At 42.4% G+C, this 119,186-nt stretch overlaps 9 protein-coding genes across 10 annotated transcripts; 4 read left to right on the top strand and 5 right to left on the bottom strand.

Moving 5' to 3' along the window:
* Positions 1–4,659: 4,659 nt before the first annotated feature.
* On the bottom strand, positions 4,660–11,764 carry lpla (lipoprotein lipase a). The gene is made up of 10 exons (XM_026158778.1): positions 11,516–11,764; positions 10,547–10,752; positions 10,016–10,195; positions 9,387–9,498; positions 8,609–8,851; positions 7,776–8,018; positions 6,812–6,932; positions 6,472–6,654; positions 6,264–6,371; positions 4,660–5,732 (listed from the first exon to the last, which is right to left on the bottom strand). The coding sequence occupies exons 1-10, from the start codon at positions 11,613–11,615 to the stop codon at positions 5,681–5,683; spliced, it is 1,548 nt and encodes a 515-aa protein (XP_026014563.1). The 5' UTR covers positions 11,616–11,764; the 3' UTR covers positions 4,660–5,680.
* Positions 11,765–35,589: 23,825 nt separating this feature from the next.
* Positions 35,590–43,037, bottom strand: safb (scaffold attachment factor B). Of its 2 annotated transcripts, none has more exons than XM_026158888.1 (21): positions 42,739–43,037; positions 42,345–42,441; positions 42,027–42,091; positions 41,727–41,942; positions 41,581–41,640; positions 41,455–41,494; positions 40,221–40,647; positions 39,791–39,834; positions 39,596–39,705; positions 39,347–39,496; positions 38,945–39,033; positions 38,671–38,720; positions 38,483–38,568; positions 38,224–38,366; positions 37,924–38,074; positions 37,587–37,783; positions 37,317–37,485; positions 36,861–36,934; positions 36,720–36,778; positions 36,583–36,637; positions 35,590–36,491 (listed from the first exon to the last, which is right to left on the bottom strand). In XM_026158888.1, exons 1-21 carry the CDS (start codon positions 42,889–42,891, stop codon positions 36,371–36,373), a joined length of 2,556 nt encoding a protein of 851 aa, XP_026014673.1. In that variant the 5' UTR covers positions 42,892–43,037; the 3' UTR covers positions 35,590–36,370. The 2 variants fall into 2 exon arrangements, with proteins under 2 accessions (XP_026014673.1, XP_026014674.1); XM_026158889.1 differs by having other exon boundaries at positions 37,969–38,074.
* A 4,054-nt stretch (positions 43,038–47,091) lies between these two features.
* malt2 (MALT paracaspase 2) lies at positions 47,092–55,759 on the bottom strand. Its single transcript, XM_026158727.1, has 16 exons — positions 55,253–55,759; positions 54,913–55,079; positions 53,664–53,794; positions 53,360–53,504; positions 53,091–53,278; positions 51,860–51,956; positions 51,603–51,653; positions 51,228–51,308; positions 50,934–51,137; positions 50,600–50,777; positions 50,444–50,518; positions 50,186–50,313; positions 48,515–48,664; positions 48,270–48,427; positions 47,970–48,107; positions 47,092–47,792 (listed from the first exon to the last, which is right to left on the bottom strand). The coding sequence occupies exons 1-16, from the start codon at positions 55,387–55,389 to the stop codon at positions 47,349–47,351; spliced, it is 2,472 nt and encodes an 823-aa protein (XP_026014512.1). The 5' UTR covers positions 55,390–55,759; the 3' UTR covers positions 47,092–47,348.
* A 591-nt stretch (positions 55,760–56,350) lies between these two features.
* mrpl54 (mitochondrial ribosomal protein L54) lies at positions 56,351–59,490 on the bottom strand. The gene is made up of 3 exons (XM_026158730.1): positions 59,268–59,490; positions 58,923–59,079; positions 56,351–56,916 (listed from the first exon to the last, which is right to left on the bottom strand). Exons 1-3 carry the CDS (start codon positions 59,392–59,394, stop codon positions 56,784–56,786), a joined length of 417 nt encoding a protein of 138 aa, XP_026014515.1. The 5' UTR covers positions 59,395–59,490; the 3' UTR covers positions 56,351–56,783.
* A 75-nt stretch (positions 59,491–59,565) lies between these two features.
* On the top strand, positions 59,566–63,084 carry fam32a (family with sequence similarity 32 member A). The gene is made up of 4 exons (XM_026158731.1): positions 59,566–59,728; positions 61,060–61,204; positions 62,722–62,775; positions 62,902–63,084. The coding sequence occupies exons 1-4, from the start codon at positions 59,655–59,657 to the stop codon at positions 62,968–62,970; spliced, it is 342 nt and encodes a 113-aa protein (XP_026014516.1). The 5' UTR covers positions 59,566–59,654; the 3' UTR covers positions 62,971–63,084.
* An 81-nt stretch (positions 63,085–63,165) lies between these two features.
* Positions 63,166–65,305, bottom strand: fh (fumarate hydratase). Its single transcript, XM_026158728.1, has one exon. The coding sequence runs from the start codon at positions 65,224–65,226 to the stop codon at positions 63,727–63,729; it is 1,500 nt and encodes a 499-aa protein (XP_026014513.1). The 5' UTR covers positions 65,227–65,305; the 3' UTR covers positions 63,166–63,726.
* Positions 65,306–66,396: 1,091 nt separating this feature from the next.
* hdgfl2 (HDGF like 2) lies at positions 66,397–76,780 on the top strand. Its single transcript, XM_026158181.1, has 15 exons — positions 66,397–66,673; positions 67,285–67,361; positions 67,870–68,011; positions 68,357–68,575; positions 70,602–70,856; positions 70,960–71,140; positions 71,296–71,380; positions 71,506–71,803; positions 71,882–72,015; positions 72,118–72,185; positions 72,312–72,382; positions 72,478–72,579; positions 74,326–74,485; positions 74,595–74,712; positions 75,653–76,780. Exons 1-15 carry the CDS (start codon positions 66,602–66,604, stop codon positions 75,750–75,752), a joined length of 2,082 nt encoding a protein of 693 aa, XP_026013966.1. The 5' UTR covers positions 66,397–66,601; the 3' UTR covers positions 75,753–76,780.
* Positions 76,781–77,017: 237 nt separating this feature from the next.
* ap3d1 (adaptor related protein complex 3 subunit delta 1) lies at positions 77,018–105,312 on the top strand. The gene is made up of 33 exons (XM_026157751.1): positions 77,018–77,387; positions 80,713–80,808; positions 81,706–81,786; positions 82,000–82,080; positions 82,200–82,307; positions 82,476–82,605; positions 84,552–84,691; positions 84,826–84,899; positions 85,016–85,065; positions 85,459–85,508; positions 85,746–85,794; positions 87,449–87,594; positions 87,917–88,065; positions 88,177–88,407; positions 88,703–88,934; positions 89,071–89,216; positions 89,430–89,571; positions 90,675–90,746; positions 90,872–90,947; positions 91,133–91,332; positions 91,622–91,695; positions 95,782–95,950; positions 96,132–96,275; positions 96,862–96,915; positions 98,545–98,649; positions 98,931–99,086; positions 99,797–99,844; positions 100,592–100,781; positions 101,291–101,379; positions 101,634–101,719; positions 102,081–102,202; positions 102,376–102,455; positions 102,558–105,312. Exons 1-33 carry the CDS (start codon positions 77,292–77,294, stop codon positions 102,651–102,653), a joined length of 3,762 nt encoding a protein of 1,253 aa, XP_026013536.1. The 5' UTR covers positions 77,018–77,291; the 3' UTR covers positions 102,654–105,312.
* Positions 105,313–107,130: 1,818 nt separating this feature from the next.
* On the top strand, positions 107,131–118,480 carry cdc34a (cell division cycle 34 homolog (S. cerevisiae) a). The gene is made up of 5 exons (XM_026158850.1): positions 107,131–107,584; positions 116,128–116,214; positions 116,419–116,516; positions 117,736–117,870; positions 118,025–118,480. Exons 1-5 carry the CDS (start codon positions 107,402–107,404, stop codon positions 118,251–118,253), a joined length of 732 nt encoding a protein of 243 aa, XP_026014635.1. The 5' UTR covers positions 107,131–107,401; the 3' UTR covers positions 118,254–118,480.
* The last annotated feature ends 706 nt before the right edge of the window (positions 118,481–119,186 follow it).

The raw sequence follows: 119,186 nt of genomic DNA, 5'->3' as shown, positions 1-119,186 counted from the left end.
CCAGTGGCTGACACACCTGCACCTAATTTGCCATCCAGCTGTCACTGATCATCCTCGTTGTGGACTGAGGTACTTAACTATGTGTCCGGATGGCAGTCGACGCTGGACTGTACTGGAGGCTCGGAGGAAGTGATACGGAGCAGAAGGTTGGAGAGAAGGAGTCCGCTGGATTAAGCCCTCGGAGGAGAAACACACTCAGATAATCACTTGGGAGACTCACCTGCACACCACTGGGAATTTGGAGATGATCACCGTTGGATTTTTGTACTTCGCTTTGTGACTGTTTTTGAGCACTGTAAATAAACGCACTGTTTGCTTTGCATCCAGAGCTCCGCGACTGAGTCTGTATTTCCCCCATTACCCGTGACAATGTTAGAGTGTGTAATAAATACAGTACATACCAAATTAATATAAGTTCGGATCTTTTTTTAAGTCCATTTTAATATAATTTTCTAAATAAATCCAAGTTCTTGATTCTGACTGCTAAACTGCTGCTACTTCACACTTTATTCACAAATCACTTGTGATCTGACTCAGACATGAGCACATATAAAATGATCATTCGTGAAATGGGACTCCCTGAAAGCTATTCAGATCACAAAAGACATATATAATTACCAACATACAGTACTTTACTAACCTATTATTGAAAATACCTTCTACACAGTGGCACATAAAAATAGCATTATGAATTTATTAAAGTATGGACTTAAAATGTGAAGCGCTTGCAGATTTTGAAAAATCCTCACCATACAGTATTTAGAATCAAATATATTTTAGCAGCAGCTGTTGTGTTAAACTCTTTCAAAACAGAGAATAATTTTAACATTTTTGTTGTGATTTTTATTCCAGATCTGTGGAACTCTCCAGGTCACATTAAAACATGCATATTTAAATGGCCTGTATTTGTATAGCGCTTTACTAGTCCCTAAGGACCCCAAAGCGCTTTACACATCCAGTCATCCACCCATTCACGCACTGGTGATGGCAAGCTATGTTGTATAGCCACAGCCACCCTGGGGCGCACTGACAGAGGCGAGGCTGCCGGACACTGGCGCCACCGGGCCCTCTGACCACCACCAGTAGCCAACGGGTGAAGCGTCTTGCCCAAGGACACAACGACTGAGACTGTCCGAGCCGGGGCTCGAACCGGCAACCTTCCGATTACAAGACGAACTGCCAACTCTTGAGCCACGATCGCCCCATTTACATTAAAACTGCAAAAAAAAAACTTATATTCAGTTCATTTAAGATGAATATAGCCATAAAAATGAGCGTTTGATGGAGCATCTAACTTGGACCATGAGTAAAACCCTGCAAAATCAATAATAATACCCACTTTTAGCCTCACCTGGACTGGACACCAACAGTACAGTCTTGAGATTCCTGCCCAAGGGCTTCAACTCCCAGCGCACCTTGAGTCAGGTGATCTCAAGGTCTCAGAGTGGTTTCATCCAAAGCTTGTAGTGCTAATGACACAATCCTTTTTTCACACCTGGGCTCATGTGATGATGCATATGATTAATAGTGGGTCAAGGACAACCACCTAAGGAACAAACCCCAACTAGGGTTTAAAAACCTGGGACTCTCCACCCTTTGGTTTTATGAAGAAGCATTTTCAATGAGAGGTAAATGTCTCCAAAACACTTAAAAGACAACTGTGACCTGGATAACTGAGAACCTACACAGAAATATTTTACATAATATCTTCATTTTTGCTCTGTTACATGAGGTGCAGGCCATACTGTGTAATAAAAGCTCCACTCCTCTTCTTCCTTTTGCACACACTCTCCAGATGTTGGTATTGCAACAAAACAGCTGGCTTCATTACTTTTTATTCTTCTTTGAATATGATTGGATTTTCCTTGAAAAACAGTGACTGCATTTGTTTTTCCACTCCTGCCTCTGCAGCCTTTTCAGGGGAAGCACTCGTCCCCTGGTGACTAAAGGGCAGTGAAGAACATGCCGGACCACAGCCAAGATTTGTTGGTTCCAGCTGAGATGAAAAATGGGCAAACAGTAATTCCTCCTTAAAGTTTGGAGACAACAGAATGTCTTTAATTTTATGTACTTCCAAGATTATTTCCCAAGCTGATTTCTAGGAATGGCACATGTTGCATATGAGAAAATCACACAAAAAAAGACAAACAGAGTAAAACTTTGTGTTTTTTAGGCTTATAAAAGACAGCAACAGCTTTAAACCAAGCAAAAATATGAATAGTTAATTTGTTACCATTTATACATGCAGCGTTTTTCCTGAGCACTAGTTTCAGATTGGAGAGGGCAGCAGGAAAAATGTAAAAGTCATCTTTGTGGCTTCAACAACACTTGTTCACCAGCAACAGAAAGTCATGAGGGAAAGTTTCCACAGTGACCACAAGGACAAAAATGCTTTCCTGTACCTTGACCTTACACTTACTCACACCAAGTTCTGTTACAACTCTTTAACCTTCTTTGTGTCCCAGAAAAGTAAATGAGCAATGATGTTAGTGATACTTTATGAATAATGGGAAACGGACTCTAAGAAACTCTTTGGCTGAAGGTTAGAAATCCTGTTATTCCCCAGTGACACTGCCAAAAGAAGAAAATACTGATTTCTACAGTCCCCTCACATTGGATCAGGCATTTTCAGAGTATCAGAATTATAGAAAATGAAACATTACAAACAAAGTCGGGGGAATTTTTGTTGTTTTGTTTGGAAGATTAAATCACGCCATGACCTGATCAACTTTAAAACTAAAACAGCCGTCAGCTGACATTCAGATTGTGCTTTGAGAGTTTAAACAACTAGAATATAAAAAAACATCCACATCTCATTTCATTATCCCGGTCCAGACTCCAAATGTTGCACAACAGCTTTCCTCTTTTTAGGAAAGTTTAGGTTTAGGTGAGCTGTGGGGCTGTGGGGGCACAGCAAACCCACACCTATTCAGGTTCAAGTGGATGTGTCTACACAGGGCATACAGCATTTTGGGCCTTTGGGACTACTACATGGTCCACAGTGTACTTACCCATAGAAAACCCACGTGGAGCCTCAAAGGGGAAAAAACTGCTGTGGGCCCTGCTTGGGCACACCCATTTGAGGCCCATTTGAGGGTGGAGAGTCCCAACCAACAGAATATGTTGTTTTCATATTCTGTGAAAGTTCCCCAGTTTGAGCCTCGGAGGAGACACATGTGAGGCCCCAGCACCGAAGTCCACAGTGTGGAGTGGGGCTGAGGTGTGCGTTACAGGTGTGCCTGCTGTGGACCCGTGCGGGAAAGCTGTTACTTTTAAGTAATATTACAGTCTTTATACACAAGGGTAGTAAAAAAAGAGTGTTTACATAAACAATTCTTCTTTAGGGTAAATCATCATCTGTTGCCAGGCAACATCATCTGTTGCCTGGCACCTTATCCTTAATTTTACAGTACTGTGGTGAGCACTGATTTATGCACCTATATGGCTTGAGTCCTCCTAGCTATGGAGTGTACTTTTAATGAAAAGAGCAAAAGCAGTTTTAAGAACTGTATCAGTGGTCGAAACCGTTTTAGCGGCTGCTCAGGAAATGGTAACACGTGGGAAGCTGAAAGTATCATTTATTAAAATATCCGAGCACGCATTCTCAGTCAAACTAAACTGAAATTGTTTGAAAATGTACAAGCATGGCTCTCTCCACAAATACAATCAAGTACCAGGCCATAAAACTGCAAGTCAGCAAGTAGAGAGCATGAGTGTATCTCCAGCATTCTCGGTTGCTATACTTTTAATTTATTATCAAAGTAATCTATATTTAATTTAATTTATTTGTATAATCACAGGTAGCACTCAAAGTGGCCAGAATATTTTTCTAGCTCTTTTCACAGCAAGATATTTTTTTCCTTGTCTTCACTAACATTCACGATTTCAGTTTTATCATTTCATGAATGCCACACATGCAGAAGCTTTACTGGAATGAAAATGTAACGTTAGCTTCTTCTTCTGCCTCAGTTTCACCATCCTCTGTAATGCCATTCCCCTCTCACTACATCCACAAATCTTCTCTGGAGTCTTCCTCATTTCCTCCTGCCTGACAGCGCCATATTCAACATCCTTCATCCAGGATCTCCACCATTCCTTCTCTCCAATCCAATCCATCTCAGTTTTGCTGCTCTAACTTTGTCTTCACACTGCCCAACCTGAGTGGTCACTCTGATATACTTATTTCTCAACCTCTCAGAGTCTCAGAGGTTAGATAGGGCGTCATCTTGGCGCCCTATCTAACCTTCTCCATCAACACTCTGAAAGCAAACATTGCATCTGCGCTGCACTGCTCCTCACTAATCATCACCCTTCGTCTTAACCTAGCTTCAACAGCTCTTCCCCATATCTTCATGATGTGGCTCATCGGCATCGCCACAGATCTGCACATCACTCCTTGTTCTTGAGAACTGGTACCAGAACACATTTGCTGCATTATTTATATGTATGAGTGATGCTGATACATGTAGCCTTCATTATAAGGCTCTGTTCTTTTGATAGCAAGGGCTGTTGACCCCTACCTAACCAGCATCTGCACATGCTCAAAGTAGTGGTTCCATCAACAGCTAGAACTGGGACCAATTTGATCGATCCTTCCAAGGTCTCGCCCACAAAAACACAAACCGCTTGAATTGTAAAAAAATAGAGATGACAACGGGAGCCTGCCAAAATATATTACAGCTTTATATACAAATATATAAATGTACAATCAATAAATACAAGGTGAAGTAATCTTGAGATGTATTATGGCTGTCGTTTATGTCAGTCCATCACAAATCATAAAGGCTTGGGTGATTTTTTTGTAATGTTTGACCTTTTAGTATATGGCTATAATTGAGTGAAATGAGGTAAACTGTTTCAGGTGAGATGCTGTTGACCGAGAGGCGCACTTATCCTTTAAAATTTGATCAGTTTACCAAAACTAAAAAAAAATGCATATCCTTATTGGAGTGCAACCTCGATGACCTTAACATCTGAACTGCTTCGAGGGGCGGAGAGCCTTTTAAAGTGACCAGTGACACAATAACCAATAAAATCAAAGATCAAGCAAGACTTCAAAAGATCAGATATTACCATGTAGCTCATATTTGAAAAGATACTGATTAAGGTATTTACAAAGACCACTGTGATTCTCCATTCAGTAGATTGTAAATGCTTCTTTGGTCCCTGTTGATTGTTGGCAATTAGTGGTTAAGTAAAGACAAATGTTGGGCAGAAAATAATCACTTTGGACATTTAAAAAACATAAAAACCAACAAAGATGTGCCAAAATTATGCCTATCACTCTGGATTATTTAAACATCAATAATAATCCAAGTTCACAAAGGCTCAGAAAACACATCGCTTCTGTCAAAGTATATCAAAGTCGGTATAAACAGTACATATAGGATACAAAAAGCAAAAATAATGATTACAAAGCAGTTCAGCTACTTAAAAATGTCAGCACATCATCAAGAAGAAACATGCTACAGCAGCGTGATTTCTAGCACTGTGGATGAGGTTAAGTTGGTTGCACGGGAAGTTCAGTAAATACAAGAGCAGGAGAAGAAGAAAAAAACACAGCAAATCTCATATGTGTCCAGTTATTTGCGAAGGCTTTCCCAGCGTTGCTGTGTGCTGCCCATCTTTGGCTACGTGTGAAGGGACAGATGATACGCGCGGTGGGTGTTTGAGTGCAACTTCAAGCTTCCTGCTGCCCAAAAAGGCTGCCCTTCGTTTTAAGCTTGTGCGCCCTGGGAAGAAGAAGAGTAGAATGAGACATCTTGTCTTTGATAATACGAAAACAAAGCTCGCAGGACCTAAAGAATGCTATCTATAGGATTCAAATGTGATAATTGTTTTATTCTTGTTGCTCTTGTTTTCAGATTTCATCTCCTCCTGGCCTCCACACTTTCCTCTGTCATGCATATCCACAAACATCTTCGGGCCGTCCTCCTTTCATCTTGCCTGGTAACTCCTCCCCTCTTAATACATCCAGTAATTCTCCTCTTTGCATGTCTAAACCTGCTCAATCTCCCCAGAACTGCCCAATGTCTCTGCCTAAAAGTCTTTCTAATGCATTTGTAACTGTTAATTAAAGTTTAATGATCTATTTCTGTGGTTCAGGTTTGATTTACTCATTTTTCCACTTCCTCCAATTTATCAGGTATGGGGAAAATTGAGTTCTCTACATCTCTCTAACAAGATAAATCTACTTTTTACATTTAGGCAAACACTTAAAGATTTTATTTAAAGTAGAAAATGTTTCACTGTCTTTAACTTACAGTTTTTCTTTACGGCTCTGTTTGTCTTCCTTTGACTTGACAAAGACGGCGTTCTCTCCTCCCCGGGTGAGGTCAACAAACTCTCCGTCCTTTGCATTAAAGATCACCCTGAATACACACAGAGAAAAAAAAACATTATTAACATCCTAAATGATTATTTTTCCGTCACAAGACTGCAGTGCATAAATGTCAGCAGGTCTGAACTTACTTGGACTGAGTCTCTCCACACTTGATGCGAAGTTTTCGGATGTTGAACTTGGTGTTGCCCCACCAGTTTGACCAGCTGATGTACGCATCCCGCTCCCAGCGCAGCTTCACGATCATCAGGTCTCCGATATCCGTGTCGGTGGTGATGAGGAAGGATTGAGTGGTGTTACTGTTCAGGGCTGGTCTGCAAGGTTAAGACAAGAGAAGCTGCTCAGATTTGAAGGTTCTCTACACGGATTGTTAGATTTGTCTACCTTTTCTTGTAATCTACATGTGCACGTCTTTGCAAACTTGGTTTTAAAGTTATAAAAGTAAATATGTATGCTGTTTAATGTACTCACAGAACAAAAGGAATATCTTCCTTCTCTCCATTTGTTCCATACAGGGAAATCTTCATTGGCTGCTCCGTGAAGCTCTGCTTGTTCTGGCTGAAGAAATGTGCCTTCACCTGGTAGTGGAAAACTGTAAGAAGGGGGGATCCAGTTGTTAGAGATTAGCCCACTTCTCTTATTTGACTGCTCCAAGTTTGTTTATCACTAGAAAAGCTTATGTAACCTGGACCTTTCTCTATCTCAGTGTGACCTTTACAGACTGGCATTTAAAACACGGATTTGCGGTAAATCCTGGCTGGTTTCATTTGCAAAGCCACATAAATGACTAACAGCCAGATTCCCAGACACGGCTCAAGACGTGTACCAGATTAGAGGAAAAATTCAATCAAGATCTTTGTTGAAAAAAGTCACTGAGTGGCGAATGAGGCTTGATCCATGTTGGAGACCCTATGTATCTACAAAACATGCTAAGCTGTCCACACAAAGTTTCTAACAATAACACTGTTGGCTTGTGTCAATAAACTTTTCCATTGCTGGTGTCCACTGGTCTCACTTTTCCTTAACATCCCCTCCAGATAAAGGAAACACCCATGACACCTTCTCGTAACCTTCTGAGTGCGTGATACTTTTTGTACACGTGTCGTTGCAGTAAGTCATCTTTCCTGGTCCACAAATTGTGCACAGCAACACTACCAGTACTACCAGTAATTCCAGCTTCAGGAAACCACATGCACACTAAGAACACCACAGAACAGTAGCTCATAGACTGAGGATTACTTTAATAAAGTATGTGAATGGCTTAAATCATTATAATCCTCCATAAAGTACATAAAACCAGCTGGAATTTTCTTCAGCTGTTAAATGTTAAATTTAATCTCTTTTGCACTGCAGGGAGCATCCATTCATTCTACTTTAATATCACTGACAGATACTCAAATCTTTTCACGTGCACATCCTTTTTTCTGGTTTTTACCTTTGAAAGGCATCGTTCCACGAGTCTTGAGGTACATCGTTGTGCTGCGGGCCGTGCGGACTTTTTTCACGTTGTAGCCGATCTTGTTGCAGCGGTTCTTCCTGCAGCTGAGGCACATTCCCTTGTTGAAGGTGTCTTTGGAGTTGCATCGGAAGGCCACGCTCTGCTGCTCGATGTTCAGCAGAGAGTCGATGAACAGGTGGATGGAGCGCTCGTGGGAGCATTTGACAAGCTGGTCCATATCTGCGAAACAGAGAGCAAAGAACGTGTAAGGTTTCTGCACATCGCCCAGGTAACGTCACGCAAACATGGAAAATTACTTCCTCGTGTTGGACTTTTACTGTTTTTTTAACACATGCTGACCCACAAGCCATTTCCCACTTAATTCTGCTCTGCTCTGTTAAAGTACAACAGCTGAGGGGGCAGAACATCAGGAGGTACTTTAATCTCTGTCACAGTGCAAGTCTGTTATGACTGGAGGCAAACACGCTTTAACTGCGGCCCTGAAAGCTTTTATACAGTCAGTGTCTGTTGATGCCACGTAAACTTACAAGAACTGTTACAGACATTCGTTAAACTGATCGTTTATACAATTTAACCGATCACCATTATCTTCTGTTTTTGCTCATTATACTGAACATAAACACTCACTCTTGGTGTTGAAGAGCAAAGATTATGTGATGCTGCATGTGCTGTTATGAATCCAGGTTATATTTGTATTTGGCTGTGTGTTATCATCAGTAATCAAATCAAACCTAAACAAAGTGCTTCAAAGTGAATATTTGTAAAAGTGCAGTCAAGAGCAAAAAGCAAGGAGGGTTTGTATGTCATACTTTGGAGGCCTTTGATTCCTTCTAATGCAATTCCCATCAAAGTGTTCTGGATGTCGCAGCCTGGCTGGAAGGTGCCTCCGTTGGGGTAAATATCTATGTGACCCACTGGTCTCTGGATGCCAATACTGCGGTCCGGGGAGCCCCTGGTGTTGGTGTGCAGGACATCCACAAACTGGGCATCGCCTCGGGACAGTGTGCTCTGTTCATCCGCGTGCTCGAACGTGGGGCCGGCGGGATCCAGACCTGGAGAAAAAGAGGGATTTGCGTTTTTTTTACTGTGTCACAACAAAGAAAATATGGATAGATTTGGATGTACTAGAAGAAAGCGATCACTTTTATAGATAGATTTACTAACAGAGCTGCACATATTATTCTTGGCAGGTCAGACGGATTTCAAAGCTGGAGCAACGTCATAGTGGCAAAAAACACCTGGAGCCACTAGCTGGCAGGAGCTCAGTAGATGTAGATACACATGCATGCCCAGATTATGTTTTACTGGCATGCCGAGGTGCTTTTAAGAACGGCACTGGAAAAAAATACTCATACATATGGTATGGTATGTTAACACACAGGCACTTACACTATATTTAGTATTTAATGGTATCTGAAAACAGGTCACAGTGCTTACAGCTAAAACACCTTACACAATCCTAACTGTAATGATGCAGTTGTGTGAGACTGTGCTGTCAGTCAGAACAGAGGGCAACACTGACCCATTGTGCTAATAAATCTATAATGTGAGCAGATAATAATCCATTTGATATCTTAATGCTCTTACCTGTGATCCGGCTGATTTTGTGGTTGGTAAGGTCTCCGGCAATTCCAGCAACATGCGCTCCCAGACTATAACCCAGCAGATGAACTCTGTCCCAGGGCAACTGCAGCTCGTTCTGAAAGGTAAGAAATGCGTCAGAAGAACATATTACACTCCCTTAAAACAGTTTGTAGAGAATCCTGCAGACTTGCAAGAGGGATCGAAACTATCTGTAGGTTATAGCTTTTCCAAATGTTCACAGAATTTTGGAAATCCTCCAAAAAAGGGGATCATTTTATGTAATTTGGGGTTTGCCAAATCTTTGCAAGCTTCATGTAAACAAATTCTTCACGCCAGTTCCCCTTTTAGCCTTGTTCAAACCAAAGCTGTGCTCCACTAAGCCTTGTTAGGAGACACTGTTGTGAGCCACAAACGCGGTCATAAAATATTTTTATTGGCATTTAAAATCATAACCAGTAGGAAAACATATCCGCAGCAGCACCACAGGGTACAAAACATTACATCATGTAAAGCAACTTTCTCTGGCAGCACACTGACGACAAGTCAGCGCTGTGGTAATATGGGCGTCCAAAAAGAAAAAAAAAATGTGTTAAGTTAGTTGTCAACCGCTGCTTTTCTGTGAGAGCACTCACTTGTATCCAGGTAACAAACTTGGCGACGTCACGACCCACTAGTTTGGTGTAGGCGGCAGAGGTCGGGTAGTGCTGGTTGGCTCGGGACAGCCAGTCCACCACAATCACATTAGCAGTGGGTACACGGTCATACAGAGCAGACACCAGCTTGGGCACCCAGCTCTCAAACATCCCTGTTACCTACAGGAACACACAAAGCTAGTGTGAGCTCAACTGCAGTATGGCATGATTTATTCTTGCCTTAGCCCTCGCTCTGTGTCCTGTTGTTGGAGAACAGCCAAAGCATCATCAGGTTCAAATTTTGCTGCCTGACTGGCCATAAATCACATTAAAACAGAAAATGCATGGACTTCCTATCATTCCTTACCCAGCCTGTTTCCTCTTACAAGTGTAGCTTTGTATTAAGTTTACAATTCTGCCCCAAAAATAATAGTACAATTGGTAGGTTTGGTTTTTCAACATCAGAACAAAGTATTTCTGTCATTTGCAAAGAGCAAAACATGGCTGTCAAGTGTGCTCAGTGTGACATACCGTCCAGCCGTGTATCACAATGAAGGTCTGTGTTTCTGGATTAAAGTTGCACTCCTTGATGGTTTCCGGCCTCCCAGGTACTATGTAACACATGTCATCATCCGGGGTGTCTGCGGTGCGCAGGGAGAACTTGGACACGATGTCGGTGAAGTCGGTGAGCCATTCAGTGGTATTCAGCAGTTGATCAATGGTGACTGTGGTGTTTGCTGTTACAACACACACAAACAAGCAGTGCTGGATTGTTATGATATGACAGAAAAGCGGGTGTCTGTTGACAGGTGAGACAAAGACACTTTTTACGCTGTTATTAAGTTTCAGTTAAATGCAGCTTTTCAATAATGACGGAAAACTCTTCAAAACAATACGGTGACATAGTTTTTTTAATTAAGTGAATCAGCATCATTCTTACGCCTCGGACTGCTGATGCATAAAGCATTGTGAGCGGTGGAGCAGTAGGAGTGTAAAGCGTGGCGGTGTCGCCCCCTTTTGTCTCCTGGATTCCCACCAGCACAAGTTTTGAAAGTTTCGTGAAAAAATGAAGAATGTGGATTTTCCGGAAATAAAACTGGATCTTGTAAAGTAAACAATAATAACTTTTTCCCTATGAGACAGACTATGAAACTGAATTTGCGTTGTAACTTAATTAAATATGAGCATCGTGTTTTTCTACTCTAATATTTTTCATGTTTTATAATAAAACTGCGAAAATAAATGTGCGAATATTTTTTGCTTTTAGTTTTTCCTGTGTTGATGCCTTCTGCTTTACTCTTTCCTCGGACAAAAGCCTCTTGGCCGCAGTCACACATGGAGCTAAAGACCTAAACTCCGTCCGCTTATTACCAGGTTATTACCGGTCAACACGGTGCAGCGCGCATTAATTAACCTGCATCCATTTACTTAAACAGAGCAACATCGGGGTAATATGATAATAATAATTTAAGATAAATAAAAAGTATCTCAGCCACTTACCAAAAGCGGTGGTGTTGGATTCAAGGTCTGAAGAAAAAGTTGCAAAGATTTTTCCCAAAATTATCCAAGCAGTTAAAAAGCAGATATTTTGTTTTCCCATCTTATTGATGTGTTTCTTCGAAATGTTGCTGGATGCTGGTGGAGCAGTTGTAGATCCAGTTGATGTTGGACAGGTCAGAAAGTGGTGTGAAGCTGGAGCTGAGGAGTGAAGTTGCTTATGGTCTGTCACAGTTGCCGCTACAGGTCATCTTTATTGGTGGCTTATTTGAATATTCAAGTACGATTGGCTGGAGGTTCGAGGGCGGAGACTGATGTTTACCCCAGCTCTGAGTGAGCGAGGAGAAGGAGAACAGATCATCCACATCCCTTTACAGAAGAGCTGGCTGCACGGCAGAGTGTTTTATTTACGCGGTGATAACAGGGTTAGGTATGAATTACCATTCAAGACAATGGATTTTTAGGAAAACACCAGAGTTTCCTCACACTTCAGCCAAACAGTGACATTTAAAACAGCATATTAGACTCATTAACTGGTGTATGGATTTGGATGCATGTGTTATTATTTTATGCAACATATGATCATACTGCTGTCCGTCCTGATCAGGACATTCTTGTAAGAGACTTTTAATCTCAAGAGTTTTTCCCCTAGAAGGTTAAATAAAAAAATTATGATCGACCTTATTGAATTAATATAAAAATGTTACCAAAATAATTAAAAAAGTATATTCAGAATCTTTACAATATACAGCTAAACGTCTTGCTGTAAGTTTGTGCTTCAAATAAAAGTGAACAAAAATGAGGGCAGGGGAAAACCAGCCCATTGAGTCATGACTTTAGTTGGGAAATGAACAATCACGCAGTCAGACAGTACGGATCGAGGCAGGGGAATGAATCCAATGAAAACATGTTATGTCAGCGTGGAAGTGAGTGTTGGTAATTTGGTTGGACTTAACCTTTTAAATATCCAGATGGAGAGACGTGTGCTTGTGGGGAAACATCACTTCTGTGAAGCCTTGCGTGCCACAATAATAATTTTTTAATCATAGGCTACCTGGTGCCATGTTTTGTTAGTAGAGGTCGCTCCGTCTTTATGGTAAACACTACAAGTACTGGCTTTAAATACTGGAGTACATATTTCATAAGTTAAATATTCATTTTCTAGGTGTGAATTTATGGTTCAGTTACCTAGATTACGTTGAATTTTTAATGACTAATTAATGAAACTGGTCACAAGCCAGTGTACTCCTAATGCCAGCCCTGTCCATGTCCAGCACTAGGAGGCAGAAAAGGCATTCAGATTGTCACTAAGAAGAAAAATCATTTGTAAAACACAGAATAAAATATACAATTCATAATAAATGTATACTTATAAATGTATTATGAGCTTAAAAATACATTAACCTACTTGATGTTTCCTATTTCAAGATCAATAAATCGTCTACATCAATAAATCAAATCACTTTAAATTCTAAATATTTCTGCTTGTATAAATGATCTTTTCTTTTTTATTTCATATTCACATTTTAAACTACTTTGGCGGTGGTACTGGTATAAGTCTGATCTCAGCCAGGTGTTTTCTGCTTGTGGCATCATTACCCCAGCGGTTATTGTTGTGGAGTTGACAAAACAGACCTTTTTGCAAACAGGAGAAGTGTTCCTTCTAACACATCTTGTGTAAAAAGGGGCATTTTAACCCTAACAGCGACGTTTTCCAAAACCAAACCAAACAGCTACTAAAACAAAATGTAAAAAATGAAAATACAGCACGAGCCCTATGCAGGAACACAAACTTGTGTCTTCTTGATCAAAAATCTTGTGATGTATTCACTGCAGACATGCCAACAAAGATGCTGCGCTGCAAGTTGAGAAATCACACTAGAGGGGGGACCCAGTGCATTAAAACATGACAATGCTTCTTATCAAGCATGATGAAGTGGGAGTGAAAGCGTGTTGACACAAAACAGATCCAAAGAAGCGCATCAACAAAGTCTTTGAAAATGCGCACGGGGCAGTGAAAAAATCCCAAAGAGATGTGAATCTGGAGATCTTTCTCCCGTGTGAGTTGAAGGCTTTTGCATCTTTGTGCCCCTCTGGCCCAACCTCTGATAATCTGTCCACGCCTTCAGCATACCTCCAGCAGATCAGAACAGCGTGGGTGTGCTACAGAGCCCCCTCTCTCATTGGTGGACCTCTGGTGAGCCATCAACTGTGTAGCAACGCCAAAAGCACGACGTGGTGTCTAATGCTTCACAGTGTCTTTGTTTTCTTTGGGTTTAGAAGAAGAATTTAATAACCATTTCCCACCCCTATACCATATATAAATAAAACAAGCTGCTTAGATGCATGTGCATACTTAAAGCCTTTTAGTGAGGGCCTCGGGGGAACCAAAGCAGCAGTGAAATCAAAAGCATGTGGATGTTACGAGAACTGCATTTCACTTTTACAATGATTTTCATGCCAAAACACCTGTGTGAGAATATTTTGTGCCTCTCTTCTCCAGACAGAGGCCAACAAACACAGGCTGACTTTTAACCTAGATTACCCACAATGTAATTGTATAGTGTGTTCTCTGTTGTAAGCAAAGTTTATCTGTTTGATGTGAAAGATTAAAATATGTGGAGACTGAAAAGGATTGTGCACATTCTGCACACCTTTTCCCCAACACTAAGTTGTTTAATTGACAAAAACATTGCCCTTTTAAACGAGTATAAACAAATTCAATTTTAACGAATAGACCTTCCTCTCTGTGAATCTCTGACACAATATCTCATCAAATAAAAGAGAATAAGTAAGAATAAAAGCCAGCAAATGGGTAAAGTGGACCACAGAGACACCCAATCTGCTGCACTGACAGCAGAAATATCTTTACTTCAGTCTAAATGGAAAAAAAAGTTTGTAAAAAAAATTTTGTAAATAAATAAAAACACAATAGCCTTTTAAAATTAGTACTTTTTACTGCCATGAAAGTTTGCAAAGAAAGTGAGAAACTATGTGCTCAGTGTGTTCATGACTTTCATCCTGTGTCCGTTAATAGATTTCTTCTTCTTCTGCTTCTTCTTCGGGTTGCTCCCTTTAGCGGTCGCCACAGCAGATCTTCTGCCTTCATCTCACTTGCCTCTGTCACACCAACCATCTGCGTCGTCTCTCACTACATCCCTGTACCTTCTCTGTGATCGTCTTCCTCTTTGCTTCCTGCCTGGCAGCTCAGTCTTTACCATCCTTTGTCCAATATTTCCACTATCCCTTCCTCTGCACATGTGTTTACAAGGAATAAAAAATAAATCACCCCTGCTCTGTTTTTCTTTGTCTAAATATAATCCTTTTGTTTGTGTATGTGTGTGAAAGCTTGTGTGTGTCAGTGAATGCCAGGAAGGTGATGCTTATGGCCTGACCAACAAGCCCAACCCAGTGATTAGACAGAAGAGCGACGCCTATCCTTCAGCCTTTGATCAGCCTCGATCTCTGCTTCTAGTGTGGTTACAGTACCTTGCCCCAAGGGGAGACACATGCAGATAAACGACAGGGCCAGAAAGAAATAAGATGAGATAATCCAGAACAAACCTCAGTGAAATGATGATTAAGATCGTGGAAACAAGATTTTATTTTTCGCAGCTTGGAGATTGATAAAAGTCAGAAGAGAAAGTGCTGTAGATGGACAGAGAGAGAGGGAGGAGAACAAAAAGTCAATGATAATTACTTATAAAAAGCAGAGGAAACAAATTACCAGTGTTTTTTTAGTTTGTATACAGATCTTCTGCCTTTCTAAGCTCCAATAAGTCTGGTTTTGACTGCTGAGGAAATTAAAAGATCACTGCTGAGAGAACATAGATTTCCTGCCGGTGAGGAATTTCTTCACTTTGCTCTTGCAGCATTTTCATCTGAAGCCTTGCAAATCTAACGGCTGCACATTTGTTTCACATTCCTCAGCTGGCTCTGTTTGCACGTCTGAAAGATTATGCAGGCTGTAGCATTTGAAAGTACACAAGAGTGCAGACACTGCAGTACTTAATCCACAAATCATGCCTGGGCTCTGTGTGGTGTTTCAGGACTAATTGCAAATATTTAAATTAGTGGCTTCATTAGTTGCCTTATTTGTTTTGTTTTCCTTCCCGCAGTACTTACATGTGTTTACAGGGTTTAAAAGAGCGCTGTAGAAACACCGCCGCTCTGCAGGTGTATTTACATGTACAACTCAAGCCTTTATTATACGAACATACAGCAGGTCACAGATTTTAAAGTCAGGAGAAGTAAAGCAAAAACCTCTGAATTAAGCCTGAGTATAAACAATCATTTTGACGACTCACTGAGAAGGCAAAAACAGGGATGTGGTTTCATGAGACCACGCAGCGTAAATATTCTTGGTGAAGAAATTTGTGGGGGGCCCTGAGTTTCAGAGAGGTTACACTATGTGTGTACAGTAGATGGCTGCTCCTCATTACAAGGGGTGCTTCCTTAACAGCTAACTGCATGCGTTTTCCTTTTTATTGTCCAGCTCAAGGGTCAAGAGCAGATGCTCATGCCTACGTGTCACAGTGTGAGTGAATATTTGATGTTAAACTTCCTTCCTAGATTCAGAGCACATTTGCAATAAGCCCAAGGCCATCCTCTTATTGTTTTCAGCGCATCTTCGCATCGTGTTCTCCTCTTATCCAAATGTTTCTACTTGCTTTCATTGCCATATCTTTTTAGACTCAACAGGAGATTGAAACACCTACAGTCTCAACAATGCCACCAGTTTTATTTACAGTGTACTGTAAAACTCTAAAACATAGGAGGAAGCAGTATTCGGTTAATACCACAGTTCACTTGAACCGTAATTGCCCTAAACCGTAAATCCATTAGAAAAGCCAGATTTGCTGTGCAGCACTGAAAAGTAAGAAAGCCCTCTCAGTAGGAGTCGAGCCTTTTACGAGTTGCTCGCTAAAGACCCATTAAGGTCATAAAAGAGCCACAGAAAGAGTCGAGGGAGAGAATTGTTTATGTGAGGAAGGCTGTTTCTTATTCTTCTGTGACATGAAAAGGCTGCATCGAGCGCTCGTGCTGGCAGTTTAATGAGGAAAACTGCTTGATGTGCGAAATGTGGGTGTTTGGCCACATGTATAAGCGCATGGTCATTGCGTAGGATAAACATTTTTTTGTGTGGTGTCAGGTGCAGGCAGGAGTGGTGGTATGGAGGACCCAAAGTGCAGACATTCAGAGGCAAACGTGAACTCAAACTCAGCTTTATTGCTAGATGGCAACGCAGAACAGAAACTAAACAAACTGAGACTACAGATAACTAACTGGCAGACAGATGACCAGAACACACAACACAGGATGATGGCCGCCGACAAAATAAAACACAGGGCTTAAATACACTGAGGGAGCAATCAGGGAATGGGAAACAGGAGGGAAACACAGCTGGGGCAAATCAGGGCTAACGAGACAAGGGAAGCAATCCCAGATACATTAACACGAGACACGGACTTTCAAAGTAAAACAGGAAACATAACACAGAGACGCGGACTTGACCCAGGTCTCCTAACACCTTGCAGGTGAGCCATCATTGATAAAATTAATCTACCATTTTTGTGCAAGCAGGTTCTGCCTAAATGGTACTAATGCTTATTTTAAAGAATATATCGTTCACAAACAGACAGACATTTTTTGTCCAGCTGTAACCTTTTTTTTCATTTGCAGAGAGTTTTTTGCTCGATCAAACCTATGGGCAGAAATCTGTGCCATCAGACACTGAATTTGAATAAGTTCAATTTGAATTTGAATTGCTCAGATTGAATCTGAATTGTAACTTGAATAAATGCTTTTGAAAACTGAATTTGAATTAGGCTAATTTGAAATTGAATTTATGGTTTGAAAATGATCATCACTAATTGAAATTGAATTTTATATTTTGAAAATGAATTGATTTGCTTTGAAACTGCATTTTATCCTTTAAAAATTCAGCTCTCGAATAATTTCAGTTTCACTTCTCACCATTCAGTTTCAGTTCTACAATTCAATTTCAGTTCCAAAATTCAGTTTTTTGGAACTTACATCCGGTTCCGGTTCAAGCGCAGATTAATAGAACTACGTTTTACTAGCGGACCGAAAGTGTTACTGACGGGAATCTACAGCGTCTTGAGCTGAATTAAGACTTCAGAAGTCATTCGTCATGTCGAATGACCAGCGGATAAACTCTCAGGTTGGTAATAAATGTATTACATGTATAAGAACAAGCGTCATGTTAACAAATGATAGCCGTAAGGTAACTTTTATGCTTATTGTAGCTGTTAGCTAAAAGCGCTAATTTAGCGTAGTTTGCCCTGAATTCAGATTTGACAACAAATATGATCGACTGTTTCTAGTAGAATTCCAGAGTTGTCATCTTGGACCCTCTCAGAGTACCCCTCTAACCCTTTCCTACTGTAGGGGTCTCTGCAAGCATACAGAGGGGGTACTCTGAGAGGGTCCAAGATGACAACTCTGGAATTCTACTAGAAACAGTCGATCATATTTGTTGTCAAATCTGAATTCAGGGCAAACTACGCTAAATTAGCGCTTTTAGCTAACAGCTACAATAAGCATAAAAGTTACCTTACGGCTATCATTTGTTAACATGACGCTTGTTCTTATACATGTAATACATTTATTACCAACCTGAGAGTTTATCCGCTGGTCATTCGACATGACGAATGACTTCTGAAGTCTTAATTCAGCTCAAGACGCTGTAGATTCCCGTCAGTAACACTTTCGGTCCGCTAGTAAAACGTAGTTCTATTAATCTGCGCTTGAACCGGAACCGGATGTAAGTTCCAAAAAACTGAATTTTGGAACTGAAATTGAATGGTGAGAAGTGAAACTGAAATTATTCGAGAGCTGAATTTTTAAAGGATAAAATGCAGTTTCAAAGCAAATCAATTCATTTTCAAAATATAACTTGTTACTTACTAATATTAGTCACGTTTTTTCTCTTTTTAGTCATAAAACATTAACGAATGCCTGATTCCAAAAGAAAGCATATTTTAAAACACCTAGGCCATTCACTAAGACTTTTCCCTCAATAACCTCTCAATGAATGCTTATTAGTCATTCTCTCGGAGTGACCCATTGGCGTATTCTTATATTAACAAATCACAAAAGAATAACTGGTAATAATAAGTATGGTAGATCTTAGAGATCTGTGCATGACCAGTAAAGTGGACAACTACAGTGCTGATCATACTTTAGGCTTGCAAGCTCTACATCTGCAGCTGCTAAACATCTGAAGCTTACATTTTAGTCATGTATGTATGCACATGATGCAGATGCACATGTACAGTGCTGCACGCTCACTAAAAGGTCCGATTCCATGCGTATGGATTGCTTAATTTTGCACCTGTGGGTGGTTCATCCATATTATATGAGTGGAATGCAGCAGATGAGAATCCTGAATGTGACGTGTGTTTCATCTATGACGACAGCTGCTCGTGCTGCTGTTCATTGGGTTTAAAGGACATGTGAGGAGCTGTGAGTACAGCCTGGTGTGACTGAGGTTTCTCAAGTCGCAGATGTCCCAACTCAGGAGGGAGAATATGTTTCATAATTATTGGATTTCATCTCCTCCAGAGGATACCACCGTCTGGGAGGCAGAGGTGAGACAAGGCTGCATGAATAAACAGGCATATAGTTGTTGGTCTTCAGACTTCTCATTTTGTTGTGTTGAAATTTATACCAACTAAGTTTAAAGGGTTTTTTTCTCTATAAGCATTTAATCACCTGATCTACTGGGTTGTTATTACTGGCTGATTTTCTTCACGGTGTTCCTCTTCTGCAGCTTCATCTGGGAACAAATCAGTCTTAGGTCTTCACTTGGTTTCTTCTAAATGTGGTTACAGAGTTTGGGAGCCAGGAGACATAATTTGCTTCATTGCATGTCTGCGCATGTGCGATTTTTATGTTGTTTCAACATCATGCAGAGCTGACCTCACGCGGAGGACGAGGATTTGCATTCTGAAGGTGCTGAGAAAGAAGTGAGGTCCCACCTTTTCTACCTCATCTGTGCAAACAGCTCAAGGCTACAAATGCAACTAAAATCTGAATATTGGATTAAAATCAGGGCTGTACTTGCACTGTGAATAAATCAAGGCACTAGGTTTGGCAGGTAAAAGAAAGGAATGAAAAAACACAACTGGTTCTTCTGCAGTAATTTTGGTCCTTATTTAAAGATCTCTGATCAAGCTTTGATACCATGTGTCCTTCATAGTATCAGCTACTTTATTTTGGTTTTAATCGGTTTTATTCATAAAGCACCAGCATCTTGTAGGAAGGCAGTCATCAGAGTAGGGCAAAGAAAAGTGATGAAAGAAAAACATAAAGAAAAAACAACCAAGACAAAGCAAAAACTATGAGAGAGGAGACAAAACTAATGGGATAGTGGCAACCAAGGCAAGGTTCAGAATCATCTGACTGAGCCGTAAATAAGATTCAACATTAAAAATAACATTTTAAACTTAAGTAGAGAAGAAGTCAAATCGTCTAATTTTCCAGCTTACGCTCTTGTTTGGAGTTTTACGTTTGTTAAAACATAACAAGGATGTTTTCTCAGCTTTGTTTTCCCTCAACTGTACAAAGAAGCTCCCGGTGGATCTCCCTGTGATGATCTTGGGTCTGGCCTTTCAGACCAACATATAGGAGAGCATTGCATTACATTACAACCCCTCCCATCGTGTTATCACACATGTAACACTTCAGAGTCAAGAACCATCCATCCACTTCCGCTTATCCTTTTCAGGGTCGCGGGGGGCGCTGGAGCCTATCCCAGCTGTCATAGGGCGAAAGGCGGGGTACACCCTGGACAGGTCGCCAGTCTGTCGCAGGGCTAACACACAGGGACAGACAACCATTCACACTCACATTCACTTGCACATTCACACCTAGTGGCAATTTGGATTATCCAATTAACCTATCCCCACAAGCTGCATGTCTTTGGACAGTGGGAGGAAGCCGGAGTACCCGGAGAGAACCCACGCAAACACGGGGAGAACATGCAAACTCCACACAGAAAGACCCCGGCCTGATGGTGGAATTGAACTCAGGACCTTCTTGCTGCAACAGTGCTAACCACCGTGCCAGCGTGCTGCCCCGAGTCAAGAACCTATCACAGCAAATGCTGCATATGAGCTCACTGGAAGCCTGATGTGAATTCCACAGTGTTTTTCTCTCTTGTGGGTTTGTCTCTCTCCAACATGCAATGAGATCCATTGGTTTTTGATCAATGGGGCGAATGTGGCCCAAGAGTTGGCAGTTTGTCTTGTAATCGGAAGGTTGCCGGTTCGAGCCCCAGCTTGGACAGTCTCGGTCATTGTGTCCTTGGGCAAGACACTTCACCCGTTGCCTACTGGTGGTGGTCAGAGGGCCAGGTGGCGCCAGTGTCCGGCAGCCTCGCCTCTGTCAGTACGTGTCTCCTCGAGAGATGCGTGAAATTATTTTTCTTAACTACTGAAATAATTCTGTCATCGTGCATTTTTTGTCTTCTGTGGTCTTTCAGGCATTTTGGTATCGATGTGCATCCATTGTTTTTAAGAATGTACCAGCTTGTAGATTCAACCCTCCCTAAAGGTTTTTACAATCTTTTTTAAAACAGTAGTCACCAAATACAAGTGGAATTAGCTGCAAATATTTTATCTGTTTAATTTGTACCAAGGGAACAGGACACATCTGGGCATGACAGCTAAAAAAAAAGCTGAAGGTCTGCACTTCAGTCACATTTAGATTGATTTAAAATCTCCTGAGGTGGTGCACAAAGGCACAATTACACAAAAAAGCTGTCTTTGTGCGAAGAAACTGTATGATCAAGGAAAGAGAGACAACCATGTCTGTAAAATCAAAGATGCAGAGTAAAGCTTGTCGAGACCCAAACATTATACACATCAATCAGTCTTCAGCTCCGAAGCTCATAGAGCCTCTCTGAAGATGTAAGAAACACACGTTGCATTCAACTAGCCCAACCTGCTGTTTCAAAAAATTTAAAAGTAATTAATGTTTTGAATCCCTTTAAACTTTAAAGCTCTCTCCGCTAAATCAACACTACAATTTTCAGATAGACAAAAGATAAAACTCAATAGATAAAAATCATCCGAAACAGATGAAAGGCAGCGTGTTTCTGTTTGAGTTTACTTCCGTCGATGATTCTCTAAAAAACGTGAGTCCCATATTTGTAGCTACCTGCTATGAACTGTCTATTTCTGTAAAATAGGTCTTTTTTTTTTTCAAAGAAATACAAAAGAGAGACGCCGCAGAGACACGCAGGACAGCCCAGACATCAGAAAAAATGTAATTTTCCAAAGGCCAAGAATCTGGGTAAATGATGTTTCACAGCATGGGGGTCGATGTTGAGCATCAGTGTGTGTCTGAGTGCATTCCTCGTGTAGTGACCTCTGTGTGAGTGTGTGCACGGGTGCTTGCAAACCATATTTCTGCCTTGTGTCTGTGAAGTTTCTGCAGCTACGTCCAGGCTCTCTCGTTGTTTTCCGCCTCTCAGCAGTCAGTGATGTTGATTTAAGCGGGACATTCAACATCTGGCGGACTGTTTGTTCTTAAGGAGTGGCCAGTCAGGGTGAGAGAGCCGTCCTGTTTTAACCTCGCTCACAAAACCTCTGTGCCCCTGTCGTCTGTCCTTTTTCTTTTTCTTACACCTGTCATTTGGGGATTTTTTTCTGTTTGCTTGTTTGTTTTGCTTTTGCACATAGAACATAAATTAAACAATCATTAAAAAATATATACTATTAATTTTTACACTTGCAATGACTGCCACGCATAACAAACTGACCTAAAAGCTAGATATTACCAGTCTGTTTCTATCTACGACTATAGGATGCCCTCTGGTGGAGAAAGAGGAAAAGAAAGAGGAAAATCTGGAAGATTTAGGGGCTTTTTTTATGATTAAACTAGTCTTAATGACATTGTAATTAAGAAGTAGCCCTCAATAATTTCCCCCCCAAGTTTATTTGCTAATTCTAATATAGTTTCTGCATTTTAAGAGTAAAATATCTAGGCTTACTGTCAATGGTCACTTTATTAGGTACACATCACTAATACTGTGTTGGACCCACTTTGTGCCTTGTTAACTAACATGTTTACAGATCCAATAAGTTCCCGAGACCTTGCCAAAAGATTTTGATCCATATTGAGATGTTAATGTCACACAGTTGCTACAGATTAGTTGGCTGCACATCCGTGATATGAAGCACTCATTCCACTGCACCCCCAAGGTGCTCTAGTGGGTTGAGATCTGGTGACTTTGGAGGCCGTTTGAGTTCAGTGAACCAAGAAATCAGCTTGAGATGATTTCAGCTTCATGGCATGACGTGTTTTGTTGCTTGAAGCAGCCCTCAGACGATGGGTACACTTTATGTGGCCGTAAAGGGATGAACATAATGAATAGCAATACGCGGGTAGGCTGTGAGCCCTGCGACAGACTGCCGACCTGTCCAGGGTGTCCCCTACCTCTCGTCCTAAGACAGCTGGGATAGGCTCCAGCGCCCTCCGCGACCCTGAAAAAGGAGAAGGGAGAGGATGGATGGATGGATGAATGGATGGATGGGGAGGCTGTGGCATCCAGGCTTTCATGTTGTTCACATCAGATTCTGAGCCTACCATTCAAAATGCCTTTCAAACTCAGTACAAATTAAGTCCTATCAGACAGGGCAACATTTTAATTTTGGCAAACCCAAATTGTGGCCTCAGTTTCCGGTTCTTAGCTGACAGGAGTGGCACCCAGTGTTGTCTTCTTCTGCTTCGAGGTTCAATGTGTTGTGTGTTCAGAGATGCTCTTCTGCACCTTGTGACCTTTCCTATCAGCTTAAGCAGTCTGGCAATTCTCCCCTGACCCCTAGTATCAAGAGGCCAACTTTCCCCCAGAGATCTACGCTCAGTGGATATTTCTCTTTTTCAGACCATTCTCTGAGATGATTGTAGTGGGAAAATCCCAGTAGATCTGCATCTTTTATTACTTTTTTACTTTTCTGAATCACTGTATGTGTCACCCTTAACACTTAACAACAGGATCCTAGGACTCATATTTAACATTGTTATATTTACATCAATAAATAAATGACCACGCTTAATATTTTTCTCCAGTTTGTTTGTTTTTATCTTTTTGCTAGTCCAGAAATATCAACATGTTAAAGGCTTTGCAAACATACAACAGGAAAGGATTATATATCACTGTGAGACATCATTTTGACCTCTGTTCATAACACCCACAGAGATGAGCACACACAGCTGTCACAGCTCCACGTATAGCTCCTTCCTTTTTTTCCTTTTTATTTTACATTTCAACAAAATAAAGCTACTTGTAACCTTTCTATGTTAGTTCTTTATTCCTGAAATTGAGTTCCTGTATTTTAACTTTTACTTCACTTCATCAAGACTCAGCAGATCATGTGTCATATAGTATGATACAAACTGGTGTTTAAGGTCATCCTAGCGTGTTCGTTCTTTTAAAGTGAACAAGCTCCAAAACGAGTCATACACTCTTAGTTTACAGCTTTATATTATTACTTTAAACAACTTGTGAGTACTTAACATTTCACACTAAATATGCAAAGCCCTTGTTTTTATTTTGCGCTCCCGAAACTCCCATCACCCCTGTATTTAGTCACCTGTGTAATCACAAATTAGTGTTTTAAAAAAGTGCAGATCTGAAAAGACAGCGCAACATATAAATGTTCATTGAACTTACTGCAATGTCTGCAGAGAGCCTAGGTGGAGTGCAAACATACAGAATGCAACACCAGATCTGACTATACACTTCTGATACACTTTAATACAGCGGTCCCCAACCTTTTTTGCGCCACGGACCGGTTTATCCCCGACAATATTTTCACGGACCGGCCTTTAAGGTGTCGTGGATAAATACAACAAAATAAAACTAGTACCGGTACTGAAAAAAAGAAGATTTATTCATAACACACGTGAAAAGACCCAGGAAAACCGAGTTAACGATAAAAACGATAACAAAATAATGCTGAAAACCGATAAAAACCCTGAAAACCATACATTTCACACCTGAGCCTCAACTGTCGCGGCCCGGTACCAAACGACTCACGGACCGGTACCGGTCCGAGGCCCGGGGGTTGGGGACCGCTGCTTTAATAGACCTCTCTGCATTGAATCATATCTGTTATTAATCTCTGGCTGTGTCCCAATTCAGGGTCTGCACGCTTGAAGTACGCGCACTACGCGTACTACGTACGGTGCGTACTATAAGTACGAGAAGTGTGGAAGTGAGAGGCTTGTGAAATGGGATGGTATACGCTTCGTCGCGCTGTTCAGGTTGCCTAGCAACCATGATACTAACACATGATACTAGCGAGACAGCATTGTTTGACAGAAATGAAGGAGAAAAATGTTTTTCTCCTTTTATATATATATATATATATATATATATATATATATATATATATATATATATATATATATATTAGGGGTGCAACGATACTCGTATCGATATTGAACCGTTCGATACAGTGCTTTCGGTTCGGTACGCATATGTATGAACAATACAAAATTTGTAATTTATTTTATCAACTTTCCTTCTGACGATGCTGTCTGTGTTGAGCGCTCAGTGAATCTGCGTTCGACTACTCCGCCTAGGCTGCACTGTCGAGCGCAGATCCACTGAGCATTCAACACAGACAGCATTGTAGCATGCATGCTACAAACTTTACCCGAGTCATTTAGACAGCCGTTAGCACATGATTCTCCTTATGGGGACCTGATATGTTTAATATTGTGGCGAGCTCAGACAAGGAGGAGACAGAGGTATCGTTTGGTCTTGCTTCCCGTGAGCTAGCCAGGGAGCACAGCCGTTTATTGACATCTGCAGAAGAACACTGCCGCTAGCTAACTGCTCAGCAACCGCATAGCAACAACAACAACAACACACAAGGCGCCCTCTGACCCCGGAAGGACACACCGTCGCAGCGAGAGGGCGTCACCCGTCACTATGGCAACATAAACAAAACATAACTGTACAAACAGAACCCCGAACAGCCCTGACCCGCTACAATATGCTGCTGAGAATATAGCCCAGAAGAAGCGTATAGTATAGCTTTTATTTTGGAAAGAGCCATTTCTCTGTAATAAACTCTCTTTTCCAAAGGAGTGATTCCTCAATCAGATACAGGTGTTACCGCGCCAGATCCGCGGCCCCGAACCGTAGTAAGGAAACCTCTGGCAGTTACTTGAAGGTTCCGTAACTGACTCGTAGCCGACAACAGCTTACTATACAGGTCAACTCCGCTAGCAAAAAGATCGAAGGAGGCGTAGGAAACTGCTTCACCGAACTTTATTTCTTCTCTAAGGCACGAACACCGCGTACAGTGGGCTGAAACAGTTTACTCATAGCGAGCATCGCCGACACAACTCTGGCTGTCGAGGGAGTTATTATATTCCTTTTATTTATTTTCTTTTCGTCTCTTCTGTAGCTAACCGTTACTTTTCCCCTGCTCCGCTCTCTCTCTTTACACACACACACACCAGGCAGTCCCGCTACACACATCCCGAATACATTTCCCATCAGGCTTCATCCTTAAAGGGCCATGCCTGTAACACAGGGCTTTCAAAATCGCTAGCCCGATGTCCCGGGGCTAGCGATTTTTCCAGTCGTACTACCAAAATCTATCTCTGCCCTGCCCGTCGGGCTATTGTAGGAAGGAAAAATATATGTCAATGCTTTTGCATTCTTTCGGAAATGTAGCTGGGTAATTATGTCATTGGCATCGGTGAGCCACTGTCAATATGTGACATATTGAAATCGCGTTTGAATTTGCGCTTGTTTTTTGCTTTCACTTTGCAAATGTCCAGGTGCCTTCTTTTGGCGCACCGGCCAGTCACGACCGGCGGGGGAAAAGTCACTCGGGTCAGAACATGGGGTGCCATCATCATCCCACTTCTGACACCAATGTGGCGAGCTCAGACAAGGAGGAGACGGAGGTGTCGTTTGGTCTTGCTTCCCGTGAGCTAGCCAGGGAGCACAGCCGTTTATTGACATCTGCAGAAGAACACTGCCGCTAGCTAACTGCTCAGCAACCGCATAGCAACAACAACAACACACAAGGCGCCCTCTGACCCCGGAAGGACACACCGTCGCAGCGAGAGGGCGTCACCCGTCACTATGGCAACATAAACAAACCATACCTGTACAAACAGAACCCCGAACAGCCCTGACCCGCTACAATATGCTGCTGAGAATATAGCCCAGAAGAAGCGTATAGTATAGCTTTTATTTTGGAAAGAGCCATTTCTCTGTAATAAACTCTCTTTTCCAAAGATGAGTGATTCCTCAATCAGATACAGGTGTTACCGCGCCAGATCCGCGGCCCCGAACCGTAGTAAGGAAACCTCTGGCAGTTACTTGAAGGTTCCATAACTGACTCGTAGCCGACAACAGCTTACTATACAGGTCAACTCCGCTAGCAAAAAGATCGAAGGAGGCGTAGGAAACTGCTTCACCGAACTTTATTTCTTCTCTAAGGCACGGACACCGCGTACAGTGGGCTGAAACAGTTTACTCACAGCGAGCATCGCCGACACAACTCTGGCTGTCGAGGGAGTTATTATATTCCTTTTATTTATTTTCTTTTCGTCTCTTCTGTAGCTAACCGTTACTTTTCCCCTGCTCCGCTCTCTCTCTTTACACACACACACACCAGGCAGTCCCGCTACACACATCCCGAATACATTTCCCATCAGGCTTCATCCTTAAAGGGCCATGCCTGTAACACAGGGCTTTCAAAATCGCTAGCCCGATGTCCCGGGGCTAGCGATTTTTCCAGTCGTACTACCAAAATCTATCTCTGCCCTGCCCGTCGGGCTATTGTAGGAAGGAAAAATATATGTCAATGCTTTTGCATTCTTTCGGAAATGTAGCTGGGTAATTATGTCATTGGCATCGGTGAGCCACTGTCAATATGTGACATATTGAAATCGCGTTTGAATTTGCGCTTGTTTTTTGCTTTCACTTTGCAAATGTCCAGGTGCCTTCTTTTGGCGCACCGGCCAGTCACGACCGGCGGGGGAAAAGTCACTCGGGTCAGAACATGGGGTGCCATCATCATCCCACTTCTGACACCAATGTGGCGAGCTCAGACAAGGAGGAGACGGAGGTGTCGTTTGGTCTTGCTTCCCGTGAGCTAGCCAGGGAGCACAGCCGTTTATTGACATCTGCAGAAGAACACTGCCGCTAGCTAACTGCTCAGCAACCGCATAGCAACAACAACAACACACAAGGCGCCCTCTGACCCCGGAAGGACACACCGTCGCAGCGAGAGGGCGTCACCCGTCACTATGGCAACATAAACAAAACATAACTGTACAAACAGAACCCCGAACAGCCCTGACCCGCTACAATATGCTGCTGAGAATATAGCCCAGAAGAAGCGTATAGTATAGCTTTTATTTTGGAAAGAGCCATTTCTCTGTAATAAACTCTCTTTTCCAAAGATGAGTGATTCCTCAATCAGATACAGGGCTTGCAAAATCGCTAGCCCGATGTCCCGGGGCTAGCGATTTTCGCAGTGGGGCTATTCTCGGAAAAGTGGTTGCAGGAGGTGAGCTGGCTTCAAACAAATGATGAACGCACAGAGATGTGGTGCAGAATGTGCCGTGAAAATCCCACTCTAGCGGACAAAAACAGTGCTTTTTATATGGACGCAAACGCGCGTTGCAACTTCTTATCTGGTGCGTGTCTTTTATTTTGACAGCGAATGCGCACATGCGGACCACTTATGTGCACCCGTGTAAATAACATAATGTTCTGCCGGGTGTGTTGTTGGTTTTCTCTCGATTTCTGAGTCGACAAGCGCCTTTGTTACTGGGACCAGTCATTTTAAGAAAGGCCCCCATTAGAAGCCATGAGAAATGCAAGAAATGCATTATTGCTCAGTCTGCAATATCTTTCCCAGAACAAACACCAATTGCAAATAACATACTAAAAATAAACCTGAAAAATCTGTTTATAACAGCGTACTATGTTGCAAAGAGTGAACTACCACTGGCAAAATTTAGCAGTCTTTGCAAACTTCAAAAAGCAAATGGCCTCGATCTTGGTTCCACTTGTCTCTTACCCGTGACTTCAGCGGAAATTTCAAATTCAGGATCTGACACAGACTGATTCATGTCCTACACAGTTCTTACAAGTTCATAGAAATTTCTGTTCAATTAGAACCAAGTATTTGAGTTGATGATTGTAATTTTTATACAATGTTGTAATTTGTTTTTCAACAATTTTTTGATTAATGTTTTGTTTCCTTTACAATATTATACTTTAATGTATAATATTGTAAAGGAAACAAAACATCAATCAAAAAATTGCTCTCTTTTTTATTCGGGCTACTTACATTTATTTTGGGCTACCAAAAACTGAAGAGTCCCTGCCCGAAGGGCTACCAGGGATTTTGAAATTTTGAGAGCCCTGAGATATATTTATTTTTTTAATTACTTTTGTTTCAGCAACATTAAATTTAAAAACTGTACTTTTGAGTTAAAATATATATTTATAATTTTAATAAATGACAAATTAAAAAGGCATGAACATTTTTTTGTATCGAAAAAATATCGAACCGTGACACCAAAGTATCGAACCGAACCGTGAATTTTGTGTATCGTTGCACCCCTAATATATATATATATATATATATATATATATCAATACATGAGCGGGACACAGAAAGGAATTGGCAAGAATACCAGAGGCGCAAAACACCAGCTACTGGTAGACAGAACAATCAGCCGAGACTGCAAGACCAGACTGACCAACCTGTGCACTGCCTGGATTGATTACAAGAAGGCCTATGACTCAATGCCCCACAGCTGGATACTGGAATGCCTAGAATTGTACAAGATCAATGGGACCCTAAGAGCCTTCATCAGGAACTCAATGGGGATGTGGCGTACAACACTAGAGGCCAACTCCAAGCCCATAGCACAAGTCACCATCAAGTGCGGGATCTACCAAGGAGATGCTCTGTCCCCACTGCTGTTCTGCATAGGCCTGAACCCCCTCAGTGAGATCATTAACAAGACTGGCTACGGATACCGACTACGGAACGGAGCAGTTGTCAGCCACCTCCTGTACATGGATGACATCAAGCTGTATGCCAAGAGTGAACGAGACATCGATTCACTGATCCACACTACCAGGCTATACAGCAATGACATTGGAATGTCGTTCGGACTGGAGAAGTGTAGTCGGATGGTAACAAAGAGAGGGAAGGTAGTCAGAACTGAGGGGATTGAACTACCAGAAGGCAACATTGCAGACATAGAGGACAGTTACAAGTACCTGGGGATCCCGCAGGCGAATGGGAACCATGAAGAGGCCGCTAGAAAGGCTGCAACCACCAAGTACCTGCAGAGGGTCAGGCAAGTCCTGAGGAGTCAGCTGAATGGTAAGAACAAGATCCGGGCCATCAACACGTACGCCCTGCCCGTGATCAGGTACCCTGCTGGGGTAATAGGCTGGCCAAAGGAGGAGATAGAAGCCACTGACATAAAGACAAGAAAGCTCCTTACCATGCATGGAGGGTTTCACCCCAAGTCCAGCACCCTGAGGCTGTACGCTAAGCGGAAGGAAGGGGGCCGGGGACTGGTGAGTGTCAGCACCACAGTCCAGGATGAGACAACGAACATCCAAGAATACATTGGGAAGATGGCCCCAACTGACCGAGTGCTCAGTGAATACCTCAGGCAGCAGAAACCCAAGAAAGAGGAGGGAGACGAGGAACCATCATGGAAGGACAGGCCCCTGCACGGTATGTACCACCGGCAGATAGAGGAGGTGGCTGATATCCAGAAATCCTACCAGTGGCTGGACAAAGCTGGACTGAAAGACAGCACAGAGGCACTAATCATGGCAGCACAAGAACAAGCTCTGAGTACAAGATCCATAGAGGCTGGGGTCTATCACACCAGGCAAGACCCCAGGTGCAGGCTGTGTAAAGATGCCCCAGAGACAATCCAGCACATAACAGCAGGGTGCAAGATGCTAGCAGGCAAGGCATACATGGAACGCCATAACCAAGTGGCCGGCATAGTGTACAGGAACATCTGTGCCGAGTATAACCTGGAAGTCCCGAGGTCAAAATGGGAGATGCCCCCAAGGGTGGTGGAGAATGACCGAGCTAAGATCCTGTGGGACTTCCAGATACAGACGGACAAAATGGTGGTGGCTAACCAACCGGACATAGTGGTGGTAGACAAACAGAAGAAGACGGCCGTAGTGATCGATGTAGCGGTTCCGAATGACAGCAATATCAGGAAGAAGGAACACGAGAAGCTGGAGAAATACCAAGGGCTCAGAGAAGAGCTCGAGAGGATGTGGAGGGTGAAGGTAACAGTGGTCCCCGTGGTAATCGGAGCACTAGGTGCGGTGACTCCCAAACTAGGCGAGTGGCTCCAGCAGATCCCGGGAACAACATCGGAGATCTCTGTCCAGAAGAGCGCAGTTCTGGGAACAGCTAAGATACTGCGCAGGACCCTCAAGCTCCCAGGCCTCTGGTAGAGGACCCGAGCTTGAAGGATAAACCGCCCGCATGGGCGTGCTGGGTGTTTATTTATATGTATGTATATATATATATATATATATATATATATATATATATATATATATATATATATATATATATATAGATATATATATATATAGATATATATAGATATATATAGATATATGATATATGACTGACTTTAATTATTAAACATTCGCACATAAATAAGTGACGTCATATTGAGTACTTTTGACAGTTCACTCTTCGGCCACTCCATCTTATTAGGGAAATTCCATATACATAAATGAAAATTTCAAAACTCAACCCCATCATTTAATTTGTTTTTGATTGAAACTGAATATTACTTAAGATAAGATAAGATAACCTCTATTAGTCCCACACGTGGGAAATTTGTTTTGTCACAGCAGGAAGTGGACAGTGCAAAAGTTATGAGGCAAAAATTAGAATACAATAAGAATAAATACAGTACACAACTGTACAGAATAGAATAAAATAAAATACTATATACAGTAGAATAAAATAAAATAGATATACAATAAGATAAAAATAGAATACAAATACAAATACTATATACAACTGAGTAAAAATACAACGATGACAGAAAGGATTATTGCACTTAATATTATTGCATATGTATGGATGTGTGTGCTTGATCAGTTAAAGTCTTTATTATGGAGTCTGACAGCAGTGGGGAGGAAAGACCTGCGAAATCTCTCCGTCCCACACCGTGGGTGCCGCAGTCTCCCACTGAAGGAGCTGCTCAGTGCTGTCACAGTCTGCTGCATGGGGTGGGAGATGTTGTCCATCAGGGATGACAGCTTAGCCGCCGTTCTCCTGTCACTCACCACCTCCACTGGGTCCAGAGGGCATCCTAGAACAGAGCTGGCCCTTCGGATCACCCTGTTCAGTCTCTTCCTGTCCCCAGCAGAGATGCTGCCGCCCCAGCAGACCACGCCATAAAAGATAGCAGAAGCCACAACAGAGTCATAGAAGGTCTTCAGGAGTGGGCCCTCCACTCCAAACGACCTGAGTCTCCGCAGCAGGTACAGCCTGCTCTGCCCTTTCCTGTAGAGGGCGTCTGAGTTATGAGTCCAGTCCAGTCTATTGTTCAGATGAACACCAAGGTACCTGTAGCTGTCCACAGCCTCAATGTCCATACCTTGGATGTTCAGTGGTTGCAGTGGAGAATGCTTGTGCCTGCGGAAGTCTACCACCAGTTCCTTGGTTTTACTGGCGTTGATCTGGAGGTAGTTCAGCTGGCACCAGTCCACAAAGTCTTGGGTCAGACCTCTGTACTCCTTGTCGTCCCCATCAGTGATGAGGCCGACTATTGCAGAGTCATCAGAGAACTTCTGCAGGAAGCACTGGGTGGAATTGTGGGAGAAGTCTGCAGTGTAGATGGTGAAGAGGAACGGAGCCAGAACCGTTCCCTGTGGGGCCCCCGTACTGCAGACGACCCTGTCCGACACACAGCCCTGAGTCCTCACATACTGTGGTCGGTCGGTGAGGTAGTCCAGGATCCAGGTAGTGAGGTGATGGTCCACTCCAGAGTTCACCAGCTTGTCCTTTAGAACCGAGGGAAGAATGGTGTTGAAGGCACTGGAGAAATCAAAGAACATGATTCTCACAGTGCTTCCAGCGGTCTCCAGGTGAGCGAGGGAACGATGTAGGAGGTGAATGACGGCATCATCCGCTCCAATGCCAGGCTGGTAGGCAAACTGAAGTGGGTCCAGTGATGAGCTTATTAGGCGCCAAAGCTGAGCCAGGACCAACCGCTCCAGGGTCTTCATCAGGTGGGATGTCAGAGCCACCGGCCTGTAGCTGTTGAGGTCCTTGGGGCGTGAAGTCTTTGGCACTGGTACAACACAGGAGGTTTTCCAGAGCTGTGGGACTCTTCCCAACCTCAGGCTCAGGTTGAAGAGGTGCTCCATCACCCCACACAGTTGGTCCGCGCAGGACCTGACGACCCTCGAGCTGATGCCATCTGGACCCGCTGCCTTCTTGCCATTAATCCTCCTCAGTTCCCTCCTAACCTGGGTGGTTGAGAGAGACAGGCTGGAGCCTTGTGTTGAGTGTGTATTGGATGCTGCAGTTGGGGGTGGGGGGGAGTGAGCAGGGTGAATAGAGGAGGTGTGAAGTGTCTGAGGTGGAACAGCAGCAGTGGGGGTGGGTGAGTCTGCAGCCGATGTTGCAGACTGCCTCATGGCTGAGTCAAATCTGTTGAAGAAATGATTCAGTTCATTTGCCCATCTCACATCCCTCCCAGGCAGAGAGTTCTGCTGTTTGTGGCCCAAGATGGTTCTGAGGCCTCTCCAGACTTCACCAACGTTGTTTTGTTGAAGCTGGTTCTCCATCTTCTGCCTGTAGCTCTCCTTCCCATTCCTTATCAGTCCCCTCAGCTCTCTCTGCACCCTTTTCAACTCCTCTTTGTCTCTGGGTTTGAAGGCCCTCCTCTTCTGCTTGAGGACGGTTTTAATTTCTGGGGTAATCCAAGGTTTGTTGTTGGAGAAACACCGTACAGTCCTGGTAGGTACAGTGTTATCCACACAGAAGTTTATATAGTCAGTAATGCATGTAGTAAGGCTGTCGATGTCCTCTCCGTGGTCATCACAAATCACCTCCCACACAGTCGACTCAAAACAATCCTTAAGAGCCTCCTCGCTCTCCTCTGACCATCTCTGTACTGTGCGGGTGGCTGGTGGCTCCCTGCGCACTAAGGGCTCATACACAGGGACAAGGTGCACCAGGTTGTGATCAGATCTGCCCAGGGGAGGGAGAGGTGATGAACTGTATGCCTCTTCTGCATTGGCATATAGTAAGTCCAGTGTTTTATTGACTCTGGTTGGGCAGGTCACATACTGGGTGAAGGTGGGCAGTGTGGAGTCCAGTGAGGCATGATTGAAGTCCCCTGATATTATGAGAAGGGCTCTCGGTGATTGTGTTTGCAGTCTGCTGACCACAGAGTGGAGAGAGTCACAGGCTGCATCCGCGTTGGCCGAGGGGGGGACATACGCTGTTATCGCGATAACATGCGAGAACTCCCGGGGCAGGTAGTACGGACGCATGCTAACAGCTAACAGCTCTACTTAAACTCTCTTAAATTAACTTCCAATAAAAAAGGTTTATCATTGATTGAAATTCATTCAGAAATGTTTAACGAATGAGCTGTCACAACTTTCAAGTACAAAGTTGTTATGAAGTCTGTCACATTCCCCCCTTTTTTTCTTTTTTTATCCTTTATTTATTTATCCTTCTTATTTCATTGTACTGTATATTGTTACTCTTATTTGCCTTGTATGTCTACTGTACAAACTGAACTGGAATGACTGACTGTTCGCTTTATAAGTTCAATAAAGTTTGGAAGAAAAAAAAACCTCTTCGGCTGCTCCCTTCTGCCGTATTTTGCGGCAAAATTATCCACACCCACCGCCGGGCTATGAATTGTGGGATATATGGGACCACAAAGCGTGCAGTGGACCACGCTTGATATTTGGGGAAATCGACAGCGCATTTGGAGTATGCATTTGAAGCACACTTCGAATTGGGACAGCCGTCGTCGAGTGGCGGTGACGTAACCGCACTTGAAATGCGTACTTCAAGCGTGCAGACCCTGAATTGGGACACAGCCTCTGTCTCTCTTTCACAGCATGTCTTTATCCTGTCTTCCTTCTCTCACCCCAACCGGTTGCAGCAGTTGGCCCCGCCCCTCCCTGAGCCTGGTTCTGCCGGAGGTTTCTTCCTGTTAAAAGGGAGTTTTTCCTTCCCACTGTTGCCAAAGTGCTTGCTCATAGGGGGTCATATGATTGTTGGGTTTATATCTGTATGTATTATTGTAGGGTCTACTGTACAATATAAAGCGCCTTGAGGCGACTGTTGTTGTGATTTGGCGCTGTATAAATAAAATTGAATTGATTTGATAGTTTGATTTATACCACTATCCATTTAGGTTATATGTATGAATCCAGTCAATAATAAAACAGCCAAAAACTTGGGTTTCCTCCTGTAAAAATAATTAATTTCAACAGTAAAACTGTTCTGTTTGCTAGTGAAGGACCCAGTTACTCAGACCTGAGTGTCCTCCTAGTTGGTGGTTGCTAAAATGATTGCAAAGTGTACAATGCTGCTCTGAAAACTTCTGATTGCTCAGGTCGACAGGTTTCACCTAACAAGTTGGGAAATGCACATTTTAGCCAGGCGTCAAAGCTTGTTTTATGACATAATTTTTCTGACCACATATCTGTATTAATTTCCATTCATAACCTTCTTTAATAATAATCAGGCCTCATACCGCTTCATTTCTGAGAGCCACGAGGACTGTTTCATAAACTAGGACAGGACATTTTCACTGCCATGTCCAGTAACTGTTGGTGCAATTTTATTTGCAAAAGCTAAATAAGCGAGTACCACTGATGCCACAATATCTTTAAAAATCTGACAAAGATAATGCGCATGTGCATTGTACAGTTTTATACCCGTGGCCCGAGCTTCTGTGCCACCGAGCGGCACAGAAAAGGTTTTAAAAACATCCACAAAACTAGAAAGACATTTGAATCACGACCACACATTTAATTCTAGAATTTATCACAAGTCTAAAAGGAAAACTAGAAAAACAAAAACGTTACAAGCAAGGAGAAACAAAGTGTGACATTTAATTTTAAAACGCTTTCATCTGCAACAAACTTTCACTGAGCATCTTTTTAAAAATGACGAGAACCTGAAACTCTCAAATTATTTTCAATAAAGTTTCATCAAAAAACAAAACAACAACAAGAAGAAAAAAAACCTTCTAAGGGCTTGGATACAGAAAGGAGGCTTGTGAGGTTAGGTCCAGGAACTCAGGCGTCTAAAGCCTCTTTCAGACATGCGCTCTTCTTCATTGAACTGACGGCAACAACGTATCAGCATCCTGATCACTCGTCCTTAAAAGACAAAAAATAAAAATGTGGAAATCGGTCTAGGTCAAACCTAGAAACATCCATGTATTATTGAAGCCAGCAATATTACATATCACATGTCTGAAAAGGGTTTAATAAACATCTGAATTTATTTTACACGCACGCACACACACACTCACGCCAACTTGCGGATGCATAACAGCTGTGATGTACAAACAAGGTAGGGCTGTATGATAAATACACTATCACTGTATCACAAAAGGATAAACACACTTCCATCGAAAATCGATGGGAATTGTGCCAAAAAGGGGAAAAAAAAATCCTGAATTTAAAAAAATGATTTTTTTCTTTTCTTCTTCTTCTTCTTTTTTTTTTTTTTTTTTACAAAAACAACATAACCACATCATTACACAACCGTCTCCAGACAGGCATCAGTAACGGCGGCCGAAAGCTCCGCCCTGCAGCCCGCTGCCCTGCATCAGCTGGTTCTGTCTGTTAAGCGCTCCGGACAGAGACTGAGATGTTCCCGTGTTCATGTAGCCGCCACGGCCTCTGAAATCAAAGACACACCGACATCAGCTCTGTTGTGAAACCAGCGAGGCTAGCTGCAAACAAAGCAAGACTGAATGCAGAAGCTACTCACCCAGCCATTCCTCCTCGTGTCATGTGGCTCTGTCCTGGGATAGCTCCATCCCGACCTGGAATTAAAAAAAGAAGAAAGATCCAAGTTAAGACAGCAGTGCTTTTATAGCTAATACCTTAAAGTGCAGGTTGACCTACCTTGCCAGGGTCTGTCTCCATCCATCTTACGGTTAGAATCCCAGTCACGACCGCCCTCCCTAATAAGACAGGAAAACGGCATTAGTGGACTATAAAAGTTGCTTATTGCGCTTGAAAAGAAGCCAACAGAGTGATATTCACCTGGGATTCATGCGCTTGTCATAGCCTCCACCCCAGGAGTCTCTTCCGTCTCTGCCGTGTCTTTCTGAGAAGTGCTGCAAAAGGACAAGACAGCTGAAATTTTCATATTCTCACATGCGTCTGCATATTCTACACACTAAAAGTTCAGCGTTTAGTGGCTTTTGCTGTTAGTTAAAGCTCTGAACCACAGCAACATATCAATACTGTGGGAGCTCACTTTAAAGAGCACTCGTGTTTGATATCCACACGCCAGGCCTGTGAAGCTGCAGTGCTCAGCTCAACTGTGTTTTATTTAACTTAAGTGGCTTTGCCGGTGTCCATGTTCCACATCTAGACTTCAACATGCAGAGTTTAGGAGTCAGGGTGGTGCCAACAATAAATATTTGTGGTTTTTGTAACTCATGGTGTTTCTTTTCCTAACAGAATAATATCTGGGGGAGGATGCAGGGTTCTTACCTGACCATCTCTGTCAGCACCCATATTACGGGTGTTGTCCCGCCTGTCCATCATCATGTCGTCTTGGTAACGTCCCCTTTCTCTGTGATCAAAATCCTGATAGCGACCGAAGTCTGAGCGGCCGTAACGGTCATCCATGGCCATACGCTTATCAGGCCAGTCATCCTTCCTAAAAAGGAACCACAAAAACCACGAGGATCGACCAGTGAGCAAAGCTGTATCCAGCAGATAAACGCAGCATGCATCAGTGTCACACACACGTCACTGTACCTGCCGTCCATGTCGTAAGGCCTCTTAACGGGGCGCCGCTCCTGTTCATAGCGCAGCTGCTCCTGCTGCCGTCTCAGCTCCTCGCGCTCCCTGAGGATCCTTTCCTGCTCTCGCCGCCTTTCGTACTCAATGCGTAGCCTTTCACGCTCCAGGAACTGACGCTCCATGCGATCTGCGTCGAGGCGCTGCTTCTCAGCCTGCAAATGAAATCATTTGATTACAGTTAATTCATACATTTTTTAGAACTAACAGGGATTAAGGTGAGAAGTGTTTATATGGGAGGAATGAAAGAAAATGTAGTGATTATGTGCAGAGTGCATCGGATTGAGAGTTGTACCAAAGGACGCATATTTGGAGGCAGAGAGGAGTCATGTGACGATACCTCCAACCAGTGTCTCTTCTTCATCAAGTGGTTTCGCTCCTCCCTCTCCCGGAAGAGACGGATGCGCTCACGCTCTCGGTCAGGTCGGAATTCCCGATTGCGATCACTGAATGAAAAAAGAAAAATCAGCTGATATTTATTATCCGATCAAAACCTGAGCTAACTGCTAATATATAGAAGTGTCTTTATGAATACATTCTGTGTTGTTAAGCTCCATGATGGGCTAAGTGTTATTTCTGTATTCATGATCCTTACGTGAATCTGCGTCTCTCGACCTCTCTGATCTCCCTCTCCCTCTGCCTTTGTCTCTCCCTCTCCCTTTGCTCCTTAATCTGATCAAATGACAAGATGTCTTTCCTCTCCTTACTCGAAGAAGTTCGGTCCCGACTCTTGGTGCTCTGAAGAAAGAGCAGAAGAGTGTGAAGACGGGCATGATCTAACCACTTCATGCATCAACAAAACAACACTGATTAAGAGGGAGATGGCAGTTACAGGGTCATTAATCATTACTTACCCTCTCCTTGCTTTTGCTCTTGGTTTTGACACTGATAACAGGCTCTCCCTTGGACTTGTCCATAACTACAGTCCTCTCATTTCGTCCTGTCAAACAATCAAAATTATTAATGTCAAGTATGTAATAAAGGTTGTTTTTTGTTTTTTTTTTAAATCATGTCCAGGTGGAAATTCTAACACATCTCACACCTTTGCCATCTTTTCCTTCTCCCTCAGACTTCTCATCCTTTCCATCAGACCTGCAGAAACATCCATATTGTCAGAAATCATTGAACAGTTAACCTGATCCTTATCTTGGTTTATACAAAGGGCTAAATGTCTGACAAACTACCCAGACACATGGCATGCTAAAAATATAAATACACCTGTGATATTTAAAACCTCACTGGGCCAAATTTTCCCAGCAGAAGAGGCACTTTTAGCGATATCACTCAAACACAAGTCAACGGTCTGGCGGTCTTACTTGGAGTCAGTGGAGTGTCTCCTGTCAGTGCTAGACCTCTTGGGGTCGTTCTTGTCAGCTGGCTTCTTCCCTGCAGGTTCATTTTTAGCCTGCAATGTTTAAACGGGAACACGTTTATTCACAAGACCAAGCTCAACATCAGCGTGTTTAAAGAAACAAATACCTCTGCCTTCTCTACAGCTTTCTAATTACTTCAGATCATTTCTAATCTTTGCCATTTCCAACCATTTTATTTGCTGCATGTTTTTTTTATTTAGAGCTAACACTTTAGTCTGATTACAACCATCAGTTTAACAAAGTTTTAGGCATTGCAATACAACTAAACAGAAAACAGACTGCTGCTTCCAAATGATCAGACTGTCAGATGAAATGTTAGTTACTTCTCCTTCTCCCCACACTCACCCGCTCCACAGAGATCATCCTGCCATGCAACTCGGTCCTGTGAAGGTGGCTGATACACTTGGTTGCTTCCTCTGTGGATGACATGGTGACAAACCCGTAGCAGCGAGCCCCGGGACTTTTGGCATTGGTCACCACCTTAGCTCCGACAACCTGCAGGACATTTATAAAGCCCATAAATATTATTTTTGCGTCCATGCAGAAAGTAACTGTCTGGTGACACTGGTGAGAGACTGTTTTCAATCGACTAACCTTGCCATATTTGCTGAAAAGCGTCTTCAGATCAGTCGCTCTGGTAGTGGAAGAGAGGCCACTGACCCACAGATTCCTGCTGCTGCTTGCTGCGGCCCCAGCTCCAGCACCTACACATGTGCACCATAAAATTAATGAGCACACAGCCACTGAAAACAAGACCACCAAGACAAAGAAGCCATTTGATTTACTCACCCTTTTCATCCTTCGACTCGGTCTTGCCATCTTTCTCCTCAGCGCTAAAGAAGAAGGGGAAAAAAAGCCATCAACCTACAACGGTGAGGATGTTGGCGAGGACATCCACGATCTTCTGGCACACATGTTTGTATTTCTGTTATATAGCATCTCTCATTGCCTACAGCGATCAACCCAACATGTACCATAGTGCAGTGATGTATTGGCGAATAAATGGAGTTATATCCTCTGGCAATCCGAATAGTTAGGTTTTTAATGGATAATAAAGTGGGACAGGTGAGTGCAAGGAATGAAAAATGGGGGAACCAAAACAAAACAAATGTACAAAACGTTTTTACCTCCAAAAGAGCATCCAAATTTTGCTAGCACAAAGGGGCCAAAGCAACAGAGATAACCATTTTTGGTTTCTAGTATACAGAAAGCAACAAACCTCTTTTTCTGATCATCGCCCTCTACAGAAGAGGACTCTTTCAGTGTCGAGGCTGAATCCGCAGCAGCTTTCTCTTCTGTCTTCTCATCCTCCTCAACCTTCTTAGCCCCCGTTTCTGAATCAACAGTTTCAACCTCGCCGCCCTGTTTGCTTACACTAACAGCCTGCGACATTTTGTTTTCACCGTCAAGTGTCTCTTCTGGGGCGTTCTGTTCCTCCCCAACCTCTTTGGGATCAGTCCCCACAACATCCCCGCTGCCCTCCGCATCTCCAGCGGCAGTCACGTTGGACTGGGCACCTGTGTCGGACACACTTTCTTCCCCTCCGGCGGTGGCTCCTTGGTCTTCTTCAGGGCTCGTCTCGTGGCTCTGGTGTTGATCTTCGTTATGCGGCTCAGATAAACAAGACCCGGCTACTTTGTCATTTTCTACGGATTTAACAGGAATAGAATGGCACATAGTTTAATCACTTCTGAAACACATCAATGGTTAACGAGGAACTGGCAAGGCCTGGATTAGGAACGTCATGACCACTGGCCTGTGCTCTTAGAACTATGTATTAAAACGATGGCCCTAAAGAGAGACTGGAAAAGGGCCCAAAGGCTGTTGGGACAACCGAGCAACTAAAGGGGCTAAAACTCATTTCTCAAGCTCAACCACTTCACTCTTTTCACCTGATCCAAGACAGACAAAGAGTAGAGTGCTGAAGAGAGCCACAACATCAGCAGTACACCGGAGGCTCGCTGAACTCCATCTTCTTTCAGCCTTTGAGACTTTTCCAGCGTCCATTGGTAGTGAGCAGACCTTCAGCTCAAGTCGAGCAGTTTCTTATCCAGCTGATTTATGATTCACCGTCTTTAAAAAGTCGTAAGAGTTGACAAATCTTGATGCATCTTCTTTGCCTTGACCTTCACGTGGCAACCTAGAAACACTACAATCACCTGCACAGCTTAAACCTCCCTCACCTTGAAACTGAATTGCTGGCAGTGTGAATCAACTTGTTAACCACAGTCACGTGAGCGTGTGAGAAGATATATGGTAACTTGACCGATATTTACAAATGAACAAAGAAAAGATCATATGTGGCTAAACAAATTTCAACACCAAGTCAGCAATTCCCTTTGGGCTTCCAGTCTCTCTTGTTGGTTGAAACTAAACAAAGTGTTTGCATTTTCAAGCTTAACACTGCACATCTACACCTCAACCTTATGATGAGCCAATTTCTTTTACAGTACCTGTTTCTTCTTTTGTGTCGTCAGCCTCTGGATCCTGAGCCTTTAACACAGAAAATTATGTCTCGTTCAAAACGTTATCGTGTTTTAACAGGCTCTGCAGGCGTAAGAAATACTTAGTAAACCTACCACATTGGCTGCTGAAAATGTTGCATCTTCATCCTTATCCAGCATCTCAAATTCATCCATCTGTTAAAATATATTCAAATAAACTAACATTAAAACAGAGTTACAAGTAAAGATTTAGCAGACAGGTTTCTAGTATTATCTCTCACCTCTGGACCTCTCGTGTCTTCTTCTGACTCGAGTGCCCTGTAGTCATTTTCTTCATTCATCCCCGAGTCGTCCTCTCTGTAAAAGTTCTCGCTTCCATACTCGTCATCTTCAGCCGGTATTCCGTTGTCATTGTCAGTCTCATCCAGAATGTTCATGTCAAGGATGTCCATGTCCTGCATGTTCTCATGTTCATGCTCATCCTCCTGATTATCCTCCTGATGAGACAAAGACGTTTTTAATACATCAGCCGTAGCATCCAAACTGGAGGAAAAGCAAGATAATCCTATCAATAAACTTACGTGGCCATCGCGGGAATCCTCCTCCATAGTGCCATCCTCCGGTTCATCGTTCTCCTGCTTGGTATCTAAAGAAAATACACTTTAGTTTAGTCTTCGCCTGATTTTGACAGGCGTCTAAATCTCTCCCACGCATATTCTGTTACCCTTGCTCTTGCTATACTCTTCTTTTATAACGAAATACCGTAATTGTTCACGAATGCTGCACAAGCACGAAATACAACGACATGACATATTACGTGCCACCTGCCTTGCAGAAGCCTCTCGGGCACAGCAACAAACGGAAAACATGCTGTTTTAAGAGCTTGCTGCAAACCTTACCTCTGGCAGCGCGTTTAGGTGTGACGTTGGCCTTTTTGGTGGTCAACTCCGGAGCGACGATAATCTCGTCCGGATTCCCACCCTCTTCCTCGATTGCCTGTTTGTCAAGAGCACGGCAAAAACGCTTTACAGGTTGTACATTCAAGCAACAGTTGAAATAAAAAACACGTCAAATAGGTGAATGCACGCAAATTAGCGGCATTAGCGAGTTATTTGGTACAAGCGCATGCTAGCACTTAGCATACATTTAGGGTCAACGGCCTCGTAGCGTAGTACGCTCGAAATTTTGCGGCTGTGTGAGCGTCAAACTAAACTTCTATAATGCAGGCCTTTATGTGCATTTTAAGCATTGTTATTCAGCGACTGGCTGTTTAAGGGACTGTAAAATTCAGACCTTTTTAAGACGCTCTGATAGCACGCTCTTCACGCCCGTCGTGTCCAGGTTTCGTTTCTTCAGCTCGGCCTTCAGGTCTATGACCCGCAGCTCCGACAGTTTGCGCACTTCTGCACCCTCCGGCACCTCCACATCTGCTGATGGGTCAGCCATCGCAAGACACGGGAAAATATCTCTTCAGCTTGCAATAGTAATAATAATATTCCTTCAAAGAGCCGTGTTTACTGGCGCCGCACAACGAATGGAAGCAGCGGGATTACTAAATTACTGCAAAATGGCGGATGCTGCAAGCAGAGGTGGTGACGACACAGCGCAGGCGCAGTGCAGCGATAGTGCGGCGACTGGCACCAATCAGCGACAAGGATCTGATGGCCGGGAGAGCGCAGAGTATAGTAAAGTAAGCAGCTGCTGTTACGCTGTGTTCACACCGAACGCGATGGACGCGAATAGAGCGTCAGGTTTACATGTAAAGTCAATGGAAAGGCGCGATGACGCGCGATTGCGGGTCCCGCGAAAATTCGGAAGCAGATTTGCGTCGCGAAAACGCCAAAACGCGTGAAACGCGCGTCAGTGTAGCGCGTCAGGCGCGTTTGACGCGCGAATAAAACCACGCGCGTGAGTTTTTGTGTTGCACTTTGTGCATACGCGCGTTTCGCGTCTACCGCTCGAGTTGGAAAAATCTGAACTCCAGCGTCAAATCGCGCCGCGACAACCAATCAGGAGCCTGGTGACGTGGCTGTTACCTAGGTCAAAGGGGCAGATCCAGCCAAAGCCTTTCATACTTCAATGGAGGGGAAGGCTAATCAATGCGGTAGCAAACAACTCGGAGCTGTACAACACCAGCTGCTTTCAGTACCGAGACAGGAATAAAAAGGACCGAGCTTGGAGGAAGATATGTGAAGAGATCGGGCAACCTGGTAAGTTCATTCATTTCTCTTTTGAAAGTTTTCACTGACCCGGGGAAGCCGCACAAAAGCTAGCAAGCCACCGCTATTTTCCCACTTACGTACAAATACCGTTCTGCTTTTATGCATGTTGTCATTTAGGAATATATTTTATTGTTTATTAATAAACAGTACACAGTGGTCCCGCTGTTCATCCGTCACTGCTTTGCTTTTTCGCTGATTTTTTATTGCACAGTACAGCATTGCATTCTGCAGCCTGATTGACAAATCTCCTGCGCTTGCCAAATTTATCACGTTTGGTTTTGATAACCATCGCGTCCAATAGAAAAAACAGCACAAAAACACCCATAACTATGAGCCTCATTCGGAAATAGACACCTGCACCGTGAGGGAAAAAGGCGCACGAAAGTGGCGGGCAGATGAAGACAAACCGCGGCATAATAATACTTTTACGTTTTGCAATCTACAAAGGTTTGCACTTTGAGAATCAATTGTGAGAACTGTGACCAGGGGCTAGTTATTCTGAGAACCCCTGCAATAAATGAGGGACCACTGTCTACTCTACGATTATTATATCCAACCTGTTAACATTTAATACTGTATTGATAGAACCAACTGATTCTGCAGCAGAGCATCCCCAGTCCCTGAGCTCCTGCTGCTGCACCCACAGATATGTACAGCAAGCACTGATACCTTTTTAGTCGGTGGGATTCCCTTGTGATCACCTTTACTAAATATCTACAACCAATCTGATTATATCCTGTTATTGTTTTTGTTCTTTTTTCAATGTTGAAATTAAAATCTAGTAGCAGCCTTCTCATTTCTTTGTGTTTTGTGCTGTTTTACAGGCCCACAGAGGAGGACGGCTCCGAGGCAGATGAGGGACGGGTCCCAGGACGGTCCATCGGCGGTGGAGCTGGCCATCCTGGAGTCCCTGAAGAGGCCACACCAGTCTCCAATGGAGCATTTCCTCCTCAGCCTTGTTCCTGCTCTGGAGAGCAGCTGGTCCTTTTTATTCCTGTCTCTCTGTAAATTCTTATATTTTATATATTTATGTTTAATGTTTTTCTGTTTGAGACTTTTAATATTATTTCAAATAAATGTTTATAATGACTAATGTCTCAGTTCTACTACACAGCAAATGTTGGCACACAACTTGACACATGTAGAATTTATTTCATATTATACTAATGACAAAATATACTGATACAGTGGGATGCAGAAGTTTGGGCAACCTTGTTAATAGCCATCATTGTCCTGTATAAATCGTTGGTTGTTACAATAAAAAATGTCAGTTAAATATCATACAGGAGACACACACAGTGATATTTGAGAAGTGAAAAGAAGTTTACTGGATTTACAGAAAGTGTGCAATAATTGTTTAAACAAAATCAAGCAGGTGCATCAATTTGGGCACCACAAAAAAGAAATGAAATGAATATTTAGTGTATATCAATGTGTGTGTCTCCTATATGATATATGGGGTGCCTTTGTCTGGATGTGCTTCCCATCCAGAGCTGCACAGCACAGAGGAAAGTTCCAGCGCTCCTGGAATCCCTCTGTGATGGAGCGCCAGTCTCCAGGTGAAGGCACAGCCATGAAGTCGTCCACTAGACAGTCCCAGATGGACGTCGCTGCCTGGGGGGTGATCTGGCTCACCGTGGACACACCGACTCTGAAACTGAACGCGATGGTCCTGAAGGAGTCCCCGGTGACAAGGAACCTGGACAAAATTGTTCAAAATCAGTATTATGTGTACTGCAGTTACAAAATACATTATTCAAATTCCAAAATACTTTTGTGATGTCAGATATAAATCACAAAACTTAAATCTTACATAAAACATTTTGTAATTATAAGGATAATTACAAAATGTATATTAGATAATATCTAAAACAGTTGTGTTTTGTTTTAACTTTAACATATCATAATTTGATTGGTAGCAACTTTCACTACAGTGAGCCAATCACTCATAATTCCTAAACATGTCAATCAGGTAGGAATGAAGTGAGACATTAATAGAAATAAAGAGTTGTGTGTTGACATGTAGCCCTTTCCTTGCTTAAATCATTAATATTTTTGAGAAATTAATCTGTGATAAGACAGCTTATCAAGATAGAACCATGTAACTAGAGATGAACCAAACTGTTCAGTTTTATCTAACTCTGTTTTAATAAAGGCTGTGACCCCTGCTATAGAGTCTGACAGCTGCAGGGATTATATACAAATATTCAACTATCCCAGAATTAAACCAGGTCTAAATAAAAAGGAGTGAGTATCACTACAAGGTTAACTCAGTGGTGCTAATGCTACAGTTTGATATCAGCAAACACCGAGCGCATACATTGATGTGACACCACAGCCATGCTATCATTCAAACACTGATAACAGCATAAATCGAATTAAATCGGGACTTGATGAGAGCTTCTGAGTATCACTAGAAATATTATAAACAGTCGTCTTTGTACCACAGTTTGCTTTCAGTAAACACCGAGAGCATTCACTGTTAGCATAGCACATCCATGTTAGCAGTGTATAACTGGATGGATTAGCATATTAGCACAGATATCAATAAAGGACTACCGTATTAAATAGTTTTACTAACCTCAGGCAGACGGACAGGCGCTCTGCAGGTGGGATTGAGCGCCTGTAGTTGGTGTTTAAGCGGGCGATGCTGGGACCGACGAGGGAAAGCAGGTCCTCAAACTGGCCGACGGTGATAGCGCTGGAATCGGCCGTCATCCAGGCGCAGCTCCTGGAGCAAGTGGTGAAACTCACCAAACTGCTCATGCCTCTGGAGGACCTGATGGACCCAGGTACGGCGAGGACGTCTTTTACGCCGCTGCTCTGCTCTCCACAGTACATAGAGAAGGGAGACTCTCTCTTCAAGCGCTAGCTCGATAGCTGCCATCTTGCAAAGATACCAGTCTGGCACAACTCCCTCCCACATTCCTCATGCAAGCGTTAAAACACAGACAGCTATTTTAGTTAGGAGCTCTTCTTTTCTGCTCCCATCATCTTCATCCTTCTTACCCTACCTCTTACATCCTCCTCTGTTACACCAAACATATCCACTCGCTCCACCCACTCCACCCTACCTGCACTCTTTTTCACATGTTTTGTGCACTTTCCCTTGCTTTGGATGGTTGACCCCAAGTATTAAAATTCTTCCTCCTTCACTGTTACACCTGTCTCCCTCTCATTCACACACTGCTGACTTTTATTCCTTTTCTCTCCAGTGCATACCTGCACCTCTCCAGGCCATCTTCCACCTTCTTCCTATTCGTGTCATCTTTGAACGTCATAGTCCATCTCTGCAAGCAAGAATGATCTCAGATGTAATCTCACCCCCAACTTAAACCCATATGTCCCTCCAGCTGCACCTCACCACTGTCTTACTGTCTTCATACATTTTTTTCTAATGCATGTTACAAAAAGGTTAAAGGTATAAAGTTTATGCTTTATTCTCCTGTTTTGAAGGCAGTCTTTGGGTTGCATAACATTGTTACAAATCCATAATAATAAAAAAAAACATTACACAACTTAATGCATAGTTAATACAAAGATCAGAACTTAAACGGCCCCCATACAGTCCGGGCCGAATTTAAAGAAATGCCATATTAACAGGACTTGTCTGTCAAGCTTTCCACACATTCATGATTTTGTACTGCCGATTTATTAGTGGGTAGAGGCTGAATCTCAGTCTCAGTAAGAATGAAAATTGTACATGTCACTGAACTTGTAGTTTGAGTCATTTACTTTACTGTGGGGCAAACTTTTGCTGGCAACAAGAGGTCGAGGGTTATCTAGTATTTCAGGACTGTCAGTCTCCTCTGGCACATTGGCACGCCTGGATGATGTCGGGGAGCCACCGGTGAAAGACACACTGGCACTTTGTGCATGATGTGACCATGTGTTTGAGGCTGTACCAGTCAGGGACAAGTCTTCACCAAAGGAGGAGCATCCGGGAACGTTAAAAGAGTCGAGGCTGAAGGACGAGGAGGCAGAGCTGACGTGAGCTGCTCGGGGTTCGTGGAGATTGAGTTTGGAGACCAGTGGTTTGCCGACTGTTACTTGCTGCCTTTCTTGCACTTCCTCATCCATGTTGGAGTAGGTGTAATGAAGGCATATTGTGAATGTGAGCTCCCTCTATAAAGACAGTAAAAAGCACAATTTGTTTTGGGGTTCTTTTTAGCAGTTATGAAAAAGTATCGGCTTCAGTCTTCCTGATTTTTAAGTGAGCTGCAGCAGGCTTGGCATTGGAAACGACTGCTCTGAGGTCATAAATAGAAGAACTTATTGTAAAAATAGGGAAAAATGACAGACCTTGAGTCTCTGCAGGCTGCGGATGTGCGTGTAGAGACTGTGGGTTTCTGGTGAAGGAAGCTCCTCTTTTATCAATGATAAACAGCCAGCTTCCAGTAGAGACTCCTGATTGCTCTTCTTCAAATCAATGTCCACATCCTGCAAAAGTGATACGAAAACTCTGTAAAGCTCAGTGCATTTTCAATTAGATGCTTGTGCTTTAAGGAGCTGCAGCAGCAAATTTAGTCCTGGGTAAAATCTTGTCTGTTCTGTATTGAATCACAAGCTTTTTAAATCTAAGTGGAATAATGTGTCACACACCTCAGGGAAATCGGTAAGCTGAGCCGAGCAGGAGACTATTTCATCGGGTTTGTCAAGTATCCGAGTGTAGATGACCATGACGTTGGAGAATTCTGCAGCAAATCCAAGCTGAACCTTCACTCCACAGTCAAACTGGAGGTAACGGCTTTCAGGGAGAACTGTGAAATAAATAAATAAATAAATAAATACGAGTAGAAATGTGCCTTTTGAAATATTTCATCATTTCAGTTAATACTTTTTTTTACCATGTGCAATAGCCCACTGCAGGTTTCGAGCTGAAGAGGATGCAGAACACTGAGAAACCTGTATCCTGTCAGTGAGGGAGCGTCTTTCAGAGAGATTACTGCGGAGCTCCAGCGCCTGCCGCCCTCGTGTGATTACACAGCGACCCATGTCTGAGAAGAAAAAACAAGCTTTAATATTGGGAGCACAGATGTGACGTGTCTATTTTTCTGTTGCAGGACATTATTTTTGTTTAAAACACTTTAATAATAGGACTAATATGCATTTTAAAAAGGGTCATAGATGATCTTAGAGCTTTAAATAACTGGAAGAAATCAATTTAATAGTTTTTCTTGCAGGCTGTGTCACTAGATCTTAAATCTGTCATAAGACTAAACAGGCCATAAAATCAACAAATAATTGTAAAGATATTTAAAATAGAAATGATGCATTCGGTTTGCAGTTATAGTTTGCACCATTCAGTGTGGTTTACCCCAAAGGGTTCACAGTTTTTTCATGCTGCAGCATGTGTAAGTGGGATATGACTGGACCTGCAACATCCTCCTTGTTAAACAGCATTTAGTGGTCTTTCAGGTTTCTCTTCATATCCACGTTGGCATATTGCTACACCTTGACTCAATCCATCTAAGTCTGGTAAATGTTGCCAATGAGTCAACATGCATGATAAGTACTTACATGAAAAATCAGTGAGTACCTCCCCACTGACCCCCTTGGAATCAGCTTTTCTTCCTCCAATAACTTTGATAAATTACAATGAAGCCATGAAAAAATTTACCTTCGTTCTATGAGCCATTTCCGGGTCACATGCATGTTAAAAACATAAAAGTGGCTTTAATAACGGTGCTCACAGTTCACACACATTACAAAGCTTCACCAAGGGTTCGAGCATCGTGCCAAAATCGAAAGGAATCAGTTTGTTGTTGATGCTCCCAAAGTAGGAGATGGATATGCAAATTTATCCCAGCATTTCAGTAAGTGTCAGGAATAATCATTTCTCACTCCTCACACGACTTTGCAGAATTCCTGCAAAATGAAGGATGTTGAACTGTTTTCACAGTTGAAATAACTTGAAAAGAAAAGCGAATGGACTGTAAGTTTTGTGAAGACGTTTCACGGCGCATCCAAGAGACATCTTCACTTCTAAAACCGTCGGAGGTGTTTAAACCCTGTTGGGGTTATCCCTTAAAAGGGTCGTTGACCCACTATTAATCGCGCTTTATCACATTAGCCAAGACATGTCTCAGTGACACCTTGCCTCATCCTATCATGTGACCCATTATAGTAAACTGACGCAATATTTTGGGGGAGCTTGCAAAGGATCTCAAGACTGCACTGTAGGTGGCCAACAGCTGGTGTCAGTACCCAGCCACTCTGTTCAATGATTGTTATTCACAGTGGACACAAATGGCCCCTTTTACTCCTCTTTCAAATCTTCTGTCTTTGAGTTCCAAAATGTGAACATTGGCATCCTCGAAAGAGTGACCTTTATCCTTTAGGTGCAGGTGTGCAGCTTAGTCTTGTCCTAAGGACTTAAGAAAATCTGCAGGAGCAGTGCGGCACTGCCAGAGCAGTCTACTCTGAACGTGAAGCCAAACTGAAATTAGATATGTTTTTAAAATTTTTTTAGTTGAGGAATATTGCGATTATATCGTACAGATTGTTGAGTGCTCTACCTTCAGCCACTCTGTCGAGCATAACGGTGACCTTCTCGTCTTCACAAACTCGCTGTTTGAGGAAGTTTATGAAGATGCCATTTGACACGTCTTCCCTCTTCACCTCATACGCTTCAGCGTCTACGCATCTAAAAGACAGCAACTTTCACATGAGTTTGACCTTGTAGCCTGAAGTAGAAATACACAATAAGTGCTAGAAAACAACACCCGATACTAAAGAAATTCAAAACTGAACCGCATTTAGGACTGGGAGCTTACGTGGCATAACCAAACACTATATTTGCTGTGACCTTCAGCAGTCCAGGCTGCACGATGACATCATCGTGTGGGTTTCTGAAAAAGAAAACGGACAAACAGATTCAGAGGGTCTGCGCTGATTATAATTTCATTAAATAAAAACAAAACAAAACATACCTTTTGCGACACATGTCCAGCAGGAATACATTAAGACCAGTCTTTTTCTCCTGCATCTTTGTGAGTATATTCTGTACACACAAGCAGTGCTCTGATGTGTAGGAGACCGGAGCGTCAATGGGAACCATGAAGCTGTTTCCATAGTTCTCATAGCCATGACCAGCAAAATATAGCAAACCTTCAGAAGTAAAGAAAAACAGATGCAATTATTTATCCTAGTTGTATTCTTTTTTTAAAATTAAAAGTAGATTTTACAAACACAGTGCTGCATTTATTTTATCAGTAAAGCGCAGCGCAGTCGCTCAAATTGGACAGACGTATGCAGCAGACGTACCGTAGACTCCTTTGTCAAGCAGCAACAGGAACTCAGTAACAGCGCTGTGCATCTCCTGCCAGTTGAGATCGAGCAAAGAAACCACCTTGAAGTCCAACTGTCGAAGAAGGTTGGTCAACTCGTGGACGTCAGAAATGGGAGCACACAGCTGCGTGTGGTAAATGTAGTTCATGTTACCAATCAGAAGAGCGACTTTGTCTGTGGCTGTGGACAGGAAGAGAATGAGCAATGAAATCCACCACAAATCGACAAAAGTAAGACTCGGTATTTGTCTGTTTGCTTGCGTAAATTCACCATAAACGTCCTTGGCAGATGGGGGCGAACTGGCTAGCGGATGTGTTCCTGGTAGGTAGGTTTTGTGGACTTCCTGTGACTCTGAGAACACCAAAAGAAAAAAACATGCTGTGTTATCTGATAACTAACAGTTTGTTTAACATCTCGTTTTCACTTCTGTAAAGCCTGGTAACCAGACTTACTGTGTACTTCACATTAACCCAATTAACCACAGCTATCAGTAGCTGTTTTTTAGGTTACACATGCACACTATCTATAAATACCACTTTTTAATTACCTGTTATATTTAAAAAGAGGAATCAAAGTCAGACAGGACATAGGAATTACAATACTGCGGTAGTTCCTCTAAATATTCTACCAGAAATTAAAGAGTACCTAGACCGCGGTCAACCTCTACCCAGGAGGCGTCAGTGACAGAACTGGGGCCTGCATGAAAGGGGAAAACAAGAACAGTTACCACAGCACGGTACTGCGATTTTGTAACTATACAAATGTGAAGTGTCAGACTTATTGTAATGTGCTTTTACTTATTTACTTCATGCAAATATATAAACATTTTAACATTAAGAGCTTACTAAATTTTCTCATTTATGTTTACATTCCTAATTTAGAAAATACAAACAATGGCTCACCGATGGTGACTGTTGCCGTGCTGCTCCACACCTCATGATACAAATTGAACACCTTGCAGGTGTACTCTCCTCTGTGTGCTGTGGTCACACATGGGATCTGCACAGATACAAAACATACGCCACATAGAGCATTAAGCTGACATCAAGCTACAACCTGCAGAGACGGAAAATGAATGTGGAAGTGCTATAAACTTGTAACTCCTAAGTGAGTATGGGCACAAAAGTGATTCCCGGTACATGGAGTGATTTGGATCCTTACTGATAGTCACATCCCTCGTGGGAGACCAAAAAGCCATCACGTGACAGCCAAAATGTAAATATTTAGGTTTTAAAATGCAGAACCCAGAAACCAATAGATGCTCACGTGCCTATCTCCATCTTTTATATACAGTCTATAACCGATATAACAATCAGCTGCATTTTAATGTCAAAGTTTTAAAAAAAATTAAAGGTGTTGCAGACATGTGACATTTTGTTACAAATGTTAAATGGACTGATTCTTATATTTATACTTTACTTGAGTAGAAGACGTCTTTTTGCTTTCTATCCAACACTCACCGAGGAATGCATCTCAGGGTTCAGTATCTTACCCAAAGAAACTATGGCATGCAGACTGGAGCAGACAGAGATTGAACTAGCAACGTTCCGATTAGTAGATAAACTAGAATACTTGCTCTATCTCCTGAGCCACCCAATTTAGGATCAAGTGAACGAGGTTCCAGTCACAGAGGTCACGCAGTCGCCACCCATCCAGTAAGCGCTGGTGGAGGTTGATATCAGTTGCTCGAGAAATTATTACTAAAGCCCAGGTCACACAGACCAGTCAGTGAACTCCCAGGAACCGCTTGCCACTAGGGAAAAATGTATTTTCCTTATCTGGTTGATAAAAATTGCTTGGATGGACATGACAGATGTGTCTACAAGCATTGCGCAGTTAATCTGTGATGTTGAGTCATAACTTCTGCTTTTAGGTGAATACGGTATTCTCTCTGCAACAAATTTCATTCCCCACACAGCTCCAGGACCCATCGCCACATAGTTGTTTTCCATCCCAACTATATCCACATGCACAAAAATACCCGTCTTTCCATCGCAAATGGTGAATATATCATATCCAGTGCGCATGACGTCACATGTAAATCCACCGTGCTCTTTAAGTGAATATAATTCAGTAGTTTTCATATCCAGTAGAGAAGCAGCTCTGTGCAGCATAGCTGTGCTGCTTACTTACCCTGAGTGAGCTCGTCTTTTGTTGTGGCATGGGCACTTTGTTGTGGTACCACTCATACTGTGCAGGTGGGTTTCCCTCTGCAGTGCACTCCAGGACTAGAGTGTCCCCCTCAGAGGCTGCCTGGGACTGCGGGCGCTGGATGATATGCAACCCGCTCACTGAACCTGGAAACAGACTGCTGCTGCAGCCTGAGAAAATTCACCAAAACATTACATGACATGCTGAAAGATAAATTAAAACAACGTCAGAGAAGCAGAAGGAAGAAGAACCTGCAGAGATGATCAAACGAACTTGAGCCCACTTGGAGAAAACAAATTTCTCTCCATGGCTTATCCTGCAGATATAGTGACCCTGGTGGGTGGGGCTTAAAGGGCAAAGAACCAGTTCTGAGGAATTTCCTGATTCCCCCAAAATCTATAAGACAAAAGAAAAAAAAATCAATATGCATAAGAGTTCATAGCTGAAACTGTATTAAGATATTAAGATGGCAAGCTATCTCATTGGCTCTGCGGGTTTATGCAGGAATCTTTTCCCTTCTTTTTATAGTCCATTAATCACAAAAATTTCAGTGACCTCCTGTTTGCCTTTGAACCACTGGTAGCCGAGTCCGGGGGGACCAGAGGCCCTGCAGGTCAATACCACATTGCTCCCAGGTGCGGCTTCCTGGGACTGCGGCTGCACTGTGATCTGAATCTGCTCTGCCACTACCACACAAACACACAACATGAGCAAATCATCAGATTTATGACACGTGCAAAACGACCAATACTGCTGTGCATATGTGAGTAAATCAGACTCATTGTAAATCAGTGGGCTCGTGCTTGCTGTTTACAATCTGCATACTACCTGCATACGGACACACCCCCATTTCTTTATATAGGGGAAACAGTTTACCTGAAGATGAAGTGGAAAGAGTTGTGATGTTGTAAGAGAGAAGCATACATCGCCGAGGCAAAAAAGAAGGAAAAAATGCGACTGGGGAAACTTAAATAATGGTGTCTGAAGTCTGAGGAGGTAGCCAGAAAAGGGGCAGCTTTCCAAAGAGGTTACACAGGCGTGATTACTCCAATTACTGGCTGAAATAACGAGGGCGCCGAATTACTTTTCCCTTGAGATGCTCACTAAAAGTTAAACTTGATATGAGAAGACTAACAGGGTATAAGAAAAATAAGAAAATGGGTAGAGGGAAAGGAGCATGTGATCTGTCAGCCGCAGATGATAAACTTACTTTATGAAACTGGACTGTAAGTGACGAATCCAGTATAGCCAGAAGTCATGTTTAATTAAAGATAGTATGAGATAAGAGATACTGGAATGTATCTTTTACATTTAAATGTGTTTAAATGTAAAGGTTAAAGCCTATACTTTACCATTAAGCATTCTGTTTTCTTTACAAGTCATTTTATTTTTAAATGTTGATGTATTTTGGGGAATTTTGTGGCTTATGGGGTTCTGGAAAACTGTCTGTAATTATCAGGGTTGGGGTTAGCCTTATTATTCGTAATAGTAGTATTTCAGTATTCATTTACGCACAGATTTGTGTGTATGCCCTGTTAGTAAATGAGGGTCAGTGGGTTTACTGTAGTCAAATGGCCTCCACAGTCACATGATTGAGATGACAGTTACAGTCATTAGAATTAAGGTAGTTCTGAAGGCAAAACTAGTGAGGTGTACCTAATAAAGCGGCTTGTGAATGTGTGTTTTACAGTTACGTGGTCTAAACAGGACTGTGTCTTCCTCCTGTTTATAAGGAAACAGTAGGCAACAGTAGCAGTAAGAAACAGACTTTGCATATATAACAGCCCAGTGACTTCTCCTTTACCTGCAGTGGTGAGGAACTGCACAGCTTCCTGGTGCTCCATCTTCCTCAGGCAGTGGAGCAGGAAGTCCAGGGAGCAGGAACGCTCAGCCAGTAATGTCAGCATGGTGCGTGCCGGGCTGCCTGCAGCAGTCAGCACCTGGAGAGAACAGCTGGTCAGCTCCCGCTCACTGCAGGAGACAGGGCAGTGTGTGATGTTAGCAGATGGTGGCATAGTCAGTCTTGAGGGGGATCCATAACCCCCCATAACCACACACCATACAGTAGAGACACGGCTTAAGTTTTAGAAACTGTGAATAAAGCGTAAAGCTACCACCTTCACGTGATGCCTTCAAGGTCTCACCTGCAGCGGAATTTCGGCTGCTCGGACACCGCGTTAGCTAGCTGCCTCCATCCACAGGTGGAGTTGTCCAACATCTTTGCCAGCTTAATTAGGATTTCGTCGCTGAGAGTACCGATGCTCCTTTTCCACTCCTCCATCTTCGTAATTCTTCACTACTAACAAAGCAGGACATCGAATTTAAACTTTAGGAGCTAAAATCGCCGAGTGACTGCGCAGTCGCGGTTTCTCTAACGCTTCTACCTCGAGGTGTGACTGACAGCGGTGATCTACAACATTGCTTTGATTGTTGAATGAATGCACTACTTATTCGCCTACGGAGCCGAAACGCCACTAACCTACGGGTTGTAAACACAGCCTCGGGTTTTCCCGTTTCTTACTTTATGAAAATCCGCCTATAACTGCACACGCCCGCGGATCATAGCACCGCCGGGAAGCAGGATGAAGACTTAACAACGAAACCCCCCGAAATTGAACTGAGTTGAACTCATACCAAACTATCAAGACGTCCATTAATAGCTGCGCCAAGTGCCGCTTCCGCTATTTTGCGCTACTAAAACCTTAGTTTTTGGGGGGATTTTAAGCCGTTAAATGAGCGCTCGACTTACCAGATTTACAACAAACCGGTGTTCAAATCTCAGATACATAGAAAGAGGAACAGAGTTACTTTTACATTAACGAGATAGATGATGCATCGTGATACAATCACTCTTCCAATCTTGCATGATTTGTTCCCCAGATGAGTCGCTTCTCATTTCGGTTCCTCGTTTCTGCAACCCCTGCTGCGCGCAGTCATTTGCATGAAGCGTTTTTATGGCAACACCACCACTGTAGCTAGTATTTAAAGATCAGCGCAATAACTATTACAAACTGCGACCCAGAGCTTTTCCTGTGACTTGGGGTTGGGCTGAAAAGCACCGACTTACCAACCGTGAACACAGCTCTACATTACAACCTAAAGTGGTGCCACATCTGGATACCTAATATCAATTAAAGCAATGGGACAAACTCAACTTTTGAATATAATTTCATTTTTATTTATAGACAGTCTGCACATTCACAAACAGGCAAAGTGATTTGCAAAAAGAAAACAAAACACCATAAACACATGTTCAAATGATTTAATCCAAGTTAAACACAATGAAATCCTTTTTTTCTACTTTTTGCCACAAAGTAACTACTCCAGAGCGTTCTAGTATACAACAGAAATGTTGAAAATTGTTACTACGACTTCATGAAAACTGGTCAAATTTGATTTAATGAAGAGTTTATCTGAAGTGAGACAATAACTTCATTAGGTTCATATGATGTTCAGTTTTTGCCTTCTTGAAGGACTCCTTTGCAGTTCACGCTGTTATATCACCACCTTTGTTTAACACAAGAGAACGTTTGCATCAAACAGAACCAGCGATGAAGAGACAAAAGTCTCTCAGCTGTCAGGTGGGATAGACTGATCCAGAAGTCCGTTTCTGTCATGGTAATTCAGTCCAGGGTGTAAAACACTGCTGTTGCCCTCAGTAAGTCCAGTGAAACCCTACAACTTCTTCCCTTTATGTAGTCTGTTGAAACGCCAAATGTTTTCCTTCCTCAGACGTTTCCAATACTCCCAAGAGTCCGACTCGAGCTCGTTCAGCTTTTTGGCTGCTCCCAGGTTTAACTGGAACAACCTGAGTGAAAGAAAAGAAAAGAAAGAAAGAAGTGAAATATAACAACTACAACAACAACTCACAAAGAAGTTCCCCGATTACTTAAGCAGTGAGTCGATATGTCTATGATACAATATCAACTAATATAAAAACCAAAAGCACTCATATTTTGGAAACGGCCAGCATTCATAATCACTGCAGGTAGAAAGGCTGTGGATGCCTTTGAGTTTAAAAATAGATGTAAAAGTTAATTCAATATAAAGAAAATTACCTACAAATGGCACAGATTTCACACAACTGCCAGCTTCTCCTAACAAGTTCTGGCCGATTGCAGACTTTTTGCTGTAAAACGAAACATCCACCAAGCTCAAATTTTTAAAAACACTGCACACATTTTATGTTTTGCCCTTGATCTCGCTAAGCTCTCCTTTTTTCCTCCTCTTCTCTTTTCCTTTATTCTCTAGCTGGTCACAGTTAGATGGCTGCCTCTCCTCAAACCTGGCTCTACTGGTTTCGTCCTGTTTAAAGGGAGTTCTTCCTTCCTGCTCTCGCCAAGTGCTGCTCATACGGTATCGTCTGATTGTTGAGGTTTCCTCTGTAATAAAGACCTTGAAAGGCCTTTATCTTTTAGTTTAAAGCAGCTTGAGGTGACTTATGAGTAGAAATGCATTTTATATTATGTATATTAAAAATACAGGCTTATTTTCTCTAGATTTCTTTAAACAGTCTTCAAGAATAGTTCTCCGGGCTTCTTAAAGGACATTCAAAGTTCTTCTTTGGATCTTGGCTGGCTTTTGTTGCATTCTCTGTCAAGATGATCCCACACTGTTTTAATAATGTTGAGTTATGGGCTCTAGGGAGGACAATCCATGACTGCATTTTTCAATCCAGATATGCTTTTATTGCATTGCATGCAATAAAAGGTCTCATCTGTTAGCTAGCTGCTAACCCATAGTTTACAAATGGTTGTGAACACTCACTGAACCTGGAACCACTTGTCGAGTGTCTTCATATACTTTCATGGACACAGTGCACAGCGTGTTGAAATATGCTATAGATGTTCAGCTGGTCCAGCTAGTTTAGCTAATAGCTCTTTTGGAATCCCAATGTTGGTCCAAAAATACTATTTTATGCCTCTCAGCGTATTATCTTTGGCATTTTTTGTAGATTCAGCTAAAGACATGGGAACAAATGCAGCATATAATAGTGAATCCCTTGCCTAAGCTGCTTTTTGTCATGCTTGAATGGTTCATGAGTCTCTGTTAAGTGGCTTAACAAAAAAAAATGGGGGAGGGGGGACAGCCAATGTCCAAAGAAAAACTTAGAAAAAGTTCCCTGGAGAAAAAACGAAATACAATAAAGACATATAGTCATAGTCCCAACTCTGTGCTTCACTATTAAGAATAAATGTACTGTGGTATAACTGCTGAACAGATGTATTCTTATCACAGTCTGTGAGCTGCAAGAGGAACTCATATTTTACTTGATAAAGCAATGCATGTCTTTTATTGAGAGGTACTGGTGTAAGTAGTTCCCCATTCACTGCCATCATTTTCAGAGGATCGCACCGTGGCTCTGATTAGTGGCACGATGTCTCATTCTGTACCTCTCGATCACTGCTGCAGCTGTGTTTCTGCTTTTAATTTAATCACTGATCTTCCACTTTGTGTTTCGATATTTATAAAGATCTGGTGTTCACAGTCATTTCAGGAGCAGGTTTATACATTTGGACTAAATGGAAATCGCACCTGCAGACAGATTTGTTTCAGGAATCACAAGTTTCCTAAGTTTTATATCAGTTTTGGAATTTTTTTGAAAACCAGTAAACTTCTGAAAAATGCCTATTAATTAATTTAAGCTAAGGAGGCACAACCAGCTTCTGGAGCCAGATGTGGACTTACTTTTCCCAGAACATCACACCATTTATTTGTTCAGTAAATGGGTAAAACTTCCACTGGATGTGTGTACAATGATGACACAACGAGGGAAAACATTAAATAAAACATTAACATAACGTGCACTCTCACCATTCAGGGTACTCCTCAGGAGGCTTCAGCTTGGGGTCTTCCCCTTGTTTGAAGATGTTGACCCCTACTGCATGAGATGTGAGTCTGACAGGGTCTTTACACACCTCTGGACCTTTCAGTTCCTCTTTCATCATGCCTTTACCCTTTCCCTTGGCCGCTAAAAAATGGAGGAAGAGATTTGTGACTCAAATTAGACTCATGTGGAATGAAAAAAAAAATCCACACAACATTTTAAATTTAATGCGATCTAAATGACACATGCATCGACATCTCCCCTTTTTGTTTTTATATAATCGCACACAGTAAAGTAAACAAGCTTGGCACACAGATGTCCTCTTTACTCACCAACTTTCTTAGCATATCCACATGTCTGTCCTCTGTTTAATATGCTCACCCTGCACAGAAACGACGTGTTGTTTCCGGTGAGGCACCGCGCTACCGGTGCTATCCGTAATAAACTGTACCGTAACATTTTTACTTTATTTTAAAAACGAACTCCACCATGCTACAATTTGACATTCAGTTTTGCCTCAACTTCCGCTTTCTGCCTCGTATTTGCCTCGTTATAAGTAGAGTACAGCACCCCCCGTGGCTGGGAAGAAACACCGCAGGACATTTTCATGCATACTTGGGTCGCTTCCTTTCACCTCCCAATAGGTGGCAGCACTGATCCTGATCCGTCTCTGTCAGAGCAGAAAGCAGAAGAAGACGACGACAAACAGCTTCTCGAACATGTCTGAGTACGCTACAGTCCAGAAAAGTGCCCTGAAATTAAAGGGTGTGGGAGATATTTCTGCTGGGAAAAAGTAAGTCTTAGTAGTATCCATGCTTAGAAGAAAATGTACGAAAAAGACATCTCTGTCAAGTCGATGAAATACTTCAAATTATGTGGTTGTGTTCGTACCAGGCTATGGTTAGCCCTTTTGCTAGTAGGAAAACAAACCTCTTTGTTCACTGAACGTGTGTGGATATGAGTAATATTACGTAATATTTGAAGAGGCCAACAAATATGAAAATAACATTTAAACGCATGCTTCGTGGCCTCAGAGCTGTTGATAGTAGAATTATGGACTGTAACAGAAGGGGTAGCTAGCTAGCTAGCTTGGCAAAAACAAAACGACCGACTAATATATACTTTCTTTTGCACGACACTGGATACACATCCCTTTTAAATGTTAAAATCTAAAATACACAAAACCAACTGACTAGTTAGTTGTTCAGAAAACAGGAGACACAAGGTTTTGAACGCTAAAGACAGATGTGTGTTACGTAATACATGATTACTGCTGTAGTTGTGGGACTTTGCAGGCCTTAAGTGCTTACAGGATCTTTGTGTATTCAAATGAAACCTGTTTTTAGTGGTATTTGACTAACATACTCAAAAAAACCCCAACTTGAATGGTATGTGCAGTACTGTGCAAGTCTTGTGGCACCTCTCATTTCTTTGTGTTTTTATTTTTATTTTTTGCTGTAATTGTTTTTTTAGTTGTGTTGATAAAATAGTTGGCCAGGTGGTATGAAGGCATTTCAAAGGTTTTTATCTCACCTTAAAAATAAGGCAAATAGAAAAGAAGAAGTTGGAGGCCTAAAAGAAAATTCATCTACAGTGGATGAATAGTATTTGAAAGTGTTGTCCTTAAGAACATCCCAAAAAGACCTGATACAGAACCTGAGAGATGGCCCTTCAGTGGATCCATCTACTGTTTGCTGAAGCTTCATCAGAATTGTACTCAGTGAAAGGGTGGCTGTCAAGTAACCAGTCTCGAAGAAGGGAAATGAGGGGGAAAAGTATATCAAATTACTCAAGAAGTGGAACAAAATCAGTGGCACCAGGTCTTATGGAGTGAAATTTTTGGTACAAATTGTTGTTAACATGTGTGGAAGAATTCAGGAGAGAAGTTAAAAATGGTTGTTTTTTTTTTTTTTATCCCAAACACAGTTAAACATTAGTAGTCACCATTGGTGCACTCGATTAAAAAAAATTGCTGCAGCTATTTCCAATTTTTCTGGCAAAACATTTTTTGAAAAAGAGGAGTGGCTCAAGACCTTTGCACAGTACTGTCCTGCATGTACATTTTCTTGCACAAAATTGGTAATAAATTATGAGGAATAATAATGGTGTTTCTCTTATTTTTAGGAAGAAAAAGAAGAACAAGGAGAGCAAGCATCGCATGGAGCAGGTCGTTACCAGCCAAAGCGATGAGGAGGTGAAAACCAAGAAAGTATATCTTGACAAAAGGACACCGGCACAGATTGCTTTTGACAAGATGCAAGAGAAACGGGTGAGTTCTTTTTCTCCAGCGTTCAAGGGATTGAATTGTGAGGGGAAACAAAGCTAACATAAGTATTAATAGATTGTAGAAGTTTCTGTTTAGGAGAAGTGAATTATTTGTAAGGTTGGGTTCAAATTTGGCCCTTTTCAGGACTGAAAAACAAACTTGAGCTGCTTGAAAACTGCAGCCAAATCTATTATTCTCTGAAGTAAATTATCTAAACTCAGAATCTCTTTTGTTGTTTAGGGCAATATTTCCTAAAGCCATCTTTATTGTCAGTATCATGAATTATAGCAGGGTTTCAATAACAAATCTGCACCAGGTCTGCCAGTGGAAAAACATCAATTGCTAATGATGTTTCACTAAGGTATTGATAATATTACCTCTAAGAGAGAGCCAACAAGCTTAGCACTGTACAATAATTCCAAACTAGTGTAGTTTTGAAATACACATTTGCCTAATAAGCAAATTCCCAGTTCATTTCTGAAAAGAGACCCAAATCCCTTTGGGAATGGCATCCAGTGTGAAAATCTGCCAAATCAACTTTGGTGCTACCTGCTGCGGTGACCACTTGTGAACAAAGGCTACGTTCACACTGCAGGTCTTAATGCTCAATTCCGATTTTTTGATCAAATCCGATTTTTTTGTCTCCTCGTTCACACTACAAATAAAATGCGACAGCAAACGCGCTCTAGTGTGAACGCTCAAAGCGGCCCGCATGCGCAAAAGAAGATGTCACACACAACGCGCTCTGTTTAGACCAAGAACAAACAGTATTGTTTGACTGATGGCCGTTAATATAAAGACTTCGGACTTTACGTTTCCCAATTTTTGCTTTAAGTTATTTTGTTATTTACATAATAATGTAAATAACCTAATAATGATCCTTATTGCTGTTTAAGAGAGGAGCGGTGCTTCAAAGGATAGCTGCAGATTTCTGTCAGAATCTGCAGATTATACAGTACAAATAAAATGTTTACGTTGTCTTCCCAACAGTTTCACTGACATCTACACTGGATGGCTAGGAAGCGTTCGCGATGTCTTCTCGGGCGCTGATAATTGGCTTCAGTCTTGTGTCGGTGACGTAAAAGGCGGATTTAATGCGACTTGACCGTTCAAACAGCAGTCGCTTTCTAAAACATCGGATATGTATCGGATTCAGTACCACATACGAAAGTGACCCAGATCGGATTTGAAAATATCGGATTTGCGCCGTTCACACTGTCATAGCATGATCGGATATGGGTCGCATAGGGTCAAAAAAATCGGATTTGATGCGCTTTCGCCTGCAGTGTGAACGTAGCCAAAGAAGCATCCAAACCTTGACTTGTTATGTAATCTGAAATAAATTCTTACTGTGTGTGTGTCAGTCAATCTTACTCCCACTAAATCCAGTAGTCTGTGTTAAGTGTTTTGGGGTTTTTTTTTCTCCCCTCTGGCAGAGATTTAAAGATTGTGAATGTGTAAAATGAAAGTTCTAATGTAAATTGTTTGGCATTACATTTCTCTCCATTTCTTTTTAACAGCAAATGGAGCGGATTTTGAACAAGGCATCAAAGACCCACAAACACAGAGTCGAGGTAAGAGCTTCCTTAACTCGGACTTTCAGAGACATAGATTTAAGACAACATTTACATAAAACTTAATATCAAAATTGCATATTTCTTAATAGAAACAGTTTGTGACATTATGTTCTTGTTTATCAGGATTTTAACCGTCACCTGGACAACCTGACAGAGCATTATGACATCCCCAAAGTCAGCTGGACCAAATAAAACCGGCGCAAATGTTCACTCTTGTTTCATCACTTGTACAAAATGTTTCTGCACCACGTTTTTTGAAATGTATATTTGTTGTTTACAATTAAAATTCATTTGATTTCAACTTCATACTGTTGTAATCCCTGGTGTTTATACAGCAGATGTTTAACCAATCATGCTAATGTGCGTGCATGTAAGCAAGGAAAAAAATTGAAATAAGACTGAATTTATTTTAATAAATGCATTTCATTTAACGGACACATGGCATAAATGGCACACATCGTGTAAACCAAAACACACGAGGTACAATGTTATGTAGTGTTTTGAAGCAACCACAATGGCACTCCGAGCTGCAATGGTATCGACTACAAGCTGAGGAGGAGTTAAAAGTATTCTGACTCTGGAAGAAAAAAAGAAAAGACTTTACATGTTTACATGTACAAAATTAAGTCATATTGATGACGAAGCTTTACTGCTGCTACTTCTTAAAACATTCCCTGTTAAGACACAAAGATAAAAGGTGTGTAGAGCTGCATCAGCTGTTTCATCCATACCAAAGGACCATGACACAGTGCACTTTGAACTCTACCAGTATGCCAGATATTACGCAAGTTGCGTCATACAACAGTATGCCAGATTTTTTTGTTGAGAGATGAAAAGTTCAGGATCCAAAAAAAAATGCTTACTCAGTTCCACATCTGATTTACTTAAATACTCTTTTCTTTTGTGTAAAAGAGTTTTGTTTTTTTTCCTTTTCCTTGGGTTGTCAGTTTACTTTGGTCCCAGCATGTCACTTGGCTTCACCCACTGGTCGAACTGCTCTTCGGTCAGATAGCCCAGCTCCACGGCCACAGCCTTCAGGGTCGAGCCTTTCTTGTGAGCCGTTTTAGCGATGGTGGCCGCCTTGTCGTACCCGATGTGTGGGTTAAGCGCTGTGACCAGCATGAGGGACTCATTCATGAGCTTGTTGATCCTCTCCGTGTTGGCCTGGATGCCCACCACGCAGTTGTTGGTGAAGGAGACGGAGGCGTCGCCGAGCAGCTGTGCGGAGTTCAGCACATTCTTCACCATCATCGGCTTGAAGACGTTGAGTTCAAAGTGTCCGTTGCTGCCTCCGACGGTGACGGCCACGTGGTTCCCCATCACCTGGGCTGCCACCATGGTCATGGCCTCACACTGGGTTGGGTTCACCTTGCCCGGCATGATGCTGCTTCCTGGCTCATTCTCTGGTAGGATGAGCTCTCCAAGGCCTGAGCGAGGTCCTGACCCCAAGAAGCGGACGTCATTGGCGATCTTCATCATGCTGACGGCCACAGTGTTGAGAGCCCCGCTCAGCTCTACCAGGGCGTCGTGAGCTGCCAGGGCTTCAAATTTGTTGGGAGCGGTTACAAACGGCAGGCCTGTGAGAGAAGCAACGGTGGAGGCTACCTTTTCAGCAAACCCAATGCGGGTGTTAAGTCCCGTTCCTACAGCCGTGCCTCCAGCTGCCAGCTCATACACCCTGGGCATGGCTGCCTTCACCCTCTCAATGCTGTATTTCACCTGCTGGACGTAACCGCTGAACTCCTGGCCCAGCGAGAGCGGCACAGCGTCCTGAGTGTGTGTGCGCCCAATTTTGATGATGTCTTTGAACTCTTCAGCCTTTGAAGCAAGTGCGTCGTGCAGAGTCTGCAGGCCGGGCAGCAGGACCTGGTGGACCTCAGTGGCTACTGCAATGTGCATGGCTGTGGGGAAGGTGTCATTGGAGCTCTGACTCTTGTTGACATGGTCATTGGGGTGAACTGGATCCTTGGAGCCCAGTTTCCCTCCCAGGATCTCAATAGCCCTGTTGCTGATCACCTCATTGACATTCATGTTAGTCTGAGTTCCAGAGCCAGTCTGCCATACCACCAGAGGGAAATGATCATCGAGCTTACCGGCTGAAACCTCATCTGCAGCCTGGACGATTGCCTCAGCTATTTTTGGATCCAGGCCGTACTCCTTGTTCACCTGAGCAGCTGCTTTCTTCAGGACACCAAAGGCCTTGATCACTTGGATGGGCATTCTCTCACTTGGTCCCCCTATCTTGAAGTTCATGGTCGATCTGACAGTTTGGGCCCCGTAGTATTTGTCGGCCGGAACCTTGAGCTCCCCAAACGTGTCCCGTTCAATCCTGTAGTCCGAGCTGGCCATTCTGGACGTGCAGATGTGGAGTTTAGAGGTAGCGCTGAGCCTCTGCAGAGTCAGGAAGTTGCAGTTAAACTGCTGAACGCGTCCTAAAGACCGAAACATGGCTTCTCACTAGAGGTGATTTCGGGGGGAGGTCAACGTTGCTTTCCACATTGTAATATGTCATTGGGTGATCAGGAAACTGATCGGCGGTCAGCCAATCGCGAGGCAAGAAAGGCGGGATTTCCGCTGTGGCTGTCGTATCACGAGAAAACGAAGAGACAGCTTCATCCGGATTAATGAAGCTTTCCAAACATCCCACAACTCTATTTCCGGTGCGACAGGGAAGTCTGTTTGACTTAAAAGAATAAAAGTCGAGAATTTAAATAATTCAGTCATTTAAAATTGAGCGTTTAATCAAACCTGAAGACGACTTTTAAATACATTTTGTTGTGAAATAAGTGATATTGGGTATGTGTGAAGCTTGTTGGGATTGATGTGCTTATATTTTTACTTTTAAGAATGTCTGTCTTACTTCGCGTTTCTGTGTTTTACTATTTGAAAAGCATAAATTATAAAGACTCTTTATTGTCATTATACAAGCATAACGAAAATGCAGCCACACCACCCTTACATGGTGCACAAAATTTCAGTAACAGCCAAATATACTGACATGTATACGCATACACATATCCACAGGTTTAAATAGTGATGCAGTGTTTAGTACTATAATCTCACAGCAGAAAGTTCCCAAGTTCAAATCATTTCACACATCCGGGGCTTTCCTGTGTTGAGTTTGCATGTTCTATCCTGGTACACTGGCTTTGCTCGACAGTCCAAAGAGGTGCATCTAAACTGAACACTGAATGTGTGCGTAAATAGTTTTCTGTGTCTATCTGTCCAGGATGTACCATGCCTTACTTCCTATGACAGCTGGGAGATTGGATAAGCAGAAGAAAATGGAGCGATACATACTTCCCCACATATGTATGTAAATGCATGTATGTATTCAAGGATATTGCACGTTTACAGACCATGAAATATGCAAATAACATAGTCATAAGTATATGTCTATAGTATGTAAACATGTGGAACTGAACTGTATAATTTTGCATATATGTATTTAGTTTGTGTAAATTTAAGCTACACTCTTAAAAACAATATTTTCGTGATTTTTTTGTTGGTGGAAAACTAAAATTTGTTTAATCGCGGCCAAAAAATGTTTATATGAAGGAAAAGATAATTTACTCTTTAATTGAGTCGTTTTTTAAAGTCTTTCTTTTGAAGGCTAACTTGGCACCCTGGAGCGGAAACGGTTAGTACGTAGCGTCTGGCTTCACGCAGCTTCTCGCGGTAACGTTAGTATACTGTTAGCTTGGTAGCTAACACCACCGTTTCCAGGTTTCGTGTCGACCTGAAAACATCAAACCGAGAGAGACACAGAAAGACTGCGTATCTTAAACCTTTTTAAACCCAGGCTGTGCAGAAGAGAAGAACAATGCCACACAACTTCCAGCCCGGAGACCTCGTCTTTGCTAAGATGAAGGGATACCCCCATTGGCCAGCCAGGGTAAGCAAGCAAGCAACGTTAACAGCAGCAGCAGTCTGAGAGGCGGAGGAGGGGGTGGGCTGCTCTGCACGGGACGCTGTAGAAGGTTCTCTGTAGATGTTCTCCACTACGTTTATGGATACAGACAAACAGAAAGCGTAGGCTTACTTCTGCAGGGCTGACAGGCTGCAGGTGTGCACAGGCCCACTGTCAGCGTATGAGCGGCAAAATTTGCATGAGATGCTCGTGGCCTAACCTACACGGAGACGTTCACCACCCCAGCTAACGTTGTTTTTATGGAGATGACGTTTAAAAAAAAATTGTGGATTTTTTCCCCCTCCCCTTTTTAAAAACTTGCTGATATTGTAGAGCATATTTCCCTGCGCATTAAAATGGATAAAACGACTATCAGGTTGCGTTTGTTGTTGTTTTAACTGCTAATTGCACAAATGGCCAAGGGGCTGACCGTTGAAGTGGCACATTTACGGGGATTCTGATGAGCAGAAACAACTTTTCGAGCCACAGTTGTGTGTTCAGTCCTGTGTCTGCAAGTGAATGTGTGACATGTCATCTGTTTGCTCTCTTCATTGAAAATCATGCTTTTAAAAATTACGATTATTTTTTTTAAACAGATTGAAGATGTGGCTGATGGAGCAGTGAAACCACCTCCTAATAAAATCCCCATTTTCTTCTTTGGGACACATGAAACGTAAGTACACAGAGACTAGAGTTAAGTGTATTTGCAGAACTGTTTAATCTTGGGTGGATGCAGGTGTTGTAAACTTGCACATTGGCTGAAATTCATCAGCCATGTTTACTTTTTCTGGTTAAATTTGGTAGTTCCAGTTTTGAATTTAGGCTCTGGCTCACCTGTTTTTTTTAAAAAAAAATCCCCTTTGGTAGAGTGACGTTGGCACATATAACTACTTTGATGTGAAACTACTGTTAATTTGAGTCAGTCTTAGTGCGCAGTATGTTTCCACAAGATGTGTTGACATATTTGAACTGGTGAGACACACCATCTGTTTGACAAGATGGCACCTGCAGTATTTTAATCTGTCACTAGGTGGCACAGTGATCTGCTTCAAAGTCTGGAGTCGAACACCAGCCTTCCTAAACACAAGTATAAACATCCTGTTCATTATTGAAAGCCTGGGACATCAGATTGTTTCCCGTCAGTTTGCTTCACGTTTTCTTTATTTTCTCTGTTTTCAAAGAGCATTCCTCGCACCAAAGGACCTTTTTGCCTATGAAAAGTACAGAGAACGATATGGGAAACCCAACAAAAGGAAGGGATTCAATGAAGGCTTATGGGAGATCCAGAACAATCCACATGCCTCCTACAGCGCCCCACCTGTAGTAAGTCTCTGTCATCTTCCCAAAATCCTGAAGCAGGCATAATTCAGCATGAAATGTAAAAGATACTGGAAGCGCATTTGTTTTTTCATAACCCTCATTTGGGTGATTTTTGTGAGCATAGATTTAGGATCTGCAGGATGTACTTGGTAGCGACTGGTTTGATTCAAATGAATCTACTTTTCCTTCTCATGAAAAATTCCTTGTTCAGACTTGGAGAGACTGTGGCCTGTGTGACCTTCACCAAAGCAGCTACTGTTCTTCACCAGTATCTTTGCTGCTTCTCCCCTTTTTGTCGCCCTGTTCAGATATTTTTCATTATTATATTTTATTGTGTTTTGTCTGCAGCCAGCTAGCTCATCTGACAGCGAGGCTGAAAATGCAGGAGGAGGAAGCGACGAGGAGGACGATGAGGAGGACGCCCCGGTTCCTCGGAAAGCACAAACAGGAAGTGAGGTTGATTCAGATTCTGGGAGTGAAGACAGAGGAAGGGGGGGCGGAGGAGGAGGAGGGGGCGGAGGAGGAGGAGGAGGAGGAGGAATGAAGCGAAAGCCACAGGCTCCTAAGGTAATTATACGAGGATTATATTGTTAGTGGATGTGTGTCATTACAACTCGTCCAGTGATTTGATTTAAGATTCACTCCTGTTGTTTTTGATGTTGAGCTTGATTAAAATAAATGGTTTCCTTGGTCACAGTTTGGGCCACAAAGAAGGTTTTTCTGGCACCATACGTGACCAACTACCATCAGCAGCAGCCAAGTTACTGTAACAATTTGTCATTCATGAATAGTTACCGAGAATTTGAAGAGTTGAAAGAAGAGCACACATTTTCTGGTGGCTTTTTTTTTTTATAGCCGATGTTGTCGCAGCAGTGACGAAAGCTAAATGAGCCAGAAATTAAGGGATTTGTCTGCATGACTTGAATATTTGAGCAGTCGACGCGTCGTTTGAAGCTTTGTAAGATCCCAAAAGACGCAGGAATAAGTAGCAGGATTTAAGAGTGTAATAACAGACTGAAACAGAAGATGGCAGCACTGCATGTACAAGGATGCCAGCTGCCGTTAAACCCCGAAGAAGAAGAAGAATCAGCTGTGTCCCAGAAATCATAGCGCGGCCCAGCTTAGTTTCCAACAATGGCGGCAGCTAGTTAGTTTTAATATTACTCTTATTATTCTTTCTGGGTCAGAAAATAAACGTTTAACGTATTTTCAGGCGAGAATGTAGCTGTGTAAACCTCAAATATCGGCTCAGTTTATCAGGACACCACATATTTTCAAAAGCGCTCCGACGTTTTCGGAGATGTCTGTTACCCACTAGCTCGATAGCTAGCCGGGGGCTAGGTCACTAGCGCGGTGAGAACACCGGACTCCCGGCAAATTGTTTTCTAACCCACCGCCGTCTTTCGCTACTCAGGTTAAATATATATGAGTCACTTAGATAAATTAAAAATGTTGTTGTTTGGCTTTTTTTTTTTTTGTATTTTATTTGTTCCTGAGTAAATCGGTTTGTCTGAGATTAAAGTTATAGTTTTACACAGCTGAATAAACGTCAAGCAGACAGCTGATTATCAAAAGTGTGAGATGCTGGAGAATATACTCCGGTGTCCTGTTATATTTTAGATAGCAAGGAGTTCATTAAACTTCACCGAAACAATCTGCAAATTTCATTAAAATTGAATAAACTATCATCTTGTCTTTATTTTTAGTTAGCACCTTAAACACTTAAAGCTGTAAGCTAATGATAGTTATATAAGAGCAGATGCTGCTGGTGCAATAAGCTGTAGTTTTACGTCCAGTGGATGATGATCTGATTAGTCGACTAATCGCATAAATAATCGGTGACTAGTCGACTATCAAAATAATCGTTTGTGGCAGCCCTAGTGTGTACGCGCGTGATTGTGGAGGAGTCTGATGCTCAAAGCCACTTTTGGTTGCCTCTCATTCGCAAATGGGTTGCTATAGCCGCGTGTTTGATTTGGTAGATTTATTTATGTTGGATGCCCTTCCTGACACAAGTCTCACCACTCAGCTGCCAACTTGGTAGCACCTCTGTAGTCGCTATTTACAAATGAAATGAAATTAATTCACGGTGCATTCACGGGTCTTTGGATGGTGGGAGGAAGCCGGTTAGCACTGTTGCTGCACAGCAAGAAGGTCCTGAGTTCAATTCCACCATCAGGCCGGGGTCTTTCTGTGTGGAGTTTGCATGTTCTCCCCGTGTTTGCGTGGGTTCCCTCCGGGTACTCCGGCTTCCTCCCACCATCCAAAGACATGCAGCTTGTGGGGATAGGTTAATTGGATAATCCAAATTGCCACTAGGTGTGAATGTGAGTGTGAATGGTTGTTTGTCCCTGTGTGTTGGCCCTGCGACGGACTGGCGACCTGTCCAGGGTGTACCCCGCCTCTCGCCCTATGACAGCTGGGATAGGCTCCAGCGCCCCCCGCGACCCTTGAAAGGATAAGCGGAAGCAAATGGATGGATGAAATTAATTTCTTTGGTCATGGTGGCATAAAAACTGCACATACAGAATGACCAGTCAGAGTTTGGTGGGTTTTGCCTCAAAGTAAGGTTTTAAAGCTTTTTTTTTTTTAGGTGCAAGGTGCAGTAAATTACAGCTTTATATCAATTAATTTCCCAATTTTCTTCCCATTTTCCAATATGGCTTTTGATTGGCCTTTTCAGGGCAGGGAGGAGACAAACCGCTGTTGTGTATTTCTTTCGTGTCTCTCTTATAACGTCTCAGCTGCAAATCATTTGATGTTTGTTTTTCTTCAACAGGATTTTACTCCAGAGAAGAAATCTGGTGGACGAGGTGTGAAGAAAGCAGGAGGCAGAGGGAAGAAAAAGGTGAACCAGAAGGCCCCGTCACAGAAAGAATTACCTGTCACAAAACTCGGTGTCTTCTCTTTGCGTTTCCAGCTTTCGTTACTTTTTCTCTGTGACCTTGCAGAAGGCTTCGTCCGACTCTGATTCAGACTCTGGATCGGCATCGGAGAAGAAAGTAGCAGACAGCGACTCGGAGGACGAGAAGCCTCGACCGGCTCTGTCTGGTTCAGAATCCCAGTCTGGCTCAAAGTCTGAATCAGAATCAGATCCTCCCCCGCGGAAGGGCCCACAGGCTCGCAAGAAAGGTGCGAGTTTAGTTTTGCTCTTTTATTTACTACAGTTTCATCTACAATCGTAGCGATGCAGATAGATGTTTAGAAGGATGTTTAGAAGCAATTCTTTGCTCGTGAGTTAGTGCAGAGTTTTTCAAAGTCTGTGCTCGTGTCTTTCTGATTCACAGAGAAGCCGGCGCCAAAGCCTCGAGCACGTAAACCCAAACCTGCGCCGGCAAAACGAGCGCCTTCATCGTCCTCCGACAGCGAAAGGTCAGGCTGCTCCCAGGATTCCTTCTTAACGATTTATGCACCACAGGTTAATACAGTAAGAGAAATTCTACTCCATACATTAGCTTGGCATAATTAAGGTTGCCTTGCCCTCCCACCTCTCGCAGTGATAGTGAACCCGACCGCATCAGTGAATGGAAGAAACGAGATGAAGAACGCAGAAGAGAGCTGGAGGAGCGGCGAAAAAAGGAGGAAGCTGAAGAGCTCCGCCGGCTACGTGAGCGAGAGAAAGAGGAGGAGGAGAAGAAGAAAAAAGACAAAGATAAGGCTAAAAAAGAGAGTGACAGTGACAGCAGCAGTAGCTCAGATGAAGGTATAGACGATCACCCGTTGAAGAAGTCCAAGAAACCCCCCCCACCACCTATCCCTGCGCCCTCAGACTCTGATTCTCCGCCACCAGCTGAGGTACGTCTGTTAACATAGAGTAATGTTTTTGCTTTTGTTAAAGAAATGGGATTATACGTGATACTTTCCCATCAAAAGGTAAAGAAGCCACCCAAGAAGCTAGACAACCAGAAGAAAGCAAAAATAAAGAAAGAAAAGGAGAGGAAAGAACGAAAAGAGAGAGAGCTGAAAGAGAAGAAAGCCAGACGGTCAGAGGAGAGGTCCAGAGCGAGGTGAGTGCTCAATGGGGAACAGACTACTGCATGCACAGCTCATCAGGAGGTGGTGATCAAACATTAATGTACACGGATCACAGAGTTTCCTCTCTGTCTTAGGTCCAAGCCTGAAAAGCTGAAACGCAAACCAGAGAAGCTGCCGGAGAAGAAGGTGGAGAAGAAAAAGGGTCAGTGACTCACGCTGTTGGCTGAAAACATGCAGTGTCATTTATATAAGAGAGAGAGACAAGTTCAGTTTTCATTATCAAGAACGGATAAAGATATAATTTAGTACTTTGTGTGTTTATTTGCAGAGCCGTCACCTGGAGAAAGGCTACAGAAGCTTCATACAGATATAAAGTTTGCACTTAAAGTGGACAACCCAGTACGTAACGCTTAAGACGATGATTAATATGGTCACATAAATGTTTTGGGTTTCTTTTTATTCTGGCGTGAAAATTTGGTTTGTGTGGTTTTCAGGACATAGAGCGATGTCTACAAGCACTGGAAGAGCTCGAGGCTGTTCCTGTCACCAGCCAGATCCTACATAAGAACGCTGAAGTTATTGCCACACTAAAAAAGGTGAATTTGTTTTGTATTGCTCCACTGTTCTTTCTAGGTCCACAGCTCCTTTTGGTGTTTAAGCTGGAAAACCTGTGCTAAAATTTACTCAAGTAGTCAAAACGCAACACAAGGTTGGTTGAGCAGTAACTGTTTTGCCCTTGTGTTTTTATTCTTAAACACTTGTAGAGTAACTTTGCATAAGTCACCGTTCACAATAATACTTACCGGTATTTATTTGACACTGGGCTTTGATGCAGTCTGTCCAAAACAGGGCATTTTGGTTCCTCTGCCTTTAAGCCAGTTTTTAAATATTTGATTGGCTAACTTTAAGCAGTGTGAAGCTTTGGCTCGTAGGGATTACTTACACACACGCTGACATCAATTGTTTGAAGTTTGATCAATTGTTCATGTGTATCCATCTCTGTAAAAGTATGTACATGACAGGGAAATAATAAAAGGAAAGGCAGGAGTCTTTTTTTGGGAGACTCATTGGCAACTTTGTTAGTTACAACTTGCTATGACAGTGCTGGATACTCTTCTGCTTTCTAAACCGCCTTACTTCTACATGACATAGATACAACAAGGCAGGAACTCCAGCAACACTTAAAGGTAAAGAGGAACAACTTTATTAACTGACCAGCGTGTTTCGGCTTGTGGCTTTCATCAGGGTCATAATAACATAGAAACAAATTTGTGTTTAAATAAAGTACAGGAAACAGAAAAAAGGGAAAAATGTTTTCAAATGAACCAATCACACCTTCACGGGTAAACCAGCTGACGTATAACAGGTTGGTATTGGTTAATAGGTTAATTGGTTAAGTCACAGCTCAAGTGGAAATTGGTGAAGTTGTTGCTATGGATATGACAAGGTCGGGTTCATTTCACTGCAGGGCAACCTGCATGTGGCGAATAAAATTTGAACTTGAACTTGAAGGTGCAGCACACGATGGCATCACACAGTTGCTGCACATCTGTAATGCAAATCCTCAGCAGATGTGCTCAAATGGATTGAAATGTGGTGACTTTTGATGACTGTGAACTCAGAAGATGGGTACAGCATGTTCAGCAGCCATATTGTGTGTTTTCTCTGTAAACCATAGAGATAGATGTGTAGGATCAGCAGTTTCTGAAATACTTAGGCAAATTCATTCAGTACCCAAAGTTACTATAGTTAACTAAAACTGTACTAAATATGGAGAAACTGTATATGGGGAAAAACATTGTAGTTAAAAATAAAAACTGGATTTTTGGAAAGATTAAAACTGAAATTATTGAGAATTTGGAAAACAGAGAAAATATCCTTATGTTTAGTCTTTGTTAGTTTTTGTTAGACCATTAAAGCCTCATCAGGGTTTAATGGTCATGTTTATTGAGACTTTGGACATCTACCAGACTGAGAGTCAACTGCTTTCAAAAGGTTTACTATTTTTGTTGGAATACTTGTACTGATTTTCCTAAATCTTGCCGCTAGTAGATGCCCTCCATACAGTAACAATTAAAAAAACTAAAGTCACTTAAGTGCCTTCTTCTGATGCTCAGTTTGAACTTCAGCAGGTCATCTTGACCGTGTCTGCATGCCTAAATGCGCCGAGTTGCTACCATGCGATTGGCTGATTTAGATATTTGCTTTAATGAGCAGTTGAACAGATGTACCTAATAAAATGTTCAGCAAGCGTATGTTTAGCAATCTACGTGTTTTTTATTTGAACAAATTCATATAAAAAATGTTACCGGACTTATTTGACATGTTTGTGTTCATTTTAGATCCGGCGGTATAAAGCCAGCACTGCAGTCATGGAAAAAGCTAGCGACGTCTACAACAAGTTAAAACTGCGTTTTGTGGGCAAGGCGGAGGTGGCAGCCAAACCTAAAACTGAGAACAAGGAGCCAGAGAATGATGAGGAGAAAGAGACAGAAAACACAGGTAAAAGCACTCGTTTTGGATTTACTAAAATCTGGATTCTACTGTTTTCTAGTGCACTTTCTTTGGGTTTGTCTGCTCGCTTATTTAAATCTGATTTTGCCGTGAGCAGACTCCACACCTGTGAATGGGGAATCAGAGCAGAAAAAAAATGACACAGAGGGAGAGGAAAAGCCAAAGTCACCCATACAAGACGAGAACAACGTTGATACGGCTTCAAGTCCAAACAGGTGAGCGTCACACGTAAACCCACCTGTGACAGGATGCGAGCTTGGGTCACATTAGCAAACGAGACACATTTTTGCTATAATCGGATGATGTCACGTATGATGTTTTCAAGCATGCCTGCTCTTCGTTAGACAATTAAACATAGGGAGGGGGGTACCATCTTAAATTGCCTGTGATTGGTCACAGGACCACAACCAATGGGAATAATATCCAATCAGAACTATATCTCATGCAGGACAAACAGTTTATAAATAAATAAGAATATGTCAGAATAATCAGAGCCTAGAAAGACAAATAAGGGAAGATAAACATCGTGGCTCAAGAGTTGGGAGTTCGCCTTGTAATCGGAAGGTTGCCGGTTCGAGCCCCAGCTTGGACAGTCTCGGTCGTTGTGTCCTTGGGCAAGACACTTCACCCGTTGCCTACTGGTGGTGGTCAGAGGGCCCGGTGGCGCCAGTGTCCGGCAGCCTCGCCTCTGTCAGTGCGCCCCAGGGTGGCTGTGGCTACAATGTAGCTTGCCATCACCAGTGTGTGAACGTGTGTGTGAATGTGTGGATGACTGGATATGTAAAGCGCTTTGGGGTCCTTAGGGACTAGTAAAGCGCTATATAAATACAGGCCATTTACCATAAACATGTGTCAGGCAACGTCTAACAATAAAACTCGATACATTTGGTTGGACACACATGAAACCTACTCACTCGTTCACTATGTGTCTGCTATATAAAATAAATTAAATTGTATGAAAGGTTTTTGAAAAACACGCTACACAAAGTATTTAAAGACACCTTCGGTAAGAGGTCTTATGGTGCCGTCAGGTTATGTGTAGGAAAACTCCTAAAGAGGCGCCTGCATTGTTGGATGCGTGATATTTACTAAATAAACATTATCGGGCGTAATCTTGTTTTACGTGTATTGTTACGACTCTGCGATCCTCTTCAGGCGAAGCCCGGACAGCTCGGCCGAACAGCAAACGCACACGTACGAAGAAGAGGACAACTCGATCTCTGCGGAGACGGAACAACCTGCCGCCGAGAGCTGAAAGCATCCCTCACCGACCACTGCAGTGGACCAAGTGCTAAAAGATGGTGGCCTCTGTTTAACATGACGCAGTGCTGCTGGCCCAACAACATTGCAACACACACCCAGCATTTCCTACCTTATCTGTTACTTCATTGTTCATGTTTTAGACATTTTTGTACTCTAACCATACCAAACCAGAAAAGGCCCATTTTTAGTCCATTTGTTCATCACATCAGAAACGACATGCTTATTAGTGAGCTAGATAACGGCACCACGCAACACTCGTTGGTTTCCGAGATGTACTTTTTCTTTTCTACGACACTCTGGCCGTCCTGGATCCTCACTCCAAACTCCCGCCAGCTCCTGGCTGCTTTCTTCTTTCTAAAATCTGAACTTTGGTCTTTCATACTGTGTGTATGTCAAATGATTACATTTTTAGCTCTTCTATATAGAGCGGGGTAATATGAGATGAAACTGAATCTGATGAAGAAAATGGGAAGAAATGAGTTATGCTTTTTTGTGTGTATGCGTGTGTGTAGCTCTTACATCTGTTGGCTTCTTTCTTTTTCTTTTTTTTTATAAAGCCTGCAAAACATCACAAAGGCCTCCTATCTGTGTGTTTGCCATAGTGGGAGGGGTAAAATGCTACTTGTCTTTTATGTTAAGTATTTTTTTTAATTCTCTGGTCTTGACCCAGTGAATCCAGTCTGAAATGTAAAGAGTCACTTAAAACTGTTTTCTGGTTGAGGTCCACCTACTGTTTTTATAGCCTCGTTTTCAGATAGATACAGTTTTGTCTAAAAATAATAATCTATGTGGAGTTAAACACCTTGTACTCTCCTCTCCCCTAGTGTCTGCTTAATAAATGGAATAACGCACACATTAAAAACAAAAACTGCCCTTAAAAGCTAATGAGATCTCATGTAGCTGCAGCCTTTTTTTTTACATGTTTTTTTTTCTGTCATGTGCATACAGCCGGTGTTTTTAGTGCTATGTAAATTGGTAAAGTATTTCTATCACTAGACTTGAATAAAAATATCAGCATGGTTTTGGTTCTACTACATTTTTTGGTGTTTTGACCTGCCACATTGACAGTCGTTAGTGAGTCATTATTCTCACATGCTACACTGACTGTGTTCTGATAAGTGGTTAAAATATCAGTGGAGTTGTTTAACTTTTTTAGGATTAAGAGAATAAACCTTCTGGCTCACAACAGACGCTAAGTGGGGAGGACGGGGTGGGTGGGGAGGACGAGCCCTTTAACTCAACTGATTCCCACATGAGAATCTCGCATAATGCTCCAAGTCAGCTGACTTTAGACGCCATTTTGTCAGCCATTTCCTACACCGATCCACTGCCAGCGTCTCTGCACAGCACAGGACGGCCCCGTCTGGCCTCAACTTCATCTGCCCGGGCTCAGTAAACAGCAGCGGACCCCGCAGCACATCACGACACCCGGGTGGATGAGACACGGTGTAGCGCGTCGGTCGGCACCCCCTAGATCTCTGCAAGGCGCTCGGCCCCGCAGGACAGAAGCGGTACAAAGTCGCAGACAGTCATGGCTTTGAAGATTGTCAAAGGGAGCATCGATCGGATGTTCGATAAAAATCTCCAGGATTTAGTACGTGGCATCAGGAATCACAAGGAAGATGAGGTAAAACGAGCAAACCGTGACACCGGGGTGTTTTAAGCTTTACGTTCATTAACGTTTTTATAAGTCCAGCACACACACTGTGCCGTTACCGTTATCGCTGACCAGCGGGCTAGCGCTGGGTAAGTTAACGTTAGGTAGGCTGGAAAGCTAGCGTTATCGTCAGCGGCTAACGCCGCTGCCTTGCTGGCTGGGTGGTAAACTGTCCTTTGCTTACTAACATGTTATTGGTTGCGACCTGTTACTGAGTCGGTAGAAACACAACTTCTCGGGTTTTAATAGAAAAATGCTGCCAACGTTACTGACAGCTAGCTAGTCTAGCTAACAGGCAGTTAGAGGAAGCATCTCGCTAGATCATTAAAGTTTACCAGTAGATTACTCACCGAGAGCACACCAGATATGCAGATATTTAGGCTCTTGTCATTTATATTGTGAGCTAAAGGCTTTTTACTGTCAGGCCCGTTTGGTGAGAAGTATATGCAGTCACTTATTTGAGTTGACTTTGCAGCCACTTGGCCTCTGAATGAATGCTGTGATGAGTTGGTGAAGAGAGGCCTAATGTTTCGAGGGTTAGCTTAAAAATTCTAGTTGTAACTATTCTGGATTCGCAGATTAAATCTGAGCCTTTATATAATCTCGAAATGAGTCATCCAACATGTGCCGTGAAACGGCTCCTCATCCCTGCCACAGAGCTGTGGGTGATGACAGGCTCATCAAAGCATCTTGCTTTGAAGGGGCAGTCAGAGGGTGTGTGTGGGGGTTAGCCATCTGTTAACATCTGTCACATCATCCTATCTCTCCTATAAGCTCTGCGTTGGCTGCATCTAAACATATTGATGCTGTGAAATGCTATGTCAGGTAGTAAGGCAGGGTGGGTATGAAGTAGAGCCAGATACTGATATTGGCCCGTCTCAGACAAGATGCTTGGAGTAATTCGGAAATAGTCATCACACAGTTTGTCGAGCAAAATGCTCCAATTCTGTTGTTTACAATACTCTCAGGACTGTCTGCAGCATATTTATGAATGTCAGTCTGTCCAAGTTTCCACCAGTGCATGGGGAGGCTGCCATCCTGGGTCCAGCAGCCAGATCTTTTCTTAACTTTTTAACTAGTTTGTAAAATTCATAAACAAACAATAAGCACATCATATCCCTATTTTATCTATAACTCTAACATACCATATACATTCTGGCCAGAATACAGTATATCATACCATACCATATATACCATATCATATATGTTTGTTACACACTATATATGTTTGGGGGTTTTGTTTAACTTCCTTAAAAACTACATTGACTTTGGCTCCGTTATTAGGTGAACTATTCACCTAAAATCTGCCAAATCAAACATGCACAGCAAACCCTTTTGAACAATGGAGCAGTTCAAAGTAGCTTTTACTGTGAAGCACGATCCCTGATTGCTTCAAGCTGTACTGCTGTGTGCGCGCACCTACATCGTTGCTGTAGGGAAGATGCCAAATGTCAAGGTGGCACGTCTGACCTCAAGACTACTTTGAGATTTGATTTCTTCTCAGTATTGTTCAGCTAGAAGCACTAAACCGGCTTTATAGATGCTTTACTTTTACATTATATTACTTGTATTAAGACACAAATGCTGTCTGTGTCTATATTTGAGTTTTTGGAAATGGAAAAACAAGCATGTGGGTCAGTTTTGTCGTTCCAGGACGTTAGCGTTTGATCTCTTGCTTCGCTGTATAGTCTGAGCTGTTCACCAGTGGAAACCCAACCCAGGCAGCCTAGATAAGGTGGTGGTTACCCAGTCAACAGTGGGCAGTCTGCTAAAATATTAATACGCCTCTGTGTGTACTCTGAAGTGTGTGCCGAATATCCCACAGTTTCTCTGTTTGCTTTACACATGTGTGCAGAGTTTGTGCAAAGTTTCTGCATAGTTCATTCATTCACTGTCTCTCCCACGTCTTTGGAACAGCATCTGTATTGAATTAAGGTGTGAGGATTGGAAGTATGAATTTTACTCGCCTTTGTGATAGTGATCAGATTTTAAAAAGAATATAGCACTAGTTAGTTTCATCTAAGCCCAGTCATTTGTTTCTTGGAGCGTGCACGCCTTCAAATATATCTCCACCCCAGTATGTGTTACTGGCAGGAAGGTTGTCTGTGTTGGCCTTATGTCAACTATTTCAGTTATTTAAATTGGTTCTGGATGGATAACTGAAGAAGATTGTGATGGAGAAGCACTCTGTATATGCGTATGTCTGTTTGCTGATGGTGTGTTCAGGCCTTCACTCTTGATCGCTACAATTTCTCCAGGAGCGGGAGTAGCAGAGCGTAGTGTCCCCCCCCCCTCTAACACCACCTCCTGTCACTGTGCTGTCTCATGACTGCACACACATGACCAGCACACTCTCACACACTACAGAGCTATATGTGTATGTGTTTGTTTAGCAAGGTTGGTCCTTTCTATAATGGTTAAAAAAAAATTGACCTCAGTTTGTTCTGCACCGTTGAATGAAATGTGCTCCCAGTATTTTAGGAGAACTGATGTGATTTAGCAGTCATTATGAGAGTTGAGATTTCATTGTTATTCATTTTCCCAGAAATGGTTTTCTGGGAAAAAACTAATTTATTTAAAGATAAGTGGATAGATGGATGGATGCTTTGATAAACAGATATATAGATGATGGTGCTACTGATGCTAGCATCCTACAACATAATAAATACAATTGAAGATCTCTTTAACTGTGTAATTATAGTAATAATGATATATAAAAGTGGCTGTTATTATTTCTTAATGTTTTTACGTTGAGTAGGATTTTTTTTAAAATTTAATTTCTTTTAATTGTTGGTCATTATAACTGAGATAATGTTTTCGTGGAAGAGAGAGCTGAGCACACCTCATTGTTCATTAGTATGGGTGGTGGACCGAAAACATCTAGCAGATTTGAAAACGGATAAATCCACACGGCAAACAGCTCCAGTGTAAGGGTTTAATTTGCTGTGTGATGTCCCAAATTAATGGTAACTCTCTATTCATCACAAGTTTGAGTGTGAGCTTTGTGCACGAGATGAATGTATTTTCAGAACTGTTTATCAAAATATATTTATACCTGGCCCTGTAAATACCTACATACATCAAGCCACATGTGATAATCTTGTAGGTTAGTGGTAGAAAGAAAGAAGCAGTTAAACTTGGGAAAAACACTCATTCAGTTCTTGGTTAGTGTCTTGGAAAGCGACAGCAGAAAGATCAGAATTTTCCAGCCTGCTCGCAGCCTCCCTCTCCGGATATCAGTCCACCTAATCTGATCTGGTGTCTGTTGTTTGCCCTCTCCTTTGTCTGCCCCCAGGCCAAGTACATCTCCACATGCATCGATGAGATCAAACAGGAGCTCAAGCAGGACAACATCGCTGTCAAAGCCAATGCTGTGTGCAAGCTCACCTACGTAAGACCTCTCACCCGCCACGGATTCACCGACTTTGTCTGTCAAATCTACTCTCTCACACACACACACACACACACACACACACACACACACACACACACACACACACACACACACACACACACACACATGAGCTATTGTATACACCTGTCAACATAAGCCCACCATGTGGCTTCGTTGTGCTGTAGCTTAGTAGCAAGTTATGCTGTTGTACTTTTCTTTACAGCACACCTAAAATTAACAAAGGAAAAAACGAAAAAACACAATAAAAAGACGAGACTCTGTTTATAACAACTACTTAGTTGTAGTGCAAGAATACTTGGCATATATTTTAATTCACAAATGAATCCTTCATCTGTCCTAAATCAGCTCCACTAGCATATTGTGACATATTTTGTTGACATGCACACAATGGAAAATTGCGACTTGCTGTGACACTGTAGATGAAAACCACACAAAAATCTGTGGTTAGTATCTTTTCTACCCAAACAGAAACAAGCTGAGTCAAATAAAGCCTTATTTCCTCTTATACTTTCATCAGATCAAATGGAAGTGCTACTATTTCGCAAAGTAAAGTAGTGCATTTTTACAAAAACACATTCAAGGCTGTGTGTGTGTTTCTTGTTTTTGTTAAGATTAGTCACTTCACAGCCAAACGTCGAGCAAGTGACACTTACTGAGAACATTGTCCAATTCCCGTTGAAATGAAATTGCTCTGTCTATTTATAGTCAAGGTACACATTTAGATTTAGATGTCTTGTTGTGGCCGGCATCAGTATTCACTTTGAGAGCTTTCAGCCCAAATCAATTATTCTCTCTCTGTACCTCGCCGGAGCAGCTTAGAGCTCCCCCTCTTCCTTTTAGTCACAATCTATGTCTGTCTCCTCTATGTTGCAGCTTCAAATGCTGGGCTATGACGTCAGCTGGGCTGCTTTCAACATCGTTGAAGTCATGAGTTCCTCAAAGTTCACGTACAAGGTAAGTCTGGGATGTCAGGATTGGTCGTGGAAGTGCAGGACAGAGTAATGCAAATGGAAAGGAAGATGCACACCCAGAATTTACAAAGTGATGTAGTCACAGCTGAGTGAGCTGTATAAGTGGATCTCTGTGGTGCTGCAACAGGCTGACGAATGTTTGTAGTAATGTAATATAATAGCAGTATGTTCTTTATGCTTGCTTGCTTTCCTACAGAGGATTGGCTACCTGGCAGCCTCACAGTGCTTTCATGAGAACACAGACGTCATCATGCTGACAACCAATCAAATTCGAAAGGTCAGCGATGCACATGTTTTGTGAACTCTGTAAATATCTCCTTACTGTTAGTTTTCCCTCAGCTAATATTTTCTTTCTTTTTTGTTTTTCTTCCTATTTTTTTAATCTATTTCTCCCAGGATCTCAGCAGCCCCAACCAGTATGACACAGGTGTTGCCCTCACTGGTCTGTCTTGTTTTGTGACCCCTGACTTAGCTCGGGACTTAGCTAATGACATCATGACATTGGTGAGTAAGTCCTGAGGTGTACCCACATGACTTCTGCTCTTTTCTCTTTTTCTTTTTTTGCTCGTTACCATTTACTTCAGTCAAATAAGCTGTCATTCCAGGGTTGTTGTTTTTTTTGTTTTTTTTTTTACATCTTTAAAAATGTGTATTTACTGTCTTCTACTGCAGATGTCCCACACTAAACCTTACATCAGAAAAAAAGCTGTGTTGATCATGTATAAGGTGTTTCTCAAGTATCCCGAGTCCCTGCGCCCAGCTTTTCCCAGGCTCAAGGAGAAACTCGAGGACCCAGACCCAGGTATCAGAAAACACAGTATTTATCCAGTCTGCCAGGGAACGTTTGTTTCTCATTTCCGCTCATGAAAAAGAGAGATCATTTGCTGGTTTTTCTAGTACATTTGATTTGTGCCCCATGTCCACAAACCTTTTGTTTTCACTGAGCTTTAATAGACACAGCTCGAACTTTTGGGGCCTCTGTGTACATGAACCGAGCGCCACATGATATTTTTTTTGGTTAAAATCATACTCTCAGATTTGGGCGATGACTGTCTTTTTTTTACTAATCACATCGTGAGCCAATCAAGCTTTTCCTAAGTTCATTTGGAAAAAATTACAAAAGGTACAGAAAAATTTGGACAGTGTTATTATTTTTAAGGTGCTGTTTTTAAGTATTTTTTTAAGTGTAGTTGTTAGTAACTGTTGATTGTGTATATAAATGGTGGATTAAGCCACCTTGATGTCACATTTTACCCAAGATTAGCTGTTTGGTGGCTGCTGAAGAAAACACTAGAATTTGACTCACCACCACTGAAGCACATTTTTTTTGGATACTTTAACAAGACAATAAAGCTTCTTTCAGGTTTATGTGTAATTAATTTAACGCAGTTGTGTCAAATACTGGCATATTTATTTCCCTACGGACGGCGTACGAAAAGGGGTTTTCAGGCCAACTTGACTGTGCTTTACATGGATGACGCTCCGTGTTGGTCAAATGCTGATTGGTTGACAAATGGGCCAGAACAGGGAAGGGATCGATGGCAGAGTTCACTGGGAATTGAAAGAGCTTGGGAAAAAAATTTAAAGATCCAAAAATACAGCATGAAAAGTACAGATTGTGGCTACAGTGGATACTTCTCGTTGTTTGTAACACTTGGTTTCACTTCATCATTTAGTATGTCATAACTTTGCTTTGCTCAGCGGCTGGCTGACAGAATAAGCAAGAGTCGCCCACATACTGGTTGTAACATGTTGTGCAGTGCCCCCATCCACAGCAGACGCTGTCTCCAAGCAGACAGGCTGTCCATGGACTGCTAGTGGACGACCAAGGTGTTATCACTGCTGAAGCATCATTTTAGCTAAATTCACAAGGGTACACCACAGCAGATGGAGCCTTGGCTTTTTTAGCCCTTCTGTGTTGGTTTTGAGTTCTAGATTATCAGGTTGCTGCTTTTTGGTAAATTTGCCAAAGTTGGCCTGCTCGTCTTATGTTTCCGTACCAGCAATAGCTATTCCCGTGGACTTCACCGCGTCGTTCAGCTACCGCTTCTGTGAGCCTCACATCCTTCCAACAGACTCCAGCTGGGAATGTTAGTCCTTGTATTGTTATCTGCTGCAAACTGGACAGCAGCTGCAAGTAGAGCTTGCACCAGATGAAGAAGTGGTTTTGTGAGTCACTCCACTAAGCTGTCTAAGGCTGCAGAGCAAAGCAAGCGATACTGTCACCAGCTGCAGTCCAAGACACTACAGTTGGACTTGCAGGGGTCGAAAGACTCGGTGGAGAAGCAGCTAATGGTTAGCAACACCAGAACTTTTACAATAAAGTATACTCCAGAAAGCATTACAAATTAAGACTGTCCACAATATAAGACATCAGATCCCCTAACTGAACCCCATAAATGATTCAGCAGCAACGAATATGTGATTAAAGAAGGCTTGGGTATGGTGCTGAGCCAGGACTTCCAAGACTGCAAGACAATACTGCTGACTCTCTTCTGGTTTTAGATGGTTTCATACTTACTACTCTACTCTATTTAATATCTCACTTTTTTATCCAGTTATGACGACAGTACAAATTCCATTCTTTTATTATTACATGCTTTGTTTTGTATGTTGGACTGCAGTCATTGGACATTACATTTTTTTTCTTTAATAACAGACTACATAGTTTTTCAATGTTCTTTTAAAGAAATTAAGCTTTTGTAGTTTTCAATACTTGTTTCCTGATGTTATATTCTCTCCTTTTAGGCGTCCAGTCAGCAGCAGTAAATGTCATATGTGAGCTGGCCAGGAGAAATCCTAAGAACTACCTGTCATTGGCCCCGCTTTTCTTCAAACTCATGACTTCCTCTACTAACAACTGGGTTCTCATTAAGATCATAAAGCTGGTAAGACTTTACATTTACATTTTAGTAGTTAGTAACTGAATAGATTTAAATATATACTTTTATATATTTAGTGTACCAGCTTCTGAAAGGTGATTGTGGACAAACAAAATCCAGAAATTCTGTGTATCTTGTAGTTTGGTGCACTCACACCGTTGGAGCCACGGTTGGGGAAGAAATTGATTGAACCTCTAACAAATCTAATCCACAGGTGAGAGGAAATTCTCTTTTATTGTATTTCCCGTAGACGGTACAACAGTCTAATCTGATAAACAGCTCAATAATAATTCTAAACTTTCTCACCGTCCTGATGTTTTTCTCTCACAGTACCTCTGCCATGTCTCTGCTGTATGAATGTGTCAACACTGTGATTGCAGGTCAGTACAGCTGTTCTGTGGGTCACATCAAATCTCACTTAGCTTAGTGGCCCCAGCCCCATGTTTATTTCATCGTTTCAGTATATTTTTGCATCTGTGTTGAGAAATAAGCTTATACATTGATCTTCAAAAAATACAGTGTAGTGTCTTATCTGTATTTGCTCTTTTCAGTCCTCCTACGTGCTAAAACCACATTTTCTTAGCTTTGCTTGAATGAATAAGTGGAATTTGTACAAGTTAAATTTTAACTTGTATACTGGCGCTTAAACATCCTTGAGATTTAGCAGAGGTCTTTTTCCTCACGTGTTCTGATCTTTATTTGTTTTGGTTTTTTTAAACTTGCTCATAAAAAATCGTTCTCAGATGTAATTGTTTCCTTGTGCTACATTACAGTGTTGATTTCTTTGTCCTCGGGGATGCCTAACCACAGTGCTAGTATCCAGGTAATCTCCTCAGTTCCTCTCTTTCATCAACATATTCACGTGTTTAGTTGCAGATTTTTAACCCTTTCCACTCCAGTTGAATCACAGTGCATGCCGTCTGATCCAACATAGCTTAAGTAGAAACACAGCAGCCATCAGACAGGCCAGAAAGTCTCACAAAGCTCCTGGTGTGGAAAGGTTTTCCGTGGTGATAACAGATCTGTCCCTCTCCCTCTCTGTTTTTTGTCTCCCCCACAGCTCTGTGTGCAGAAACTGCGAATCCTGATAGAAGACTCGGACCAGAACTGTGAGCCCTCTGTCAATGCCTGCAGTGTGTCATTTTCTCATTGTCTGCGTGTTTTTGACTATGGAACAGTCCACCCTTTTAGACGACAATAACATAGACCTCCTGACTCTGGATAACTCGAACATTACTACCTTTTCACTCTCAATTGGGCGTCCTGCTTGGAATACCATTGCACTTAAGTCACATCCACCCGGTCTCCAACAGAATAGACACAAAAAATTACCCAATTTTAATTTTTTAAAAATATTTTCTTTGCTTCACTCTAGAGGGGCTTAAATTTGTTATACTATAAGTTGTTATTACATTCTCTTTGCACACAGCCATTTGGAGCTTAGATTTCTACATTCGGGTATTCGAGTTGTCTGGATCTTAAAACGTAGATAACTGTGCGTGTGTAAAGTAAATTGTAGACTCCTGGTCATAGGCTACATCCACTCTAAAATGTTTCCCATATCAGTCCTAAATCACTGTAATAGTGAGTACTCAAAGGCATAAAGTCATGCTTTTTAAAAGGAAAACTTATTAGTGTGGACATGGCCTTAATAGAGTAGACTGTGAACCTGTGGTTCAATGTTTTATCCTTTCATTGATCACTGCTGTGCCCCTGTTTCGTTTCACAGTTATACTTGGGTATAAAACTTTCCAAAACATCAGTGAGTAAAGCCGTAAATATGTAGCGATTCCCTTGTGACGATGCTTAACTGGTAAAGTATTTAATCTCAGGGCCCACTTAAAAGCCCTGAGTAAATTCATGTAGAACACTTGTTGAATTAGGACTGAGTAAAAGTCAGGTCACATACTTTTTGGTGATGATGCCATTAGATGGAGTGCAGGTAACTAAGGGTTCAGTCACATTTAGGCATGTATCATTATTGGGTTATTATTGCCAACCAGTCAGGGTTGGCAGCATTAATAATAGTAGTAATAATAATAATAATAATAATAATAATAATAATAATAATAATAATAATAATAATAGTTATTAATATTAATTTTACCATCTTCTTCTGCCTCTTCCATGCAAAATAAGGGCGACCATGGCAACATGCTAGCAACCAAAACGGTCACAATTAAAACCATAGGTTAAAAGAAATATGTTTCAAAAATGTGTGTAGCTTTTTCTTGTTCAGCACATCACTCAACTTCCACAAGTCCACATCAGTGGTCACTTCTCTAATCTAAGCACTGCAGTGATCAGCTTCACTGATCCAAGGTCAGTATAACACCCTTTTATTGATCACAGAACCTGAGAGGGGGGGAATGAGCTGCCAGGGGTATGAGAAAGGATAAAGCAAAACAAGACTGTGTCCCAGTGTGTGTTGTCCCGTGTGCGTGTTTGTATGTCCTTTCCATCTTTTTGTGTGTTTTGTGTTTATTTCCTGTTTTAATTTATTTTTGTTTTTGCTGTGTGATTTATATTTTTTATAGATTAGCGAAGTGAAGATGAGCATAGAAAGAGTTCATAGTGTATTAAAGTTATTACATACATATGATTATTACTGCAGTCACAGTAATGTAAAGCTAATCAGGTTTAAGAGTGATGGCATATAGCAAGGTGAACAAAATATACTTGGTAACGTGTGGAGATTTCAAGGGTTGTTGTGTGTCCTTTTTTAACTACACTAAGGTAGCGTGTTTTTGCGTATTTCTGTAGTGAAGTATTTGGGCCTGCTGGCGATGTCAAAGATCCTGAAGACCCACCCCAAATCAGTGCAGTCTCATAAAGACCTCATTCTCCAGTGTCTGGATGACAAGGATGAGTCCATCCGTCTGAGAGCTCTGGACTTGCTCTATGGCATGGTATGCAGCCAAACTTTTGACTTTTGTTTTATTCAGTGTTCACGAAAACTAATGTTGAATATTTTTAGATCCGGATTATGCTTGTTTCAGTCTATTCTAAAGAATACGGTGCAATGCAATACAAAAAACAGAACTTTCGCTGTAACTACTTTGCTGTAGCTCGGTATAATAAAACGGCTTTGCTAGCACTCACACACTAAAGTGTCAAGTACAATAGATACCGTAAACTGTTACTGCCAACTGTAGAACTCTGCAAATGGTGCTGTTTGATCTAGTAAAGTAATAATTCTCTGTGGTCACTTGTGGGTTCTGCTCTTTGCAGGTGTCCAAGAAGAACTTGATGGAGATCGTAAAGAAGCTGATGATACATGTAGACAAAGCCGAAGGAACCACCTACAGAGATGAACTGCTCACAAAAATCATTGACATCTGCAGTCAGAGCAACTACCAGTATATCACCAACTTTGAATGGTTAGTTTACCAGCAGCACTGTCCTGTGCTTCACTCTGAGGTGTGTCAGTTTGCTTTACATTTGCTGTTTGTTGTAGTTATATACACGCCCTCTCCATGTCTGCCCAACAGGTACATTAGTATCCTAGTAGAGCTGACCCGACTAGAGGGCACACGGCACGGCCACCTCATTGCCTCTCAGATGCTGGATGTGGCCATACGAGTCAAAGCCATCCGGGTCTTTGCTGTTGCCCAGATGGCTACCCTGCTGGACAACGCCCACCTGCTGACAGGCAACATGCAGAGAAACGGCATCTGTGAAGTGTTGTATGCTGCAGCCTGGATCTGTGGGGAATTCTCAGAGTAAGTCATTAGAAGTAGTCAGTATAGTTGGTATATTTAAACTCTCTGCCTGACGCTAAAGGTTTGGCAAACAGAAGAGACAGAGCAAATACCGTTTTACTCTGTAAGAGCAGATGAGTCAGGACAGAGTTAATGCAGTCATATAATATGTAGTATGTAGTGTGTTGTGTGTATTTATTTTGCACAGTCACAAATGTGTGTAACCCAAACACTGTACTGCTGTATCTGTTTGGGAACCTTCCTGAGGGTTGAGAGTACCAAACCTGAAATAACAGAAATCTTCCCCTCGTTTTAGACACCTGGAGAATCCCGTGCAGACTTTGGAGGCCATGCTGCGTCCTAAGGTCGCGACCCTACCTGGTCACATCCAGGCTGTATATGTGCAGAATGCAGCCAAGCTGTTTGCCACCATCCTGAAGAACCAAGAGGGGAACACAGACAGCACAGCTGCACAGGAAACCAGCCAGATGATGATAGACAGGCTACCACTGTTTGTCCAGAGTGCTAACCTCGAGGTGCAGGAGAGGGTAAGATAAATGAAGACTGAAAGAGCCAGAGTCCTTACAGAGCCTGACCTTTAATGCTTCACAGATTACAAGGTTACCTACTGCATACAAATCGGATAAATACCTGCAATCTACAGTTCCTCTCCTTTTTCCTCAGGCGTCCTGCATCCTGCAGCTAGTTAAATACATCCAGAAACTGCAGCAGAAGGATGTAGAAGTAGCAGAAGAAGTCAGCGCGTTGTTTGCTGGAGAACTCAATCCTGTAGCTCCAAAGGCACAGAAGAAAGTGCCTGTTCCCGAAGGGTACGTTGGCTCAGCACATGAGATAAACAAAACAAAACTGCAATATCACATATTTTTACAGTTTATAATCTTTTTGCTTAAAATGCAGTGTTTTTGTTTCTCACCTTTGAGGTGTAGCAGCAAGAGTAACTAAAACGTTTCAGCATTTATGCTGCATGTGTCTGCTTTTGAGTTTTTCATAATGGAATACAACAACCATGTTTGTGTGTGTAGGCTGGACCTGGATGCTTGGATCAATGAGCCTCCTTCTGAAAGCGAGTCTGAGGATGAGCAACCCAAGGCTATTTTTACCAAGGAGGAGCCCAAACACTCACGCCCCCGTCACACAGAGGTGGACGAGAAAGAGCTGGCAAGGGTGCGTAGGTTGGTCTTTGTATCATTGATAAACTGCAAAGAGCAGTTATGATCCAGGACTCCATGTCCAAATTAGTTTTTTGTTTTAGCTTGTAACATTTGAGGTGTTTAACCTTTTTGTGTTGTTACTGAAATTTTTATAATGTCAGCTGAAAAAATTGCCACCATGAGTAAGAAATAGTTTCAAAGCAACTTCTCAATTTTAACTGATGGAACATAGAACAAAAACAGTACACAACTCTGACTTTTTTGTTGTTGTTTTAACGGACAGGATTAGTAAAAGTCTCATCATTTTCATACCGTTTTCTTTTACAAAGTGCTGACTAATAGAAAGAGTAGAGTATGGTTTAAAGTGATCATGGAGGAAAAGAGGAACAGAGATGTTGGCCCTGCAGTCACTACATGTTAATGCCACCTCAGCAGATGGGTTTCCCTTAAAAAAGCCTTAAAACCAGTTGGACTTGTGCTTTCTTTATCAGGGGAAATTGACATTTGGTTTTCCATCTTCCCCTCTGAAATAACTTTTCGTATCTGAATTAATTTTGTTCTGAGTGTTGCTCTGTGGCTCTTCTGCCACCTAAGACAGAGGTTTGAGGTTGGGGAGGAAACTGTCTGCAGATTGGACGAATCCGGTCCTGTAAGCACTAATTCCAACAGTAGGAAATCCCACCGTGTGCACTTCTTCTGATCTGTAGCAGTCATAGACGCGCATCAAGACTTTGAAGCAGAATTGTAAGGTTTGATCTTAGTTTTAGAAAGTGACAGACCGACGATGCTGCCAGCACTGTTTCTAGTCTTGGATATGAATTATTTATTGTTTCGGTACATTACTTTAAATGTTGTTATATGCCAAAGCCTTCAGGTTTTTTCATCATTGATTTTTTTTATTTATTTTTTATTTATTTATTTTTTTTAAATGAACGGTAACATATGTGATAAAATGGTCTGTGACTGTTTATTAAAGTTGCCATTGACTCAGAATCAATATTAATCTCCTCAGACTCACAGTTAGTAAATCTGGCTTCCCCCTTGGATCCCAGCTCATGCTATAAGTGACGTAGGCTGTTCGTGAATTCATATTATATTTCTTGTTTCCACTACAAGAGGAGAGAAGCCAGAAAGCAGGAGCAAGCCAACAACCCATTCTACATCAAGGCCTCTCCATCTTCTCAGAAGGTATGCTCACCGTCTTCAGTAATTACTTTGTGTTGGTAGTCATTTTCACTGCACAGGGTATTTAGTAAAATAGTTACGCTCATGTATGGCAAAACCCTTTTTGAGATGAATTCTTTTATGTGTAGGTGTACCAGGAAGCTCCAGGAGTGGAACACATCCCAGTCGTGCAGATTGATCTCAGCGTGCCTCTCAAAGTCCCAGGTGGGACACGCAATCCTTATATTACTACAAAAACTAAAAAAAGGAACCCCAATATAACTATCATAACTTCACCTGAATCTAAGTGCAGCCTTACTTGCAAACATACTGTTGTGTCACAATTTTTCTATTCGTATACTGAAAATTATCAACGTTACCCTTAGCTACAACTCCCTCCCACCCCACAGGTCTGCCTATGTCTGACCAATACGTTAAACTAGAGGAGGAGCGTCGGCAGAAAGAGAGAGCAGAGAAAAAGAAGAAGGAGAAGAAGAAGAGGAAAGAAAAACGCAGTGGGCGAGGGAAGAAACACGACTCAGGCCCAGAGAGCGAGGAGGACATCACACCTGCACATGTGGTCGACATTGTTACAGAGGAGATGCCAGAGGTAGGCATGTGGTGACATCAATGGAAGAAGACTTTTTATAAATACTAAGTTTAAAACATTCTGTAAGTTGTTGTTGTTGAAGCCTTCTTTTTCTGCCTGGTCCTTCTTTCTATGTAGTGTTGAAAGTTTTATTACTTTATTATTTAATTTAGTTAATGTTAATTATTTTACACTGACATGTTCAAGGAAAATCATTTTCACTCAGTTTTTTATAAATATATTTTTACTGTATCGTCACAAAGATCACTGGAAGTCAGTAGCTCAGCTAATCTCTTGTTTTGTCCTACAGAATGCCTTACCCAGCGATGACGATGACAAAGACCCCAATGACCCTCACAAAGCCCTGGACATCGACCTGGACAAGTGAGTTTTATTTTACATGTGTTCGACCTTCATCACTTTAACTGCTGATTTTGAAGATGCTGAAGTCATCATTTTTATATCTAAACTAGTCTGCCAGGCACTGAAATTTAAGATTTTCCACCCAAAGTTGTTGTTTGTGTTGTGTACCTTGTTTTAAAGCTGGAGGATTTCTAGTTTGAAGTCCAGTTATGTCAGAAAATAACTGAATAGTGAGTTCAACAGAGAGCTGTTTGAAAGGAATCTATCAAAGTCAAACTGAAAAGCAGACTTTAGGTTAAATTCAAGTGGTTGAACAAAGAAATCGTATCAACAACCAGATGTAGCTTATTTACAGTCCTGTGTCATTGGGGCTGTTTTGTGGACAGATTTAGGCTGTTTTTTGAATTAAGCATGTAAAAGGTTTGCAGTCGATTCCAAGTGTAGCGTTTGCATTTGGAAGCAGTTCATTCAAATTCAAATGCAAAAGCCGTTCTCAAAGGGGATCTTATTTCAAATGAATCGAGCCAAACCTAGCGTGCACAAATAAAACAAATTTACTAGAGAGAGTGTGGGAACATAAGAAGTGGCCAAATCAGCATTTTGGAACATTCAGAAAAAAATGAAGCACCTGTGAACATGAAAAGGCCCAGGCCATGATGTAAGTCAGCAGTGGTGCATGATCGCAGGATGCTTTCCATGGTAAAGAAAAAACACATCACAGCATCTAGGCAGGACACTAATCTCCACAATGTAGACACACGATTAGCCAAAAACGCTTTTAAAAATAATAAGCCATGAACTTTGATTCCCTGCAATTATGTCAAGTTGTCCAATTATATTTGAGTTGATGAAAATGGAGGACTTTGTATAAAAATGACCACTGTGGTCAATGCTAATATTTTTCTTAAATCCTCCAAATTTAACCTAAAAGTTGCATTTTAATCCTTTTGTTTCAAACCTGTTGTTTTGGTGTACTGAGGCAGAGAGATAAAAACTGTTGCTCTCCAAACATTTCATGAAAGTGTAGTTTTAGCATTTATTCCTGAAGCTTTCCAGTCACAGCATTAAAGCCAGTGTGACTGGCCCTCTCCCTCCTCGCACTCCTCCTCATGCTTTCTGCTTCCTCTTTTCTGTGCCTACACACATCCATTACTGCCTCTTTGTGTGGGCAGCTTATTGGAAACAACTGCGCGCAGGTGAGTAGCACCCCAGCCATAGGGCCTGACCTCTGACTGTGCACAGGTCACCTTTGTCTTTCTCTCTGTCTTGCTTTCCAAGTAGCTGTCCTGCTCTTTTCAACTAATATAGCTGTCTGTTCCTTACCTATCTGAAGCTTGTAATGTCCACTTTCTCTTTTTGCTCTTCTTCCCTTCGATCTGTTCTTTAGTTGTAGCATTTGACCTAGTGATGCATAACGATATTGTAGTATCCCGCCTCTCTTAAAACTGCTTCTTCTTCTTTTTTATTTTTTTTAATGTTCTTGAAAATATCAGCATCTCTATTTCTGAACAAGCAGTTCTGATTTATCTGTCCTTAAAGAAAGGGAAACAAAATGATTTCCTAGAAAGAAAGAAAATAAGAACTGGCTGCTGATGTTCTCAGGACTTAATCTTTCACCCTTTAAATTCCCAGAATAGTTTCCTAAAAGCATGTTGGCTCTTCTTTTTCTTGTACTGGGCAATCGGCATCAACATGCTTTTAGAAACCTATCCCAGCGGTTCGACGCAATAGTGTAATTCTTTTCTCTTAGATCTGCTCAGCTGAGTTTAGTAGACTTGGCATGCCCCCAAACTGTCTCCAGCTGTTTTTAAGTGGATACGCTTTGCCTGCCCTCAGTGGAAAAAGATGTGGCCTTAAGCCAAGGATAGAATGTGGATCGTTTGAATAATGTGTTGATGAGATCATGCAGGACAAGCTGTAAACAGTTTTGGTCTTATAAATTAATGTTTACTTACAAAAACACATGTGGAAGTCTTTCTTTTGGATTGTAATTCTAAAAGAAAAATGACACCACAAAAGCAAGGTTACTTAATTCTAGGAATTTAAAGCTGAAAGAATAAAACCAAAAAAGAAAATTTACTTAAATTGGAGACTGATGACACAGCATGGTTTTATATAATATCTATATTAGATTTTATATTATATATAAAGATTTTCCAACAGGGGGCTATAGTGCACGCTACTAACTCCTAATTTCCGGCTTTTAAGACATACAGTGGGGCAAAAAAGTATTTAGTCAGCCACCGATTGTGCAAGTTCCCCCACCTAAAATGATGACAGAGGTCAGTAATTTGCACCAGAGGTACACTTCAACTGTGAGAGACAGAATGTGAAAAAAAAAAATCCATGAATCCACATGGTAGGATTTGTAAAGAATTTATTCGTAAATTAGGGTGGAAAATAAGTATTTGGTCAATAACAAAAATACAACTCAATACTTTGTAACATAACCTTTGTTGGCAATAACAGAGGTCAAACGTTTACTATAGGTCTTTACCAGGTTTGCACACACAGTAGCTGGTATTTTGGCCCATTCCTCCATGCAGATCTTCTCGAGAGCAGTGATGTTTTGGGGCTGTAGCCGAGCAACACGGACTTTCAACTCCCGCCACAGATTTTCTATGGGGTTGAGGTCTGGAGACTGGCTAGGCCACTCCAGGACTTTCAAATGCTTCTTACGGAGCCACTCCTTTGTTGCCCGGGCGGTGTGTTTTGGATCATTGTCATGTTGGAAGACCCAGCCTCGTTTCATCTTCAAAGTTCTCACTGATGGAAGGAGGTTTTGGCTCAAAATCTCACGATACATGGCCCCATTCATTCTGTCCTTAACACGGATCAGTCGTCCTGTCCCCTTGGCAGAAAAACAGCCCCATAGCATGATGTTTCCACCCCCATGCTTCACAGTAGGTATGGTGTTCTTGGGATGCAACTCAGTATTCTTCTTCCTCCAAACACGACGAGTTGAGTTTATACCAAAAAGTTCTACTTTGGTTTCATCTGACCACATGACATTCTCCCAATCCTCTGCTGTATCATCCATGTGCTCTCTGGCAAACTTCAGACGGGCCTGGACATGCACTGGCTTCAGCAGCGGAACACGTCTGGCACTGCGGGATTTGATTCCCTGCCGTTGTAGTGTGTTACTGATGGTGACCTTTGTTACTTTGGTCCCAGCTCTCTGCAGGTCATTCACCAGGTCCCCCCGTGTGGTTCTGGGATCTTTGCTCACCGTTCTCATGATCATTTTGACCCCACGGGATGAGATCTTGCGTGGAGCCCCAGATCGAGGGAGATTATCAGTGGTCTTGTATGTCTTCCATTTTCTGATGATTGCTCCCACAGTTGATTTTTTCACACCCAGCTGCTTGCCTATTGTAGATTCACTCTTCCCAGTCTGGTGCAGGTCTACAACACTTTTCCTGGTGTCCTTCGAAAGCTCTTTGGTCTTGGCCATGGCGGAGTTTGGAGTCTGACTGTTTGAGGCTGTGGACAGGTGTCTTTTATACAGATGATGAGTTCAAGCAGGTGCCATTCATACAGGTAACGAGTGGGGGACAGAAAAGCTTCTTACAGAAGACGTTACAGGTCTGTGAGAGCCAGAGATTTTCCTTGTTTGAGGTGACCAAATACTTATTTTCCACCCTAATTTACGAATAAATTCTTTACAAATCCTACCATGTGAATTCATGGATTTTTTTTTTTTTTCACATTCTGTCTCTCACAGTTGAAGTGTACCTCTGGTGCAAATTACTGACCTCTGTCATCATTTTAAGTGGGGGAACTTGCACAATCGGTGGCTGACTAAATACTTTTTTGCCCCACTGTAAGTTTACCAGCTCTTATCACTTCAGTATGGAGGACGTTATTAGGATCGATCGACCGTGTGGAGCTCTGCTAGAGGAATGTCTTGTGCTTTGAATGAGACCTGGCTGCTTCACAGTGCAGAACATGTGCTTGAGAATGGTGGATTGCTGCACCCTACATGCCTTGTTCACCTTTAACAATTAATACTCAAGGAATGCATCTTTCAGATGATGTAGCCCAGGAGGATCAAAATCACCTCCCAGTTAGAGTTAAAATATGTATCTGTATGTTTTGTTTGTGCAGGCCGCTTGCAGACAGCGAGAAGCTACCGGTCAGGTCACATCGTGCAGCGGGGGCTCCAAAAAGCTCTGCTGAGGATGGAGAGGCAGAAAATGCCACGCCACAGGAACCCAAGAAGAAGAGCAGCAAAGAAAAGAGGGACAAGAAGAAAGATAAAGAGAGGGATAGGAAGGTGAGGTTAAGATGCTGGAAACATTTCCCACCTTCTGGTCATAAATCAGATTCACGGAGCACTCAGAGCGAGGGGAGAACAGTAGTGCGCTGTCAGCTGCGCCGTCACAATTTGATGACTCAGTGTTTGCATTTCTTAACCTGACTGACACCGACTGGAATATATTCTCCTGTTTTCACAGAGGAGCAAAGAAGAGAAGAAGAAGAAAAAACACAAACATGAAGAAAAGGAGGAGGATCTTCTTGGAGGTCAAGCAGAAGAGCCCGTGGTCCAATCGGAAGAAATGAAGGAGGTGGAAGCACAGCCCACTTCAACTAGTGCTGAGGTACGCCTTTATAACATGTTGGACCGAGGATGTTTCCTACGCGGCGCCGCAGTTTGTATCTAACATCCAAACACTGGTTTTAATTACCAGATCTATAAAATTATAATTAAAATGGCTTAAAGGATACCTTAAGGCAGTGGTTCCCAAACTTTTTTGCTAGGTCCCCCTTTGTTTTACAAGAAAAATTTTTTTGTTTTGTTTTGTTTTTCCTTTTCGTACCGCGCCCCCCTGCAATGGCTCTGCGCCCCTCCTAGGGGGCGGGCCCCACACTTTGGGAAGGTCTGCCTTAAGGAGTGCTCTACAAATTCTGTCAAATGGTTAAATGCAAGCAGACACGTTTTATCATGTTCATTAACTCGGCGCTTCCATTGCTTTTTCCCAGCCTGTCTTTCAATCGGCTATAGCGATCAAGTATCAGTTTCCTCGTAGCCGACTGTGCAGTCTCTTGCCAAATACTTGATTTATTCATGAAACAGGACAGTGTATTCTCTGTATCCATTTTCATGAATAGTAGTAAGACACAGAACCTGTTTGGCCCTCACCCCTCTCACCTCCTCGCGCTCCTCTCCCTCCCTTCCTCTTTTAGGTTTCGGACCTGGATTTCTGGCTCTCAAATGCTCCAGTGCCCTCTAACACCCAGGTTGAGTCACGCCCCTCTTTCTCTCTCTCTCTCTCGCTCTCTTTCTGTCTCTCTCACCCTGTCCTGCCCACATCTGTTCAGTTTCATGACACGGTTTTCAATCAACCTGCCTCAGACATTGGTGTAACCATACATTCTGTCTCTGCTGCCCTTCAGTTGTTCCTTTTTTTTTTTTTCCTCCCCTCTGCATCTTTTGACACTGCCTCTCTTTCACAGGGCTCACAACACTATATTCTGTCATTTTCCAGCACCCTTCTGCTTTCTAGCATGTGTGTGTACACAGTATGTATCTGTATTTGTCTCGCACTTCTTCTTGCCTTGTGTTGTGTCAGTCATGATGTCAGAACAGGTGCTGTTACTTTTTATTGTTTTGTTTTTGTTTTTTGTGATCTTTATTTATTGATTTCTTTATTTTTGAAGAAGTGACAATGGACCAAATGTCACTAATATGTCTTTGAACCAGTGTGGTCCTGGTACACACACACACACACACACACACACACACACACACACACACACACACACACACACACACACACACACACACAAACTCCAAACAGAAGCTGGAGTTATTTTAGTGGTAGACAGGATATGTGAGCTTCAGCTAACAGTTATTGCTGGGATAGCCTTTCATGGTTCTAGGTTGGACACCAGCACCGCAGTGGTGGAAGAGGGGTAAACGGCTCCCCAGAAATTGGCCCAGAGTCCTTTCCTCTTACGTCACCACTGTATGAGCACAATATCCACTCTCCATTATCTCTTCAGTGTGGGGCCATAATTATCTTTGTTTCTGTTTGAAAACAAAGTAGAATTTCCCAAATCAGCTGCTAAACTTCACCTTTACTAATAGACTTTTTGATGACTGTTTTCTTTCATTTAAAAAAAATAGGAAAATTACTTTCTCAGTTGTTTTAAATTAAATCTATGTGGCCTGTGGTCATGCCAGGACAGCGCTCTCACACCATTTCCAGCTTGTTTAAATAAGCTAAGCTATCCAGTTGCTCCACTATTTCATCCTGACTGTTCCATGAAAAGACTGAATAACAGGCACACTGTTTCCTTAGCTATACATGTAACATGACTGTACGCTCAGATCTGTCAGGCCTTTTAACTTTCCCTTTGGGCATTTCTGTTATTAATCATTTGAACTGTCAGCCCAAGAGTTAAAGCTGCCCCAGTAATATGCATCGATGTCTTGGTGGAACGCTTGTTTTTGTTCTGGCTGTCACACCAGCGTCCCAGATCATACTGTTGCATATATTTAGCTTGTCAGTCAGCCTGCTTCAGTTTCGAGCAGCACCCAGTGTAGCTGGTTAGTGCAGTGGATCCAGCAGTTGTACAGCAAAACCACTGTAGGTGTAGAGGTCCATACAAACATGATATGCTCATGTTTAGCATTCTTCCATGCAATACTCTTGGCTCATTGTACCTGATGTTTGTTTGTGGTGTCACTCAGCTCAGTAGGTTGCAGGTGATCATGAATGACTTCTCTTATGAATGACTGAGTGAACTCACTAACCTCACTTACCTATGTCAACACAGAAGTGGTAGAAAGTTTTGCATGTGTTAAACGCTGTGGTTGTTCTTGTTTGTGTGTTTATTTGGTGGCGTGCTGGTGTATCTGAACAGGAAGCAGCAACAGTAGCAGAAGCAGCCCCAGCGCCCGAGGCGCCTGCTGGCACAGCGGCCGACTCTGAGCCCGAGGAGCCCAAAGACACCGAGACGGAGGAGAGTGTGAGTTAACGCAGACGAGGCAATAGTTGGAAGGAACAAAGTTTGACAGCACTGCTTGAGATTCCAGTTTACAATAACCCCGACTGGACTCGGGGAATTGGCAACTCTAATTCTGATACATTTGTGTGAACGATGTGTCGCAGACCTGCCAGTTTCTGTGGGCTCTGGGGGAGTAATTCTGCCACTTTGTGTTTTATTTTCATTAGCATTAACACTCAATGGTGATTAAACATCACTTCAGGAAATTTATCTCCTTCTCCTTCTTTGGTTTTTCTCTATAGAAGTCCTCCAAGCACAAGAAGAAGAAGCAGAAAAAAGAGAAGGAAGAGAAGGAGAAGAAAAAGAAAAAGAAGCATCATCACCATCACCACCACAGCGATGGAGGTGGAGAGGAGTCTGTGCAGAATGGCACCGTCGAGGAGGAGGAGCCTCTGCCGGTCAGTGTCGAACAACCACAACATTAAACTTAACCGATCATTACTTTTAATTTGTAAACTACGGGTTATGTTTCCTAAATCAGAATCGGTACAGCAAAATGTACACGTACAAAGAATTAGGCTCATTCTTTTTCTTCGTTGTTCTCAATTTACTTAACAGAATAGATAAGAAACATTACTGATAAAAGCACGACACAGACAATAGCAATTTGTATAGCATATTTAAATGTGCAGTGCGCCAAGATCTTGGAATAAAACATTTACCAAGCTGGGGATGGATAACTGGTTACTATACAGTATATACATGAGGAATTGATGATATAGATGTATAGGTATGTACAATACCATATTGATACGTACAACAAAACATTATGTACAGCACTCTTTGGTTTTAGCATTTGATGGATGTTAAAGTAGAGATGATATGAGTGAAGTAAAAATTAAATTGGCATCTTTGTGTCATTCCTCTTCGATTGAAAACAGACAAACAAAAGCTTACTGACCTCAAAGACACGAATAACTCAAAGCCGCATGTAGGCAGTATAATTTATCATCATTCATCTGAGCTCCACTGGGTAAACCCACTTACTGCTGCCAGCACACACTGCCTTCCTTGTTATATAGCAGCTAGGTAGGAGCTCCTGTTGCCTAGTTAGCATGCTTAGTGGCTGAGAACGCCTCCTCTGACCTGAGCTCTTCTCTCCTTTCAGCCCATGTCCAATTACTGCCTGCTGGCTGAGAACTCCTACATCAAGATGGTGAGTGATGGTGACTGCGATGCCAGGCTTTGGAAATTTGTTTTGCTCTCAATTTGTTAAAATAATTCCGGTCTCATTTTGGCCATGGAAACATTTAATTTTCGAATTTAATTTTTAGCATCCAAAGCTGCTCATGCCTTCTCCAATCTAATAGTTTGCATTGTTAATTAAAATGCACCAAGGGAACCAGATTGTGATAAATATTCTGCTTTATTTCGACATGTTGGGTTCTTCTGTTTACTTTAGTGAGACAATAAATAAAATAATTTTCTTGCTACATTATAGCGCACATTTCTTTCTAGATGCTGAGAAAGAGAAACGTTGTTGTTTCCAAGATCCAGCATGTGGAGTAATTAGAGTTAAAAAAACCAAAAAGAACTATCATATACAGATTTCTTTTTCTCTTCCTCTCTTTAAAGATGATGGAGGATGCTGATCAGGTATTGGTTAAAGTTTTGTCCTAGATGTGTTTCTCTCTGGTCTCGTTGCTCTTTACAGGCCTTCCTCCTTGGGCAGACTAATTTATGTTTCTCTAGCACAGCAGCGCTCGGTTTCTGAGAATGATTCTGTCCTTGTGATTATCTCCTTGTGTTCACTTCTTGGAAATGGTGATGTGTGCTCTGGATCTGGGTAATGACTCTGATTTGCCTTGTTAACACTGTGTAAAAGAGAGGAAAGATGAGACCGTAATTCACTGTTCCAAAATCCACGTTTAGCACTTTCCTTGTTTTCCCTCTTCCCCGTAAGGTGTGTGACATCCAGGGGAACCTACAGGATGGCAGTCAGGTGGTGGTGTCTGTCATCTTTGAAAATAAGAGTGACAGCTTCCTCAAATCCATGGAGTTCAATGTGCTGGACTCTCTGAACTCCAAGCTGCAGAGGCCAGAAGGGTCAGGTCCACATGATGGCCTTACCGTCCCCTTCCAGCTTCCCCCTGGTCAGTTATTATCTAAAGAAAAATCGTGTATGAATCCATCCATCCATGACTGTGAATTAAAAGCCCATAGCCCCCCTCAAATCTTTAGTATTCATATTTTGGAGGGGCATCCAATCAGAAGTAAGTTAGCTTAAACTGAGGTTGAATTGAGCTGAAAGAGTTTTTGTTTGTTTCTTTTGTTCAGGCAGATTATTATCTGAGGCCCAGGATAAGATAAATTAGTATTACTTAAACCATGTAAAGCTAGTCTAGCATAACCCAAGATGGAAAATATGGGGTTGGAAATGGGCATCATAGTTATCCTTTGCTATAATATTGGCTTACTAAAAAAATAAAATAAAACAAGCATTTTCCTGGTAATTGTAGTGGGGCTTTTCAGAATAAATGTCCATCCTTTTTACTGAGTTACAGATGATTCAAGCAGCAACTTAAAAAAATTGTATTATATGAGTTTTTAAAGTTGTTGAGTTCCATGATTTGATGCTGAGAGCTTCTGTTTTTTCTTGTAGGAGTGTCCAATGAAGCACGATTTGTCTTCACTGTGCAGAGCATCGTAATGCCGCAGAAGCTGAAAGGAACCCTCACCTTTATTGTAAAGGTTCGTAGGAAAAGCAAACAAGTGCCGTGTATACTAAAAAGAAAACAAAATCTAATGAAAAAGCTGAAATCCAAATGAAACACAAACAAGATTGACAGGATTTTTTATACATTATTATTAAACCTGCGGCTTAATTAATTCATCTTTTGTATTTGTAATACTAGAGTTGGCCTAGTAGCAGATGAGTTAATTCTGAGACCTATGAAGGAATCAAACAGGTGTTTTTAATATGCCGTTTTGCTCCATTCCCACAGAACGAGGACTCCTCCACTCATGAGAAACTGGACTTCAAACTGCACTTTACCTGCACCTCCTACCTGATCACTACTCCTTGTTACAGGTTGGTTATGCCACTCCTCCATTCATATCAGAGTTTCAGTGAGTCATTTAAACTTTTTAAAGAAGCTGTTGAAACTCCTCTCAAAGTGTTTCCAGGGAGAAATCTTTGGAGTGGGGGAGTTTGTAGACTGAGTGGTGAGACTGTGGTTTAAGCGTGGCAGTAGAAAATGGCCATCTTTGAGGAAGAATAAATATCAGTAAATTTCACTTGTACTTGTTTTAAGATAGAGCTTGTGTGAAATTTTAAATTAAAAAGATCAAGAACCACGGTCTGGGAATCATTAAAATCTGTTGAAGGTTCGTTAGATTTTAGTAATGGAGAAATCTAAAACTGACTTCTTTTTGTTCTTTTGCTCTCTCAGTGATGCGTTTGCAAAGTTGCTGGAGTCGGGAGATCTGAAGAGCAGCTCTGTCAGACTGGAGGGAGTTAACATGCCCTTCCATCACCTTCTGGCCAGGATCTGCTTCCACCACCACTTTTCTGGTACCTTTACATTATCACTTTTTTCGGGGGACCTGAAACCTGTGCTACTTCACATGCAGGAAATTACAATCATCAGAGGGGAATGTTTGAAAAGTGTATTAATGCTGGGTAATTTTGACATTAATTCTGATGCGCTGCATTTGTGATTGTGCTTCTTTCTCGTCTTTGATTAGTTGTGGAGAGGATCGACTCCTGTGCCTCCATGTACAGCAGGTCTATCCAGGGTCACCATGTCTGTCTGCTGGTCAAAACTGTAAGCGACAATAACATAAATCTGAGTTAAAACCGAAGATGAAAAGAGTTTTCAGGTGGTAATGCTGACATTGTCCCCCACTTCTCTCCCCCTCTCTCCCAGTCTGGTCAGACTGTGTCCATTGACGCTAAATGTGACGAGCCAACGCTGCTTGGGAATGTGCTGGATGAGATCAAGCAGACCTTCTCTCAGTGCTGATTGTGTCTGACAGCCGAAGGGTGCCCCACCCTCCACCCTACCGCTCCATCCCGCCCCTCCCTCACTGAAACACAACATAATCACGTTACGAAACACTGCGACTGGCACTTCCAGTATCGCCCTATTTATTAGTCTGCAGATTTGCAAGATTTCTTTCCCCTTCTCAGCTTCTCCAGCGCCCCACACTTTGCCCCTCTTTGCACTCTGTGGTCACTCCCTCACACTTGATGTTGCTTTACAGACTCATTGTGTACATGCTTCATCTTCTCTGCAGTGTAATTTTCATTTTTACTTCCTAGTTTTCGAACAGCCGCCCTGTTGCACCCCGACTCTGACTGAGCTCCCGTTTCTGGACGCCTGGCGTCCTCTTCTCTTTCCTGCGTCTCTTTCCGCCCTCCACTCTGTCGGGAATTCAATCTGTGACGGTCGCGTCATGTAATGTTGACAACTGGACTTTTGCTGTTAATGGTTGAATTGTATTTTTACTGTTTTGACGTTTTTGTCTTTGGTTTGTTTTGTTGTTTTGTCTTTTCTTTTTCTTTATCTTTGTCTGAAACCTGACTGCGCCTTCATCTAATCCCCTTCTTTACTGCTCACTAAAATCTGTGTGTGCTGCTCATCTGTGTAGGCCTTGAAAAAAGATAAATCAGGTGATTGACTCTTTTTTTGGACTAGATGGGCGCTATAACCTGCTCACCCACCACTGACCTGGTGCCTGGAGAAGACCAGACACTGGGCAAGTGCAATGAGAGGAGAGCAGAGGTGAAACCAAAGCTACAAATAAGGCATGGGTTTTAAGCTTGTATCGGGGTGCTTTTGCCCTACTTGCCTCTTGGCGAGGCTCAGAGCAGATCTGCTGGTGTTTAGTTGAACCGAATCCTTGTGTCTCTACGGGTGATTGTACAGTAGTTCAGTAGTTTTGCTCTGTGCCTTAGCCCTGCAGTCTGACCTACTCCGGCACTTCATAAGTCTTGTAGAGCCCCCACCTCTCCCCTGAGTGCACTGATCTAACAGTGCTAAACTGCAGATTGACCCTCCCCAAGGACTTTGAACATATCATTCCTTTGGCAAATCCAGTGCAATGTGAGGTTTCTATTACACCTGACAAAGCCACCTGTGTTCTACCACGCATGGATGGTTTAGTTATTGTATAGAAGATGTAATAATATTGTAAAGCAGGATGCTGTTCTTTGTCTGAAGGCAGGTCGTCACTTGGCCAACGTGTTCACGGAATAATCTGACGTAAAGAGCTGACATCACTGTCCTCTGTGGGGGGGGGAAAGACAACCTGTGACAAGTTAAAGGACACCACACTTATACTCTCAGCCTGCCTGTACTGTTTCTTTTAAAACTGCTGGTCTGCATATGAGATTGCTAAAAGTCATTTACTACTAAGCGGACGCTGTTAACTGGTCAGTGGCTTGAGGCGCCCTGTGAGTCAGTATTAATCAACACGGCTTCCACAGTAAGGAAGCATCGCCTCTGTCAGCAGCAGCAGTTGTGTGGTTTTTGTCTGTCCTTGTGAAATATTTGCGCCCGTCTCCCTCTCATGCATCACAGAAAAAGCCAGCTGACCCACCCATATAAATCCCCCCATGTTTCTTTTTCCCTCCAGAAACTGCCTTGCTACTTTGTGTGTATGTGTGTGTTAGGAGAGTCTTTAAAGAAAACACAACACCCGACTTCCTGCTGAACTCTGTTTGATGTCTTCATTTGGATCATTCATGTTTAAAGCAACCACCCCGTCCACTTCAACTGATCCTTGTAGTAGCAAGAGTGAAAGGAAAAAAAGACTTGGTAGCGTCTCTGTTCATATATATACTGGTAAGGCCCTCCTCTCTTGCATTTATCTGCTATTGTAGATAAGAAATATAATGATGTCTGGCCTGAAGGTCAAGTCAGCCATTCCACTAGATTTTCAGTAGTAAAGTCTGAAATCAGAGGTGATCAGCTGTTTTTCAGGAACGTCAGTAGAAAAAAATTATGTACGCGCTCCCTGTTCCTGAAAATGATATCCATGAATCTGAGAAACGACTTCTCTAATCACACGCTGTCCTAATACTGATCATTCTGTGCATACTGTTAGATTAAAATTTGTATATTGCATGATTAGGAATGTACACTTTTATTTTCCTTGTTTCTTTCCCATGGTCATGCTTACACAGACAAAGATGTCATTCCATTTTCTCTTGTTTTTCCTACTTTTTTTTTTAAATGAGGTTTTCTTGACCATTCTCTATTTTTGATGGTATTGTGTTTTTATCTATTCTAAGTGCAGACAATTAAAAGAAGTGATACCATTGAATGTTTTAAAATTATTAGTCACAGGGGAAGGAAGGGGGTTCTGTTTGGTGTCGCACCACTGAGGACATGGGGCTCACAATAACAGTAGAACAGGTTACGTGAAGCAGTGTACTGAGAGGCAAACCCGCTCTGTCTTAATGCTCTGTTGGTTCAGCTGTAATGACTTATTCTACCAAGTTTGGCTTGTGACATTGAAATATACTCTCATATGACAGATTTTTGAAGGTCCTGTCTTTTTATTTCTTCATATTCAACTCTACAATGTCATATTCAGAAGGGGACAACATAAATTACATTTCCTTCAAAGAAATTCCACTCAACAAAAAAATAAATAAATAAATAAAAGCTGTAAGAAGATGCTGTAGTCCTTTTGTGTGTGTGTGTGTGCGCGTGTTAAAGTGAGCCAATAAGCATACAAAAAACTAGTTTTGAATGAAATGATAGAAACCTGGAGTGTATACGTGTAGATGAAGATATGTTCTTGGCAAATTAATACCCGTCTCTTTATCAATAAAGCAAGATGTGCCGCTTTGAACTTCAATTCCCAGAAAGCCTAGCAGCAGAAGTAATCGAGACCCCTGACTGACAGCGAGCAGCTGAGTTGAGAAAAGTTGAGCAGACAAAGCCTCAGATTGAAGTTTTATGAAAAAATTGATTGTTTTATCGAAATTGCCGCTTGGCCAACCTCCCTTTCCTCCTTAAGGCACCCGATAAAAAGAGGAGGCTGAAAAGCTTTCGGTAGCAAAGATAACCGAGATCAAAATGAATTTCCGGTATAGACTTTCAAAACAAAGCTCGCGATTCGAACTGTATTTTTCTCTGAGCAAGCAAAAATGGACACTTATGTATGTTTAACTAGAAGTACATTAAACGACACAAAACCTAAAAATAAAGACTCTACCTTCATCATAAACAATGAACATCCTAACTGTAAGGTCTTAAGAAGTTGTTTACCTGAGAGAGTGCAACTAGGGTAAAGGTCAAAAGAGAGAGGGGTAAATTGTGCAGTGCTGTGAGAAAGTATTGGCCCCCTTCCTGATTTTTTTTTTCTTTCTTTTTTTTGCATATTTGTCTCACTAACATGTTTCAGTTTAAAGAAATGTTAGGCAAGCTAAACAAATGCAAAATGCAGTTTTAAATGATGGTTTCATTTATTAAAGGAGAAAAGCTATCCAAACCTGCCCTGTGTGAAAGAGCTAGTAACCTAATAACTGTTTGTGCCAGCCAGTGAGATCTGCAATCAAGCATTTGTGAAAACTGGCAATGAGTCTTTCACACTGCTGTGGAGGAATTTTGGTCATGAGTAAGTTTATCAGACCTGGACTTTGATTAGGCAACCACAAAATCAAAACTTTAATTTTTCTTTCAAAGGTGGACTTGGTGAGATATTCTCCTTCAGGATTTTCTGGCAGACAGCAGAATTCATGGGTCTATCATTTACAGCAAGTCGCCCAGGTCAATTCCATTTCCCAGATTGGATTCCGTGGACCGACACCCTTTCTATTTTCAAGGTTTAAAACTTTTGATAAAGCATTTAGTTGGGGCTGGATCAGCTGACCCTGACTCCTCCCTTAATTATGCTGTAACAGGCCAATAGTCAGTTGGGGGCTTCCTGTGATGCACTGAATGTTTCTTCTTCACTTACCTTATTCACTCACTATGTGTTTACACCCCACTCTGCATTTAATCAGTAGTTATTATTAATCTCTGGCACAAACACAAATGTTTGTGTTGTTCCGTTTTCCTTCTCTCACCCCCAACCACTCGATGGATACCCCTGCCTGAGGTTTCTTCCTGTTGTAAGGGGTTTTTTCCTTCCCACTGTCACCAAGTGCTTGCTCACAGGAGGTGGTTTGATTGTTACAGTTTTCTCTGTACTATTGTAGGGTCTTTATCTTGCAGAATAAAGTGCCTTGAGGCAACTGCTCTTGTGATTTGAAAAATGAAAGCATATTTTAAAAACTTTGTTTTGTATTTATATGGGTTAAACTATGATAAATATATACTTTTATTAATGACATAATATCACAAATTTGTTTGACGATCTCAAACAGACAAGTTTGAAAAATTAGCAAAAAAATAAGAATTCAGGGGGGGTCACAGCTGTCTGATATGGGCTACTGATACTTTAGAGTTTTATTTTGAAGAATGTCACCGGAAATAAGGCAAGTAATGCCTTCGACTTGATAACGGTAGGTTCATGGTCGTTGGGGCTCCGTTGGATTGTTCACAACAACAGAGAGGAAGGCGCACCAGCTCCGGCCAAATAAAGCCCAGCCGCGTTTTGGCACCGCACACAAACGGAAACCAACCGTTCCTGCGTGACGAGCGCCGTTCTTCTACTGTTAGCTGTTGTTTGTAACGAGCTAGCTTTGTCCTTCGCAGTCACAGCTGTGGTGGGTCGCTGATATATATATTTTTTTATATAAAAATCGCCGTGGAATATGGCTCAGAATAGACATCATGTAGCCAGTTCCCAAAAAGCATTAATGTTGGAGATGAAAAGTCTCCAAGATGAGCCGGTCGAAGGGTTCAAAATAACTTTGGTGGACGAGTCGGACCTGTACAACTGGGAAGTAGCGATATTCGGACCCCCGAATACACACTACGAGGGTGGTTATTTTAAGGTGAGTGGCTAATGTTAGCTAGCAGTCCGTCTATTGTTCTTTAACTGGTTAGTTTTACTGTATATTTCAGTAATTTGATCATACAGGGCAACCAAGCGACCAACCTCACCCTTCATGTAACCGTTTCCACCAGCAGCAGGTAATAGTTAATAACGTTAACTTGGCTAATTGCCCCCTGTTTAGCGTTATTGTGACAAATACTTCTTTGTTTAACTTTAAACCAACAAGACTCCATGAGAACTTTGTTGCTTGGGCATATTTTTCCATCAAAACACAGATTAGGTCTCTTACAGATCTAACATGTGCCCGAGTTACTTTTTTGTTGGCTTGAAACAAAAGGTTGTTGAGCATAACCGCCTCCAGCACTACCTTGATAGTTAAGCTCATCATCTATCTCGCTAATTCAATCATTTTCTTTGTGTTCATCATTACAATTTAGCAGCCCTGGCTTGAGTACTTTTTTTTGTTGGTTATTCAAATGTACCATACATACATGCATGGTACTAACCTAAATGGCTTCCAGCCTTAACTTGTCTAACTTGTGTAGTGACTCATAATTTGTTTTCTCGTCTACTTCCTCCCTTGAGAGTAAAGATGCGTTGGTTTTGTTCCTGTTTAACAGAATTTGTGCTGATTATAAACCGCCGCCATCGTATTTCCGTCTTCAGAAGATTTCTGCGGCTGATGTTTGAGTGTGCCATTTCTCTGCCCTTTAACCCCCTGAGTACTGACCATTAAGTAGTGTTTTAAAGTTCTAGTACAAGTTTTTATATTGGCATGTCATGTTTTCTAATTCTAACGTTCAAACGTTGCAACTCACTGGAGTCATTGTTTTTGGTGTTGTGATGCTCATCCTGGAGGGCGATTGGATTCATTACTTTGTTTATGTTTAGTGCAATAAAGCCCCAAGTAGCTGTGCTTCAGATTTTTTTTGTTTTTATTTAATTTAATTTTTTTTACTGTGTATAAAAAAAACAAAACAAACAGATGACAAGCCTTTTATTGACGTGGCACAATAATGTTTGCTTGAAACCCGAATATAATTTGCAGAAAAGCAAAGTAACAAATTCTGCACGATTGCTTTACAATGACTTGGTTTTATTTCCTCCCAATGCTAAGCCTGTTTTGTATCCATACAACAGTTGTTAAGCTGTAAATGATTAATATTGTCTGCAGACCTCATGTAACACCACCCTTCTTGCACACTGTCCCTTCAGCTGTCCTGAGGTTTTTTTGTAGTTCCAGTTCCTAAGAAGCAGTCTTCATTTTGCCTCTGCTCTTTTTAAAGCCTGTAAGCGCAAACGGAGGGGCCCGACCAGGCTCCCGTAGACGGTGTTCAGTGGGTCTGTGTGGTTGCCGTGTACAGGATTCCTTTGTTGGGCCAGGAATGCACAGCTTGGCTGTGAAATCTGCCGCATGGCTGTGACTCATTGTTCTGTGCTGGGTTTCTATCCGACCAGTTTGCAATATTCAGAAGAGAGAAGGGAGGGGGGAAAAAAGAGGAGAGGGAAAGAACCACCTCTTTTTGGTGTTCCCAAAACAAACAAAGAGTTATGACTCGCTGTGAGGCCTGTTCATCTGAAGCGGGGCTGATACTGACGTCACGTGCAACCTGGCTGACTCAGGCGTTTATTTCACATGGGTGTTTCTTTGAAAAAGGCACACCATGACGAACACATTATGCATGCAGGCGGGCACGCACAGAGTGGACCGAGACGTATTGAAGTGTCACTCACACAGGATTAGATAACTGTCCTGGTTGCTTTAGTAAACACACGGTGCAGAAGTAAACACACAGTGCCTGATAATGATAAGCTGACCATGACCTGTGACTTTCATATACTCGCTGGTGCTAACACCCATTTGCTGACTCTGACATTTCTGTGTATTCATGTGAGGAATCCATTTAGGTTCTGAGACTCTGACGTTTACTGACTTTGGCCTGTAGTAAGCTGTGGTCTTGGGACATGAACAGCTGAGTTGGCCAGAGCAGTGGTTCCCATACTAGGTGCTGAGAAAGGTCAAGGTGTGCTTGGGGATTTAACGACACTACCTGAAAAGGACTGATAATTAGTAGTGGTGGGGGGAAAGAATCAATACAGCATAGCATCAGTATTTTTTGTGGCAGTATTGAAGCGATACAGGGACACCAAATATTGATATTTTCTTAAATGATATCAAATATTTTGGGAATACTGAAAACAAGAGGGCACATCTCATGCTCCACCATCCTGTGATAATGTTAGCTGAGGAAGCTTGCATTAAATCAGCTCAACTGAAAAACCATCCAACACTGGACAAACTTAATTATCTCCTAATTAAGCTAATGGCTCAGTCACAGGAGTAGAAATAGGGCCGCAACCTTCTTGCAACTACAAATCAAAGCATAAAAACGGTGGCTGTCTGGTGATTGCATTTTTTTTTTTGTACATTCTGCAACCGATTGATTGGCGACTAGGCTGCCCGTACCCTCATGGTGTTTCACGCTCACGACCAGTTTTGGTGGCGAGGTGATTGCACAGGTTAAAGGAGGCACTCTTTCTGCAAATGTTTGCAGTCTGAGTTGTACTGACGGCAATCACTCTCAGAAATAATTGATGTCTAATTTATAAATGCAGGCAAACGGCCAAGATCTAAGTGCAAATGGAATTATATGTGTGTGATATTTTTATTTTTTTTTTGACAATTTATCACAGTAATTGCTGTATTATCAGAAACTGATTGCATCGTATTGGCAACTTGACCCCATTCAACCACAGACTGATAGCAGCATTGACGATCTCATTTCGCAGCAAAAGATAAACTAAAGCAAGATAGTGTTATCTTATTTAAAACTGACAAAGTTTGAGGATGTAATTTGCGGTTGGAAAAAAAGGTGATAAATGTTAAACCTTGCAAAATGTTAAAAGTTGCATTAATATTGTATCAGGAGTGAAGTATTGTGATAATATTGCACCGTGAGGCTTAAATATGAAAACTTTGGTAATGCAGAGAGTTTAAAAATATTCTCAGTGCAGGAAACTGTGTGTAGATTACACTGAGTGTAATGAGTGTTTGACTCTCTCACTCTGCTTTTTCTTCTTCTTCTTCTTCTTCTTTCTCCTCACATCTGTTTGTCCCCGGGGATAAGATTTGAGTCACACAGCTAAAAACACTCCACGTCTTTAACAGCTTACTCACCAGCCCAAATCATAGGAAGCATAGTATCACGTATCGAGTGTGACTGCTGCAGAACTTTAGATGTTTGCGTATTCACAGATTTATCTAGTGAGCAGCGACTTGTTGATGATTTGAACTTGAATTGCAGTCCTTTAAAATTAGTTACAGAACATGGACACAATACAAATTCAGCAAAGTTTAACAGCTGTGACAGTCAGAGACGTCATGAAAGAGGCACTGCACTCAAATAGTCCCGAATTGATGCAAGAAGGCAGATGGAATTAGTTTTATTCACCTTTGACTGGTGGTTCAAATATAAAAGTGCAATGTTTTATGTGCAGGTGAGCACTGAAGTTCAGGCTTTAACAATCAGTGTTTTTAAGATGGCTAGTGCGGCAAGAATTGCTTCTGTAAGGACTTTAAGCTATTGTCCCACCCTGAACACGTGCAAACACTACAGTTTGCATCACAAAGTGCACCACTTCCACAAGTGTATTTAAAGCTGTGGGTTTAATTTTGCTGTCGGCAGTACATTTGATGTCTGCCGAAAACCGTAACCATTAGCCACAAGTGAAACAGCCCAGACATTTTTAATTTTGCCAAACGTTTTCTAGAACACACTGACATGAGGCGGGGTCGGCCAGGTCACCAAGTCGTATGACAGAGACATTTTTACTTTGCCTGAAACAAAATAGTTAGTTCACCATTTGCTACATTTCTGTATATTTGTACTGCTTCTAATACCTCTGTGTTGGAATAACCTAAAGCATTGAACTGATCGTAGCTCTGTACTCTCCAGGAGGAGGTTTTTGTTTTTTGCCCTCCACTTCAAAAGCAGCAAAAGATGCAGCATTCACTATTTATGTCCACAGATACCGTCATCTAATTATGCTTCGCAGGAAAGTTTCCTGTGGTGACTTGTAGATCTCTCACTATGTGTCAAGTGGCACAGGTCTTTTGAAGGTTGGGTGGAGGGGCTGTGTCAACTTTCTTACTTGAGGTCATAGTGTAAATGAGGGATCTGCAGCTAATAATAAAAGAAAATACCTTTAATCTTTCAAGTCAAGCGTTTTTCTCGACTGACAGACCCCCATGTTCACAGCTGTTATGAGAGAGGAGAGCTGCCCTTTGGTTTTTGCCCGGGGCTGTCTGTTTTTGTTTTAAAGCACTTGACAATCAGATGACAGACACTGTTTGCGATCAAGAAGCTGACTTTGTAGTTGCACCTTCCTAATATGCTACAGAATTTGTACATGTTCTCTGTTAGCCTTGCAGTAGCAATAGAAGAGAGTGTAAAAAAAAAAAAAAAAACCTAACCTGACTGCAGTGTGCCTGGCTGAGCTGCTGGAGTCATGTTTCCCCCTCTGGCTGTGTCACAGAGAAACAAGAGCAGGGTAGAGGGGAGGAAAAAACCCTCCAAAAAACAGGGAATATTGAAGGGGCCAGATCAAGAGCAGGCACAGCCCTTTTCCTTGCAATGCCCCCCCGCTTTGAAGGCGCAGCCTGCTGTGAGCAGAAGTGAGTGTGAGGCTCTGGTAGACGGTTATAACCATCCCCTGAAGCCCTGGCAGTGTGTTCTCTTCCTCTTCCTGTTTGGGCCACTGGTGCAATAATCATCTCTGAGACGTGGCTCGGTGGGCTTCTTGAAATGTCCTTGTGCTAAGATCACCTAAGAGTTGTTTGAAATATATCTGTATTACAGTTTGCAACAACCAGAAGGATGAGAATTAAAAACAATTGAAGAGAAAGGGGAGTCTGTTGGATCTGAACCTGTTAGTCTCACAGATCTGCACGTGCTGTGTGGAATCTGCTCGGTGCCGGGGCCGTTTTCCTTGTCCTGCATATGCGTGAGAAAGGATAAGGTCTGTGGGGACGGTGAAGAGGTGCACAGGGAGAGCAGAATGATTTGTTCTGTTCAGGGTCTTTGCATTGACCTGATTTACTTCGCCTCGCTTGTCATTATCGGCAGGGTGGGCGTGCTCTTTCTCTGACTCGTTCCTTCCTCGAGGCAGCTTTTCAGGTCACAGTCAAAGATTTTCATAGAAAGAGGAAACTGATCTTCACTGTCTATGATGCGACAATAACAAGGGGAGTGTTTTATAAGTTTTTTTGGGGGGGGGTTTGCCTGGCAAAAGAAAAATCAGCTGCACTTCCTGTCAGCTTCTCAGATGAGATGTTCAAAGTGAATCTCCTTCTGAGAATTAAGGCTGTTAATTGGCTTCTCGGGCCAATTATCAGGCATGACATGCAAACCAGCATATTTCAACAGATACTCTGAGAATAGCACTCTGTTTTGGGTAAACGTCTTGGTTGAGCAGCTGTATGGGAAGAGACTGAGGTAAAGACTCGGAGCAGGACCGTAGATGCATTTGAAAAGAGAACGCTGATATTGGGCATCGAAGACCCTGCTGCAGTGTCCTCGCTCCTTCTCCTCCCGTGTTTCTTATCTTCTGTCTGTTTGGAGCTGAAGCGGCTCACAGCTGCAGAGCAAATAAGCCAACCAAGCAGCCTGTCTTTGCTTGGGCCACTTCTTTACCTCATCTATGCATTATCTCCTCTATCCACATCCATCTGCAGCCATCAGCTGTATAATAGGTAGTCAAATGTAAGGTAGGTCAAAGAGCTATTTTAGAACAGGAAAACAGTCTGAAGCCTCTTGCTAAGCTGCAATGTGAAATCGCACTCTTTCCTTTTCGCTCATGATTATTGTTAATGCATATCCCTACCTTCCTGCTTTCTTATTTGCTCTCAGGCTCGCAGGGTTATGATGAATGGGACTATTTTATGGGAAGGGTTGCCACATGGGTCTCTCAGCCCGAGGTTAAAAACTGAGATATTGATTCAACTTATTTATTCAGACGTACAGATTTGGCTGTTTCTTGACGGGCAGGGTGAGTTTGTCTCACCACAGAGCTGTGTTCTTCTTTTGAACTTCCCCACAGTTGGATAGAGTATCAGATTTCTTCCACATCTCATCACCTTTTGGTTTCACGGTATCTCGGTGGCTTTGAATAGATTTGGATGAAACTGCTTAGATGGAAGGCTCTCTGCCAGAGGTGTAAAACAAATTTTAATGGTGGTTTGGGGAGTAATTCTAGTTTTAATCCATGATATGTCCTGTGAAGTAGTTGCAACCATCTTAAAGAAGCATGTTAGAGACTCATTCACTGTTTGTTTGGGGAAAAACGGGCACTGGAAGGATGTTTCGGCACACTCGGCCAAAACCAGTCCTTGTATTATCTGTTGAGTCAGAACAGATGAAAATGAAGGAGCATTTACATAACACTTTTGTCTACGTTACCACTGAAAGTGCTTTAGGCTACAAGCTATATTTCCCCATACGTTCATACTGTGCTTTAGTCTTTGCATTTTGGCTGTGGATATGCAAAGCTGACTCCCAAAAGGCCCACCTGACCAGGAGATTGAAACCCAGAACTTTCTCACTGTGACCGAAAGTGTTGTTGAATGGCTGCTGATGATTAGTGTGGTTTATTTAAAACATCCTTACCGGTAAATGCTGTCACTGTCAGCTTATTTATTGAGCTCTAAATTACAGCAGATATTTGACTATCTATGGACATGCTGTGGAAAGGGGGAGCAACGGAGGGCCAGCTTTCCAAAATATACAAACTAATGTCTCCTTTGCCCCATTTCCAGCCAGGGGACTGATATGATCTTACTGCTTATATTGTTTTGGACTAAAAACTAAGCAATCACTGTTGCTGTATGGCCTCCTCCCCCTTCCTCCGCCCGCCTGGCTAGCTGCTATGTGTTGCACTGCTGCTAGGCTGTAATGTGTACAATGTTGGCTTGAACTCTGCACTCTGATGGGTCGCCAGTTATCTGGCAAGGCCGGTCAAACTCGGGGGTTTTATTTTTTTCAGGCCCTCTTCTCTCAGGATTGTCAACACTTCCTCTCTGCCCTGCTATGATATGGAGAGCGCAGGTTAGGATAAGCAGGCTGACTGAATTTATCTTGTGTTGTTAGTCGGGATGTACAAACTCACTCCTTCATGACAAAGACTCTTAAATGCAGAGTATTCTGTGACTATCAACAAGTCACTCAGTGTTTTGTACAGATAAAACATTTGGCTGCATGCTCGAGGGTTAAATTAGGCAAAGCGGTCAAAGAAGGCTCAAAGCTTATAAAATTATATAGAGCCCAACCCCCTTTAGTTCAAATGAAATCCCCCTCGACCTCCTCCAACTACTGCTCCTCCAACACCCCTGCTGCCAGTTCACTCCCTCTCCTGCTAGTTGGTTCACTGTGGCGAGGACCAGCTGACCATGCCGAATCAGCAAATGTACACGGGTGTGTGAGAGAGACTTTGGCGGGGGGGTCAGAAGGTTTCATGATGTGAGTGATGCGTTCGTGTATAATAAGTCCTGTTGGTGTGTGTGCTCCGTCACCGTCTCTCCCATGGCACGCTTTATGGAAAACGGAGGAGTGGTCTTCCACACAGGATTTACAGTGTGTGTCTGTGTGGTTGTTTTCAGTGTGAGGACACATAATGGCAGAACATGAGTGTGAGTAGTGGATTGTCTTGGGTTGCAGTGACAGCTGGAGAGGACAAACACAATGTCTTTATACCAGCACCATTACCACACCCCCCCCCCTCAGCCTCCGGTGTTTCTCTAAGCTCCACGCGCTTTGCAGCTGAACGGACTGCAAGCCTCCATCCCTCCCTTCCTCCACACCGTATTACATTACACTGTCATTAGCTATGTTTTGCACTGACCCTGTAGTAGGTATTTAGAGGTTTCTTTCAATCACGACTGACGCTGATCAGCGTGATTGTGGAGGTCTTCAATCAGCTGCTGCGCGTTGGCACCAGCGCTGCAGTGTAGGGCTTTGTGAAGAGAAGCAGTCAAAATAAAGCCCTCTCTCCTTGGCAGCTGTGTCTGTACTTGTGTGGTTATCTTTTTGAGGACCACTTCAGAGTTTTAGACCTTGGAAGAGAGAACATTATGGCTTGGCTTATCTGACACAGGACTGTTTGGGGCACATGTTAGGTTGGGTTTTGATGGTTAAAGTAACGCCTAGGGCGTGCATTATGTCAGTGAGTACCCCGACAGAGAGCCACACACATGCATGCTTTTATTTCTTCTGCAGAATCATTCAGACTTGCAGTTGTTTCTGACCGTGCGTGTGCGTAGATCCATTACACAATGTAAGCAAATGGCGCCAAGACTGTCTTTAATTAAAGACAAACTGTGGGTAAAGCAATCATCTTGTTGCTCGGTTGTACTAATTAGTTGAAATGGTTACCAGGCGGTGACAAGGGAAATTGGTCACAACTTGTCTGTTCATGAGAGAGAGAGAGAGAGAGGTAAACACTCGTCCTGTCAGTACGCTGCTAATAGGTGTCTTTTCTCACCCCAAGGCTCGGATCAAGTTTCCCATCGACTACCCGTACTCTCCACCAGCTTTCCGCTTTCTCACCAAAATGTGGCACCCGAACATCTACGAGGTAAATCTGAACAATTTTAAAAATAAAAAAAAAGAGAGAGAGAGAGAGAAGTGTGACTGTCAAACGTTGACATTTTTGTGATTCGAAGTAGATTTTTTTTTTTTTTTTTTTTTTCAACATGTAGCCCTAATATTTGAATCTTTTCGCGCTTCTTAAAGGTGACTGCTTGTCTGAACATGCTTGTTTACTGTCTCATGTCCCTAGAACGGGGATGTGTGCATCTCCATCCTTCATCCACCAGTGGACGACCCACAGAGCGGTGAGCTGCCATCGGAGAGGTGGAACCCCACACAGAACGTCAGGTACACGTCAGGCTCTGGAACAACTCAAGAAAAAAAAAAAAAAGATGATGATCTGCAGAGATTTTTTTTTCTTTTTTCTGGCTTGTAGCGAGACCATAATGAATTTTTAATTGATTCATTTAGATGCATAATGCATTTTGTGTCTGTCGGGATTTTGCTTTAATCATAGAGTGGGAACGTTTGAACAGATCTGGAGATGCACTGGCTGTGCACCTGCTAAAGAAGGTCATTGGCCGTGGCCAGTCATGCTGATCATGGAGGATCAGGGGAGGAGCTAGACAATGTTTGTAGCCGGGCACAGACATTTTCTTACATTCGGGCGGCATTGTTGTCTTTCCTTGCTACTGGATGTAATACCAGCTCTATGGGTACATTTGTGAGCCTCTAAACAGCTTCACCATTACTCAAGTGTGGTGGCAAGACAGCAGCTACATTATGTACTTTGGAAAATGAATTTCTTTACTGCAATTTTGTCCACAGTAATGAAGCCTCAGAGCTGAATATTACAAAAGCAGTGCTGCATTTTTGCCTACAGAGCAGAAAATGTAGATGGCTGAGTCCAGATCCTGTAGCATGAAAACAGGATGATTGTTTGAGGCCTTTTCTCAGCTTGCTGCAGTTTAAATGCAGCAAACACCCAAACATGATGTTTAATTCATACGTCTTTATTTCTGATATTTGCGTGACACAGATTGAATTACTTGGTCCCTCCAGATTCTCAGTTGTCTTTTTTTTTCTGTGCTCAGCGTAGACAAAATCCACTACGGCTGTGTCTTTCATAAAGGATCCTCCGACTGCTGCAGACAGAAGCGACAGATACAAAAGCAGCTTAATATTATTTACAGGAGGAGAGTGTGTAAAAATGTTTTGGAGGATAAAACAAACTGCCCACCCATGTTTGTGTGACTGGTCTCTTAATCACAGCTGTGTTTAGGCCAATAAAGTCAAACGCAGCAGCAGAGGCAGATGATCAGAGGGTTAACAGGCTGCTCGTCTGACCCTGACCTTCATCTCCCTCCTTCCCTCCCTCACCCTCTCTCCCTCTTTTTGTCTGTGTATGTCTGTCTTTCCATTTCTGTACACTTCTGCTTCCTGCACTCAGTGTCTCTTGTCTCGTCTTACCTCCATCTTTGCTACTCTCCGCCCCGTTTCCTTCTCCTCATCCTGTATTGCCTTCAACTATTTTAATCACTCGTTCCGCTGTCGGCCTCTCTCTCAGGACCATCCTGCTCAGTGTGATCTCTCTGCTGAATGAACCCAACACGTTCTCCCCCGCCAACGTGGACGCCTCCGTCATGTACCGAAAGTGGAGGGACAGCAAGGGCAAGGACAGAGAATACATCGAGATCATCAGGTACAGGAAGGAAGAAAAACGCACTCGGCTGTCTCCTCACTTCAAACGTTTGCTTGTCTGTACAGTAGAAACAGAGCGCCACAACTGAACTTGCTCATAGCCTCATTTTTATTTATTTTTTTCACCTCTTCTGTTTCTTCCTTGCGTCTTACAGAAAGCAGGTGGTGGCTACCAAAGCGGATGCAGAGCGGGACGGTGTCAAGGTTCCTGTCACGTTGGACGAGTACTGCGTCCGAACCCAAGTCCCACCCACGGACGACGGCTCCAACCTCTTATACGATGACTACTACGATGACGAGGAGCTGGATGATGATGATGACGACGAGGATGACGATGAGGACTGTTGCTATGATGAGGACGACTCGGGCACTGAGGACTCCTGACCTCGCCCGCCCTGCGATATCGTCCCCCTGCTCGCTGTTCTTGTTCTCAACACCCCCATCCCACCGCTGACCGCCCTCTTCTGTCATGAACTGAACTTTGAATCCCCCTCTCCCCCCTTCTTCCCCAGTACTCACTTAGCACAGCCCCCGTCCACCTTCTGTTACATGTGCAGTCACAGCGTGCGCACTAAAACCCGATGCATTGAAGAAAAGAAGGCTACAGAGTTTTTTCTGCTTGTTTCTTACATGTTTTATTTTATTTATCTGTTCTTAGTAAAGGTTACACACAATATGCACACTCAGCAGGAAATCTTCAAAGTAATAGTTTTGGTTTCCTCACCTCCTGTTGATCTGCACTTACTAAAAATTAGCTTAGCCTTTTAGCTTCGAGTCCTATTTCTTCTGCAGGCTTTGAGTGGAACAAATCTGATGTCTGAGTTAATTTTGGTGCAGAATGGTCACACCTGCTCTTAATCACAGTCATCAGGAGACAGGTTCAGGTCGGAGTAAAGCAAGATTTGTGAAGAAAGCTAACGTAGGATAATTGGCCTGCTGTGCGTATGTGTGTCTGCGCGAGTTGTTGTTTTGTTTTTTCTTTTTCTAAAGCGGAGTCGTTTCCGCCTCTGAGCCCCGGATGTGTGTGTGACTCTACTCTAGTTTGCAGGCTGTTCAAAGCCCTGCCATGCCTCACCTCTGACCTTTTAAGCCGCAAGGCTTGTGCTGCTCCACACATGAAAGTTGTCTGCCATTCACACTCTCTTGTGCCTTCCCTCACTCCCTAATATTCCACATGTGACTGTCCAATGGGATCCATGAGTCAAACCCCAGTCAGCCAGGCAAGAGGAAAGTGGCATAAGGAGTCAGTCAGCCCCCCCTCCTCCCTGCTCTTTTAATTCTCAGGTGGCAATATTGTGTAAATGGCGCCCTCCTGAT

Source organism: Astatotilapia calliptera, chromosome 23 (assembly GCF_900246225.1).
Source record: "Astatotilapia calliptera chromosome 23, fAstCal1.2, whole genome shotgun sequence".
NCBI lineage: Eukaryota > Metazoa > Chordata > Actinopteri > Cichliformes > Cichlidae > Astatotilapia > Astatotilapia calliptera.
Note: the sequence above shows the minus strand (reverse complement) of the source record. Positions and strands in the feature narration are given on the sequence as shown.

Coding starts and splice junctions, on each gene's coding strand:
- lpla (XM_026158778.1), bottom strand. CDS start 11,615: ATGGGAAAACAAAATATCTGCTTTTTAACTGCTTGGATAATTTTGGGA. Junction 10,753..11,515: donor ATCCAACACCACCGCTTTTG/GTAAGTGGCTGA, acceptor GTGTTGTAACAG/CAAACACCACAGTCACCATT. Junction 6,933..7,775: donor TGGAACGATGCCTTTCAAAG/GTAAAAACCAGA, acceptor CCCTTCTTACAG/TTTTCCACTACCAGGTGAAG.
- safb (XM_026158888.1), bottom strand. CDS start 42,891: ATGGCTGACCCATCAGCAGATGTGGAGGTGCCGGAGGGTGCAGAAGTG. Junction 37,784..37,923: donor CTCCAAATATGCGTCCTTTG/GTACAACTCTCA, acceptor TTTCATTTGCAG/GCTGAGAAGCAGCGCCTCGA. Junction 36,779..36,860: donor GACAAGCGCATGAATCCCAG/GTGAATATCACT, acceptor CTGTCTTATTAG/GGAGGGCGGTCGTGACTGGG.
- malt2 (XM_026158727.1), bottom strand. CDS start 55,389: ATGGAGGAGTGGAAAAGGAGCATCGGTACTCTCAGCGACGAAATCCTA. Junction 51,309..51,602: donor AGAGGTTGACCGCGGTCTAG/GTACTCTTTAAT, acceptor TGGTGTTCTCAG/AGTCACAGGAAGTCCACAAA. Junction 48,665..50,185: donor GCTCGACAGAGTGGCTGAAG/GTAGAGCACTCA, acceptor TTTTCTTCTCAG/ACATGGGTCGCTGTGTAATC.
- mrpl54 (XM_026158730.1), bottom strand. CDS start 59,394: ATGTTACGGTACAGTTTATTACGGATAGCACCGGTAGCGCGGTGCCTC. Junction 59,080..59,267: donor TGGATATGCTAAGAAAGTTG/GTGAGTAAAGAG, acceptor TCCATTTTTTAG/CGGCCAAGGGAAAGGGTAAA. Junction 56,917..58,922: donor CCTGAGGAGTACCCTGAATG/GTGAGAGTGCAC, acceptor TCTTTCACTCAG/GTTGTTCCAGTTAAACCTGG.
- fam32a (XM_026158731.1), top strand. CDS start 59,655: ATGTCTGAGTACGCTACAGTCCAGAAAAGTGCCCTGAAATTAAAGGGT. Junction 61,205..62,721: donor ACAAGATGCAAGAGAAACGG/GTGAGTTCTTTT, acceptor TCTTTTTAACAG/CAAATGGAGCGGATTTTGAA. Junction 62,776..62,901: donor CCCACAAACACAGAGTCGAG/GTAAGAGCTTCC, acceptor CTTGTTTATCAG/GATTTTAACCGTCACCTGGA.
- fh (XM_026158728.1), bottom strand. CDS start 65,226: ATGTTTCGGTCTTTAGGACGCGTTCAGCAGTTTAACTGCAACTTCCTG.
- hdgfl2 (XM_026158181.1), top strand. CDS start 66,602: ATGCCACACAACTTCCAGCCCGGAGACCTCGTCTTTGCTAAGATGAAG. Junction 72,016..72,117: donor GAGGAGAGGTCCAGAGCGAG/GTGAGTGCTCAA, acceptor TCTCTGTCTTAG/GTCCAAGCCTGAAAAGCTGA. Junction 72,580..74,325: donor TTATTGCCACACTAAAAAAG/GTGAATTTGTTT, acceptor TGTTCATTTTAG/ATCCGGCGGTATAAAGCCAG.
- ap3d1 (XM_026157751.1), top strand. CDS start 77,292: ATGGCTTTGAAGATTGTCAAAGGGAGCATCGATCGGATGTTCGATAAA. Junction 84,900..85,015: donor CTAACAAATCTAATCCACAG/GTGAGAGGAAAT, acceptor TTTCTCTCACAG/TACCTCTGCCATGTCTCTGC. Junction 96,276..96,861: donor CCACTTCAACTAGTGCTGAG/GTACGCCTTTAT, acceptor TTCCTCTTTTAG/GTTTCGGACCTGGATTTCTG.
- cdc34a (XM_026158850.1), top strand. CDS start 107,402: ATGGCTCAGAATAGACATCATGTAGCCAGTTCCCAAAAAGCATTAATG. Junction 107,585..116,127: donor ACGAGGGTGGTTATTTTAAG/GTGAGTGGCTAA, acceptor TCTCACCCCAAG/GCTCGGATCAAGTTTCCCAT. Junction 117,871..118,024: donor GAATACATCGAGATCATCAG/GTACAGGAAGGA, acceptor TGCGTCTTACAG/AAAGCAGGTGGTGGCTACCA.